We start from the raw sequence: 133389 nt of genomic DNA, 5'->3' as shown, positions 1-133389 counted from the left end.
CAGGTGGGTCAAAGGGGGGTGGGGAGGGGCACCCACAGTTCTACGACACACAAATGATCCTTGACGATTTATTTTTATCAGAAGAGTGGGTCTCCTCTGTGGCCAGAAGCGATCATTTCCCTTCTCCCCATAACTTTTTTTATGAATAAAAAGCAGTTTCTCTCCTTCACCTTTCAATCAATGCTCAGAGAAAAATAACGTAAAACAGATCAGCTTTAAGGACCACTGAATTGTTCCCTTTTCTGAAGTGTAAAATTACCAGCATGCCCAGGAGGCTCAAAGAGCTCAGTCAGGCTTGAAAGAAACTATGCCCAATGAAGTGGAGCTAATAAAGCATGTGAAACAAGTATAATAAATATCCTTAGAGACATATGGCAGGGTATCGAAAATTTGAAGAAGCCTTATGAAGTAGAACCTAACTGATAATAAGGGATATAAACAATATAATTACTGAAATAAAGAACTCAATAGGTGTGTTAAATGGCAGAACAGATCCAACTAAAGAATAAATGAGTGAGCTGAAAAAACTCTCCCAACAGGCAACTGTAAAGGACAGAGAGAAACCCTCGAAGGAAAAAAAAATCAAGACGTGCAGAAGGTATAAGTAAAAATTCTCACTTCTAGCATATAGAATCTTTCTGAGGAAGACAAAAGAGAGATAGGGTAACACTACGTGAAAAAAAAAATAACTATAAAGAGAAAAAAAAGAAAACCAAAACAGAATAGTAAGAATTTTACAGCTAATATATTGTTATAGATAATAACTAAGAATCTTAACCAAGAACTAAAGACACAATACTTCATGCTGAAATATTTATTGTACAGTGAGCCAGATACCTGTGATGGAGAAGGGGAAGGGAGTAAGAAAATCGAACAAATATTTGCGGAATTTTTAAATACCAAAGAACTAGAGGGACTTCCCTGGTGGTCCAGTGGTTATAAACCCTCCTTCCAACGCAGAGGATGTGGGTTCCATTCTCTGTTGGGGAACTAAGATCCCACATACCACAGGGTGACTAAGCCCATGGGCCACCACAAAAGACCCCACATGCCACAGCTAAGGCCTGACACAGCCAAAAAATAAATACTTTTCTAAAGTTTCTAAAAAATATACCAAAGAACTAGAGGAAAAAATCACAAAAGTCTCCAGCAAAGGAAAAGAAAAAAAAAAAAAAGATTCTTTATTAAAGAATAAAAATCAGATTGTCACCTGCAATATTGTGATTTATAAGAAATATATCTATTTAATCATTCAGATGACTAAAATGTATTTCTCAGGTGTATTTGGTCTTCACTCATAGTTCCCTGCTCACAGTTCCCAAAACCCTTGGAATTTCTTGAATACTAAGAGCAATAGGAGAATCTTGTTTAAGTACTTGATCTCTTATCCTCATTTTCTTTCTTTTTTTTAATATTTATTATTTATTTAATTAATTTGTTTGGTCACAACGACTCTTAGCTGCAGCATTCGGCATGCTAGATCTTTAGCTGTATGTGGAATCTAGCTCCCTGACCAGGGATCGAACCCAGGCCCCCTGCACTGGGAATGCACAGTCTTAGCCACTGGACCACCAGGGAAGTTCCCTGTCCTTGGTTTTCTGAAAATGCTTCAGAGCCTTAAAGGTGAAATGGGTGTCTTATTATTCATAACAAGCTGCTTTCCGTCACAACTGAGATTCTGTTAATGAATGTGATTCCTGCAAAACACCTAAGGATAGGGGTTAGTTGCCAGGGGAACCAACCACGAATGGGGGTTGAAACCTTTAGTCCGGCCCTTGATTTCCAGGGAGGAGAGAGGTTGAAACAATCACCAATGGTTGATGAGTTAATCAATCATGTCTACGTAGTGAAGCCTCTGTGTGTGTCGCTTCAGTCGTGTCTGACTCGTGCCCCATGGACCGTAGCCTGCCAGGCTCCTCTGTCCATGGGATTCTCCAGGCAAGAATACTGGAGTGGGTTGTCATGCCCTCGTCCGGAGGATCTTCCTAACCCAGGGATCAAACCTGCGTCTCTTGCATCTCCTGCACTGCAGGCAGATTCTTCACTGCTGAGCTATCAGAGAAGCCCAGTGAAGCTTCTATAAAATACCAAAACAAAAAGGAGGGCGTTCAGAAAGCTTCCGGGTTGGTGAACACAGGAGATGCAGGGATAGTGGGGTGCCCTCTCATGGAAGCTCCACTCCCTTCCCTCCCTCTTCGCCTTTTCCTTGCCCCATGCATCTCTTCTTTCTGGCTGTCCCTCAGTTATATCCTTTTATCATAAACTATTGATCTAGTAAGTAAAATGCTTCTCTGAGTTCTGTGAGCTGCTCTAGTAAATTAATTAAACCCAAGGAAGAGGATCCTGGGAACCTCTGGTTTATGCCCAGTTGGTCAGAAGCTCAGGTAACAACCTAGATTTGTGACTTGTGTCTGAAGTCCAAGGAGAAGGTCATAAAAACCTCCATCTGTAGCTGGGTGATCAGAGGCACAGGCTTGCAACCGATACCTGAAGTGGGGGAACTTCCCTGGCAGTCCAATGGTTAAGACTCTGCGCTTCCAGTGCAGGGAGTGAGGGTTCGATCGCCGGTCACTGAGCTAAGATCCCACATGCTGCGGTGTGATGCAGCCAAAAACTATAAAATAAAATAAATGAAGTGGGGGAAGTGGGAGAAGGTAGCTGTGAATTCTTGTAGGACTCAGCCCTCAACCCATCGCATCTGAGACTATCTCTGTGTAGGTAGAGTCAGAATTGAGGTGAATTCTCAGACACCCAGCTGATGTTCTGAGAACTGTTTGTTGGAAGTGTGGGAAACCTCTCCCCAACGCTGGGAGCGAGTCTCAGAACACCAAAAAGAGCATCTAACTTCCCACAGCAAATCTAGATGCAAAGAGATAACGGAGTGACATTCTCCAGGCAATGCTAAACTGCTGTCTCAATGTAAAATGGTACAACCAGATGAATGGTAGGTCATATTTGTTAATTCAGAAAGCTTGCTTCCCATAGACACTTTTTGAAAGAACTTGAAACAAACAAGAGCAGAAGTTAATTCAGGAGGAAATGACAAGTTGTCGGAAATAAGGTGAATTGTTTTAAAAGGTAATTATCAGAAAAACAAATGTTTATCCATATAAAATATGTTAGTTGCTCAGTTGTGTCCAACCCTTTGCGACCCCCTGGACTGTAGCCCACCAGGCTCCTCTGTCCATGGGATTCTCCAGGCAAGAATACTGGAGTGGGCAGCCATTCCCTTCTCCAGAGGATCTTCCTGACCCAGGGATCAAACCCGAGTCTCCCACATTGCAGGTAGATTCTTTACCATCCAAGCCACTCAGAAAAAGAAATGCTTGTCCATGTAAATTTATATATAAAACTCAAGATGATATCCAAATGGGAGGTGCATGATGTGGGTGGACAGTGCAGAGGAGAAGATGAAAGGATGCTTAGATTTTGTCTTGTTTAGAGGGAAAACATAGATACTGATATGATTATACAGTCCATGAAATTCTCCAGGCCAGAATACTCAAGTGAACCTTTCCCTTCTCCAGGGGATCTTCCCAACCCAGGGATCAAACCCAGATCTCCTGCATTGCAGGTAGATTCTTTACCAGCTGAGCCATCAGGGAAGTCCAAGATTACTGGAGTGGGTAGCCTATCCCTTCTCCAGAAGATCTCCCCAACCCAGGAATCAAACCGGGGTTTCATGCATTGCAGGAGGATTCTTTACCAGCTGAGCTACCAGGGAAGCCCGATGATTCAAACACTAACAAGAAAAAAAATAAGAATTCAGTATTGCTTCTCAATAAGGGGAATCACTAAAAGATGGTATTAAAACTTTCAGAGACTTCCCTGGCAGCCCAGTCATTAAGACTCTGAGCTTCCATTGCAGGGGGCGAGAGTTTGATCCCTGACACCACATGCCACACAATGCAGCCAAGAACTTTTTAAAACTAAAGTTAATTTTAAAATAAATTTTCAAAGCAGTAGCAGGAATATAACTGATAAACTCAGTGGAACATGGGAGTAAAAAACAATCAGAGAGCCTGGTGTGGACACAAAAGCAAAGACAACAAAAGCAAGAATAAACAAGTGGGACCGCATCAAACTAAAAAGCTCCTGCACAACAAAGGAAGCTATCGACAGAGTTAAAATGCAGTGTCCTGAACGGGAGGAGACATCTGCAAACCTCATATCCGATACGGGGTTAGCATCCAAAATACGTAAAGAATTCACACCACTCAATAGCAAAAAAGCAAATGCTTTTTTTAACTTTTTAATTTTGTACTGGGGTATAGCCGATTAGGAGAAGGCAATGGCACCCCACTCCAGTATTCTTGCCTGGAAAATCCCATGGACGGAGGAGCCTGGTAGGCTGCGGTCCATGGGGTCGTAAAGAGTCGTACACGACTGAGCGACTTCACTTGCACTTTTCACTTTCATGCACTGGAGAAGGAAATGGCAACCCACTCCAGTGTTCTTGCCTGGAGAATCCCAGGGACGGAGGAGCCTGGTGGGCTGCCGTCTCTGGGGTCGCACAGAGTCAGACACGACTGAAGCGACTTAGCAGCATAGCCGATTAACAAACAACGCTGTGATAATTTCAGGTGAACAGCAAAGGGCCTCAGCCATGCATGTACACATATCCATTCTCCCCCAAACTCCTCTCCCATCCAGGCTGCCACATAACACTGCGCAGAGCTCCACGTGCTGTGCAGTAGGTCCTTGCTGGTGATCCATCTTACATATACTAGTGAGGGGGCTTCCCTGGTGGCTCAGTGGTAAAGAATCCCTCAGCCAGTGCAGGAGACACAGATTCGATTCCTGATACAGGAAGATCCCACATGCCTCGGAGCAACTAAGCCCCCGTACGCCACAGCTACTGAGACTGTGTTCTGGAGCCCGGGAGCCGAAACATACTGAGTCCACACACCCTGGAGCCCGCGCTCCACCACGGGAGGAGCTGGGGCAAGAAGGCCACGCACGGTACCTAGACAGCAGCCCCTGCTCGCCGCAACTAGAGAAAAGCCCATGCAGCAATCAAGACCCAGCACAGCCAAAAAGAGTACATATTTTAAAAAATAATAAAGAAATATACCAGTGAGTACATGTCCATCCCAAACTCTCTAACTATCCCTTCCTCCATCCTTTCCCCTACCCACCGGCAACTATAAGCTCGCTCTCAAAGTCTGTTTCTGTTTTGTTAAGTAAGTTCATCCAAACAGTCTAATTTTTAAATGGGCAGAGAATCTGAACAGACGTTTTTCCAAAGAAGACGTAACAGATGGCCAACAGGGCCAAGAGAATATGCTCAGCTTGACTAATTATCAAGGAAATGCAAAGCAAACCAGAGTGAGATATGAGCTCCCAGGGTCATATCTGGAAAGTGCTTGTCACAGGAAAACATGTCGTAACAACATATCGTGTAGATATCAGCTAGATTCACTGTGGCAATCATTTCACAATATATACAAATGTTGACTCGTGCTGTGCCCCTGAAACTAATATAATGTTATGTCGTTTATATATCAATATTTTTAAAGAATTCAGAACTCACAGAGGTCTTTGCAGTCAGATAAATAAACTTTGAAATATGATTCTATGGGGGTTTCCCTGGTGGCTCAGAGGTAAAGAATCTGCCTGCCTTTGCAGGAGATGCCAGTTTGATCCCTGGGTTGGGAAGATCCCTCGGAGAAGGAAATGGCAACCCACTCCAGTATTCTTGCCTGGAGAATCCCATGGACAGAGGAGCCTGGCGGGGTCACAAACAGTCGGACACGACTTTGTGACTGAACGACAACAACAAATATGACTCTAGACAGGTTTCTGACTCCCTGTAAGCCCTAGTCCTCATTCGTAGAGTGAAAGGAAGAACATTTACCTCATAGAGTTATTGTCAGAAGGTCATGGTCAAATAGAAAATTTGTTTTAATTGACTGAAAGCTGAGGATTTGAAACTGAAGTAAGATATTTAATTAGTCTCTTGGTAAATACATTAACCATATAATAATACAGTGGCTAGACACTATTTTTTTGCAGCTTTATTGCAGTATAATTGAGGTACCATAAACAGCATACATTTACAATGAAATATGCATGGGAAACCATCACCACGATCGATTTAACGAACATTTCCTTGGTACCCAGAAGCTCCTCTGTAGCCTTTTGCAATCTACCCCTCACTCCCTCCACCCTCATTTTCAGGAAACCACTGATCTGCTTCCTGTCACTATAGATTCAGTTCAGTTCAGCTCAGTCCCTCAGTGGTGTCACTACAGATTAGCTTGCGTCTTCTAGAATTTCACATGGGTGGAAGCACACAGTATGTGGACGGGTTTCTTTTGACCTGCTTCTATCGCTCAGTATAATGCTCTGGGGAGTTCATCATGTCATTGCAAGTACCAGGAGTTTATACCTCTGTTCTTTCTAGCTTTCCATGGAACAGTGTGGTAGAATAATGGTCCCTGGCTTCTTCATGCCTACGTGACTGAGCCCCAGTGAAAACCCTGGACCCAGAGGCTCAGGGGAGCGTCTCTGGCTGGCAATACTCTGTGCAGGTCATCACATGACATGCCTGAAAGGAAGAAGCACCGACCTACGACTCCACTGGGACAGACCCATGGGGACCTTGTGCCTGCCCTCTCCTGGACTCTAGCCCGTGCGCCTTTCACCTTTGCGGATTTTAATCTCTAGCTTTTCACGGCAGTACACCATAAATGTGGTCATGACAGCCTTTCAGACTTCTGGGAGCTCTCCTTCTAGTGAGTCTCCGAACCTGACAGTTGTCTTGGGGACCCCCCACATGTGTCTAGACGTTTCTCGATTTATACCTCTCAGAACGCCGGCAACTTCATTTCAGTTTCATCTCAGTCTCCATCTCTATTTCCATCTCCCAAACCCATCTCCCAGGTCTTTCCGTGTTTCATTTTTCCTGTCTCTCCCTCTTCTCCATTTCCTCACAACACCTTCTCTTTCTATTGATCTGATGGCCAGAATTACAGCCACCTCTTCTCTCTTGATGTAAACCACATACTGATTATTTTTATCAAGATTCATTTATTTATTTGGTCCTGCAGCATGTGGAATCTTAGACCCAAGATCAAACGCGCATCCCCTGCATTGGAAGTGTGGAGTCCTAATCAATGGACTGCCAGGGAAGCCCTTCACTTTGATTATTTTTATAATAATACAACAAAGTGGGGATTTTAGAACATCAGAAAACAGAGAGTAGATAACAAGAAGCACTCTTCCCTGGTTCCCTATCAAACTCAGTGCCAAGCATCCCTAGGTGGTAACCTTCATGCTCCCGTCCTCTGCCAGCAAGTGGACTCTTCAGTCGTCCACAGCCGCAAGCCCCAGGGTTCCTAGGCGATGGGGACCGACAACGAAGAGATTTCTCATGGTCTGCACATTTTTCCTCTCCTGTCCTGAAAGAGGACAGGATAACAGAGGGTTAAAATATTCCAAGACCTTTATTGTCGCACCAAGAGAAGAAATGAAGAACCCATAGCGTATCAGTTAACTGTGGCTATTGCTACAGACTAAATATTTGTGTCCCCCTCCTCAAAATTCATATGATGAAACCTAATCTCAAATGTGATAGAACTAGGAGGTAGGGCCTTTGGGGTGACTAAGTCATGAGGAATTCCCCACGAATGGCATTGTTGTTTAGTCGCTCAGCCGTGTTTGACTCTTTTGTGACCCCACTGACTATAGCCCACCAGTCTCCTCTGTCCATGGGATTTCCCAGGCAAGGATACGGGGGTGGATTGCCATTTCCTTCCCGAGTCTTCTGCCTTTCAGGCGGATTCTTTACCACTGAGCCACCAGGGAAGCCTGATGAATGGGGTTGGTGCCTTTATAAAAGAGATCTCAGAGAGCTCTCTGTCTCTTTCTGCCATATGAGGACACAGCAAGAACACAGGTGTCCACAAACCAGGAAGTGACCCCTCATCAGACTCGGAACCTGTTGGCATCTTGATCCTAGACTTTCCCGCCTCCAGAGCTATGAGAAATAAATATTTGTTGTTTAAGCCACCCAGTCTCTGATCATTTGTTACAGGAGCCCAAACAGACCCCAACAGCTGTGTAACAAATATCCCCAAATAATAATGGTTGAAAACAATAACTACTATGAGGTGGGGTTTTTTTGGCTGCTCTGCATGCAAGGGGGATTTTAGTTCCCCAATCAGGAATTGAACTCATGCCCCTTGCAGTGGAAGCACAGTCTTAACCACTGGACCCGCCAGGTAAGCCCCAATAACTATTTTTGTTGCTTACATGTCCATGGGTCAGCTAGACGGGTTTTTGTCTTGAGTGAGCTCATCCTTACATCTGCAGTCAACTGGGGGCTGGGTAGGCTGCTCTGTTCTGGGAGCTGAATGGGTGCTTGTGGTCTGTCTGGTGAAGGCGCTCATCCCCCAGTAGGCTGTGTGCTCGAGCTCAGTCACTTCAGTCGTGTCTGACTCTGCAACTCCATGGACTGTCACCCGCCAGGCTCCTCTGTCCATGGGATTTTCCAGGCAAGAATACTGGAGGGGATTGTCACGCCCTCCTCCAGGAGGTCATCCCAACCCAGGGATGGAACCCGAATCTCTTATTCCCCCCGCATTGGCAGGTGGGTTCCTTACAAACCCTAGGGCCACATGGGAAGCCCTCCTGCAGCAGCAGGTTGTGAGTGAGTGAAAGTCATTCAGTCGTGTCCGGCTCTTTGCGACCCCAGGGACTATAGTGCTTAGCTGAGTCTTATTCCCATGGCAGTGACAACTTTCCAGGGAAGCAAATGGAAGGTACAAAGACTCTCAAAATGTAGATTCAGAACTGACATAGCATCACGTCTGCCATATTCTACTGGTCAAGTCCAGCTCAAGTTCAAGGAGAGGGGAAACTGACTCTACCCCTTGAAAGGAGGACCTGCAAAGTCACAATTCAAAGGGCATAAGTGAGGGGGATTTTTGGCCACTTTTTACTTGTGACACTAACAGACAATGATGATTCTATTCTTTTACAAAAATATATAAAGAAAGCCTGGCGTGCTGCAGTCCGTGGGGTCGCAAAAAGTGGGACACGACTGAGTGACTGAACAACAACAAAGATAAAGAAAACAAGCCCAACTACAAGTCAAAACGTGTGCCTTTCACAGGAGGATCTGCAGAAGGTGTGACTGGTACTTCAGAGCAAGAAACAACCCGTTGCAACAGTCATTAAAGATGGTCTCAAACATTCCAGCCCTCCGGGGCACACAGTAGGGTTCTACACATCTGCCTATTGGAGGTTTGGCGGGGCCACATGACTGTCCTTGCCCAGTGAAATGTGAGAAGAAGGAATATGTGCCAATTCAGTGTGGGGATTTTAAGAACTAGCACATGCTGGACCTGGAGCTTCCCTGGTGACTCAGGAATAAAGAATCCGCCTGCCAATGCAGGAAACGCAGAGGATGCATGTTCAGTCCCCGGGTGGGGAAGATCTCCTGGAGGAGGAAATGGCAACCCTGAAGAAGTCCAGGATTCTTGCCTGAAGAACCCCATGGAGAGAGGAGCCTGGTGGGCTACAGTCCATGGAGTCACAAAGAGGCAGACAATGCTGAGCATGCGTGAGGATGCACATGCCTGACCATCTTGTGGATTTTCCTTTGGCCAGTCACATGTTGGCTGGGACAGCACTCATCTGAAGGTTCGACTGAACCTTTGCAGGGGGCTTGCTCACCCAGCTGGCAGTCGATTCTGTCTGTCAAGTGGGAGCACAGCAGGGATTTTTAACCAGAGTGCCTACATGTGGGCTCTCCATATGGTTTGGGCTAAGAAGCAAAATGAACAGTGAAATGAAACCATTCAGAGTCAGATGGACTGGGTTTTCATCCTCCCACCCACCCACCACCCCAACACACACACTTACTGTTCTGCAAATTGCTATTTAACCCCTCTGAGGCACAATATTAACGTTAATGCCGTTCATATCATCCCTGCTGGCTGCTCATACTTCGGTTCTCAATTTCAAGTTTCAGCACAATATCCAGGTCCTTTCCAGACCCCTACTGTCCTCCATGTGGCCTAGGCCGGGACATGACCACCTGTGGCAGATTAGATTGGGGCTTCCCAGGTGGCGCTACTGGTAAAGAACCCACAGGAGACATAAGAGATGAGGGTTCGGTCCCTGGGTGGGGAAGATCCCCTGGAGGAGGGCGAGGCGACCCACTCCAGTATTCTTGCCTGGAGAATCCCATGGACAGAAGAGACTGTTGGGCTACAGTCCGTGGGGAGCAGAGTTGGACTCAACTGAAGCGACTTAGCACACAGCAGATTAGGTTCCTCTTTGGAAGCCTTCACTCCATCCACCTCATCACCTTGGAAGGAATGTACTTCTGCCACTCTATACTGGGCTTGGCCGTGTGACTTGTTTGGCCAATAGCACGATGGTACACAGAACACAGAGGCTTGACGTGTACCTGTATAGTTAAGCTCACACTTCCGCCATCAGAATAAGAGGAACATTCCTGGAATAGACTGCAAGTGCCAAGCATTGGTTGTACCGGCCAAGGCCAGCCAAGACCGGCCCATCCACAACCACCTGGGGCAGCCCAGTCAAGATCAGCAAGGCAGGCAGTCACCTCCAGCCCCAGATGACCTCAGATGCATGGGACAGCCCAGCCAAGATCAGCAGAGCCTCCAGCCACAATCAGCTGACTCTCAGCGTGAGCTCAATACATGTTCGTATTGAAATGGAGCAGGACACTATGGTCCTTCCCCGTCGTGTCCTCCACCTGCCTTTTGCCTGTGGAAAAACTTTAGCCAAAGAATCAGTTTAATCAGAGAAGTGAGAAAATGCAGAAGCAAAGGGAAACAGCCCCACAAGACTAAATAATAATAGTTGAGTCATTCAGCATCGTCAAGGACCTTTCTCCTCAAGGGCTATGGATAATATTCTGAGCCATATCCTGTGAGCTGTCTGGTAGATACTGAAACCCCCACCAGGTGGAAGAAGTTAACTACATGATGACCAAACTGTAGCCCTGAGACACGCTGCCACAATTCTGAGCGTTCACCTCAAGGAAATGGGAACTGGACCTGAGGGCTGACTGTACTTAAGATGATGCTAAGCAGACCATGGATGACCCGTTTCAAGGTGACTGTCAGAGCTGACTGTGCTGTTTCCGTGTGGAACCCCCTCCCTCTGTCTATAAACGCTCTTACCCACTGAATGTCAGCGGAGGGGGACAAGCAGTCTCCCCTCCCCCACCCCTGGTTGCTGGCATCCAAAATAAAGCAAACGTTCCTCTCCACCAACCTTGCCTCTTTGTTGGCTTCTGAATGGCAAGCAGCCAGACCCCATTCACTTTCAGTTACATGCAACGTGTGTACATCAACACACAGGTTTTGGTTGTTTGTTATCCGATGATAGTTAATTACTCAATTATTACTAAATAGTTTTTTAATATATTTGACATACTGTTGTTGTTTTAGTCACTAAGTCGTGTCCGACTCTTTGTGACCCCATAGACTGTAGCCTACCAGGCTCCTCTGTCCATGGGATTTCCCAGGCAAGAACACTGGAGTGGGTAGCCATTTCGTTCTCCAGGGGATCTTCCTGACCCAGCGGTTGAACCCAAGTCTCCTGCTTTGCAGGCAGATTCTTTACCGCTGAGCCAGAGAAGAAGCCCATCTGATATATTGCCAGACTTATATATCCACAGACTTATCATCATTACATAGCTACAGTGTGACCTCATGACCTCCATATTATTTTTATTTTATTTTTGATCCATGGACCACATAGCAAGATGGCACTGGCAAAATCGTAATTAATTGTACCCAGACCAGATATTAAGTGCAGATGACAAGGAAGGCTAAAGGCGGTTTTGCAACCACAGAAGTTTCAGGGTAGTGTGGTTGGGGGTTAACAGGCTGGAAAAGCCCACGCTCAGGATTCCCCATGACTTGACTGGACTTCACCCAGATTTTTCCAGAGGCCAGATGACTTGTGATATTGCAACAGATCAAATGCAGAAGTGACTGTGAAAATCCAGTTGTTTTCTCTTGAGCCAGACATTACACATTCTCAGAAATGTATAATACTGTCAATCTTTTCATTAATTTTTTTTATTTTGGAAAATACAGCATTTCTCATTTAAAGTGTTATGTCAACATTCGATTTCTGAATGTCTATCAACAGACAAATAGGTAAACAAAATGTGGTATCTGTGAATGTGGCGTCAATGACATACAACTCAATCTTAAAAAGGAAGGAAAGCCTGAGACACCTACAACATGAATAAACTTTGAAAACATGATGCTAAGTGAAATGAGACAGATGCAAAAGAACAAATGTTGCATGATTTCCTATACATTAGGTAGTAGAACAGGCAAATTCTCAGAGACCTGAAGTAGAATAGAAGTGACCTGGGACTGGGAAGATGAGGAATTATTGTTTGATGGGTACAGAATTTTAGTTTGGGAAGATAAAAAGATCTGGAAATGAATAGTAGTGATGGTTGCACAACAATGTGAATTTACTTGATGCCTCTGAACTTATATGCTTAAAAATGTACCATTTTAACCATTTATACCACCCTTCCTGGTGGCTCAGCAGTAAAAATCCACCTGCAGTGCGGGAGACGTGGGTTCCATCCCTGGATCGGGAAGATCCCCTGGAGAAAGAAATGGCAACCCACTCCAGTATTCTTGCCTGGAGGATCCCATGGACAGAGGAGCCTGGTGAGTAACAGTCTGTGGGGTCGCAAAAGAGTCAGACAGGACTTAGCAACTAAACAACAACAAAATTTTTGTGTATCTCTTACCACAATTACATTGGTGAAGAAATGCAATGGACCTACCATGGTTATTTTTAAATGAGTTACTAAATTTTTTAACTTCTCAATCGTAATACTTAACTTATTATTGATAGATGTAACACATATACAAAAAAGAAAAACACTCCTCCGTCCTCAAGAATTTTTAAGGGTGTAAAATGAATCCTGAGACCAACAAGTGTGAGAACTGCTGTTCCACGTACAACTGAGGTGAGCCTGAGCTAGCTGCCCCTGGCACTTCTCTGCTGCTGCTGCTGCTGCGAAGTCACTACAGTCGTGTCCGACTCTGTGCGACCCCATAGACGGCAGCTCACCAGGCTCCCCCGTCCCTGGGATTCTCCGGGCAAGAACACTGGAGTGGGTTGCCATTTCCTTCTCCAATGCGTGAAAGTGAAAAGTGAAAACTGAAAGGGAAGTCGCTCAGTCGTGTCCGACTCTTAGCGACCCCATGGACTGCAGCCTACCGGTCTCCTCCGTCCATGGGATTTTCCAGGCAAGAGTACTGGAGGGGGATGCCATTGCAAGAATCTGCACACTCCCAGGAATTAAAGTTTCTTCTGGCTCAAGTAGACAGGCGCCCTCTGGTGAACATACAAGGTATTGCTTGGCCACGCAAAATTTCTGAGTCATTTGTAGTTTGCTGAAATTCTAAAACGGAGGCAGAGATGGTCTCATGAAATGAGGACTTTATTTCAGCATTTTAACTTGAAACTCTGAACTATGCCTCCTCTCCTGCACATTCACACACACACACACACACACACACACATACATACATATTCATTCGGAAACCCACAGGCACATTCACACACACAAAATGACACACAGACATAAGTAGATGTTCACAAATACAGTCACACAGACACACAGACAAGATCAAACGTACTCATTTACACACAATCTCTCACACAGACCCCCCCCCATACATACACACAGAAATACTGTCACACACACAAAGAGACACAGCTTCACACACAGACACACTCATAGAGTCATACACACAGACACAGTTTCACATGCACACACACACACTAAAAATAGCGCGTCGTTAACAAAGGGGACCAAGTAAATGAACATCATCCTCTATTTTTAAAAAAAGATTGTAATGGAAAATGAGTTTCTTCCCAAAGCCATTAAATAAATGTTGAACAAATAATTAAGATGAATCTAGGTTTGGCAGCGCGCCCAATTAGAGGCCCACAATCCCTTAGCTGAAGTCTTTGGGGACAGGCGCGTTTCAGAACTCAGAAATGTTCTAATTTTAGAAGGGTAATTCTGAGCGAATGCCGTATATTATGTAACACTGCCAGGGGCTTGAAGCCGACCCCTCTCCATCAGACATGTTAATATATTTGCAGCAAAACGTGTGAAAATTCACGCCAACGGAGATAAATAAGACTGTTAAGAATGCATATTAGCTGGTTTGCCACCATGTGAGTCTAGGCCAAAATAACCCCCAAAAGAAGAAAAAAAATTTTTTTTTTTGGTTTTCAGGGATTTTTGAAATTCGGAATTTCAAATAAGCAATAGCGGATTCTATCCGCAGGCCCTTCACACATCATCTACGTATACTCTCGTGAATCTTCGACTTCAACTTGGACGTGAGGGAAGACGCCAGGAGCCTGGGGGACGGCGGCTCTTTAGCGCCCCTTCCTGGCAGCCCCAGTCTTTGCAGTTTGGCTGAGGAGTTGGGCTGTCTACCGGCTTGGGCCAGATACCGCGGTAGGTCCTGATTGGTCTAAACCTTCAGCGTAATCCCGCCTTCACTTAGCAGTGAGTGGCTCAGGGACCCACATCTTAGCCAATTAGCAACTGACAGGGACAGGTCGCTGGCACAAGCATTGGCTCTGGGGTTGTCATGTGAGCCAAGCTGATCCAATCAGATTGAAGGAAAGCCACCAGGCCTCCCTTATCTCTAAAGGACAAGTAATGAGGAGCACTTAGGTGCCTGGATCTGGGGGCACCAGGTGAAGCCGCTTGGGGATGAGGCCAGAAAGAACCGGGAACAGTTTAGATCCCTCTGGTGGCCATTGAATGGCACTGAGCAGCTCTCCCTTTAAGGCTGACAGCACAGCCGTCTGACAGCCCTACCGCATTGGTGCCAAGGCCATGCCTCCCTTGAGCTCAACACAGTGGGTACTTACACCAGTCCATTGCAGCCCCATCCAGGAGTCCTCTGATGGGCAATTCTTTCTCAAGGACAGCTCCATAGACACATAAGCCCCACTGCACCCAGAGAGGTACAGCCAGAGGCTCCCCTGACACATTCCCTCCTCTCTTTTTTATTTTTTTATATATTTATTTATTTGGCTGCATCCGGCCTTAGTTGCGGCAGGTGGGATCTTCTATCTTCGTTTGGGCATGCAGGATCTTTACTTGCAGCATGCAATCTCTTAAGAGATCGAGTTCCCCACCAGGGATCGAACCCAGGACCCCTGCATTGGGAGTGCAGAGTCTTAGCCACTGGACCACCCGGGAAGCCCCTCCCTCTGTCCTTTCACAACTGTCAGACTGATGGGTCATGGTTGCACACACTGTACTTAATATCCTGAATTGCACAGTTCAGACTGGTGGAAATATTAACTTTTATGCCATATGTATCAGGCTTCCCCGGTGGCTCAGAGGTTAAAGCGTCTGCCAGCAATGCGGGAGACCTGGGTTCGATCCCTGGGTTGGGAAGATCCCCTGGAGAAGGAAATGGCAACCCACTCCAGTATTCTTGCTTGGAGAATCCCATGGACGGAGGAGCCTGGTGGGCTACAGTCCTCGGGGTCGCAAAGAGTCGGACAGGACCGAGCGACTTCACTTTTCACTTTCTTTCACATGCCATATGTATTTTCATACCCACACATTTTGACCACCCACCCCGCCTTTCCTCTCCATCACCACCCTGGTCTAGTCACTGTTGTCCCTCATCCAACTCACCGCAGTGATCTCCTTTCTGGGCCCTACATTTCATTCCCCACGGGGCAGTCAGAGGGTCCCGTTAAGAGGACCTCTTAACAGAGGTTAAGCCTCCACCTCACTAAAAGCCAACTCCTCACCCCGGCCCATGGGGTTCTGTACAAACTACCTGCATTCTCCTTTCTCCCACTAGCCCCCTCATTCACTCTGGTCCAACCACACTGACATCGTTGCCGTTCCTTGGACAAGCCGAGCACCTCCAGCCTCAGGGCCTTTGCACTTGCTGTTCCCAATCCCTAGACCACTATTCCCCCAAGACCTTCAGGTCCTGCCCTCACTTCTCTGAGGCTTCTAGCCAGTAACCAGAAACGTCATCACTCCCTATCCCCTGATTAGTTTTCTCCTCTGTGTTTATTATTACCTGACATAACACATTATTCATCTCTGTTTCTTGTCTGTCTCCCCACCGATATACTGGCTCCACTGAGTATAAATGTCTCCCTGTTTTGTTTGCTGTTTCCCCAGTGCTTAAAATAGAGCCTGGCACATGGTAAAAGCTGCATAAATATTTGTTAAATGAAAGATTAAAAGATAGCGACCAAAACAGAGCCTGAGAGGAACAGGAAAAGAGAAGAGAGACCAAAAAGGGAGGGGGCGGGGAGGAGATAGGGGAGTGAGGGGAGCTGAACTAGGGGAGAGAGAGAAGGAGGGTTGGGTCGAGATGTTTAGGAGAGGGGACTTTCCTGCTGATCCAGTGGTTAAGAAGCCACATTTCCAATGGGGTGGGGGGGGAGGGTGCGTTCCATTCCTGGTTTGGGAAGATCCCACATGCCATGTGGCGCAGCCCAAAGTTAAAAAAAAAAAAGTGGAGGAGAAAAGTGAGGAAGGGAGAAGAAATAGAGAGCTGAAGCAAGAGCATCAGAGCTGAGAGAATGAGTCAGAATAGAGTGAGGGATAGAAACAGAGACATGGAGAGACGTGAGAGAGAGACAGAGACACACAAACGTTGAGAGACAAAGAGACAAAAACAGACAGAAAGAAGATAGAGAAGGTGGTGAGGGAGACACAGAGAAAAGATAGCAGGATAACGGGCTGGGAGAAGAGCGTTGAGAATCAGAGAATGGGGAGCCGGTGGGAACAAGAATAGAGTCCCTCCCTCTAACTCACCATTGGCTGAAGTCCAGAGTTCTGGACTGACTGGCAATCCCTTGGGATCCAAGCTGTGGCTTTTAAAGCCCCAGGGACAGAGGAGAGTGGCGAGCGAGAACATGTCATGGTACTCTAAAGGCTTCAGATCACCAGCTTCCTCAATCCTCAGAAAAACTTTATGGGATAAATACTATGATCATCTTCATTCTACAGGACCAGAGAGGTTGGGTTAGCTGCCCAGTCACACAGCTAGTGAAAGGAAGAGCTGGGATTTGAATCTGGGTTTGTTGGCCCCAAGATCAGTGCTCCTAACCACCATCTATACTAACTGGAAAGGGGTGCTGGCTTCCTGAATTCCATTCATCCTAGAGACACCCTCTGGGAAGTGGTGCTGGAAGGGGTAGAAGGAAGGAGGGGAGGTAAACAGATTGACGTTCCTAGCCGGGTACAGATGGACAGCTGTCCCAGTCTGAAGGAGGAGGCTCCGCTTCACCATCCTAAGGAAGTCTCCAGTTCAAGGGAGGTGGTCAGACATGAAATCACTTCCTGCTTAGGGTAGGGTCCTATACCCTGCCCAGAGCTAGACCTTAGTCATCTGGGTAGGAAAACGGACTCAGCCGCCTCTGACTCTTTTAGCAGGACTCAGGTTGCTCTGCCTTGGTTTGCAGGCAACACTGCAGACCAGAGAGACAGTACTAAGCTTCAAAGACAGCTGGGTGCTTTGATAGCTTCCTCTATGATTTCCAGAGGGGTCCTACCACCACCCCTGTCCACGCTCATCTCTCAGCTTCCAGGAATGTGAACTCATGCTCTTCCAGCAGTATCCTGACTTCTCCAGGTGATTTAGCTTCCTTGCCGGACACTATAGTTATACAAATCAGTCCCCAGAAACCCAGTTCTCGCTGAGATCACCCCATCTCTCGTCTTGTCTCCTGTGCTATTACCGGAGGCCAGCCCTCTTCTCTCCAGAGGCACTTGTCCTCTGCAAGCATGCAAAAATCTGCTAAGCCCCTCATACCGTCTGACCTTCAACTACCTTATTGCGGATAAGCGTCTTCTCACCCCAACCCAGAAAATAAACGATGGCGATGGAAGAAAAAAATGACACCACCACCCCACCAGGGAAGGGGAGAACGCACACAGCCCACCCAGAGTAAGAGGCGATGCCCTGATGCCAGGAAGGGCTTGCCCTCACAAACTTGAGAGGGGAGGCCCCTCTGCAGACAACACGACAAACAAGCACGAGGCAGCTGGGGCTGGAGTTTATTGCAGGTGGATAGATGCACACGGAGATTCAGGGAGGGAGGAGAGGGGCAGGCTGAGGGCTCCGTGCACAGAATCCTAGGAGGAGCAGGAGGCAGTGATCAGTATGGGGTCTGCCTGGTGGAGGACCCGGCCTGACGGCGGAGGAGCTGCGAGGATCGAGGACCAGGGCCGGCTCCCCTTCGCCCCCCATTCTTCAGGATGACAGCTCCGCAGACGCTAGACGATGTCATGACGAGGGAGCCAGACACCAATTCGGGACCGGCGCATCCGCGGCGAGGGCGCCGGGCTCTCGAAGGCTGGCGGTCCATCTTGGGTGAAAAGGAAGGTTACCCGGGTCCTCGCCCCGCTGCGGCCTCCTGCGTCTCCCCCAGCGTCTGGCGGCTCGGGCGGCGGCGGCTGGGGTCGCTGTGGCGTCGGCGGCGGCTGCGCGGCAGCTCGAGCTGGGGTCTCGGCCCGCCAGGGGCTCCCAGAAGGCAAGAGACCGAGGCGGCGGCGGGCGCTGGGGCAGGCAGCGCACCCGCGCGAGCGCCGCACGGAGAGGACTGCGCGCTAGGCGGTGGGCCGGCTGGGGCTACAGGGGGCCGCGTGGGAACCCAAATGAGACCGTAGTAGACAGCGAGCAGCACGGCAGCCAACGAGACGCAGAGAAAGTAGGCACAGACCGGTGCTAGGCGCAGCCAACGGCCCCGCGGGCCCTCGCTCAGCCCTGCGCCACCCGGGCTCTCGCCGCCGCCGCCCACGCAGCTCGTGCCCCGCATCCCCGCAGCCCACTCGGCCCGGAGCCACAGCCCGCACAGGGCCCGCCCCCCTCCAGAGGCCCGCCTCCACGCTTAACTCTCCCCGTCCAACCCCGCCCCCGCCAGCGTGGCCACGCCCCCCGTGGGCGGGCCTCCTGCGGCCTCTAACTCTCCCCCGCCCAACCCCGCCCCCGCCAGCGTGGGCACGCCCCCTCAGGGCGGGCCTCTTCCGCGCTCTAGGCCCGCCCCGTCCTCAGCCTCCGGCCAAACACTAGCAAGCTAAGGCTTAACCACAGCGTTCTGACCCCGCCCCAAGCATGCAATACCTCGCTTTTTCTCAAACGTTGGTCTGGGCCCAGCCGACTTCTACCAGGCTTCGGTGTTATACCGGCCCCGGAGCTTACCTCCGCTCTCTTCTCTCCTCCTCCCCACGCCCTACCCATCCCCTTTCGGAACTCAGACTTCTCCCCGGCATCTAGCTCCGCCGCTCCCTTGCCAAGCTCAAGCCTTTTAAGCCCTGCCCCAGTTGTAATTTGCCTTTAGCCAAGTTAAACGCTACTCTAGCATTCGATTTCGCCGTCTTCTCCCCCTACCCTCATCTATCTTCAATCCAGATTCCGCCTCTTTTCTCCTCCTCACTCCACTAGTTTGAGCACCCCATTCTAAACCAAGCTCTCTGCTGCTGGCTGTGCCCCACACCAGCGTTAGGGATTCCCATCTAAATCTGCGCTGTGGTTCTACCTCACTTCCTAACACCTTTCCGTGTTTTAAACTCCATTAGAATGCGGGCCCCAAACACCCTAACCACGCCCCTCGCTGGACGCGCCTCTTCCTCCACATTTTGTGTGTTCAGGTCTAAATTCTGGCCCCGAAGCTCCAGCTCCGCCCCACAACCCAGTCACGTCCCCTCCCCGTCTCCTCCCCCGCCACCCTCAATTTCTCCCTCTCTAAAACCATGGGGTCCAAAGTGGGCTCCGGGGAAGACAGAGCACAGCTCGGAGATCCAGACTAAGCCCCTCCTGCCGCCCCCTCCCCATCAAGGCGGGGAAGCGTCAATCCCCTCCCAGCAGCGTCTTCAGGAATTCGGGGAGGCCTGTGGGAGGGAGGGAGGGAAGACGTATCAGGGGGGTGGAGGAAGAAAGAGCCCCTTCCTCCCGCCTCTGCCGCCACGGACAAGCCCACAAGCACAGCAACCCAGCCTGCCCCCGCCAGAAATACAGTTCAAAGGTTAGCGGAAGCACTGCGTTTAATAAGGACCGGTTCTGCGGAGGGGGAAAATCAGGTCCGTCAAGAGTCACCGGTCATTAAGCCATGCCCCAGATGTAAGCTCCTGGAGGCGGAAAACGGCCCGGGATCTGGCACCTACACCCCCATGGCCTCCAAAAGTGGGTAACTCGGGGGTATCTCAGACACCCTGGGGCCACGGCGCCCCCTATTTGTGAGACTGGACTATTGCCCTGGCCCCACCCGGTTCACTATCCCTGGCTCCTCCCGCCGCCCTTACATTTAACCCTCTCCTGGCTGGAGTGGCGGAAGCAGAGGGTAGAGGAGCGAGGCGGCGGAAGGTTAGTGCAGAGCGCGGAAGCCGCAGTCGGCGGGCGCGGTCAGCGGGCGGCCCCCGGTGGCGAAGCGGCCGCTACCACCTTGCAGAAACGCACCCTCTGGAAGTCGGCGATCTCTGCTGTCTCTTGGCCCTCGGGGTCCGCCTCTGCGAAGAGAAGGGGCGGTCACCTGAGGGCAACAGTAACCCCGCCCCCCACCGCCGGCCCCGAACACCCTAGCCCCGCCCCTCCGCCCCACCAAGCCTGGCTGCCGCCCACCCTGCGTTAAGCGGTTTACGAGTCTCAGGCTCCTTTAATCCTCGGAGAGGATCTACGGAGACACACACCCCCGTAACAGATCCCTGTTTACAATCGAATACATAATCTGACAGAGCGAGATCGCAGTCACGTGACCCAAAGACAAAGCGCTTCGGGTGCCCCGACCTCAGCCGCCATCCTAAACTCTGTCCTCTCCCATCCCAGCCTCACCCCACGGACATATGCCAACCTCTAGCAAGCCTGCCCTACAGGATCTACCTCCACTTCCCTTGCCCACCTTCTGAGTCCTAACCAAACCTTCCTTGGCTATGCCCCCAAGTCCTAACCCCTACTCCTTGGGGAGGTCGGAGGTCCACAACCCGGCTTCCGCCTGGTGGAGGTGGAGACTGGGTTCTGCCTGTTGCTCCAGGTCCGCTAGACTCCACAATTTTTACCTCAATATGTTATGTATTTCTAATTTACCCCATTTACTAATTTACACCTCAAAACTGTAACCACACCCACAGCTAGATCCATTACTCCTCCCGGTTCTTTTTGATCGATTTGTAGTTCAAATCCTGCTCTGAGCTCCTATAAATTTAACTCACCCCCTTGTTTCTAGATTAATTTGCAGAACCCCTGGGGTAGCCCTCTACCTCCTAATCCCACCCTGGCCCCACCCCCTCACCCCCAAACACACTCAATTTCTAGTGGCTCCTCTGGGAGGTCCTCCCTATAGCTCCACCCCCTTGACCCTGGATTCGTTCCCACCCAACAGCCTAGCCCCGCCCCTCTCACCCCATCCCCGGGCCAGCAGCTACCCCACACCCATAATGGAGACGCATCCACTCCATTCTACTGCCCCCAAACCCTCCTCCCCTCAACCCAAGAGGAAGCGGAAGGAAAGCCACCTCCACCACCCCAGCCACTCCCCCAACCTGGAGCTGCCTCAGACCCCTCCTCTTCAGCTTTCTGGGTTCCTGGGGCGCTGGGCCCACTCTCCAAGGAGGCAGGGGCTGGCTGGTCACCTCCTGGGAAAGGGGGAGGCCCAATCAAGCCCATTCCCCTCCAAATACCACCACCCCCCCCCCGCCCCCCACCAAGACAAAGGCTCTGGGGGAGTGAGAGGGGGTTTAAGGACACACATGGGAAGTGTCATTTGAGGAAGTCATCTCTTTATTGGGGAGGGCGCTCTGAATGGCTCAGGGCAGGGCAGGATCTGGGGGTGGGCCTTCTAGAGACAGGCATGGACTGTCCTCCCTAGCCGCCAGGGCACACGGGGTCCCAGGGTCCACCATGCACCCCTCGAGCACACACACAAGCAGCCAGCTTCATGCATTTTCAAACGGCCAGGCCTCACCCGGAGAGACAGCATCTGCCGGGTGGGCGGTCCGGGGAGAATTCAGCTCCATCTCTTCACCCCAGTCGGACACAGGCTGGTGGCCCCCAGGGGGCGAGAAGGGGCTGGAAGGCGTGGCAGGGGCCTGGGGGAGCGGCAGGGGCTCCTCCGGCCTGGCGGGCTCTTTGTCACCATGTTCCCTGGCGGGGCTCCCGCTGGGCTCAGCCTCCTGGGGTTGGTGATCTCTGGCTGGTTCTTCTTCCTCATCATCAGCCTCCTCTTCTTCCTCGATCTCCTCCTCCTCCTCGTCATCCTCACTCACGTCTTCCCACTCCTCATCCTCCCCGTATTCCCCCTCATCCTCGCCCTCCTCGCCCTCATCCTCAGGAGGCCGATGGGCAGGGGCCGGGGTCTCAGGCAGCTGTGAGGAACACAAGGCAGGTCAGGGAGAGGCTGCAGGCCCCAGGCACCCCCACGCCGTGCTGCCTGCCGGGAGCTGACAGTCCGCCCTACCTGCATGGGCGCCTCCTTGGGGAGAGCAGGTTGCGGGGGCTCGGGAGCGGCGGACACGGCCTCCTTCGTCTCCCAGCGGTCATCGTGGTCACTGGAGGGGACAGAGGAAAGGAATAAAACCCAGATGGACAGGAGAAAGGGGCTTCCCACGCCAGGCTCGTCCCCAGACACAGAGCTGCAAAATTCAACAGGTGGAGAGAGCGGGTCTTTGGGATTCCCAGACAAGGAGCCGGCAGGCTAGAGCACCGAGGAGGAAACAGGGCGTGTGTCCTGGTGTCAAGAGGTGACCAGGCAGAGAGGGGCCAGGTAGGCAGAAGAGATGGGTGGGAGGGCAGGAGGGGACAGATGAGGGTAAAGTGACAGCCAGGCCCCGACACCCCTGAAACCAAGTGCCTGACCCACAGGGAGACAAGTGCCTGAGAGACAGATAGGGCCAAGAAAGGACAGAAATATCCCCAAAACCCACAGCCAGAGAACAAGCAGGGGTAGAGGCACACAGGCCCACTGGGGTTGTGCAAGTGCAAGGGGAAGGGGGCCCCCACCTGTAGGCACGGGGCACTGCCTTAGGCTGGGGTCGGCTGCTCTTCTTCTTTCTGCGGCTGACCTCAGTTTTGTGCTGGGACAGGAACTCCCTGAAAGTGGGGGGCTTGGGGGGCCGGGCCCAAGCCTGGTCATCTGCAACAAAACCCAGGGGAAGTCAGGGGTGGAGGGCACAGTACAAGCTACCCCCACCCCACCCTGCCCCAACCCTCCTGGCCCAGCCAGCTGCCTCACCCCACCCAAGAACTCCCACTCACCATAGCGGTGGGATGGTTCCAAGGCCACGGCTGGGCCATCCTTGAACCTGGGCAAAGAGAAAGGGGTGAGCAGGCAGCTGGTGGCACAGGGAGAACAGGTAGGGCAGGAAGAGTCACTGGGGGAGATGGGGGCCATGGTTAGAAATCAAGATCACAGACCACAAGGTCATCAACTGAATGCGGGAGCATGTCACTGATTAAAGCTCAGAATCAGGTGAAAGACAAAAGGCAGATGTGACATGGTAGTACAAACGCAGAAAAATGGTCAGTATTTGACAGCAATTCCCGATCTCAACAAGAATGTGCAAGTTCAACATCGCCAGCTTCCTGTCCAGCCTCATCTAAATCTCTCTCTCTCACCTCCCGAGCTTAGCAAGTTCTCCTACCACAGAGCTCCTGCCGCATGACCTTTGCACGTGCTGCTCCTGGGGCTCGCTTCCTCCGATCTCTCTGGGGCCTGCTCCGTTACCTCCTTCAGGCCTAACCTTTCCAATCACGTATTATTACATACACTGTGTTGCATGCTAAGTCGCTTCAGTCGTGTCCAACTCTTTGCGACCCCATGGACTGCAGCCCACCAGGCTCCACTGTCCATGGGATTCTCCAGGCAAGAATACTGGAGTGGGTTGCCATGCCCTCCTCCAGGGGGTCTTCCTGACCCAGGGATTGAATCCTCATCTCTTATGTCTCCTGCATTGGCACGCGGGTTCTTTACCACTAGTGCCACCTGGGAAGCCCAATTACATACATTATCTAGGTCTAAAACAGTAGCCTCCAAACCTCTCCATACTCTGCTTCATTATTCTTCAGCATGTGGCATTAGCTCTATTCACTGCACAATCTGCTCTATTCAATGCAAACATGAGACTTGCTGCAGGCTGCTGTGGGGAGGTAAGAGGACTTTCTCAGTCTTAAGCCCAAGAACATCTCCAAAAAGCTCACCTGCCTCCCCCTCAGAAACATCAGCTAAGATATCTGTGCAAAATGTTTCTCACGCTGGCAAAGGCTTAGCTCACAATCCAAAAATAAATACTCCGACCTCCAGGCACACAGACAAGATCCTCTTTCTTTAGCCAGCGCTGTGGCAAAGGATAGAGGATGATGTAAAAATGACAGCTGTCCATCTTAAGACTGCCGTTCAGCAGCTCTTCCGGACTCTTCTCCGCCTTTGCTATGGCAGTTAGCCCTCCTGTGGATGATGCCTTCGCTTTGACTAATGGGATGTTTCCTGGGACCCGAAAAGCAACAGAGTCAGACCTGAGAATAATAATGCCACCAGGATAAGGTGCTTGGGTAGGTGGGGGACACAGTTAGAGGGATGAAGGGAGGATGCCAAGGGGGTCATCGCTGTAATTCTTCACGCCCTCCCTGCATGAGAACTCACATCCGCACCCTTCTGTAGAACCACAGCAGTACTATCGAGCTGACAGTTTAATTTCCTGCTGCTGCAAGGTGGGGTCTGCTGGCTAACAGAACGGGGAAGTGTCTCACTCTCCCTCCTGCATATCTGCCAGTACTATGGCCAGTGCTTCCCCCAGTAGCCCCATCCCTCAGCGCGAACGCCAGAATGTACACATGCAGGGCGGAAGTGAGTTCAACCCCAGCTGGACCCACAGCTTCCAGTCCAACCTGAATCAGCCCAACTTAGAAGACCGGTGAGCATAGGAAAAAGAAATGTTTCGGGACTTCCCTGGCGGTCCAGTGGTTAAGAATCCACCTTCCAGGGCAGAGGATCTGGGCTCAATCCCTGATTGGGCAAGCTAAGACCCTACAGGCCTTGGAGCAACTAAGCCTGCCTCCCGCAAGAGCTGAGCCCAGGCCCCCTGGTGCCTGCAGGTCACAGTGAAGAGCCTGCACACCATAACTGAGTCCTGATGCAGCCAATACATAAATAAACAAATGGTTGTAAAAAAAAGTATGGCTGAGTCCTTTTGCCGTTCACCTGAAACTAGCACAACATTTGTTGTTACACTGGCGATACCCCAATACAAAATGCTTTAGGTGTTTAAGAAAAAGAAAAAGAAACGCTTTTCTGTGGCCCTGAGATTTGGCGATGGTTATGCAGTGTTACCCAGCTCGTGCTAACTGATACACACGACGAGAAACCCGAGAGAGGCCAAGGAGTCAGAAGTCAGCGCGAAGGTAGAGGAGCCCCATAGGGGTGGGCAGGGCGGAGACTCACATGCCATCCGTCTTCTCGGCATCCCACTCCCGCCGCCACTGGCCAGTGGGCTTGCGGTGCCTCTGCAGCCGCTCCTGGTCTATCTTCTCCCGCTCCTGCTTCCAGCGCAGATACTCGGACCGCTCTCGGCCCGTCATGGAGAGCGTCATGTCCCCGGCGCCGCCCAGGCCGGCCCGGCGGCCCTGCCCCAAGCAGATGGGCAGTCAGGGCTCCGCCCACCACTCTCGCCCCTGCACCCCTTCCCTGAGGCCTTCTAAACTCCTGGGTAGAGCCCCTGGCTCAAGGTCATAGGAGGAGGAGGTGACAGGATAGAGATCAAAGCCGTAACTGCTCACGTGGCACCTCAGAGAGGCCACCCCAGATCCTTCTCTGTTCTCCGTGCCCTCACCTGGCTGGGCTGGAGCCTTCTTCCCCAACATTCAGCATTATCTGACATCTTATTACATGGCCACTGATTTAGCCCCAGCACCCTAAACAGTGCCTGGCCCTCAGCCGGTACCCAGTAAACATCACTAGCATTAGTAAGGAGGAAAACCACACCAAAACAGATCATAAAGCTACAAAAAGAAGGTAGTATGGCTCTGGGGCAACCATCAACTGGAGGGTAGCTTCCTGCTCTAAGCCCGGCATTCGACACACATCCCTCCCCGTGGAACCCAGAGACCGGCTGCTGGGCAGCAGTCGTGGCCCAGCCGCCCACACCCACCTGCCGCTCCTGCTCGAGGCCGTAGCGCACCCGCTCAAAGTCAGGGCCCCCCCAGTTGCGCCCGTGCCGGCGGCTGCCTTCCCGGCGGTCCCGCTCAGGCTCCTCCAGGGGCCCACTGCGTCGCCGGGGGTCGTCCAGGAAGTTCCGCACTGGGTTGGGCTCCAGCACGCCTTCCTGCGGGCAGGCGGAGTTGGTTGGGGGTGGGGGTGTTGGAGGGCTCCCCCGACCCGGCGGCTCCACCCCACAGCCAGGGGGCGCCCGTGGCACTGACCCGCTGGTTGCGCTCGTACTCTGCAATCTTCTCCATCTCCTCGTTCATCTTCTCGATGTTCTGCTTCCGCCGCTCCTCCCACTCCTTGTTGGGGGGAGGAGGGGAGGACAGAGACAGACACACACAGGGCGTCAGAAAGAACTACTCAATCTGAGCGTTCGTCACCATCTGAGGCTCTCTCCTTAGACCTGTTATGCAAGGCAGCCCCTGGCTGGCACCTGGACACTGGCTCTCTGCACGTCCTGTCAACAGTTAACCAGTAAGCGGGGCTCCACGTGCCTAGACTTCTTCTGCAAACAATACAGTGTATGCTGAACACCCACTTTCCTTCTAGGGTCTGGAATTTGGGTGTGTACTAGGCAGAGGGGACCTATGTGACCTGCCTCGGATAAGAAGCCTGGGTACTAGCTCTCTAATGAGTCCCCAGTAGATGAACTTTGACATATGTTGTCAATGAAGAACAATTAAGTGCAGCCTATGTGTCTTTGGGCTTCCCTGGTAGCTCAGTGGTAAAGAATCTGCCTGCCAATGCAAGAGACACAGGTTTGATCCCTGGGTGGGGAAGATCCCCTGGAGTAGGAAATGGCAACCCACTCCAGTATTCTTGCCTGGAAAATCCCATGAACAGAGGACCCTGGCAGGCTACAGCCCACGGGGTCACAGAGGCAGACACAACTCAGTGACTAAACAACAATTTGTGTCTCCACTGGACGCAGACTCTTGAAAGCTAGTGCCTGGTATCCTCCAGACTCTGGCTCATGGACCTTTTCCCTTTACTGATTTTGCTTTCTATTCTTTCCCTGTAATAAATCTCAGTTGTTGATCCTTCTGGCAAAATGCTGAGCCTGGGAGAGGGGCTGGGGACCCCTGCAATGGCTGCCACAGTGCAACCTGACAGATGGCCAGGTGACCCCCACGATCCACTCTCCTCCCTTTCTTAGGTCAGTTTTCCCCCCTGGGTGGCAACAGAATTTTAGATGAGCATGTGCCCAAGATGCTGGGAACACTTGCATTTCCAAGACTCAGCATACAAGAGAGAAATAAACTTCCATTTGATTAACGCCATGGCACTTTGGTGTCTTTCTAAACATCCTTAAGCAACATACCTTGAGCGTTTAATCTGAGAGTTTCTATGCCTGATGTCACACGATGCTTATGAAAATCTTTAAACCTGATTTTCATTCCTATTTAAGAGTGAGAACTGAAATCTCCTAGAGGGGAAGTGAGCTGCCCAAGGACAGGGAACTCATAGAAAGTTGTCGTCTAAATGACCAGGCTTGGCAACTTCCCACTCTGCTAATCTGCGTGGTGGGGTGCTGAGAGCAGGTACAGTAAGAACCTCACCGCTCCCTGCCAACTAATTCAGGGAATGACAGAGAGAGAGCACATGTGCACGCACACACGAATGAGCAAAGCACGCGCGCTGGACAGAACCCACCAGATACCACCAAAAAGAGACAAAGGGAAGGGAAGGCAGATGACCAAGCACACAGCAGAGCGCAAAATGGGAGACAGAAAGAGACAGGGACCACAGTGCTGGTCTGGGGGGGAGAAGAAGCAAGGGAAAGAGATGAAACAGAGCCGGAGCGAGGGTCCAGAAAAGAAAACAGAGACAGTAAACGATGGATGAAGGAGAAAATCCATTTGTGAGCAGGACAGAAAGAGCAACAGGACAACACTGAGCCTCCCCAACGGACTTCAGGCAGACGTCAGCCCCCTCGGCTCCTACCTTGGATTTGCGGTCGGCAGTCGAGGCGTCACCACCTCCAGAGAGATGAGGGGACCCCCTGCCCCGACCCCTCCGGCCACGGCCCCCAGCACCTCCCCGAGGCTGCTCCCCGGGACTGTCTTCCCAGCTGCGGGATGTCCGGCCCATGCCTGCCCGGCCTCCATGCTGAGGGGGGATCCGGCCTCCCTTGCTGACCCCTGGAGGCCGAGGGGTCCCTGGAGCCCTCCGGGAAGGACCCAGGTTCTTCTCCTGGAAAAGGGGGAGGGGGGAAAGGTCACTGGGGCAGGGAGACCAGGACACCACAGGCCCAGAGGGCGGCTGCCAGGGTTGAGGCCCCACAGGCCTGGGACAGCGGGGAAGGCTCTTAGGTCTCACTCTCACCCGCCCATCCTCGCGAGTCCCACCCTGGCATGGAGCTCACCACTGCCACATTCTCCTTCTCCACCGAGCGGCTCTTCCGGGGACCTGTCACTGCTACTCCCTCCAGTTCAGCTTTCTTCCGATCCTCCTCAATCTCCTGGGAGATCAGAGATAGCAGCTATCAGGGGTCCTGTGTACCGGCCAGATTCCCACAGCCCCCTGAATAGCCCCAAGTCGGCCCCAGCACAGACCTCTATCTGGAGCTCTAGACAAGAAAGGTGGTCACTTCTTCCCTCTAAGCGTACCAGGCGGTGCCCCTGCTCAGACCCTCTGAGCCAGAGTCAAAGGCTCCCCCACAGCCAATGGGGCTTCACAGGGTGTGGTCTCGTTACCATCCCATCCTCATCTCCCACTCTCCTCTTGCTCACTGTGACCCTCTCACTGTGCCTGGAATATACCATGTTCAAACCTGCCTCAGGGCCTTTGCACCTGCTGTTCCCTTTGCTGGAAATGCCCCTTCTCCATAGATTCTCCAATCCCTCACCTCCTGCAGGTCTCTGCTCAAAGGTCCCCTTCTCAGGAAGGCCTTCCCTGACCAGCTTGCCTGCCATTCTCCACACACCACCCACCCCCTTCACATCATGACATTATGTCTATTTTGCTTCTTATCTGGTTCCTCCCCATAACAGAATCTACTCTGTGTCAGGAATATCTGTTTTGTTCACTGATGTATACCCCAAGCCTGGAACACTGCCTGGCACACAACAGAGGCTCAACATCCTTTTTTTTTTTTTTTTTTTTTTTAATGAATGAATGCATGAAGAATGAATAAATGAAACCTACTCCTTCTCCTATCTCAGGGACAGCCCCAACACCTACTCTGGCACCTGTGACAGGGACCTGGGCCTCATCCTGGATCCTCTTCCGCCACCGCCCATCAGTCACTGAGTCCCTCCCAACAGCCCTGTCCCAGGCCAGGCACCTCCTCTCCATATGGCCCCCACCCCTCGCCCCCCACAAAGTCCCTGCCCCAGGTTCCTCCTTGTCTCCAGAGTCCTCTCCTCCCATCTACCACCACACAGCAACCAAAGGAGTCCTCCTACAAACCTATTCTGACCTGGCCCCACTTCCACTCAAAGCCCTCGATGGCTCCCCTTAGGAAAAAGTCCAAACTCTTAGCCTTATGGCCTTCTGGGCCCTGCGTGGCTGGGCCCCAGAGGGTCTCTCCAGGTCAATATCCTCCATCTGACCCTCCAACTTTAAGCTCCAAGTTTTTGCACAAACTGTCCCCTCTGTGTGAAGTGTGTTCTGCTCTCCTTTTCAACTAGCTGGGACCTTCCTGGTGGTCTAGTGGTTAGGACCCCATGCTCCACTTTCACGGGCCTGGATTCAGTCCCTAATCAGGGAACTAAGACCCCCCACAAGACATGCAGTGCAGCCAAAAAAAAAAGACTGGCTAACATCTACTCACCTTTCGAGTCTCAGAATCCCCTCCTCCAGGAAGTCCTCCTTAATATCCCCCAGGCTGGGTGAAGAGCCCCACCTGGGCTCTCACAGAACCCTGAGCTCCTCCATCCCAGGCTGGCCCACTCGCTCACCACTGACTGAAGCCATGGCTGGGCCCCTACTGGCCTGTCAGCCCTGGAAAGGCAGGCCCGGGGTCCCCTCCATCACCGCTGCTGCCACAGTGCCACTGAGCAATGGGCCCTGGTGAATATTTGTGAACGAACAAACCAACGATGGAATGAAAGGAGGAATCCCAGGCTAAGGCCCTCGGCTTTTACCCTGACAGTGATGAGGAGTCATGAAAACGTTTTAAGGAAGGGAGAGGTGAGGGAAACTCACTGCGGGGAGGAGAGGGGATGGGGTCTCCCAGGGCGGGGCTAGGGCACCTGGTAGCGCCGGATGAGGGCCTCATTCTTCCGCCGAAGAGCCTCGATCCTCTTGTCCAGCTCAGCATCCTTCTCCTCCTTCGATTTCAGATCCAGTGCGGCTGACTGAGAGGGGCGGACAGATAAGAGGCTAGAAATCTCTACCCGCCCCAGGGTCTGTGGGCCGGGAACCTCTCCTCCCAAGCCCCCTGCCCCAAAGCTCAGATCTCAAAGACCCCATTTTTCTTCTCACCATTCCACTGGCAGGGTGGGACCTGGGTCCCAGCAAACCTCCCCTGCAGAATCTGGACACAGCACTGGGGGCTCCTGAGGGCAGAGGGAACAGAAGGACTAAGGCCAATGGCTCCACTCAATCTGTCTCTTCCTGTCCCAGACTGGGGGCTCCTCAAATGCGCACACACACACACACACCACACACCCCTTCACTCCAAGGGACACACACACACACACACACACACACCCCCTTCACTCCAAGGGACACATATATACACACACACACACACACACACACCCTTCACTCCAAGGGAATTCTCGCCCTCACTCCCAGTCCCTCTTCTCGAAGCCCCTCTTCTAGCCCACCCTCTACCAGGAAAAGTTTAGACTCAGTACTCTCCAGAGGGTTTTGGACCCATCCATTCCTCTGTAAACAATGTAGTCACACACGCCCTGGGAAAGTTCTGGGCCCGCCCCACCACTTAGGGAAACACCCGACACTGCTCCCTTCAAAACGAAAATCCTAGTTCAGTCTCCACACCCCTGTGCCGGGAGTTTAAAACCCAGGCCTCTACCCCAAGAGAGCTTCAGGAAGAGCCTCTCCCACGACCTGCGCGAGAAAGCCCGACTCCCCGTGTCCAACCTGGTGCTGCTCACATCCCGTTTAATAATCTACACCTAACTCTTCCCCAGGAATTTCAGCGACGTCTTATAACCCTACACTCAAAAAATAGTCCGAGCCCCATTCCTATTCGCTGCCCCTACCCTCAGGGATATTAAAGCCCCGCCCCCAGCACCCCAACACAGATTCCTCCAACAGACACAGATACCCCTGGCGAGGCTTCCCGGGTCTGGTTCGGCCTTCCGGAAGAATACCCTCCCCGCCCAGGCGCAGACAAAACTGCCCCGCCCTCACGCGGCTTTCTAGGGAAAGGCTCCAGTCTCCACCCGGTCCAGAACGCCACAGCCCCGCCCCGAAGAGAGGCAAACTTTCCGGCCCCGCCTTTCCCGCCAAACATCTGACCCCGCCCACATTGCGTCACTAACCCCACCCCCTTCCGGCGTCCGACCGCCCCGGCCAACTTCCTGGCCCCGCCCACAGGAGCCCCAGGCAGCAGCCTAAACCCGCCCCCTCCTCCTCGCCTTCTGGCACCGGTCCCGCCCCCGGCTCGCCAGCTAACACTTTGGCCCCGCCTCCGATTTGCTGAGCCCAGCCTCTGGTCACGCCCCCTGGCTCCGCCCCCGCCCCGCACGTCAGTATCTGGCCCGTACCCGGCGCCCCTAAATTCTGGCTCAGCGGCCCGGTTCCTGCGAAACTTTTTGGCTCCGCCCTACCGGCGCCTGGCCCCGCCCCGACCCTCGGGTCAGCCCCTGGCCCCGCCCCTGACTTCCAGGACCCACTTCCAGGACACGCGAAACTTTCCGACCCCGCCCCTAGTCCGCCGGGTACTATTTGGCCCCGCCCCCAGCCGCGGCAGAACTTTTTTCGGGCCCGCCCCAGCTGCCCACCAAAGCTCCGGACGCGTCCGGAGCCCGGCCCACCCAGGCCCTGCCCCACCGACGGCCCGCCCCCTTAGCACCCTTCTAGCTTCCCTTGTGGGCGTCCAGTCCCCGCCCCCCGCGGAGTACTCTGACCCCGCCCCCGCGGGCGGCGAGCTACCCCGCCAGCGCCGGCGCCCGCTGCCCCTACGTGGGGCATCAGGCCCCGCCCTCTCCGGGCGCGCTCCCGTCCCCCTCCCCCGGTCACCTGTCCCGGAGACCCCGCGGCGTCCGCGACTCCGGCTCCGTCGGCCTCCGCGTCTGCAGCTCCCGGGCCACGCGCGTCACTTCCGGCCTGCACCACGTGAAGAAGGAAACTAAAGCGGGTTACTTCCGGTCTTACAGGCCTGTTTCCGGGAGCCTTAAAGGCGCGGCGCTCCTCCCCTCCAACGCCCCCTCCTCCTAACCCTCCACGCCGGGTGGAAGCGGGAGTGGGCTGAGCGGGTGCATAGAGAGTTCTGCAAGCTAGTTCTACTGTCTTCTACCTGAATGACCTCATTCCAGGGAAAGGAAACACCATCCTCTCTCTCGTCTCTATTTGCGTCTCCTCTTTCCTGGTTCCTACAAGTAGTGCCAGGCGCTGGACTGACTCCTGAAAGCCTGACCTGCCAGCTTGAGCTGGGAGGTGGGCGGGGGTCCCCCACCCTCCTGCCAGTGAAACCTTATAGTTAGTTGTAGGAGCTCACAGTTTTCAATGGAAAGAATCTCTCCTTCATCCTCCGAATCAGCATTGAGTGCCAGCTCTGTACTGGGGGGATAGGGAAGTGGGGGTTAAGGTGATGAACAAGGCAGACCCCATCCCTGGCCTCTTGAGGAAAGGCACAAGTACATGTGAAATGACAGAAAACAGAACTGTGGGGATGTCTTGTGAGAGAGATGAGGATAGAGTGAGGGGGTGGCTGTCAGGGCAGGGGACACAGCCTGTGCAAAGGCCCTGTGGTGGGTGAACTGGTGCTTCTAGGGAACTGGAAGATGCTCAGAGGAGGATCTACTGGGTTTGGCTACAGAGTCAAGAGGGTTACATACATTAAACAAAGCTTAGACATAATTTATCTATTGTTACAAGTGACAATAAATGCTATGGAACACCCTTACAGGAGGTGATGACAGATGTAAGTGGGCAGACCAGATTTCCTGAGATTGGTGATAAATTTAGTTTGTGGTCTAAAACATGGAAAGGGAAAATACTTGGCAACCCACTTCCCCTATACGGTTATCATTAACAGCCTTTCAGAGACCTCTACACAGACAATTTAATTCTCTTAAAATTCCCCAAGAATTCCCTGGTGGGCCAGTGGGTAGGACTGGGTGCTTTCACTGATGGGGCCCACGTTCAATCTCTGATCAGGAACTAAGATCCCACAAGCCTCAAGGCACAGCCACAGAAATAAATAGATAAATAAAAATTTTTCAAATACCTACCAAATCACTGCATCACCTGCTTCAGTTGTGTGTTCAATTGTCGCCTCTTCTTAGAGGTCTTCCTTGAAACCACTCATTTGAAAATTTCAAAACCTCTCATCCTTTTCTCTTTCAATTTTATTTCTCCATCTTACTGTTTACCCTCTAAGCTACCATGTTTCACTTTATTCTCTTCTTGTTCAGTCTCTAAGTCATGTCCGACTCTTTGCAACTCCATGGACTGCAGCACCCCAGGTTTCCCTGTCCTTCACTATATCCTGGAGTTTGCTGAAACTCATATATATTGAATCACTGATGCCATCCAGCTATCTCATCCTCTGTCACCTTCTTCTCCTTCTGCCTTCAATCTTACCCAGCATCAGGGTTTTTTCCAATGAGTCAGTTCCTCGCATCAGGTGGCCAAAGAGTTGGAGCTTCAGCTTCAGCATCAGTCCTTCCAGTAAATACTGAAGGTTGATTTCCTATAGGATTGACTGTTTACTGACTTTTTTTCTCGACTATATTGTCTGTGTTACGTCTCCAGTACCTCCAACAGTGCTTCATACATAAGAGTCTCTCAAAACCTATTTGTTTAATAAATGAGTGATTTTTTGGGCAGGGTGTTGGAATTTAGGTCCCGGACCAGGAACTGAACCCAACCCTTGGCAGTGAGATCGAGGAGTCCTCACCACTGGACCACCAGGGAAGTCCCTGACTGAATCTTGGCTAGTACTATTCTTCCTTGTTTATGAAACAGAACGTATGCACTGAAATTCTATACCTTGAAGTTAGCCGTGGATGGTTGACTGCCTTTTAAACTGCCACATGAAATTCTGGCCTACAGATGAGCCATAATTTAGTCCAACTGGTCTCGTGGATGTTCGAGTTGTTTCCAACTGGGGAAGTTGCCAACAATGCGGCACTGAATTTCTATAGGCACATAGCTGCTGTGATCACATGATCTGTGATCTTGTTCAAAAATGGGCTCCTAATGTCATGATTAAGGCTGTTGACTCTGAAGCCAGAAGATCTGGCTCTGAATCCTGGCTCTGTCATTTACCAACTGTGTGATCTTGGGCAACACGCATAGGAAACTTCTCTGGCCTTCATCTTCTCCATCTGTAAACGGAGATCATAACACCATCCTACTGTTTGTTGTGCAGAATTCAATGGATTCATGAATTAATAGACACCCAGTGCTTGGCCTGAAATATTGGAAGTTCTCAATAAATGGAAACCATTCTTCTGTCTTCTAGGAAAGCAGATTGCTGAATCACAGGTTAATTCTCATTTTTATTTTCCAGGGGAAAAAAGAATGAAAAGAGGTGGACCCAGGGTTTGTAGAGCCTGAAGTTTATACCAGTTGGAAACCCTCCTGAAAAAAAGGAGTAGGAAATTCCCTGGTGGTCCAGTGGTTAGGGCTTGGCGCTTTCACTGCTGGGGGCAGGGTTTGATCCCTGGTCAGAGAATTAAGATCCCACAGCCTTAAAAAAAAATGTACAAGACCTCAAGGGCGCCTCCCAGGGTGTTGGGCAAAGCTGTGGAAAGGAGGGACCCGGAAGCTTGCACTTCCTCCGTTTCACAGGAAAGCCACCTCTGATGGTGGCCACTCAGGAAAGACCTAGTGCTCACTTGCACTTTTCCAGGCAGGACAGCGGTGCACAGTCCCCTGGCAGCCTCACGGTCAGGGGTATTCTCACTCTTTGATCTTTGCCAATATCACAGCCAAAGAGTCTGTCTCAGTGTAGTTTGGCCACTCTCTGATTGAAAAGTGAGACTTCAGGCTTCCTTGGTGGCTCCATGATAACGAATCTGCCTGCCAGTGCCGGGCACACAGGTTTGATCCCTGATCCCGGAAGATCCCACACACCTCCGAGCAACTAAGCCCGTGAACCACAAATCCTGAAGCCCACGCGCCCTGGAGCCCGTGCTCCACAAGAGCAGCCACTGCAATGAGAAGCCCGCGCACCGCGGCTAAAGAGTAGCCCCCGCTCACCGCAACTGAAGCAAAGCCCACGCAGCAATGAGGCCCCAGCACAGCCAAAAATTAATTATTTTTCAAAAGGGAAACTGAGCACTTTTGGTATGTCTACTGGGGATGAGAAGATGAGATGTAAGAGTGAGCCAGACCTTGAGAATCCCTCCTTGAGAAACTCAGCATCTTCACCAGAACTCTGGGCAATGAAGGGAATTCTTTATCATCTCCACTTTACAGAGGAGAGCACAGAGGCCCAGTAAGAAGAACTCAAAGGTCCACTAAGCTACCAGTGCCTGGGTCCCTGCCTGGAGCAAAGCGGGTTCAGGCCCCACGTGGTCTTGATCCCTTTGCCCCGCCCAGCCAGTCAAAGAGGTGAGCATTCTCACTCCCATTTTATATTTTTATTAAATACATTTTTTCTTTAGTTTTATTTCTTTTGATTGCACTGCTGGGGGTTGTGGGATCTGAGCTCCATAGCCAGGGATCGAACCCACGCCCCCTGCTGTAGAAGCTCGGAGTCTTAACCACTGGACCATTAGCGACGTCTCTATTTTTTTTTCTTTTAATTTTTAATTGAAGTATAGTTGATTTACAATGTTGTGTTAGTTTCAGGTAAGCAAAGTGATTCAGTTGTGTATATATGTTGATATAAAGTGGGTGTCCCTGGTGGCTCAGATTGGTAAAGAATCCATCTCCAATGCAGGAGACCCAAGTTCGATCCCTGGGTCAGGAAGATTCCTTGGAGAAGGGAATGGCAACCCACTCCAGTATTCTAGCCTGGAGAATCCCATGAACACAGGAGCCTGGTGGGCTGCAGTCCATGGGGTCGCACAGAGGTGGAGACGACTGAAGCAACCTAGCATAAGTACTCATACATATGTGTCCTTTTTTCTGATTCTTTTCCATTATAGGTTATTACAAGATATTGAATACAGTTCCCTGTTCTCTACAGTAGGCACTTGTTGTTTATCACTTTTATATGGAGTAGTATGTTCACGCACACGTTAGACATGACGACTCAGCTGACGGTGCTGGCCCCCAGTCATCCAGCTGATCAGCAGCCGACCTGGAATTTGAACCTGGGGCTGCCTGACCCCAGAGAGACAGTGAGGAGAACAAGTGATATCTTGGCTCTGAGACCGGGTTGTCTAGGTTCAAATCCCTGCTCTGCCACCTGAGCTGTGGGACCACAAGGAAGTCACTTAACTTCTCTGAGCCCTAGGGTCCTCATCTGTAGTGACAAATATAGTGCCCACCCCAGTGGGCTACCGGCCAGGGGGTGTTGCAGGGTGAATAGTAGTAGCAATTTAGTTGCTAAGTCATGTCCAACTGTTTGTGACCCCGTGGGCTGTAACCTGCCAGGCTCCTCTGTCCATGGGATTTCCCAGGCAAGAATACTGGAGTGAGTTGCCCTTTCCTCCTCCAAGGGATCTTTCCAGCCCAGGGATCGAACCTGCATCTCCTGCACTGCAGGCGGATTTTTTACCACTGAGCCACCAAGGATCTCGTATAAATAGTGGTTCCCAAAGATACCCACCTTCTGATCCCTGGAGCCTGAGAACGTTATGTTATGTGGCAAAAGGGACTTTACTGATATGATCAAGTCAAGAAACCTGAGATGGAGAGATAACCCTGCACCATCCACCATCGGGGTGGATCCAATGCCAATCACAAGGGTCCTCAGAAGAAGGAAGCAGGATCTTCCTTGGTGGTCCAGTGGCTCACACTGCATGCTGCCAGTGCAGGAGGCCCAGGTTCAATCCTCGGTCAGGGAGCTAGACCCCCACATATGCCACAAGGGATGACCAAGAAATTAAAATAATTAATTTAATTACATTTTTCAAATAAAAGAGGGGGAAGCAGAGGGAGATTTGACAAGGAAGACGGTCACATGCCGATAAAGCAAATGCTCCACTGCTCATGGGAGAAGGCAATGGCACCCCACTCCAGAACTCTTGCCTGGAAAATCCCATGGACGGAGGTGCCTGGTGGGCTGCAGTCCATGAGGTCGCTAAGAGTCGGACACGACTGAGCGATTTCACTTTCACTTTTCACTTTCATGCATTGGAGAAGGAAATGGCAACCCACTCCAGTGTTCTTGCCTGGAGAATCCCAGGGACGGGGGAGCCTGGTGGGCTGCCGTCTATGGGGTCGCACAGAGTTGGACACGACTGAAGCGACTTAGCAGCAGCAGCAGCAGCCACTGCTCATATTGAAGAGGGAGGAAGGAACCAGAAGTCAGAGAACGCACAGACCACAGCTGGAACAGCAGCTGGAAACGGTTAGTGAGCAATTCTCCCCACAAGCCTTGCAAGGAGTGTGGTCCCGCCGACACCTTGATTTTGGTCCAGTGAAATAGACTTTGCATCTCTGACTCCCAGAATGGTAAGAGAATACACATGTGTTGTTTGATAGCAGCAAGAGGCACTTAGCACTGTGACCAGGAACTTCCCTGGTGGTCCAGTGGCTAAGACTCCATAATGTCAATGCAGGAGGCTGGGATTTGATCCCTGGTCAGAGAACTAGATAAGAGTTCACGTGCCACAGCTAAAAGATCCCACAAGCTGCGTCAAAGAGCGAAGATCCCACGTGCTGCAACAAAGACCCAGCGCAGCTAAATAAATTAAAAAAAAAAAAACCTGTCCCCAGAACACATTAAGTGCATTTAACTGCCACTATTATATTTCTGTTGGGCTTCCCTGGTGACTCAGTAAAGACTCTGCCTGCAATGTTGGAGACCGGGGTTTGATTATATTTCTGTTACGTGTAATACCACTGACCACATAACAGGCCAGCTGATGATCTGTGAACATGTCACAAATGTTTACTAACTTATTGATTAAAAGGATACTCTCTTTTCATCTGCGTCATAGTCCTAAAAGGTGGGTGCCTTGTTTATACCCATTTTACAGAAAGAGAAGACAGGCTCAGTGAGGCTTCTCCATCCACGGTGTCACAGCTGCTGAGCGGCTGGGTTGGTGTCGGATAACAAATGACCACAAACAGCGTGACTCAAAATAGCAGACATACATTCTTTCACAGTTCTGGCAGCCAGAGGTCTGAAATCAAGGTGTCAGCGGAGATGCTTCCTTCTGGAAGCCCTGCTTCTGTCCCCGCCTCCGGAGGCCGCGGGCAAGTCTTCCCCTTGGCTTACAGACCCATCGCTCCACTCTCCACCTCAGCCTTCACCAGGCCTTCCTTTCTGGATTTCTCTGTATCTTCTCCTTGTCTGTCTCTTATAAGGACACCTGTCATTCAATTCAGGCCCCACCCTAATCCTGAATGATCTCAGCTTGAGTTCCTAAGTTTCACTACATCTGAAAAGACCCTTATTCCCAGTAAGTTCACATTTTTTTAAATGTGCTTATTCTTTTTTTATTTTTGGCTGCACTGGGTCTCCGTTGCTATGTGCAGGCTTTTCTCTAGTTGAGTGGGGGCTACTCTCTAGTTGCAGTGCCCAGGCTTCTCATCGTGGTGGCTTTTCTTGTTTGCAGAGCACAGGCTCTAGGCGCACAGGCTTCAGTAGTTGTGGCGCACGGTATTACTTCCTCTGTCGTGTGGGATCTTCCCGGACCAGGGATCGAACCTGTGTCCCCTGCGTGGGCAGATGGATTCTTATACACTGTGCCACCAGGGAAGTCCAATAAGGTCACCTTTTGAGGTTCCAAGTGGACCTATCTTGGAGACCACAATCCAGTCACTGCAATGGCGGGGTCAGAATTTGAACTCAGTCCCCAGGCCGGCCAGCCTCACATGGCCCATCCTCCATAGAGTCCCTCAGGCGGAAAGAGCAGACTTGAGGGTGCCCAGCCCTCTGCTGACCTCTCGGGCCTCCTCTTTCCCTTTCTGCCATCCTCACCCTCCACGGTTTCACCTCCTGGTTCTCAACAGGGACAATTTTGCCCCCCAGGTGACATTTGACAGTGTCTGGAGACATTTTTGGTTATCACAACTAAAACCCCAGACTGTGACCTTGTTTGGAATAAAGGGGCCTTTTCAATGTGGTTACAGCAAGGAGGTGGAGCCCAGATCATCTTGGATTAGGGGAGATTAAGGAGACGGTCCCCCTAGCATCTATTGGGTTGAGGCCAGGAACCTGTAGAACATCCTCCAATGAACAGAACAGCCCTCACAACAAAGACTTATCCAGCCCTGAAAGTCAATAGAACTGACACTGAGAAACGCTCTTCTAGCCATACAGAACAATATTTTTAGCTCCTTGAAAATAACATGCTCTCCCTCATCTGGGCCTTGGAAATAAGCCATTCCTCTTGCTTGGAACACCCTTCACAGCCTCTTCCACTGGTTAAGTCTTCTTCATCCTTCAGAGCTCAGCTCTGATGTCACCTCCTCCAGGAAGCCCTCCTTTGGGACTTCCCTGGTGGTCCAGTGGCTAAGACTCCCCACTCCCAGTGCAAGAGGACTGGGTTTGATTCCTGGTCAGGGAACTAGATCCCGCATGCCGCAACTAAGATGGAAAATCCCATTTGCCCCAACTAAGACTCAGTGCAGCCAAATAAATAAATAATTTACAAAAAAGGGAAGCAAGGAAGCCCTCCTTGGCAGGGTCAGCCTTGAGGAGCACCTGACCTAGTCTGCGGTCAAGCAGGACAACCCACGCCAGTGTTCTTGCCGGGAGAATCCCATGGACAGAGGAGCCTGGTGGGCTAGAGCCCATGGGGTCACAAGAGTTGGACACCATTGAAGTGACTGAGCATGCATGCTCCGCATACATGTGAGCCCCAAAAGATATGCCACGAATCAGAATGTTCATAGCAGCTTTTACATAATAGACCCTCTTTAGGGGCTGATTTGTATCACCGCAAAATGTATATCGTGAAGTCTTAACCCCCACCTCAGGACCCCAGCGTGTGACCTCACTGAGACAGATTACGTGTCTCTCGGCTCTTTGCTGAGGTAGTTAAGTGAATATGAGATCATCAGAATGTACTCTAGTCTAGGATGACTGGTATTCTTATAAGAAAAGCAGATTAGGGAAACTTCACAGCTATCTAGTGGTTAAGACTCAGCACGTCCAATGCAGGGAGTGTGGGTTCAATACTTGGTAGGGGATCTAAGATCCCACATACCCTGTGCTGAGGCCAAAAAAAAAAAAATGAATGAGAAGAGGTTAAGACACACACAGAGACCACCACTGGAACCCACAGAGAGAAAGTGGCCCTCTACCAACCAAGAGAGGCCTCAGAAGAAACCAACCCCACCGGGACCTCGATCTCAGACATCCAGATGTCTGAGAACTCTAAAAAAAATAAGTATCTGTTGTTTAGGCCATCCAGTCTGTGCTAATTTCTTCTGGCAGCCTTAAGTAGACTAACCCAACCCCAAACCGGAAGCAACTCAAATGCCTGTCAGCGAAGGGGATAGTCACACTGTGGTGTTTTCCTACCAAGGAATACTATACGAAAAAGAAAACGGGGACATCCCCGGTGGTCCAGTGGTTAAGGCTCTGAGCTTTCAATGCAGGGGTTGTGAGTTCGATCCCTGGCCAGGGAACTAAGATCCCACGTGCCAGCGAGGCGCAACCAAAAAGGAAACAGAAAACAAACGGCCTCCGATCATGCACAGTGACATGATGAATGGATGAATGGCACAGACATGAAGCCGAGCGACCGAGCGACAAGAGCCAGACAGACAACAAGGGGCACACATGCATGGTGCCGTTTGTCTGAAGTTCTGGAAAAGGCAACACTAATCTCTGCTGTTAGCATTCAGGATAATGGTTCCCCGGGGGAATTGACTAGAGGGGGTCTGAGGGAAGCTCCTAGGGGTAATGTCTGTGTCTTACAACCCCCATCTCGGACCCTGGGCAGGGTGTACGTATTACATGGAGTTTCACGTGTGGGATTTGTGAGCCTTACAAAAGTATGGAAGTTATGCCTCCGTTGAAGCAACGTTTTAAAGTATTTTAAAAGGAAAATTTGAAAGTTCAAAAAATAATCGTAAACAATACTTTGTGTTTAACGTGAAATGGAGTTACGTCCTAGTATTAGTACACAGGTAATAACAGAGGGCCTGAACGTCTGTAGAAAATTGGGACAGCCTGCAGGGTACTTCCGCGGTGCGAGTTTCCCACTCGCCACCAGGGGGCGGTGTGGCGCACTCCCCGCCGCTTTCCACCCCAGACGCATTCATTCAACAAATAGTCCTTGAACCATGAAACCTGCTTTGCGGAGGAGCCTTGATCTGTTTTTTTTTTCAATTTGTGAAATGGAAAGTCGAAGGTACAGCTATGTCCCTGCCGCCATGGAGGTGACTTTCAACTAAAGAAAACAGACTGTAACTAGCTAAACAAATGAATATGTAAAAGGAGAGCTGTGGAGCAAAATAAGGCAGAGTGAGGGGACAAAGATGGTCCTGGAAGGCTTCTCGGAGAAGGCGATTTCAGTAGAGATCAGAGTGAAACGTGGGGGCAAGCCAGGTGAATAGAGCCGTGTCCCGGGTGAAGAGAGGGAATATGCTGGCTCCATTCCCAGCTGTAAGATAGAAAGGGAGGCTGAGGTAGGCCCAGTAAGAGGCACTGGGAGGCATATTCCCTGACACAAGCTGCGCAGGCAGAGCTACAGACAAGACAGAGCTCCTATGAGCCTGGGGAAGCAAGGAGGCAATCAGGGAGTCCTGCCTGGAAGAGTCCTCGCAAGACTCAAACCTTGTGTTGTGGTCCCTGAAAATAATTTTCAGACAGGAGGCAGAACAAGAGGAGAATAGAATTTATCAGAGTGGGAGACACTTAGAACAGCGGGCCAGCTCAAGGGAGCACGACAAGGAATATGGGTCATTTGTCTGTTTTTATAACCAGGGAACAAAAGAATGGGCTAGACAGCTTGCGAGTCCTTTGCTGATTGGATGAGGTATGTATACTTTCCTTATATGGGGAAGAAGCACAGGACAGATACCTTTAGACAAAAAGGGCTCAGATATTCTGCATCAGCTGCAACCTGGAGGGAAAGGCAGGAAGGGTCTGCTGCTTTCCGTTCCTGCGTTCTGAGGCCTTTTGGGCTTATCTTGTTCTTTTGCCCTCTGGCCACGACACCTTGTAGGCCCTCTGAGGTGACTGACAGAATATTTGTTTTATCAGGATTGTTTTAAGATCGTGTCTCTGTAGCCCCAGGCCTTAAAGAGAGTCTGTGTGTGCCTGCTAAGTCGCTTCAGTCGTGTCTGACTCTTTGTGACCCTGTGAACCGTAGCTCTTGAGGCTCCTCTGTCCATGGGATTCTCCAGGCAAGAATACTGGAGTGCGTTGCCATGCACTCCTCCAGGAGATCTTCCCAACCCAGGAATCGAACCTGCATCTCTTATGCACTGGCAGATGGGTTCTTTACCACTAGCGCCACCTGGGAAGCCCCAAAAGGAGTCTGTACTAACATATGTCTTTCTTGCCGCTGAGTTTTGTTGTTGTTGGGGGCTTTTGTTTGTTTGTTTTGTCTTGTCGTGTTGCATGAGGAATCTTAGTTCCCGGACCAGAGATTGAATCCATGTCCCCCTGCATTGATGCATTGGAAGCATGGCAATCCCATGCACTGACCATTGGACAGCCAGTGAAGTCTCTCTGTGGTTCTCTTTTGTTTCTCAGCAATTCATTCCCAAGTCCTGGTAAAAATGGTACTCTTGCAATCTCCATTTTATAAAGCAGGATACCAAAACCTGGAGTCCTTGTGAGCTGTTTAAGGTCACACATCCAGCTGGGATTTGAACCCAAAGCGATCCTTCTGATTCCCAGAGCCCACACTAACACCTCTATAATAAGTGTTTGTAATTACTAGTTGTGCTTAGACAAGATACTTAATCCTTCTGGCCTCAGTTTCCACGTATGTAAAATGGTGCTAATGATGGCAGGCTCTGAGGATTAAATAAGATGATACAGTTAAAGTGCTGAGAACAGTTCCAGACACACACTCTATGTGTAGGCTATTATTGTTATTATCCATCAAATCCAAACATAGCTACTGAGCAAATCATGTAGATTCTACTTTCAAAATAAAATCTCAATAAATCCAGAATGCTACACTGGCCCCCTCCACCTCTGGCTTCTCAGGATGGTCAGAAGGATTTAACCAGGACGGGTGTTAAAGTAGTGAGTTGTCACCGAGTTTGGCACATAGTAGGTGCACAGAATGTGGGAATTACCATTATTATGATATTATTATCATCATCCTGGTCTTTTTATCCTTCCAGATGCTCAGGACAAAACCCTCCAAATTCCTCTTTCCCACACATCCACACCCAATGCCTCGGCCAATCCTATCGGCTCCACGTTCAGCCTGACTCCACAGTACCCACTCTGGTCCAGTCTCCACCATCCCAACCTGTCGCATCCTCCCGGGGCTCTCTGCTCGCTCCGCCCACAACCCTACAACCTGTTTCCCATTTGGCCGCCAGGGGGCGCCGTAAGAACGAAGTCAGCTCACCTCCCGTCTCTGCTGGGAACACTCCAGTGGCTGCCACCTGACGCCGAGTAAAAAGTAAAGTCCTCACCACGATCTAATCTTGTATGGACTTCACCCTCTCTCTTTACTCACGCCCTTCCAGCCCCACAGACGCTCCTGTCTCTTCTGGACATGTCCACTCTTGCCTTAGGACCTTTGTACCTGCCTTTCCCTCTGCAGGGGCGCCTCCTTTGGGCTCTTCCTTCCAGTATCACTTTCTCTGGAAGATCTTCCCTGGTCACCGTGGTGATTAAGACCACTCTCAACACTCTCGGTCCACCTTCCCTGCTTCTTTTATCTACTTTGAGACTCACTTTGTATTGTTAATTTTATTATCCATTGCCTGTCTCCTCCAGATTAGAGTATCAGCCCCAGGAAGGCAGGGATTTTTGTCTGTTTTCTTCACTCCTGTGCCCCCAGCGCCTGTAACAGTGCCTGGCATAGAAAGTCAAATCTTTGCTGAATATACGAATAAATGAAGGACTTCCCTGGTGGTCCAGTGGTTAAGACTTAACCTTCCAACGTTGGGGGCGGGGTGGTTCTGTCCCTGGTCGGGGAGCCAGGAGCCCACATGCCTGGCAGCCAAGAGCCAAGATATAAAACAGAAGCAGTACTGTAGCAAATTCAATAAAGACTTTAAAAATGGGCCACATTAAAAAAAAAATCTTAAAAACAAGAAGAAGAAATGACCGCAGACATCTGGGTGATTACTAGCATTCCCTTCTCACATGTGAACCTCTAAAGGGCTCCATTCACCAGATATGTGGCCTCAGGCGGCCGACCTCAAGGCTCTGACCTCCGTTTCCCAGTTGTAAATGGGATAGAAAATTGTCTCTGTCTCCTGGGGTTGCTGTGAGGATGAAATGGATTCCTATTTGCCGCACTCGTGAGCTGGTGACATCGTTAACTGCAAAGGTTGGGTTTTTACGCCGGAGCCTGCGCTTCCTCCTTTCGCCGCTCGGAGGCAGCAGGCGCCCAGCGGATTCACCGGCTCGGCCCGCGCGGGATGAGGAACGGGGGCAACTCCGGCGGAGGAAGCTGATGAAATCCAAGCCAACTTGCAGTGAGCTCATCCCGCCCGGGCGCCTCCGGAAGCCACGGGGCCTCCGGGGCTCTGCCTGGCCCGAGCGATAAAACTCCAGTGCTGAACCAGGGAGGGAAGTCCTTCCTGAAGTCTGCCCTGCGTGGGGCCTGCTGGCTGAAGCCTGCCTGGGTTGGCGGGGAGGGGCGAGGGTGAAGTAGCAAATGGTCGGTCCTCGGGCTTCCGCAGAATGAAAAGTGAATTCTGAGCTTGGTGTGGGAGTGAGAGAGAAAGGGGACGGTGAAGGGAGGGAGGCAGAGCCAAGACGTGGGAAGACGCAAAGATGGGGAGACTTAGGCAGAGGAGGGGGAGACAGAGAGAGCCCGAGAAAGTCTCAGGAGGGACAGAGACAGGAAGAGAGAGATGGGGGGAGAGAGAGATCAAGGAGAGACAGAGGTAGGGGAGAGACAGGGGGAGACAGAGCTGGGAGGTGGGAGACAGAGACAAAAAGAGAAAGAGACAAACGAGGACACACACATAGGGAGAAACAAACAAACGGGGAAAACAGAGGCGGAGAGAGTCCTAGCGAGTGGCCGAGATGGGGAAGGAGAGGGAGAGGGAGTCAGTGCTGCAGAGACCGAGGTGAGTTTGGGGAGCGGTGGGGTGAGGGCGATCCGGGAGGGGCACTCGGGGTTAGGGTCGCCTGCAGGGTTGGGCCCTGCGGGATATAGGCGGGGCCCCTCCCTACCCCCCTATCCCCACCGCGGCGGCGGCGGCTGCGGCGGCGGCGGCCGAGTTACGAGTTACCAAGTTACCGCAGGATTCGGAAGCTTCTCACTGGCGAGGCCGCAGCCAATCAGAGAGCCGCGTCGCTGTTCTCGGGCAGGAGGCCTGGAGATGCACCTTCCCCCGACACCCAGCGAAGCAAGCGGCCACACAATCACAGTGGCTCACACACTTACCCTGTCCCAGGGACACGCAGCATCGCCTGCCCCCTATACGCACACAATCACAGAGACACACATCGTGTCATACACACGCGGCCCCAGGAACACGCAGAGACACACAGCATCGCAGACGCACAAAATCTCAGGGACACACTCGCAGTTCCAGGACACACAGCACTGCCCAGACCCACAATCACAATGACACACAACATTACCCTAACACACAGCACACTGAAACCCAGTGTTGCCCAGACCCATGCATTCTTCACGACTTAGACCCTAGAGCACACAATATAAGTGGCACACACAATGCCAGTGGTCATGGCACACACATTATCGCAGTGATACACACAATCACAATGACTCATTCAATCACAGTGACACAAGACTGCACAGACACACAACCTTATTAACAAAGGCACAGTCCCATGGACACACACCACACTGACAAACACAATCACAACGGCACACATAATCAGGACACACAGCACTGCACTGATATACATACTCTCAGTAACACACAGTCCCACAGACTCACAACATTTCCAATACAATGACAAGAGTGTCCTGCTATACACAGCATTGTCCAAACATACACATCAGCAGTGACAGGCACACACATTTTCCCCTTGCCACACAGCAAAGCACTCAGGCACACACTATCACAGTGACACAAACATACCACACAAAATCTCACAATTCCACTGAGGCACAGAGTGGCCTAGATAATCCCAAGGATGTGAAGTTTTGGGCACACACACAACCATGATGGTACACACACACAATTCCACCATCACAGACGCATTGCAGACACAATCATAGTGATGCAACCACACAGTGTTACACTGTTGCATACAACGACAGCACGTCCACAAACATTTCTGCTAATGCACAACAGCACTCCAATGCATATCCAATCCCACTGTCACACAAACACAACCACAGGGACATACATCATCTCATCTATGCACACCAGGAAGTTGCACAAAACAGCACATGAACACAAACACACACATACACCATCACACTCACACACAGCATGCCCAAATATCATACAAACAGCACACTGACACACAATCGCAGAGTCAGAGCCACCCCGTGGGACAAATGCCATCACACAACATCATTCCTCTGACACACACCATCAACTGATACACAAGAGTACACTGACACAGTCCCACACCACAACTTTACACAAACACAGCTCAGATAAGTCAACCCCTGGACACACAGCACAGTAGCCCAGCAGACTGACAGAGAACTCTCCAGTACACAAACCACACAGTCACGCAAATACACAGTCTCTCACACACACACACACACACACACACACACACGCACTCATCCCTGCCCTTGCCCCAATAGGATGTGTGTGATGTGGGATGCTTGGGGGAAGGGGGAATGCTAAGTGGGCTTGTGTATGTATGTGTGTGCTTGTGTGTATGTGTGTGTGTGCTTATGCCTCCCTCTCCTGGCCCTTCCCCGGGGGCGGGGCCGTGCGGCAGCCGCTGTTACCGGGTAAACTTCCCCGCCCCCCCCCCCAGCGCGGCCATTAGTCACCCCCCCCAGGATGATGTCATCGCCTCATTCTGGAGGCTGAGTAATCCTCGACTCCACCCCCCACCCCCCCAGGTACCAGGGTAGGGGCGGGCCGCACCTGGACTCAACCCGCGTCTGGAGCTGGGGGCTCGGCTGCCTGGGTCTCCTGCGGGTGAGGACTGAGGAATCTGAGCCTCTCTGGAGTAGCCTGGGCGCTCACATCAGGGTCCTTTGAGGCTGCAGGCTCGCAGTCCCGGATCCCTGGTGGCCAACTAAAAGCACTGGGAGACAGGATCTACCAGACCTAGGGTCCTGGGCATCCCAGGACCCCAGGACCTGGAAAGGACCCCCTGGACACTGTGAGGGGCTGGGTCACTTCGCCAGGTGTCTGGAGGAGGGGGAGGCTCTGTGACACTTGGGGCTTCGACTCCTGGGTTCCCGGCATGTGCGTGGTGGGGGGAGGGGGGAGGTTGAGTGCCAGGGAGCAGAGGGCGTGGCTGTGGGGTCAGATGTTGGCGACCTGGGAGATCAACAAGCTAGACCCTGGGGGAAATGACTCTGAGGGGAGGCGAGCTCCTAGTCTACCCCTTGGGGCTGGGCAGGTGGTACTCTGGATGAACTGGACACCTGACGATCTGGTAACTGGTGTACCTGTGGGGTCTCCCAGCATCAGTATGGTGAGGCGCCAGGATGCCCAGGGACTCTGAGCCATCTCGTTGCCTGAGGGCCCAAAGACCAGAGTCCCTGCTTCCTGTGGGGGTGGGGAGCTCAGTTCTAACTTTCTCAGAAGCAGACCTGCCTGGGTTCCCTTCTGGGGGCATCCTGAATGCTTCTTTCCAGGGGCTGGGAAACTAGCATCCCTTGGTGGGGGGTTCATATCTTCGTTGTCACAGGACAGGGCATGCCTGAGTCCTTTGGGGAGAAGGGGAGACCCCTATTTTTATGGGATCTTTTTCTGGGAGAGATTCCCCAGCCCCTGTTTTTTTAAAAAAGTCAAGATGCCTAAATCCTGTTTGGGGAGGGTCTAGGGGGTGCATGTGCAGACAACCAGCTCCTATCTTTGCGGGGTCAGGATGCCCAGGTCTCCCTCTGAGAAGGGGAGGCTTGCTCCCTGTTTCCACAAGGCCGCCTCCAGCGTGCCGTCCTGGGGAGGGACGGGATGCGCGGCCCCTATTTCCAACCCATCCCAAGTGCCCATCCTCGTCAGGGAGTGCGAGTACGGGGCGGGCCGGCGGGGGGGCGGGGAGGGGGAGCGGCAGTGCCCAGCCCGGGCCTCACCCCAGCCGGCCGCAGGCTTGCAGGCAGTGAGCCCGGCAGCTCCCCGGGGCCCGCCTCCCCGCCCCCCGCGCCGAGGGCTCCCCCAGATCCGGGCGGGCGCGCGGGCGGGCGCGGCGGCGGCCAATGAGCGCGCTCGCCGTCTCCGGGAGCCGGGCCGGCTCTGCCCGCCTGGCATTGGGCACGCGGTGGGCAGCGGCGGGCGGGGCCTGGGGGGTCCTCGCGCCTGGTTGGGCCAGGCTTGTTGCTGGGTAACGGGGCGGCGAGTTTCCCCTGGCAACGGCGGCGGGTACCGCTCACTGGCTGGCCGGGAAGGAGGGGGGGCGCGGGCGCGGGCAGGCCCCGCAGACCCCAGCAACAGCGCGCGGCCCCCGCCCCGCCGGGGAGCGGTAACCTTCACACGCGCCGGCAGCTCGGACCCTGCGGACACCGACGCCCCCGCCCAGCCCCCACCCGGCTCCAGTCCAGCCCCGGGGCCTGGGAGGCCGGCCGCACCGAGGGGACCCAGGAGGCCCCCCTCCCCACCGCGGAAAGCCAGGACTCACAGCCTGCTCTGAAAAGTTAAGTCCTTCCCAACTCCCTCTCCGGTGCTGAGAAATCTACTTCCCCGGAACGGCATTCAAGATACCGGGGCAGGTTGCGGGTCCGCAGTAAACTAGCTGGGACGTTGTTTTTCTTCACCCAGCACTTCACATGGAGCCCAGCACTGCCCGACACGATACTGTCCTACCTGCGTTACAAATCGGAACTCATTTATTAATCTTCACATTGAAGTTGGGGTCCTATGGCGATCGTCTTTGTACACGTGGGGAAACTGAGGCACAGAAGGAGGAAGCTACTTCCTCAAGGTCATCGTTTGAACCTAGGCAGCCTGGATCCAAAATCTGGATGGTGTATATCTTCACTGTGTTGACTGCCCCTTTGAGAGGCATTAATAGTCCAAATGAGGGGCTTCCCGGGTGGCTCAGTGGCTAAGACTCTGCACTCCCAATGCAGGAGGCCCAGGTTCGAGCCCTGGTCTAGTCGGGGTGCTAGATCTCACATGCTACAACTAAAGACCCAGTGCAGCCAAATAAATAAAGAAAACATTCAAAATGAGAAACTGTGCCAGCCAGTGAAACACACTAATGGCTGGCCCACAGGCCAGACTTGAAACCCCTTCCCCAACCTGAGGGTCTTAGCTGGAAGACCTTGTCTGGATTCTCAGAATCAATAGCTCCCCCACACAGAAATGATGTGTGAAGGACTCATTAGAGCCCGCTGCGTTACTTTTACCGACCTTACTCAGAAGAATCCTCCGAGGTAGGGACCTGTGCTGTCCCAACTCACAGGTGAGGAAATTAATCGAGGAACAGAGATGGGACCACTTGCCCAGGGTCACACAGCCCGAGGTGGCAGAGCTGGAGATTCTAGGTCAGGCCATCAAGTCCACAGAGCATCAGCTCCTTGGTGAGATTCTGTGCATTCTTGGGGGAGGGGGGAATGAGCTTCAGTTATGGAGATTCTGGTGACTTTCTTTTAGCCAGTGGTTCTCAATGATTTTTGCCTCCCCCAGGTGATTCCCACGTGGCACTAGTGGTAAAGAACCTGCCTGCCAATGAAGGAGACGTAAGAGACGAGGGTTCAGTCCCTGGGTCGGGAAGATCCCCCAGAGGAGGGCATGGCAGCCCACTTCAGTATTCATGCCTGGAGACTCCCATGGACAGAAGAGCCTGGCGGGCTACAGTCCATAGGGTTGCAAAGAGTTGGGCACAACTGAAGCGACTTAGCATGCATGTGGGTGATATTAAGCAGTGTTTGCAGACTTTTTTTTTTTAATTTTGACAGACATTTTTGATTGTCACAAAGGGAGAGGCTGCTACTGGCCTCCAGGGGATAGAGGTCAGGGTGAATGCTAAATATCCTACAAAGCACCAGACAGTCCCCACAACAAAGACTCATCCGACCTCACATGTCAGTAGAGAGGAGATTAACAGACTGCTCTAGGGACTTCCCTGGCGGTCCAGTGGTTAGGACTCTGCGCCTCCACTGCAGGGGGCATGGGTTCCATCCCTGGCCTGGGAACTAAGATCCTGCATGCCGCTGGGCCGAAAAGCAGAACTTTGCTCTCTGCCAAGCCTGACCTTCCCCACCCTCAGCCAACCCATCCCTGACCCCTCTTATTTTCTCTCCACCTGGTCTCTTTCCAACTCCCTCCACTCCCCTGGTCTAGGTCTTCCTGTCTCTGTTTGTATCTCTGTTTCTGTTGCTCGTCCTCTATCAAAGGTATTGGTGACCCCTCAGAGCTTCAGAACCCTCTATCCTCTCTCCAGGGGAGCAGGGACCAGAGGCAGGGTTGGAGGGAATGGTTCTTCAGAAAATTAGAGGAGGGAGTCCCTGGGTCCCTCAGGAGACCTGCTGGGGTGGTGGGGGGCGGAAATGTAGTCTGGAAAGTGGAGGTTGGGGCTTATCCCTCCTTTGGCCCCTAGGATGCGGGTCTCAAAAAGGCAGCCCTTCAGCCAGTCACAGTTTGTTTTTTTTTTTGCCCATATAGGGTTTTTAAATTTTATTTATTTTTTTATTTTTGGCTGTGCTGGGTCTTTGTTGCTGTACAGACTTTCTCCAGTTACGGTGAGCAGGAGGAGCTACTAGTTTCAATGCTCAGGCTCCTCCTTACAGTGGCTTCTCTCGTTGCGCAGCACAGGCTTTATGCGCATCAGCTTCGGCAGTTGAGGCTCCAAGGCTCTAGGGTACGAGCTCAGTAGTTGTGGCGCACAGGCTTAGTTGCCCCGCAGCATGTCGGATCTTCCCAGACCAGGAATCGAACCAGTGTCCCCTGCATTGCAAGACAGATTCTTAACCACTGGACTGCCAGGCAAGCCTGCTTATATAGTTTCTGATTTTGACTTTGTAGGCCTCCAGAAGACACATACTTTTTCCACTTAGCCACAGTCCCCACCATGCCCTGTTGTCTTACACTGGACTCATTTCTCTCATTTATTTCATGATAGTCTTGAGTTTGAGACCCCCGGTCTGGTGGGTGAGAGGATACCAGAATTTGGAACAGGATCTGGACTAGATTGTGGGAAGGGTCCTGACTGATGCCACTGCTTGTGGCCTGGTAGATTCTTGGCCTTCTCCTCTCCCACCCTTACTCACCAGGCCAGATTCCTTCACCCTCATTTTCTTCTCAGAAGAACATTCCAGCACATCTGACCTCCTGGTGTCCAGCCAGAGACGAGGCAGCTTTAGGGCACTGGCCAGTGGATAAGAAGTCCAGGCTGGTCTATGAGCCTTTCTCCCGATTGCATCACTGCCAGGTCCAGAGCAAACATTGACAATAATTAGTTATACTAGTGATACAGTGTGTGTGCACACGTGCCAAGTCACTTCAGTCGTGTCTGATTCTTTGTGAACCCGTGGACTATAGCCTGCCAGGTTCTTCCCTCCATGAGATTCTCCAGGCGAGAACACTGGAGTGGGCTGCCATGACCTCCTCCAGGGGACCTTCCCAACCCAGGGATCAAACCCATGTCTCGTACATCACCTGCATCGGCAGGTGGATTCTTTACCACTAGCACCACCTGGAAACCTCCCTGGAGTTAACATTTATTAGGCACTTATACCTGTGAGCATATACACATGCACATACATATGAGACACTGTGCTTCCACGCATGATCTCATTTAATAAATGTCTAAAGCAGCATTTCTAAAACGCCTTTAAATTCGATCTATAGGCAGCAATACATCCATTTTCTTTGTGACTTGGTATGTAACCGCTGTAATAAAATTTTCACAAAAACAATATTTTCCTTTGACTTCAACATTTTTCAAATGATATCATTTTGTTTTGAATCTGGTCAAGAGCCACTAAAGTTGCAGGCAGAAGGGGTTAACTATAAAGGGGCACAAGGGGGGATTTCCCTGGTGGTCCAGTGGCTAAGACTCTGGGCTCCCAATGCAGGGGACCTGGATTTGACCCTTGGTCAGGGAACTAGATCCCACATGTGGCAACTAAGAGTTTGCCTGCAGCAACCCACATGCCACAACAAAGGCACACGTGCCACAATCAAAGATCCTGTGTGCCGCAACTAAGACCTTACACAGCCAAATAAATACATAAATAAAATATCAAAAAATAAAACAGGGGAGCACAAGAGAAGTCTTGCGGAGGGCGACAGACAGGATCCAAATCTGGATGTGGTGATGTGCAACAGTGTCCATTTGTCCCAGCTCCCCAAACTATACACGTAAAAAGAGTAAATGTTATGATATGTAAATACATCTCAGTGAACTCAGAATAAGATCCACACCAGTGATTTCACAATACATGGTTCACACACATGGGTCATGACCCACAGCTTGGAAGGGGAATTCCCTGATGATCTGGTCCAGTGGTTAGGACTACACTGTTTTCACTGCTAAGGACCCGAGTCCAATCCCTGGTCAGGGAACTAAGATCCCACAAGCTGGGTGGCACAGCCAAAATAAATAAATAAAAATAAATTGAAAAAAAGAAAAAAATGAAACACACTGGAAGAAAGAAAGGAAGGAAAGGTCAATGAATGAATGATTGAATGAATGAAGGAAAGGAAGCAGAGAGGGAGGGTGAACTGGTCCCCAGTATTTGAAGGAGGGGGATCACACGTGAGACCTGCCTTCTCTGCTCTTGGGAAATCGAAGCATCTGGCCAAACTTGAGAACCTGGACAACTCCCTGAGAACCCCCCTCTGCTGGGCACTCAGAGGCCCCTTGCCCTCTGATGACGCTGTGGGGTTTGGGGGGTGACGCAAAGGGAATGGGGGGTGCAGGGGAGACAGAGCCCCAGAGCCTTTAGACACCACCTCGCATCACCTCACCACATCAGAGTGGGGGAAGGAGTGACGAAGGGAGACTGAGAAAGGAAAGGGAACTGAAAGGCAGAAAACCCCGGGTGAGAGCCACTGCAGAGGCTGCCCGGGCATGTCCCGTGCCAGCTGCCTGGGGCTTTCTTCTCCCCCTGGGTCCCCCACCAGATTCGTGGTGAGTGCGGACAGGTGCACATGCTTCCGGAGCGTGTCCCAGCAGTGGGCCACTTAGGAACCTGTCACAGGTGTGACTTTGTGACTGTCTGTTGGGGGAGTCCTTGTTTTTATGTCTGGCTTGATCTGTGTCCAGGAGGGTCAATTTCTGACAGTTTTCATGTGTCAGCTATAAGTTGCTGGGGGTGTGTTTGTGTGTGAGCTGCTGGTGTGTCCCTGTAGGTGTTTCTACACACTATAGATCAAGCAATGTGTCCAGGTGTCCCAGTGACAGGTGGTGTGTGTGTGTGTGTGTGTGTCCTACTTGCCTATCAGGAAGTTTCTGTGTGCCGACAAGACAAGCTCTTAGTGGGTGTCTGTGTGGGTCCACCACTGTGTGTGTGTGTGTTGTGGGTACCTAAACAGAGCTTGTGAACAGGATTGGTTTGTGAGCCTAGGTGTGCTCAGCGGTGCGGGTGTTTGTGTAACTTCTGTGTCTGTGACACTGCGTCCCAGTGAGACTGTTAGGAAGTCATGTTACGTATGTATTTGTGCCTGAACGGGAGAGTGCCTCGTCAGTGCGTGAGTTTGTGCGTCCACGCCCCTGTCCAGGGAGTGTATCTGGCGTGTCTGCGAGTGGGCTTGGCCCCGTGGCCCTGACAGCACGTGACTTTATGTACCCTGAGCGCCAGGCGGTCAGCCCGCATACACGTCTCGGGGTGTGTGTCTGTGGGTCCCAGTCAGTGTGTCAGTGTGTCAGTGTGTGTGTGTCCAGCTGTCCCGCCCGTCTGGACGGCCGATCGGCGCGCCTCCGCCCCCAGGCCCAAGCCTTGCCCCGCCCCCGGCTGCAGGGAAACCCCCCGCGCCGAGGTAGGGGGCGCGGCGCGCGCCTGCAAGTCCCGACTTGTCCGCGGCGGGCGGGCGGGCGGGCCCGGCCGTGGCGTCACTCGGGGGCGGGGCGTGGGACCCGCCAGGCGGGGGCGGGGCGGGGCGGGGCGGCCGCCGAGCGGGCCCGGGATCCGCCGGGCGGCCTGAGACGCGGCGCGAGCCACATGCGAGCGGGCGCCTAGAGGCGGCGGCAGCAACAGCGACAGTAGCAGCAGCAGCAGTAGCAGCAGCAGCAGCAGCGTCCAGGACGCGAACGCGCCTGCGGTTCGAGGAGCAGCTGCGGCAGCAACAGCAACAGCCACTGCAGTTAGAGCGGCAGCAGCCGCAGCGAGCGGCGCTCGGCGGGCGCGCCCTCCTGAAGGAAGCCGCCCGCCCCCCATCACCATCCCCTCCGGCGTGTTCATGCCCCCGGGGTGAGTGTGCGCACCCCGAGTCCCCGCCAGCCGCGATTGGCCAGGCCGGGTGGGCTCCCTGGAGGAGGTGGCGGGAGTGCACTTGGATAGACAGTGCGGGGGCAGGGCGCGCTGCGTCCCCACACCGGGCTCCCCTCTCTGCCTGCCCTCCCCACCCTCCACGAGGCTGGGGTCCCTGGGCGAGAGGCACTGAGGGTCCAAGAGCGCAGGTGCCTCCGCGGTCCGGCGGGTTTGTTTACAAACAATGGGGTGCGGGCTCGGCAGCGCCCCCTGGTGGCCAGTGCGGGCCCGGGGAAGTAAGTCGCCCCGGACTGCCCCGGCCCCTGCAGTCCCGGAGGGGCGGGGGGGGGGGGGGGGGGGGGGGGGGGACGGCGTGGAGGGGCAGCCACACCCCGGGCGCGCGCCCGCTGGGGGCGGCGACAGGGGGCGGCTCGCGGGCCGTGGAGTCTGCGGCTCCTGCGGGCGGGGGCTGCGCCCCAGCAACAGCCGGTTATTGGCCCCGCGCTCGCCTGGCGGGCGGGGCGGGCGCACGTGGCGGCGGCGGCGTGGGGGGTGGGGGGACTGTGACAGCGCAGGGGGGCGTCTGGGCCCGCCGTGGGAGCGCGCGTGTGCGGGGTGGTGGATCTGCAGGTGTCTCGCCTGGGTGTGTGCGCGTGTCTGGCTCCGAGTTTGTGCTGGGGTCTGCAGGGAGTGGTTGTGCCAGTCCCGGGGGGTGTTGGGACTGTGGCCCTGTCGGGGTGTGCGGCGCCGTCCCCCTGTGTGTGTGAGGGGGTTCTCTCCGTGTGTGCTGCCGCGCCTGAGGGGTGGGCGCTCTGTTGATGTGTGGTGTACTTGTGTGTGTTCTCTCTGAGAGTTGTCTGTGTGTGCTGTTTGGGGGTGAGTCTGTGGCTCCTGGTTGCCTGCTTGCGCTATAGTGTGTGTGTGCGTTGCCTGAGTGAGCTGTTTATGTGTTTACGTGTGCGTCTTGCCCGACGGGCTGTGTTTGTGAGTGCTTGTGTGTCTTGTCTGTGTGGACTGTATCTGTGTCTATCTCCAGGGCATCTGGCTCAGTTCAGCGTTTGCGGATGTCTATTTTCTGTCCAGGTGTCTGTATGAGTTCTGCATCGTGTGTGTGTGTGTGTGTGTGTGTGTATGTGTGTGGTGGGGGGTTGTCTCAGTCTGTGTTTGGCTTGTGTGTCTGGCATCTGCGTCTGGGAATTGAGGAGCTAGGCTCTGTGGGGTCTGAGTAGAAAGTCAGTAGATGCTGCTGGCAGCCTCTTGTACAGGGATGTGTCTGAGCCCATGTGTGTGCGTGTGTGTGTGTGTGTGTGTGTTGTGAGAGAGAGAGTGTGTGTGTTGAGTCTGAGGGGCTTGTCTCTGTGATCGGCTGGCTCGTGTGTGTCATGTGGGCTGTATGTGTGTGTAGTGTTTATGTCAGTCACGTGAGACCAGTGTTTTCTGAGGGTGCTTCAGGTGTGCGCCCTGCCAGGCCAGTGTGGGATTAGCTGTAGTGTGTGTGTGTGCGTGTGTGTCCAGGGCTGACAGTTGGTAATAGTGTTTGGAGGTTCAGGGAGGAGGGTGGGCTGATGTCTGCTGTTGCGTTTCCATGTTGCTGCTGGCATGTGGCGGTTCATCCAGATCTCATGACATGTGTGCCTGCTTTACATGTGTCCCGGGACCTAAGAGTTGGTGACAAGTGGGTATGTTGCGGTTGTACGGCTCCCTGTGTGTCCACGGAGGTCTGTTTTGTGTTGATATGTGTGTGAGTCCTGAGGGGTGTAGGTCTTATCTATTGCGGGTGTGTTACAGGGAGGGGCACGTGTGCCTGAGAAGGGACAGTGCCCTAGCTGGTGTGTGTTTCTGTCTGTGCTTGTGACGGCCGCATTGTGAGTCTCTGTGGCTCTGTGGGCATATTAACAGCGGGTCAGTGGGTGACATCCTGACAGTTTGCGTATCTGTGTTTTTGAGATGGAGGGGCTGGGGTGTACCAGTCAGCATGCAGTGTGTGGATAGCTGTTCCGTGGTCTGTGTATGTGTGTGTCCTGGGACCTTTCAGTGTCTTGGGGTGCAAATAGGAGGCCTGGTGGGAGGTCGGGCTGGCCAGTCCTGCATGAGTCCTGTGTGTGCGTTGTGTACCCTCCACATACACCTCCTCTTGGTCCTGTGTGAGTCCTGGTGTTTGTTGTGGGAGCAATCGCAGTGCCTGGCTGCCCTCCGTGTGTGTGTGTGTGTGTGTGTGTGTGTGTGTGTGAGCGCGCCCATCGCTGTGTTCCAAAAGTTAACCCTGCCAGCCCAGGCCCTTTGTGAGTCCCAGGTTGGGTGAGTTTGTGTTGGGGGGCTGTCAGCCCTTATACACACACTGCTGACAGGCCCACGAGTCTGGGACCTGCGTGAGCCCCTGTCCTCGCTATGAGAACCATCCTGTGCCTCCTCATCCCTGGTCCCTTCTGTATGCCGGTCACCATGTTGTCCCTGGTCCCTCCTGTGTGCCGGTCACCACGTTTGGGAGAGGCTGTCTGGGTTGGCTGGGCCTGGGGTCAGCCTGGGGAGGGGGCTGTCTGAGGGGCCATCACACACACCTACAGCTCCCTCCATCACAGCTCTGTGTGTCGTGGACCCTCGTGGGCTGCCCCAGCCCGCCGTGCGGGCAGAAGTGGGGTACCCTGTGTACCTCGTGGGGCTCCCCCTGCACTGCCCCGCTGCTGACCGCGCCCGTCTGCCCTGTCCCGCAGGCCCCAGGGAGCGCCATGGCCCGAGCACGCCAGGAGGGCAGCTCCCCGGAGCCCGTAGAGGGCCTGGCCCGCGACGGCCCGCGCCCCTTCCCGCTCAGCCGCCTGGTGCCCTCGGCGGTGTCCTGCGGCCTCTGCGAACCCGGCCTGCCTGCTGCCCCCGCCGCCCCCGCCCTGCTGCCCGCCGCCTACCTCTGCGCCCCCACCGCCCCGCCCGCCGTCACCGCCGCCCTGGGGGCCCCCCGCTGGCCTGGGGGTCCCCGCAGCCGGCCCCGAGGCCCGCGACCCGACGGTGAGTGCCTGCCCCCAACCCGAGATGCCGGGAGCTGGGGAAAGAGAGACCCCGAGGAACCCGGGAAAGGGGAGCGAGTCGGGGGAGGTGGTGAGCCGGCCGGGCCACCGGGAGGGTGTGGCCAGTGTGGTCTTTGTGTTGCAAGAAGCAGGAAGACGGAGTGGGAGGCTGGGGGGTGGGGGGAGGCCGACTGGGAAGTCCCTCCTGGAATCGGACTGCAGTCCGCGAGCTGCAGCCCACTGCCTTTTCCGGGCCCGGGGCAACAGCTGTTTTCCAGCCCCCCACCCTCTCCAGTTCTGGGTCCCCGGGAGCCTCTTGAGGACTGCAGCTGGAAAGAGTGTGGGCAGAGGGGACTGTCACTCTCAGGACTTCGGGGAGGGGTCGACGGTGGCCTGGTGCCTTTATCTACATCTCTTTGACCAGGGCCCGCCCTCTTTGCAGTCAGAGAGGAGGAAGGAGGGGGAGGGGCCATTGTCTGGGGGAAAGGGTATGGGGGGCGGGTCTTGGGGAGGGAAGGGTTAAAGGTCCCCTGCCTGCTGGGCTGTTAACTCCGTGGTGCCCGGCCGGCCCGCTCAGTGGCAAGGGAGAGGTTGCCTCCACTCCCCTCCCCACCTGTCCCCGGAGCCCGGAGAGGTCAGGAGAGGGCAGACTTCCCTGGCCAGCGGAGGCTGGAGGAGACCCGGTTCCTAGACCAGAGTGGCAGGCATGGAAACTGAGGCCCTGAGGTTAGTTCTCAGGGATCCCTCAAGCCAGGACCCGGCGTGACAGAGGGAGGAAGAGTCGTCAGAGGAACTCAGAAAATGCGTGGGGACGTCCCGCATCCTAGCCTCCAGGCTCACAGGGGGCCACAGGCCGGCCTTCTGGGTTTCCAGGCCTCTGCCACATCCGGGGGTGTGGCCTCACTGTGGTTGGACACTAGAGGGCAGGAGACCTGAGGCTTGTGACTCGGGGTGTAGTCAGTCACCGTATCCCAGTGTGACCTTGGGCCACTTCCTAGGGGGAGCCTCAGTTTCCCTGTCGGTTGAGTAGAGCAGTCAAAATTTGGCAATCGTTTTGGAAGGAGCTTGGCCGGCCATGGTCCATGGGGTCGCAAAAAGAGTCGGATACGACTGAGCGACTTAAACATCAACAAACAATTTCGGTAGGATAAGAGGAAGCACTTCCAGAATAACACGGGGAGTGGGGTGGTAGCTGGCTAGACAGGTGAGCCCAGGAAGGCCTCCCCAGCACTTTTTTTCTCCCCCGGGAAGTAGGAGCTAAAAAAATCGAGCTCTTATGAGGGCAAAGTGGCATCGCTCGAGATGAGGTGGGGAGCCGAAGAGAAGTCAGGCGACGGGAAAAGGGAGAAGCAAGTCCTAGCCAGCCGGCCCTCCTCCGGGCCACTGCAGGACCTTAGAGGGGTGGTGGGTGTGACCCCAGCCCCGGCTTTTCCCAGGTCCTCAGCCTTCACTCTCGCCCGCGGAGCAGCACCTGGAATCACCAGTGCCCAGCGTCCCGGGGGCCCTGGCGGGCGGCCCCACCCAAGCGGCCCCGGGAGTCCGGGGGGAGGAGGAGCAGTGGGCCCGAGAGATCGGGGCCCAGCTGCGGCGGATGGCGGACGACCTCAACGCGCTATACGAGCGGCGGGTGAGTGCTGGGGGAGGGGTAGACGGCAGGTGGGACTTCCCGCTGGGGAGGGGGCTGCGGCGGCCCAGCCAGATGTGCGGCAGCTGCTGCCCTGCGCGGCGGGGTCGCGCCGGGGACAGGCAGCTGGGAGGGGCGGCGTGGTCGCCGAGCCGCCGCCGTAGGGCCCGCGCCGCGGCCGGCACGGCCCGGCTTCAGGGCCGGGGCCGGAGCGTCCGCGAGCGCCGCTGCACGCCCGGGGCCAGCGGCCGTGGGGACTGAGGGCGGCGCTAGGTGGAGCGGCTCATATATCCCGGGCTATTTATAGCCGATGAGTCAGCAGCGGCGGCGCGGCCGCGCCCGCCCCTCCTACCCGCCCGCGCGGCGGCGGCGGCGGCGGCGGCGGCGCGCCACCCAGCTTCCCGGGGGGCTGGGGGCGGGGCCTGGGGCTCCGCCCCACCGGAGGCCCCGCCCCCGGGGCCCGCAGCCAGGCCTCTCATTACTACCAGATACTTGAAGCCTAAGGCGGTGGAACGGAGAATAACAGACACCGGGGCGCCCACCACCCAGCTCTGTCCAACCTGAACATTACAGCCACACTGCTTGCTTATTCGAGGCAAAAAACAAAAACCGGATGTTGCGAAGCCCCTTGACCCTCTTCCCCTCCCCACTTTCAAAGGAAACCTCACAGATTGGCTTGTCCCATTGGTCTGTAGGTGTTGATTCTTTTACAACACATTCACCAGGCCACAAACAATATTTAGGATTGCGAGGCGTTTCAGACTTAATAAACGTGATCTGGTGTGTTCTCAAAGCTGCTCCCACCCCCTCAGTGTTACGCTTGAGATACATTCACGGGCAAGGGAGCTTCGGTTCATTCATTTTCACTGCCACATAGCGTAGCATTCTGTTGGACCACCATGTAGTATCCGTCTTCATTTTCTCATTGGTGGGTATTTAGGATATTCCAGAAGTGTCTCAAATTTTTTAACGTAATTTAATTTTATTGTTATTTCTTTTGGCTGTTCCAAAAAATGCGTATCTCCAGGCACACGCATGTCTCCACAGTAGATACCTGGGTGGTCTGCCGGCCCCTAGCCTTGGTAAATAATAGTTGGCTTGCTCAGCAAGGTGACTGTGCCAAGTGGCACTCCACAGTGGGACGGTGGCATTTCTGCCAATCTCATGTGACCCCTTGGTCACCTTCTCCTGGCTGGAAAATTCGGTGGGGACTGAGGCAGAGACAAATTGGTACCAGGCAGCCCACCCCCAGGCACCCAGTAAGATCATTAGCATGGTTGATCTGACCTTCTTGTTTGCATCTGTAAAATGGGTTTCTTCTTCCCATCTGGTGGGGATGAGATTACTTCCTTGGCACAGGACCTAGGCCTGCACTCAGCACAGAGTGGAGAGAACTGTAGCTCTCCATAAATATTGAGTATTGTTGATTTTTATTGGAGGGCAACCTTTTCTTGTATCTAGCTTTCTTCGTTCTCCCTTTTCTAGCATTGTGGAGCTGCGACAGTCCCGGAGGCTGCCCCCAGCCTCTATCCTGCCACTTGGGAAAGGACTGGGGGTTTGCTTGGCCCAAACATATTTCTGTACAGTTTCGGCACTGAATAGTTCCCAGTTCTTACACAGAGTGTTCTAGAATCACTGAGACAGGGGGACTCTATGCTCCCTTCCGTGTGTCTCATCAGCTTCAATGGGAGGGCAGGTGGGCTGCGGTCCAGCCTACCCCTCAAGCCTGGGTGACTTCGGTCGGGTGACTGTCTTCATCTGGAGACCAGGGACTAGGAGATCAGAGCTGATATGCAGGGGCCCTATGCTGAGGGCCTCGTCCACATCCTGTCCCTCCTAGTCTCTTCCAGTCCAGATGACCCAATGAACGATAATAACAGTACCGCCCTGAGCAGGTTGGTGGAGGGTCTATGCCTCCAGCCTCGCTGCCCTTCAGCCTGACCCCCTTGCGCGCCCCACCCACCCGTCCGTCTCTAGCCTAACTTCCTGTCTGCTCCCTTTCCCCAGAGACAAGAGGAGCGGCAGCGACACCGCCCCTCGCCCTGGAGGGTCCTGTACAATCTCATCATGGGACTCCTGCCCTTCCCCGGGGGCCGCGGAGCCCCCGAGGTGGAGCCCAATTAGGTGCCTGTACCCGCCCGGTGGACGTCGGGGACCCAGGGGGGCAGGACCCTCCCAACTCCTGACGCCCTGGCCAGCGCGGGGGACTTTTTCTGCACCATGTAGCATACAGGACTACAGCCCTGCCCGACCCAGGGGCGGGCCAGGGCAGCCACTCCCGACCCAGCCCCGGCGTAGCCCCGGGGAGCACTGATGGAGAAGTGGACTCCTGGGCCCCTGGCTGAGGGGCCAGGGGAGAGAGGGCTGACGGACTTGGCGTCTGAAGGCGGCGGGGACCAAGGGGGCAGGGCCTGAGCTGTCCCCCTCTGCTGCCCACCACCATCTCAGGAAAGGCTGCTGGTGCTGGCTGCCCATTCCAGCTGCAGCGGTGACACTGGGGGGCGGGGGTCTCTCCCCCCGGCGCTCCTTCACTTTGGGCCTGGTCTCAGGCCCCTGGTGCTTCCCCCCCTCCTCCCGGGGAGGGGGCCCATGAAGAGCAAATGAGCCAAACGTGACCACTAGCCTCCTGGAGCCAGAGAGTGGGGTGCGTCCTGACGGGTGCCCCGGCCCAGCGCCCAGCCATCTTCCCTGAGCCAGCCGGCGGGTGGTGGGCATGCCTGCCTCACCTTCATCTGGGGGTGGCCAGGAGGGGCCCAGACTGTGAATCCTGTGCTCTGCCCGTGACCACCCCCCGCTCCCCCCCATCAATCCCATTGCATAGGTTTAGAGAGAGCACGCGTGACCACTGGCATTCATTTGGGGGGTGGGATATTTTGGCGGAAGCCACCCCAGCCTTAGTCCCCAGGGCGAAGCGCTGGGGGAAGACGGGGAGTCAGGGAGGGGGGGAAAATCTCAGAAGAGGGAGGAGTCTGGGAGTGGGGAGGGATGGCCCAGCCTGTAAAATACTGTATATGCGCTGCTGTAGATACCGGAATGAATTTTCTGTACATGTTTGGTTAATTTTTTTTGTACATGATTTTTGTATGTTTCCTTTTCAATAAAATCAGATTGGAACAGTGGATACTCTTGTCAGCTGTCCTTCCCCGCAGCGGGGCCTGGGCCCAGCCTGTGACCCTTGTCTGGGAGGAGGTGGGTGGGCGGTGCCTGGAGCACCCTGGGGTGTCTGTCGCTCTGGTTAAATGGCCCTGAGCCATTGTGGGAGCCCAGCCTTCATGCACCCTTCCTGGGCTCCCACTAAAAGCTGAGCCCTGGGAAGACAGGGCTTTTGGGGGACTTTCTCACTTTATTCCTATTGGATAAAACATCAGGGGGCTCAAGATTCACAGAATGAGTGAATGACCTTTAACTTACTCAGAAGTCCCACCGTGAGGAGTCCCGGGGAATGTGTCAGTCCTGAGATAGACCTGGTGGGCACTGGCAGGCAGGTTCTTCACCGCTAGTGACACTTGGGAAGCCCAAGCACCCTCCAGTTCAGTTCAGTTCAGTCGCTCGGTCATGTCCGACTCTTTGCGACCCCATGAATCGCAGCATGCCAGGCCTCCCTGTCCATCACCAACTCCCGGAGTTCACTCAGACTCACGTCCATTGAGTCAGTGATGCCATCCAGCCATCTCATCCTCTGTCGTCCCCTTCTCCTCCTGCCCCCAATCCCTCCCAGCATCAGAGTCTTTTCCAATGAGTCAACTCTTTGCATGAGGTGGCCAAAGTACTGGAGTTTCAGCTTTAGCATCATTCCTTCCAAAGAAATCCCAGGGCTGATCTCCTTCAGAATGGACTGGTTGCAGTCCAAGGGACTCTCGAGAGTCTTCTCCCAACACCACAGTTCAAAAGCATCAATTCTTCGGCGCTCAGCTTTCTTCACAGTCCAACACTCACATCCATACATGACTATTGGAAAAACCATAGCCTTGACTAGACGGACCTTTGCTGGCAAAGTAATGTCTCTGCTTTTGAATATGCTATCTAGGTTGGTCATAACTTTCCTTCCGAGGAGTAAGCGTCTTTTAATTTCATGGCTGCAGTCACCATCTACAGTGATTTTGGAGCCCCCCAAAATAAAGTCTGACACTAACCTAGTGTTAAAGCCTTGTGTTGAATTAATACAAGGGGAGGGACTTCCCTGGCGATCCAGTGGTTAATACTCCGCGTTCCCAATGCAGGGGGCCTGGGTTCAATCCCTGGTCAGGGAACTAGATCCCACGTGCCAAAAGTCCTGCATGCCACAACTAGGTGCAGCCAAATTAAAAACACAAAAACCCTGTGTTGAATTAATACAAGAAGGAGAGGGACTTCCCCGGTGGGCCAGCGGTTAGGATGCCTCACTTCCACTGCAGGGGGCCCATGTTCCATTTCTGGTCAGGGGAACTAAGATCCCAAGAGCAAAGTGGTATGGCTGCCCCCCACAAAAAGGAAAATATAAGGGGCGCTTCTACTGCTATCTTCCGGAAAACAGGGTAATGAGCCAAATGTTTCTCCTGTGGCATCTTCCACAGAGGACTGGCCCAGACAGGCTTAGACCCCAGCCTTGCCCCTTCCCCTGGGTATCCCAGTAAAGGGGCAGTTCAGAGAAAATTTTTTTTTTTTTTGGTGGGGGTGTGGTGCACGTGGACCTTTGTTTCCCAACCAGGGATCGAATGTGCACCCACTGTAGTGGAAGAGCAGCGTCCTAACCACTGGACCACCAGGGCATTCCCCGAAAGTGGCTCTTCTCAAAGGGCAGGCTGAGGGAAACGGAAACGCGAGCCATCATTTGGACAGGAATTTGGCAAAAGCTGGTCAAGCTGAGGATGTACCTGCCTATGGCAATAAGCACCTTCCTGGGTGTCTCCTTCACAAGTGGATGTTCAGGGCTTTCTTGGTGGGTCAGTAAGGAATCCACCTGCCAGTGCAGGAGACGCGGCTTCGATGCCCTGATCTGGGAGGATCTCACATGCCACCGAGCAACTAAGCCCGTGCTCTGAAGCCCAGGAGCCGCAACTGAGCCCATGTGCCACAGCAATGGAAGCCGGCACACCCTAGAGCCCGTGCTCCACAAGAGAAGCTCAAGCATCGCAACTAGGAAGGAGCCCCCACTCTCCGCAAATAGAAAAGAGCCTGTGCAGCAACGAAGACCCAGCACAGACAGAAATAGAAAAAAAGAAGTGGACGTGCACAGGTGTCCAAGGGTTGGCAAGACACAAAGCCACCATCTAAGTAGCAAGAGCCATCAGTTTGAAGGGTAAATCAAGTCTGCTGTCACACAATAGAACACACAGCAGTGAACTGGAATGACCTTGAAATTTATCACGATGAATACACAGCAAATAATGGTGAGCAGAAACAGCAAATAGGTAAATGATGGTGGGTGGGTACTGGGTATTCATCTTGTGCCTCTCTGTATTTCCTTCATGCTTACATACACACAGGGCCCAAGGCCCCAAAGTTTTTTTTTGGGGGGCGGTGGGGAGCATGTTGGTTCTGTCACAAGTCTTGTGGGATCCTAGTTCCCCGACCAGGGAGGGATTGAACCCAGGCCCAGTGGGAGCTGGGAGTCCTGACCCCTGGACAACCAGGGAAGTCCCCTTCGTTGAACTATTGACCTGTTTGGATTAGGTCGTTTTCTTGTTTTCTCTTCATCAGGTTTTTGTGTTTCCTTTCTCCTGCCTCCTCTTGGATTATTTGAATACTTTCTTTCAAACTTATCTTTAGGTGTATCAGCATCTTTTAGTATTGCTCCCGGGATCACAAACATATCCTTACCTATTCGTTATCTATGGAGTGTCACGTCACTTACAGCGCAGAAGCTCTGCCAACACACAGCCCCGCTAACCCTCTTCTCCCCATCATCTCATGCTGTAGTCATACGAAGCATATCAACACCCCTTACAAATGCCCGCAAGTATTAACTTTTTTATCTACCCCCATAGTTGCTGTGAGGATTCAAGCAATTTATCTGAAGTCTCATTATTTTGAAAGGTATCAAGTGGGTTGTGTGAGGACTTCAGCTGTTATTACACTCTTTGCCAACTGATACATAAACTTACATTTCCCTACCTGTAGAGGGACAAGTAGGGCACACCTCAATAGATGGGACATTTATACTTATCAATAAAATGCAAGAAACTGAAAAAAAGGGTCCGCAGTGGAAAGGGAAATCATGGACTGTAAGGCTGTGATGGGGCCAAAAGTTTAAGATGTTTGGCCGCACTGGGTCTTTGTTGCTGTGCACCCAGCCTCCTCCAGCTCCCCCTGCAGCTCAGGGGCTCTAGAATTCGGGCTCAGCAGCTGTGGCGCGCCAGCATAGCTGCTCCGTGGCATGTAGGGTCTTCCTGGACCAGGGATCGAATGCAGGTCGCCTGCATTGGCAGGTGGATTCTTAACGTCTAAGACAAGGGAGGCTTTTCTGAGTAGCCACCCGTTCACTAGAATGTTCAACCACTGAGAACCTAAGTTTGGTTATTACGCACACCAGAGACAAGAGAAGTGGGGTATGGAGGGAAGAGGCCTGGCAGAACCATTTCATTTGCTAACTTCAGCACTTCCCCCACCAAACATACGCTACCTTCAGACAGGATCCTTCTTCCCAAGTGGGCTGCATGTCCCGAGGTGTTTGAACCCACAGGATAATCACCATGGACTTCCTGGAGACCGGGAAATCTCTTCTTAAGGTAACACAAACTTGTAATATGGAAAAATATGAAATTTGAGAGCAAGGGGAATTAAGCCTTTTTCTTGTTCAGGGCTGGAGGTTTCCAGCACCACCCTCCAGATTCCCAAGGGGTCATTTTGGGGTCACTCAAGTCTCTGCCATTACAGGTACACAGGGGTGGAAAAGTTTGAAAAGTTGCAGAGAAGATTCTAAGACAGTTTTGTTTTTAATCCATCCAGACCCGTCGCTCCCCCTTGTGACCGACGCCCCACATTGCAAAATAAAGGGTGTAATTAGCTCAGATTTTCCAAGACCCTGTGAAATTTTTGCAAGGAACCCCTGATTCAACACTCTAGGGCCCAGAAAAGGGCTGCTCCAGAAATAGAGCCTAGCCTCACCTCAGGAGGGGGCAGAGAGGACCAGGAGGGGGGAGAATTGAGTCCCTCCTCCCAGAGGAGACCCGTGCTTTTCTTTTCTCACTGACATCAACAGGGCTGAAATAGAGAAGCTGATTTATTCATTCTAACCAGCCAATTTACATATGGGGAGAAAGCCAAGTGTGGGTGAGGAACGCATTCCAGGTGGACGCACGCTCGGGTCGCTGAGTCAAGATACATTTGGCACTCCAGCGACCGCTCTGACCCGTCCAGCTGTGGGACTTGGGGCATTTTACTTCGGTCTCACTTAACTGCTATGAGATCACTGCTCACTTTTACTCCTTTCCCACTATTATTACATTACAATTGCTGTCACTGCGAACAGCCACTACTTAACGGAATTATTTGACAACAAGACTCAAGCTTCTGTGTGTTTTAGAATATGAGCATGCTAACTTTTGCTGCATTGCTCAGGAAAACAGTGGCAGGAATGGTGACGGAGGGGAGGGCCATGGTGTTGTGTTCAAGCATCCAGGGATACATCTTCAGGTTTAAACAGGCCATTGCTCCCTGTCAGAGGAAGAAGTTTCTCACATGGAAGAAAAACAAATCTTAAAGCAAATAACTTTATTTCTATCATTCCTTTTTGAAGAACCAAAGAAATATAGAAAATATAAAAAACACACGAATAGCTGCGATTCAGGGGGGTAACAAGAAGGACCAACACAGCCCTTCAACGCGACAGCCTGCAGCGCAACTGCCTTCACCTGTGAGGGGCTCTGCAGGGAGACAGGCCGGCTCCCCCATCCCACCTCAAAGCCAAAGAGTCAGGCTGGCTTCCCAGGGGTGGGACCCAGGAATCTGCCTTTTTAAACAAGCTTTCCCATTAATATTCCACTGGCAAGGCCTCACCCTAATACCCAAGAGAATTTGGTAATACTTCCTCTCTTTCAAAATCCAGGCTGGAACTCAACTAATTCTAAACTAAAACTCAAGAACAGCACACCAGATGGCACCTGTTGTTTCTCAGAGCTTCAACCTTTGGTGGAGATACACTCCACCCGCCATGTTTTTGGCTCTCTTAAGGGCACCTGTCTACACTTGGAACTGTGGTTCTGCCGTGTGGTTTCACGGCCCAGGGCATTATTCCCCACCTGAAGTCATGCTCCTCACCGGGTGACATCAGGTGGGGACTGAGGACAAGAAAGTGGCGAGAGGCTCCTAGGCAACCAAGTGTGCTGGTTCCTGGCTGGGGACTTCCAGGAACTGGCCGCGCAGGCGAGCTGGGAGGCCTGGGGCGGGCAGGAGACCGTCAGGACCCAGGCCCCTGTGCAGCCGCTGGTGCTGCGCAGCCTCGCGCCTCGCAGGAAATGGTTGGTACTGGTTCAGTAACTTGGTTTTTCCCTCGCCTGGAGAGGCCTTCATGGGGGAGAGGAGGGGATCGATCGCACAAGGGCGCCGTGCGGTCAGCATCTCTGGGGCCGCAGAGTCTCGGGTTCAGTTGGGGCCCAGGCACTCCACAATCCCGTTCCCCTTCATGCCATCGAAGAAGAAGAAGTTGTTGTGAGGGGGGTCCCTCTGAGACAGGGCCTGCGGAGGGAAATAAGAAGGTTCAGCTCAAGCGCTTAAAAGGGGATTCGAGGGAGAAAAGAGAATAGACCCCTGAACCGAGACCTTTCCAAAGCAACATGGAGAGTGGTTCTCGAAAGAGGCTGACTTTGCTCCCCAGGGGCTATGTGGCCAGGTCAGGAAACAGTTCTGACTGTGGCTCTCCTGTCCCTGCACTCTGTCCCCTACCAGCTGTGTGCCCTTGAGCAGACCATTTAGCCCCTCAGACCTTTACGTTCCCTGCGTAAAATGAAAACAACAACTGTTTTATCCTGGGGATTAAGAGAGATGCTTTACCTCCAATATCTAAAACAATGCTTAATTCAGAGAAGCACCAATGGCAAATGGCCGTAATAATTACTTATGAACATTCCGCTGAGAAAGGCAGTGAATGATCATTCTGACCCATCTGAGAGCACAGCCTCTGTCACCTGGGGGGACGCACACCGACACTCCCGGGGAAGGCAGTGCTGCTGGCCCTCCACGGGACACACCAGGCTGGGCATCCAGAGGGCCTGGGAGATTCTAGTCGGCCATGGAAATGGTCATCATTTCGTGGGGCTAACAGGTCAGAGCACTTTTAAGAGATGGAGTGACAGTCCCTGGGATTACATGCTGGACCACGAGTGACCTGTGTGGACCGGGGAAAGGTCCAGAAGTGACAGTGAGTTTTCTAAGACATTCTCAACCCAAGAAGGGTTACTGTTTAAAGAGGAGGACATCACCCATGCAAACTGCAACCTGCCAAGGTGCCCGGGAGCTCCATGCAGTCAGTCACTCCTCAGGCAGGCCTGCCTTTACAAAGCTGGGCCCTGAACCTCTCCTCCTTGAACTGAGCGCCAATCCCAGTCCTCGTCTGTAAAATGGAGATGATTATACCTATTCCAAGTGCTTAATCTGGAACAAACTGTTCTGGAAAGGAGGTGTTGACCTGGTGTCAGAGGGTGGCTTCTCTGAGCTTGCATAGGAAAACCCAAACAAACGGCCTCAGCCTATTAGGGTTCCTGGTGAGTATGAAACGCGATCCAGCTTGTAACATGCCGGCCGCAGAGTAGATTCTCAATAAATGGGAGCTGCTACTGCTTGAACAGGAGGTCCTTTCCCAATATCTGAGGCCCCCAGGCACTCGGCCAGGTGGAAGGGCACACAGGTGGATCCCAGACGTAAGAACCCATGTTCCAGGAGATGGCACAACGCATTTTCACACGGAGCCTGGTAAGGCTGCTGCTGTCAACTCTCACCTCTAGAGCTGTAGGAGGGGAGACTGCCCACCAACAGTGAGAGGTAAAGAACCCAAGGAAGGAGGATGAGACACAGGACGGGACTAGAATGTGTGGTGTCTGGAAAGATACGAGGAAGGAGGGAAGAGACGATTCCCAGGGAACAGACTTGTACGTCTACCCCCACCTCCTGATGTTTACATTTTACCGTGGTCAGAGGGCCCCACCAGGGAGAGGGCGGAGGTCTGCCGCCCTCAGATGGCAAGCCTTTACCGCCAGCTGGCTGAAGCTGGACCGGTGTTAAGTGAGGGGGAGTGGCAGGGACAAGACAGCAGGGCACGGGGTGAACGCGGGGCCAGGGGGAACGTGCTTCCGAAGGGGGAGGGGAGATTCCAAACACGCCTGCAGCCAGGAACGCAGAGTGCTCTGGCCATGGGACAGACAGGAACAAGATGCGGGCCACAGCTGTGCCCGGTGGCAGGAGGAGGGGCGCCCGGAGGCGGGACTGGGGCGCAGGTGCCGCGTGCCCCTGCACACAGCGGGGCAAGACTGCCTGCCCAGCCCACCACCTCCATCCCACGCAAGAACGTCAGGAAGCAGCGTCTCAGCGGGATGTGTGGAGGCGAGGCTGAGGGCACCCGAGACCTGCTGGCCAAGGGCTGAAGAGCATGGACCCAGGAGCCAGACGGCACGAGCTTGAATCCCGGCCTCACCGCTGCTCTGCATCTCAGTGCAGGGATCGCAGCGGCTCCTACCTCATGCGCTGTTGTGAGGATCAAACGAGTCTATCAAGTCGAGAACAAGGTCTCCAAGCAGTGGGTGCAGAATGGGCTTTCAACAAATGCTATCTAGCGACTTCCCTGATGGTCTAGTGGTGGGGAGTCGACCTGCCAACGCACGGAACACGCGTTCGATCCCAGGTCTGGGAAGATTCCATGCACCGAGGCACAATTAAGCCCGTGCACCACAACTACGGAACCCTCATGTCCTCGAGAAGCCACCACAATGAGCAGTCCATGCCCCACAACTGGAGAGCAGTCCTGACTCTCTGCAACCAGAGAAAGCCCTCTGGCAGCAACAAGGACCCAGCAGAGTCAAAAAAAGAAAGTCCTAGAGAAAACTATGTTTAAAATAAATAAGCGTCATCTATGCTCTCATCATCGTAGGATACAAAACATACTAGGTTCCCACTCTCCCCTTGCTGTTCCATCACTGTACTCTTTCCTGCCAAGTCTCTCCACAGGCAGTCTCAGAGTCCTTCTCAACACAGTCCGCCCGCAGCCACCACCGACTCCCCAGGCCGGGGGGCCCGAGCCGAACCCTGCCAGCAGCCTGGGCAGGCAGAAGCAGGGTGAGGCCGCACACAGCAGCGCGTGCCTCTCCTCTCCTCCCACTGTGCCTCCCACTGCCTACGCCACAGAGTGAGACTCAGAAAGAATCTGATCCAGAGAATGATCACGGAAGAAAAGAGAGGGAAAAAGCCTTAAGAAGATGGTGGGACCATCAGATTGCGTCAACTGTTTCTGAAGCAAGTGTGCAAACCAAGACAAAGCAGGGGAAGTTGGTCCACTGTTGCAAGTCCACTTCAGTGGTCAAGATGTGCGCAAGGCAAATTCATCACTTTAGGAAAATATCAAAGTCCCCCAAGAAAGGAACACATACTGGGGGGTATGCTACAGTTCTGATAACCCAAATGCTCCAGAAGAGACTTCAAAGTGCCATGCCAGGTACTAAACACATGACCCTGTGTGAAAGCTCCCCTTTCAAGAGGGAGAAGGACACCTGCCTAACGTGGGCACAGGGCACGCTGGGCAGAGCCTTGTGGGCTCTGGGCACAGGCTTGAGCTCCTCTGGTGCTGACTCCCCTGCTCTACACTCGCCCACGGGGTGCGAAGTAACGAGAGGGAACTCTGACGCCATGGCATGAGCGGAGGGAAACTGTGGAGCAGACGGGAGCAGTACAGGCTGTGGAGGCCCTTCTTTGGGCCTCGGTGTCCACCCCTTAAGTGTGAATCAGGACAGTGCCCACTTCACAGAGCTGTGAGAAGCAGAATCTGTGGCAAATGTCACAACACCAGACAGCTGGGTGGTATAGTTAGGGGACGGCAGACAGCCCCGTGGGCTCTGTGTCCAGTTCTGGGCTTATCAGCACGAAGTAGGCACTCCCAAGGCCATTTGCTGAAGGCCCACATGAATGGGCTGGAGAGAAGGGGATGAAGTGGAAAAAGGGAGGGAGAAAGGGAACAAGGAGGTCAGGAGACAAGGATGACTGGGGTCTGAGAAACCAGGCAGCTCTCTAAGACAGCTCTGGGTTCTCTGTCGGCACATCCAAGGTCCTAGTGTGGAGGGCCAATGATCTTCCACGCCACGGGACTTTTTACCTTCACAATTTCCTGGGCCAGGATCCCTCCAACCACTGCACACACTGGGGCCATCTCAGAGAAGCAGTACCTAAAAGAGAAGACATGTGAAACGGAGCTCTGAGCAAGAGGAAGGCTGGTGTGGACATCTGGGAGAAGTCAGTGGTGGGTTTGCCTGAATGAAAACATCTCCCACCAGGAGGAGTCAATTCAGACAGCAATGCTAATACTGGTATCTAGGTGTGAAAAGTAAATCTGATCCAGGTTAGTAGGTGGCGAGAAAGACATCTGAACCTTGGCAGGCAAGAACTGTTTCACAACTTCTTCTTTTTTTTTTTGAAGTTAAAGGATAAGACTATATCTGTGCATCCTAAAAATAAAGCCCTACAAATACCAGATGTTTCGGTGCCCCGGTCACATTCTCGCAATTCTCTTTTGTCCCACAATGGGCAGTGGGTTCGATATGCTAGTCCCAGACAAATGTCAGGAGCAGGCCTGTGTTAACATGCAGACAGCTTGGGAAAGTCGGGGTCTGAAATTAAAGCACGGGAGGAAAGAAAAGTCTTCACTACCCACATAGATACCAACCCTTCTGGGCCAGGAAGGGGAACCCAGAGGACAAATTTTAGCTAATACTGTCACCTGCCCCTCCCAATCATCCATCCCAGACAGTCAAACGCTGTCTCCCACCACCTCCCTCCAAGGAAGCCTGCCTTGCCAGCTCCCACCCCTGAACACAAAGGGGTTTCTGAAATGAGCAGATTGAGGTGCAGGCAAGTTAAACGGAAAACTTCTCTCTGGAGCCCTACTGCGAGAACACTTCCAGTCTTCTTGCTTTGGTACACACCCTTCCAGACATTTTTAAAAGGGCACATATCTAAATATATATAATTGAAAACCCAGGTCACAGCAACTACTATTCACTGTGCCCCATGACCTATGGAGGGATATTTAAGCTGGTGGACTCTGTGATCATACACTTTGGTAGAGCTGTCCAAACAGTTCCTTATGGCAAATTCCTAAATATAGAATTGCTGAGTCCTGATGCTCTCCAGAAAGGCTTGATCCATTCAACTCCCACTAACTAGGCTCGGGGGTGACCATCTCCTTACCCCCTGGCTGGGACCAGCACCCCCATCTGTTAATCTATGGAGGCAACTTTTCCTCTTGCATACCAAGGTCCTCTGAGGAACTATAAAACCTAACAGAGAAAACTACAGCCAGGAGAAACTAGTCGCCATAATTCTACTCCTCAAAGATAGTCAATTTTTTCCTTTAAAAAAATTCTCTTTTATTCTATGTGATCCTACTATAAAAATTTAATGTTCTACTTTTTTTCTCTTAAAAGCATATAATCTTAAAAAAAAAAAAAAAGTATCATCTCAACAAAATGCCAGTAAATCAAAACAGCAACATACACATGATCACTTCAACTGACACAGAAAAGGCACGGGACAAAACGCAGCACCCTTTCGTGATAAACACACTCAACAACTGGGAACAGAAGGAAATTTCTTCAAACTGATAAAGGACATCTACAAAAATCCACAGCTAATATCACACTTAACGGCAAAACACTGAAATATCAGGAACAAAACAAGGATGTCTGCTATCACCACTTCTATTCAACACTGTCCTGGAGGTTCCAGCCAGGGCATTTAAGGAAGGCAGGAAAGAGGCACAAGGGGCATCCAGACCGGAAAGAAAGAAGTGATATGTCTTCACAGATGACATGATCTGGTATACAGACAGTACTAAGGAAACCACAGAGAAATTATCTGAACTACTGAATGATTTGAATCAAGGCTGCAGAATACAAGATTAACATACAAAAAAAAAAAAAACCAATCTATTTCTATACATCAGCAATGAACACCCTCAAGATGAAATGAAGAATTCCATTTACAACAGCATCCAAAAGAATAAAATATTTCGGAATAAATTTAACAACAGATGTGTAAGACTTACTCTCTGAAGACTACTGTTGAAAGAAATAAAAGACTTAAATAAATGGAAAGATATTCCCATGTTCATGGATCAGAAAACTTAACTTTGTTAAGACAGCAATACTCTCCAAATTATTCTATATATTTGACATAATTCCTCTCAAAATTCCAGCTAACCTTTTTTGTAGAAATGGGAAAATCCACCCTAAAATTCTGCATGAGACCCAGAATAGTCAAAATAATCCTGGAAAAGAAGAGCTAATGTTGGAGAACCCACATGTCCCAATTTCAAACTTCCTACTACAAAGCTCCAGTAATCAAGACAGTGTAGTATGGCACAGGACAAATTCAGTGATTTTTTTCCCCACTCTGGTTCATGGAATGAGTAATTTTCTTTTAAAATTATTTTAAAAACAAAAAAATTTTGACCACACCACGCAGCATGTGGGATCCTGTGTTTCCTGACCAGGCATTGATCCTGCACCCCCAGAAGTGGTGAAGTGCAGAATCTTAATCACTGAACCACCAGGGAAGTCCCTATTTTAAAAAAATTTTTATACAGTTTTAAAGGTCATTTTCCATTTACAGTTATTAAAAATATTGGCTATATTCCGCGTGTTACACAGTGCATCCTCGAGCCTATGTTATATCCCACCCTCTGTGCCTCCCACCTCCCCTCATCTCCATCTTTGGATTCATTCCATACTATCTGTTTTTTTCCATAATATGTCTATTATCTCTGAAACTTAAGGACCAGTAAGTTCACCAAAGGACATATACTACATTCCAATTCCACTTAAACAAGATGCCCACAACGGTCAAATTCATCAAGAAAGAAAGACGCTGCAAGGGGCTGGGGACACACAATGGGAAGTCAGTGTTCAGTGGGGACAGAGGTTCACTTTGGGATGAGGACAAAGTTCTGGAGACGGGTATCAGTGACAGGCGACAACAGTGCGAATGGACTTAACGCCACTGATCTGTCCATTTAAGGATGGCTAAAATGCTACAATTTATGATGTGTGCATTTTACCATAATGCAAAAATTTAACAGCACAAGTTATATTACATATATACATTATGAATGTCTGTCATAGACGTTTATAACAGTGAAAGACTACAAAGAACTTAAGTACCCACCAAGCAGGTAACGGTTAAATGAAAACCGTACAGTAGACAATGACACATGAGGCAGTACAAGCGAGGTTACGGATCTTTACTTGTGACACAAACAGATCCATGAGATGCTGGAAAAGGAAGGCTGTGGTATGAAAAGTGTGATCATTTTGGTATTTAAAAAGAGAAGACACATGAGTAAATACAGATACAGATGTCTGAGAGGCTAAACCCCCAAATTAAACCCCAAGCCAGCACTGGTGACTTCTCACTGCGAGGAGCTATGGGAGATCCTTTTCTTCCCTTTTCTATTTTCTGGCAATGGGCATCTGTTACCTTCATAATCAGAAAAGCAACCGAGCTCTCTGAAGAGAATAAATAGCATGAAGGACGGGACAAGCAGATCACAGACAGATGAGGGAAACGGAGATGTGGGCACAGCTTTCCCTCCTCAAGTGAGCGCACCCTGCTCGGAGCTGGCGGTGGGCAATTTGTGCAGGCAGCTCAGCTGCCAGACGGCAGCTCGATTCCCCGCCACATCCCCAGAGCATCTCCCCCAGCCTTATCTGCACCAGCCATGGCCGGCTGTTAGGAGGCCATCAAACACCTCTCACTTAAAGGGCAATAGAGAGGGAGTGCCTGAGCATGGGAGGGCATAGATATGAGGGCACAGACACGGGAGAGCTGTTTCTGCAAAGAGGACTGGGAGGGTGGGGGGAATACAACACTCTGTGGAGAGGAAACCAGCCAGCAGCGAGACAGGCTGTTAGCAGTGAGGCTGTGGCTCTCTCCTTCTGGGAAGTGGGGGCTCTGCCACTGGCTGGTGATGCCCAGGCAGGCCATTCATCACTCTCAATGCCCAAATCGGTCACTCGGCTGCACACTCATGGCCTGGCACTGGCACTAGGGGTGCTCACTGGCCCGGATGGGACTACTAAAGCCGGACACCTGTGGGAACCTGTTCTCCGTGGGCCGTCCCCCGGGACAGGGACCCCATCCCAGGCGCTGGTGTCATTAGCCCCAGAACTCCCTCCCGGTGCCAACTTACAAGAGTGCCTGGTATCCAGGTGCCTCTTTCTGGCTGAGGGCTCAGCAGGCGATTCAAAGCCCCATTGCTGGTCTTAAATTGGCTGAGGCTTGTCAGTGTCTAAGTGAGGTCCCCAGACATGAGTGCACAAGGAAAAGACTAGGGAAGGATGGGACCACCATTCACTTTCTTGCTGAATAGGAACCAAGGTACTAGGCTGTCCCCAGGGATCAGTGGTGTGGGGAAATCTTGGTCAGCTACTTACTAAAACCTTGGACACGTGACTGTATCTTTCTGAGCCTCAGTTAACTCACGGGGAAATAATAATACACCCTTCAAGGACTTTAACAACCATATGACTGCACTGGTAAAGCACTGAAAGCCTTCACTACACCGTGCTTCCATTATTAGCTGTGTAACCTCAGGCTAGTGACTGGACTTCTCTGAGCTCTAACTTAGCTTCCCCTCTCCTATAAAATGGGGTCTTGTCAAGAGAGGGCACATACACAAAGCGGCTAGCACAGCGCCTGGTACTGTAATAGCTGCTCAGTAGATTCTAGCCATCATTACCGCTGCTACAAGCGGGGCACAGCAAGGCAGCTTCCAGGGTCCCTCAAAGACGCGGAGAGAGAGTGGAGTAAGCAGATGATCCCAAGACTGTCTGGGAGGGATTCCTGACTTAAGTCTCCCTTTGGACTTTACCAACAAACCCAAAACCTGACAGTGTTTAAGAACAAAGGACTGATCCCTGAGGCCGAAAGCATTGCAGTGCCCAGGGGTGAAGATGCTGGGAACAAGGATGCCATTGCGGCCAAGGGTATAAACTGATGGGTCATCAGCGGAGGGCAAGGGCAGTATCTACCAAATGATAAACCCATCCTCTGACGCACCACTCCCTTGACCCTGCAGTTATATCTGAACACATACAAGGTCACCTCCATTTTTCATATACTGTTGTTATACCAACAGAGGGGCGGAGGGCCGCGGGGTGGGTGTGGGTGTGTGTGTGGCAGAATGTGGCAAAGGAGGCTCTCTCCTCAGGGCTTTTCAGTCTTAATAAAGCATCTCTCCAAATTAAGGCAAATACTAAACACAGACATTTATCAATCTAAACTCAATTGTGATAAACAGTCAGACCAACCTGACAAAGTCTTCAGGAAGCAGTTCAGGATTGACACCCAGGGCGTCAAGCACATCATTCCGTATCTGGAGCAACAACTCAGAATCTTCCCCAAAGGTATCAGAACTAGGATCTCTTCCTTTATCTGTGCGAAACTTCAGGAGCACTGGGAAAGGAAGAAGGCAGGTTAAAAAAGCAAGTCTTTTCACAACTGAAAAGAAAATGATGTGATCAAAAAAGGTCTTAATTTCCAAAACATACAAACAGCTCATAGAACTCAAATGGGCAGAAGACCTGAATGAACATCTCTCCAAAGAAGACATACATGTGGCTGACAGGCTCATGAAAAGACGCTCAATATCACTAACCAACAGAGAAATGCAAATCAAAACTACAAAGAGGTAGGTACCACCCCACACTGGTCAGAATGGCCCTCAATTAAAAAACAAAATCCGCAAATAATGAATGCTGGAGAGGCTACAGAGAAAAGGGAACCCTCCTGCATTGCTGGTGGGGTGTAAATTGGTGCAGCCACTATTGCAAACAGTACGGAGGTTCCTCAAAAAAAAAGAGTTGCCATATGATTCAGCAATCCACTCCTGGGCATGTATCTAGACAAAACTACAATTCAGAAAGACACATGCAGCCCCATAGTCAAAGCAGCACTATTCACAATAACCAAGACATGGAAACAACCTATATGTCCATCGAAAGATGAACGGATAAAGAAGCTGTGGTGTGTATACACAATGGAGTATTGATTCAGCCACAAAACAGAATGAAATAAAGCCATTTGCACCAAGAGGGATGGACCCAGAGATTATCATACCAAGTAAAGTAAGTCAAAAAGAGAAAGACAAAAACCACATATCACTTATATGTGGAGTCTAAAATACGACACAAATGAACTTATCTATGAAATAGTAGCAGACTCACAGACCCAGAGAACAGACTTGTGGTTGCTAAAGGGGAAAGACGGACTGAGAGTTTGGGATTAGCAGATGTAAGTTATTATATATAGAATGGAATAACAACAAGATCCTAAGGTATAGCTCAGGGAACTATATTCAATAACCTGTGATAAAGCACAGTGGAAAAGACTGTCTGTATATGTGAATCAACTTTGCTGTAGAGCAGAAATTAACACAACACTAAATCAACAGTACTTCAATAATTTTTTTCATAATAAATACTTAGAAATGTTGATAATAAAACAAATTTTTTTCATTCTACAGGAAGTACATTAATTAAAATGTGGGCCAAGTGAAAGGTTAACACTTTTCATTTATTCAACAAACATAGTCAGAAAGGTAATCAAATGACAAAAATGACTAAAATTCCTGTGACGAGAGCCATGACAGTACAACAGAGTCTGACATCCTCTATAGGGTCTGTTAAGCAAAGCTTCCCTGCATCAGCACCATGAGTGAAGTCTGTGTGGGTTTGGGAAGAAAGGTCCAATAAGCTTTTAGTGCAGGGAAAAGGCCCTGTTCTGACCCAGGAGAGACGTCAGGTGGAGGAGGCATGCATGCTAGGCACAAGTTCAAAGGATGAACTGCTTCCAGCCAGAGAGGCCAGCCAAGGGCTCGGACACATCAGACAGGCGGATCGTTACAAACAAACCCTCCCGTACTTAATACAACTGCTACGTCAACCTCCAGAAAGGGATGTTTCATTTTGGATGTGAACTAGAGGAAGGGTTCAGATGATGGCAGCAAATCAGAGCTACGGTGGAACGAGCCCTGAACAAGACTTGAACTTGTAAGCCAAATGAAAAGACACAGGCCTGAACAGAAGACCGATCAAAACACGAGCCCCTTCCACTGCCTCGTCCAGACGTCACTGCAGGCGGGCTAGGGGGCACTCTTGTCCCCACCGTGCTCTCCAAGGCAGGCGGAGCCTCCTCTCCAGGCAGTGCTCCTCCCACAGCATACAGGCTGTTTTGGAGCAAAGGGAGAGACAGAAGATCCTGGGGGCCCTGGGAGGGCCCTTCACACTCACAGTTCACCAAGTGCTTCCACTAAGTCTCATCAGTGTTTGCTGACGAGTTCATCCCCCAAATCATACTCCCTCCCTCTCAGTTCAAGGAGCTCTCCTCTAAAAGTTAAAGGTGAACGGGAAAAGTTAAAGGTGAATGGGCAATTGTCGTGGGGCTCTTTAAAAATGCAAATGTTTGGATCTAGCCTCAGACTAGGGAATCATCGACCTTCTCTTTGTTTTCTTCAGACTCACACACAGTTTTGGTGATGAGCAGCCCAGTGGAGAACAGCTCTCCAAGAAGTAGTAAGAATTCTTTCATTCGCCAGCATGAGTGAGCACGGCTGACCTAGGTGTGCCCGGTGGACTTAGGTGCCAGGGTCCAGTGGTGAGCAAGGTCTCTGCAGCCTGAAGGTGATGGGGGAGGACGGGGAATTAAAGGCCAGGACAGACAGCTCCATTGCAGCCTGAGAGAAGTTCATAAACAGTTATACAGAGTTCTCAGAAGACCCCACACAGCAGAGGTCTGGGTTAAAGAAGATGCAAACTGCTGCTGGGCTATGCTTTTCTCAGTGCCAGTATCAGAGAAAGACTGCTAGTCACACGCCCTGGACAGGGCTCTGCACATCAGAGGGCTTGTCCTCTTTTTCTTTAGAAGGTTCCAGAACACCTGCTTCGGATACTGTTTGCTGTCTGGGAATGTTACTCTCCTCTCTCTTCCAAGAATACAGCTTCTACAACCCTTGATTCGGCCCGACCATTTGGCAACCAACTCATAGCCAATGTCCATCCGGATGCTGGCTAACACAGACATGCCATTACCTGAGTTCAACTTCTACCTCTGCGGATGTGTCGCTGGGATTCTGATCTGGACTAAACAAGTGCCTTCAGGCGAGTGTGTGGGGACAGGGTAGAGGAAAGGCTGTGGAAGTGGTGAGGAATCGCTGAGACCGAGCCTCTTTTCCAACAAGGTCCTGTGAAGACAAATGAACCTGGAAATCTCCAGTCCAGTCAAGAGGACATTCTAAGCGGATGGTATCGAATGTCAGCCCTCATCCTGTCCATCACTCTGGAGAAGACAGACCCAGTGTGCGCGTCAGTGCTGCCTGAGCAGATGCTTGTAATGCACAGTCCAAGGGCCAGGGACAAGCAGGTGGGAAGCGAATGAGGCTGCGGGACTGCAGCTGGGGCCCTGCCTCTTCTGTGTCACTGGGGCAGAAGCACGAACTGTCACAAGGGACACCAGAGAGGCTCATTTTTTAAGCCCTCGCCGCAAAACTTTTCACCTTCTGGTTACGGAACACAGCTCTTGAAGCAAACTCAGACTATTGTAATAACTCCAAAACAAACAGTGCCTACTCCACGCCAGGCACCTTTCTAAACCTTTTACGTCCACAATAACCGAGGGAGGGAGGGAGGTCCTGATACGCTTCCCCCCTTCACAGGTGAAGAAACTGAAGTCCAGAGACTGAGCCGTTTTTTCCATGGGACTGCCAATGAGGAGTGGCACAGAACTGCCAATGCTGGCACTCAGAATCTCTGCTTCTGAACCCTAACTGGACCCAGAAGAAATCCAGGACCATGAGGAATGCAGCCCAAGGACCCCAGGTGGTCTGGCTCTTTGCCCCCCACCTTAAGAGAACTCCCACTTGACCACATTTTGGTGAAATGCATTTTCCAGACGGGCCCTGCTCTCTCTCAACTGGTTCATTCATTTTAAGTTCCTAGCTCTGCGGGTGAGAAGAGGAGGCAGGGGCCATATGAGCCCTGGCCCATCCATCTTCAGAGGGTAAGACCAGTTTCATCTCGGAAAGAAATAAGGCAGCGCTCAGAGGACGAGCAGAGGCCGCCAGCAGCTGGCCCCGCTGTTTCTCTGGGCCCCTTGCCTGTTCCTGGTGCGGGCCGCCTGGACATGGGCCGGCAGCCTGGCACCGTCTAGAGGCCTCACTGACCACATCTGAAGTTTGAGCAGGGCCTCTGGGACGGGGGCCAGTCACTCCAGCCACTTATTTGCAGCAAAGCAAACAGAGGCTGTATTCTGTACTCTTTTTTTTTTTCTTCTTCCTTTAATGTCAGCACTCCAATGAGCAGGGCTGGAGGGGGCGGGAAGAAGCCCAGTGTTCTAGACGGGCAGCAGCCTCAGAACTGACCCGAGCCCCTGACGGGTTCTTGCTTATTAAAGTCTCCTCTTTGTTCTGTCATCTCCCCTCCCAAATGGCCAGACATACACACATCACTGTTGACTCTGCATTTCTGGAGAACACCTCCCAGCCAGTTTCCAGATTATGAAACTATCCCGTGAAGATCAAATACTGTTAGGGATGCCAAAAGATGACTCATCGAAACATATCAAAACACTGCACAAAATCAGAGTTCCAAACTTGATTAACTTCCTCTGAACCTTTTAATTAACTCAGGCTGCTGAAGTCTGGAGGTGGGGGCTGACATTCACCGCTACTGAGGACAGACTGGGGTCTCTGCTAGAGTTCAGGACTCGCCCATGCAACGGAGTAGACAAACTTTGAAAGGGAAACACCAAGCACCTTTTCCTGGATTAGAAGAAAAACTGTACATGTGGATAAACTACTCCTTTTTCAAAGAGAAATTAACCCAAATTCAAATTTAATCTGAATCAGACTACTAGATTAGTGTTATAACAGGAATCTGGGAAGCGATATTATTAATTATTCTATTTCTTTCTGAAAACTTTCATTGCATTTAAATGGCACAATTATATTTAGCATAATCACTAAGGCCATTCAAAAACTCCATTATTTTTGTAGGAAAAAAAATGAAGTCAATGTTGCAAACTAGCTCCAACCCAACTGCTGTTCCCCAAAAGAATTCATCTAAAGGAAAAAAGCCAAATCTCTATAAAACTGCCTGGCTGGTGCCTAGAACTGTTCTGTACCAGACACCCCTGCCTCACACCGCTGGTGCCTCCCAACATTCTCCCCACACTGACTCACTCAAGAGACTCATTATCTCTGGGAATGGCCTGGAAATCGGATCCACTCCTGGGTGACATACATCTCCAAGAAAATGAAAAGGCGAGTCATCCTCTTAGCCAGCAGCCCATTTCCTAAGGCAGGACACACCAGGTCTCCTCTTTAGTCAACTGTTCATTCAATAAACACACAGCGAGCACAGCCTCTGCGCTGGGGCCCGAGTGCAACAGAGCAAGCTGCACGCTCTGCCGTTCCGAGTATGTGTGAGGGCGACACACATCATGATGCACGGTAACGAGAGGCAGCGTGAGAGGAGGAGCTGAGCAAGCGCGACGGGGAGGAGAGGGTGGTCTCCCCAAGCAGCCGGACACCCCCTGCCCACCAGGCACAACCACCACATTTCGGCGGGTCCTCCAGGCCCGAACGCTGACCCTTGTCACCTCCTGTCCTTGGAACTTGCCCGTGCTGCTCATCAGGGACCACTGTGCCCTCTCTGTGCAGAGCCCTTCCCCGGGCCTGGGCAGCCTGGAACCAGCAGACCGCTCTGACCCCTGTTCTAAATCACTGTAACACTGGACCCTGACAACATCCCTAAGCCTCCTCCATAAAATGGGAAGCGTCACAGCACTGAACTCATGCGGTTTAAGGATGAACAGAATGAATACAGGCCAGGCACCTTGGCCGGTGCCAGGGGAGCGTCAGGTCCATGGTGCTACTCTGGAACTGTCCGACCTCCATAAACCCACCCACATGGCCCTCAGAGAGGCTGACACACTGGCCTATGCTGTGACTCCTCACGTGACTGAGACCACCACCAACTCAACAGTCAGCTCAGCGGGCGACCGTGCTTTGGCTCTAGATTGTGCATACTCTGGTAACTCTCCGCACCTTGCTCTTGGCCTTCATGGTCTCAATCACAATTTGAGACTCCATAGTCAAAGTGTCGGCTCACCTGTACGAGGACGGACCCGTCTCCTCACCAGCCTCTGAGGCTCTGCGGGGCAGACACACATCTGTCACGTTCACCATTACCTACTGAGTGCCCAGCACGGGGCGGGCCCCCACGGCACACACTGAGGAAGCGTCGGTGCTTGGAGAAGGAGGGAAAGGAGTCACAGGGCGAGGAGAAGGCTCACAACAAGGGGGCACAGGCCCTCATAGATCTAACCAGCCTGTTCCTGTGTGACTGAACTGAATGGAGACCGCAAGATACCCAGGATGGTTCTGTGTCTTACCAAGGAATGTTCAGCCAGAGAAAAAAAGGAAAAAAAAAGACAGTGTACCACATCTGCCTCAAGAGGGAAACAAGATAGAAGCCTGCCTTTCAAGGCCACATTTGAGAGCCAAAGATGCAGAACAGCCGGCCCACGGGTGTGGAGCTCAAAGGAGGGAAGGGGCTGGGCTGGGGGAGGCAGAGGCATGGTCTCCGGGAACCCCCATGAGGGCCTGCTGGTTCTCAGCCTCTCTCACCTTTCAAGGCATCTGGTGGCATCTGGTCATCTGCTCAGCTCAGCTCAGCTCCACCCCACTACCCGCTTCATTTACCTCTCTTAGTTTTCCTCTTTAACCCAGAAACTTGAACGTATGTGCATGCACATATTCCTTCATTCATTTTCTCGTCCACAAACATTTCCTGAGCACCTGCACACCACCTCCACCCCATATGCTGAGCCGTGCTGGGACCCAAAAGGCGGAGATCACAGTCCACAGAGGGCACGCACATAAGCCCGTCTGTCACCACGGCCGCCCGGGCCTTTGACCTCTTTCTCCAGAGAACTTCACCTCCAGATTGGCCTGCCCTGAAGACTTTTTCTGAAACACCCCTGCTGAGCACCAAGTCCTGGCCATCCTTTCATCTCACCAATGAAAGCTAGTCTCTGACCACATTCCATCTCAGTTCAGCAGAGAGAGAAAGAAAGCTGTCTGGTTATTTACAGCTTGCTGTCTTCTGAAGAAAACCTGAGGCAGCTGGATGAAAGTTGTTGATGGGAGAAAGGGGAGTCCTGCTTCTCAGAAATGACCTGCTGGGTTTTGCCTACCAAATGAAAGACCCAGATTACTCAACCTGAGCATGCAGCGGAGAGACTGGCTCACCCAGCCGTGCAAAGGTGCAGTACTGAGCAGCTTTATAAAAGGTCAGGCCCTGTGGCCAGTGATTTAATTACGTGCAAATGGTTGCCGCCGTTATTTATGCCACTATCTGGAAACAATCTCACATCCAATAATAGGATGATTACATAAAATATGATTGGAGTAGGAAATGGCAACCCACTTTAGCATTCCTGCCTGGAGAATCCCATGGTCAGAGGAGCCTGGTGGGCTACGGCCCATAGGATCACAAAGAGTTGGACACGACTGAGCGACTAAGCACGCATATAAAATATGACAGGTTGACCAAATGGAGTATTATTCAGCTATCAAAATTATGTTTAAGCAGTTTTTAGTCACATGTTTGTTCCCTTAACATTTAGGTTTTTAAAACAGGGGCAGGTAATAGCCTATACTCAGAACGAGCTCTTCTACATAAAACAGAATGAGGTGGGTGCAACTGTGACCATCCTCCTGTCCGAGGTGGGAAACTAAGGCTTGGGCTTCTGACAGATTCCAAAGTCACTACACCTCTAACCTCTATGTCGTACTGCCTCCCTGGAAGCAGAGAGAAGAGAGAATACAGACTGGTTTAAAAAAAGAAAAGAAAAAAGAAAATCACTTCAAATGAACTTAGTTTCCCATCCCAGAATCCATCAGTTTAGAATAATGCAAACCACCCATTCAGACTCCATCTGGCCAAATATTCTATTTCTCCTTAAAAGACAACAACAACAACAACACAATTATTACTTTAAAACAAAAATTAAAAACAATTATTTTTTCCCCCAGCTGTGCTGTGCAGCATGTGGGGTCCTAGTTCCCCAGCCAGGGATCAAACCCGTGACTCCTGCAGTGGAAGCATGAGTCCCAACCACCAGGGAAGTCCCCCATTCTCTTCTTTAAAAAAAAAAAAAAAAAAAAAAAAAAAAAAAAAACCCACAAAACAACGGTCTAATGATTCCTGAGCTTGACTCTCATCTTTACAATGGAGCAGTCTGAGAAGTCTGTAACTTACAAAAAGAAGGGGACATAAACATTCTGAAATGCTGAGGCAGGTTATATAGAGGCCAAGTGTGGAGCTCCCTGGACCCCGAGTGCTTGGCCCCGTCTCCCAGCGTGGCCAGCCGCACCCTTGGCTCACAGAGCTGTTCTGACAGAACCCTCTCCATTCACACTCCCCTGCCTGGTCACAAGCAGCAGGGAGACAGGGGCTTTTCTCCAGCCCAGCACTTGAGTGGCACATGACCTTGACTCTGGGCATCTGCTGCTCTCCACCAACCGCTCTTACCCAGGGAAGATGGCACAGGACATTCCCGTGACTGTTGTCTGACAGTCAGGGAAGAGATGTGAGGCTTTCAACCAGAATCGCAGCTGGGCTGGGGCCCGAGAGCAGCTCAAACACAAGCTAACAACGGGGGTGGGGGAGACACGGGCCTGCAGAGAAGACAAGGCAGGTTGCTGACAATGTTGCCCATTATTTCAATCTAGCCACGGTGGGCCTCAGTTTCCCATCTGCAGAAGTGGAACAAGAAAATGTCACGGGTTCTTGTGATGTTCAGACTTTAAAAAATGGACATAATGCCATAAGTATTAATTAGTAAGGTGAACAGCTGAAGTCTCACTGAGCGCTTTGAGGGACGTGGTATTTATTGGGGGATGCTTAAACACTTACTAGGTTTGGTGACCCTGGACAAATGACTTAAGCTTCTTTCAGACTCTATTTCCGTCTATGAAAATGAGATGGTCATAGTAAGATCTGCTCTCATGAGAGTGCCTTGTTGGTTAATCAACAAGGACCTACTGTATAGCACAGGGGGCTCTACGCAATATTCTGTAAGAATCTCTATCAGTAAAGAATCTGAAAAAGAATGAACACATGTATATGTATATCTGAGTCACTTGGTTGTACACCTGGAACTAACACAACATTGTAAATCGATTATATGCCAATAAAAATTAAAAAGTAAAAAAAATTATGAATGCACAAGATGTGCCTGGCCTGCATTTGTTAATCCCTGTAACCCCAGTGGCAGACTCCAGGTTATGTGCCTCTTTTTCAGGTTGAGGAATGGAGCACAAGCCTAACCAGAGCTGGTTCTCCAGCAACAGCCTCTACCCGCTGACGGCAGTGAAGCCCAGGACTGCACTCACGGCTCACCTCTGCCCTCCCCCTCACCTCTCCGCTCTGTGTGGCACTGCCTTCTTCCTTTCTGAATGACTGTGGTCTGCGTTTTGTACCACTGATAAGACAAGTGGCACCAGAAAAAAAAACCAAACAACAAAAAAAAAGAAACACAACAAAACCCACCACTTCTTTCTTCTTCCCTCCCTACAAATTATTTTTAAACATCTGTGGTTATGACAGCAGCAAATCAACAAGCACTCCGCGGCTGTCCCATTATCGGAACCCATTTCCCTGTGGCCGTCTCTTCCTCAGCAGTTCTTGTCATCGCTGGACACCAAAACACCCGCAGGGTAGCGCCGGGCCCAGCTAGTGGTGACGGCTGGTGTGCAAAGGTTACAGGTTCTAAAATAAGAAGTTCCTCCTGAAGAGAACTGATCACCCAATCAAGCTGAGGTCTAGAGACAAAGTCAGTTAAAAATCATAAAAACAGGTAGGCTGGGAGTGTGGCGGGGGCAGGGGGAACTGAGGAAGGAGGAGTCAAGGAAAATAAGTTTTCTAACCATAAAAAAGTTAAAACTGTCCATTGTAAAAAACCTTGCCAAAGAATCTGCAGTGATGAGGAAGAATGAGGCACAAAATACTAGAAAGTTCTGGAAGAATACACATGAAATGGCAGTTTCCTCTGAGACATCCGAGTATTTTACTAAGAAGGTTAACATTAAAAGAAGACAGAACGATTTCTAAGGCTTTCCTATACATGATCTTTGGGAGGAGGTTATCAACGTCTCCCCCATTGCTATATGAGAAAACAGAGGCCATAAGGTGACTATATGACAGAGTGGAACCAAAATGCCTTTCTTCCAACTCCAAATCTGGAGACATCAAGGTTCTAGGGGTAGCAGAAAGTAGACATGAACTCCAAACTTGCTGGGCTAGACTTATGAACCAAGAACAATCGGCCACCTTAGAAAAGATTCTAATTCCCCCACAGCGGGCCCGAGGTCTGATCTACCAGTTCCAAGGAAGCCCACTTCACTGTGTATTTCCCCCAAACAAGAATATTCTCATAGAACAACAAAAGTTATCAAAACTGAAAATTAACCATCGATAAGAGTATTACTACGTACTCAACAGATCTTTTTCAAATTTTACTGACAGTCTCACTGATGTCTTTGAAAGCAAAAGCAAAAAAATATATATATCTGCTCTCAGATCCAGTCTGGGAAGTCCGTGTTCCATTTAGTTACCCTGTCTCTTCATCCTTTAATCTGAAATGGAGTTCCTGGGTCTTTAATGACACTTTTGAAGAGTACAGGCCATTTATTTTATAGACTCTTCTTCAGTCCAAGTGCGTCTGATGTTTCCTCATAATTGGGCTGAGATCACCCATGTTGGGCCGAGAACCAGAGGCCACCCCTGGCTGGCTCAGCAGTGCGGTCCTACTTATACTATCTCCTACCTGCTCAGTGCATCCAAGCGGGACGCATGAGACCTACTGTCCTATTCTTGGAATGTTAACTGTGATCTCTTGGTGGAGGGACAACCTGCCAGGGTTCTCTAGTCTCTCTCTGTAATAAATCAAAAAGTATCTTGGGAAGACATCTATGCTGCTTCACAGCCTACTTTCCCATTTGTTTTAGTCCATCAGTGATCCTTAAACAATACTACTACTATGATGGCCAAACACAGGTTTCTTTTAATCTTCCTCATTCTTGCTGTATTTATTATTCTTCTTCTGTTTAAAAAAAATAAACCTTCCCCTCTCCCTCATTTATTTATTCAATTATCAGTATAGGTTCATGAGTTATTTTATTCTATGGGCTGTCATCAACTACGATCATGATTTACCTGATCCTCAAATTCTCCCAGATTTGATCAGTAGGAGCCCCTTCAAACTGACTCCTGTGACCTTCACGCAGACACGACTGTCATTCTCTGTACACATCCTCACTTTCAGGCAGTGCAGGATGTTCCAAGCACACCTGTAAATTTCCTACCCCAGGCCCAGAACCAGCCCTTTCTCCAAGGAGTCCTGGTTCTCTGCATGTTAACAACCATGAAGTCTGTTCATGGCTATTAGTTCTAAAAGCCCTCTCAATTGGTTAGAGCTGGAAAATACATATGTATAAATGTGAACACATGAGGACTTTCCTGGTGGTCCAGTGGCTAAGACTCTGCGCTCCCAATGTAAGGGACCCGAGTTCTAGCTCTGGTCAGGGAACTAGATCCCACCGCCCACGACTAAAAAGATCTTGCATGCCGCAACTAAGATCCGGAGCAGCTAAATAAATGTTTTTAAAAATAATAAAAAATGTAAATACATGGACACACACGCATCTATTTCTGTACCTACATGTAAAAAAACCATGAGTTCATCCAGATGACTCCAATTCCAATTGAACTAGAGAGGGTCTCCCAGGTGGCTCAATGGTAAAAAATCCTCCTGACAATTCATGGGACATGGGTTCAGTCCCCTCGGTCAGGAAGATCCCCTGGAGACGGAAATTAAAACCCATTCCAGTATTCTTGCCCGAAAAATCTCACGGACAAAGGAGCCTGATGGGCTACAGTCCATGGGGTCACAAAGAGTCAGACACGACTGAGCGACTAGAACAACAAGGGGAAGTAACGAACTCCCTTTTCTGGCAATAAAAAAATCCCAGTCTCATTATCCACAATATATTTGCCTATTTGTTCCATCCAGGGCTTCCCTGGTGGCTCAGATGGTATCCTAGAATAAAGAGTAAATAAGTTTCAGAATTTCTAACCCACACCACTGTAAAAAACAAACCTAACTCGAGTTCAATATTTGTTTACAGTTATTTTTTTAGTGTGAGGGTCTATAGACAAAACAGTGCATTCAAGAGCCACATGGGGTTATCATCTTAGCCCTGCCTCAGTCATGTCCTCGCCTGAAACACAGCATTTAACATGTCTTAAAATAAAACAGCAGATGAGTGAACCGAGGCTTTGACATAGGCCAGGGCTCCCCTTCTCCTAGGGCAATGGTCTCCCTCTAACTCACTGGTCCTTTAGAAACCTGGGAAGTGTGCAACATTGCAGATGCCAGCCACTCTGAGCTGCTTTGATTCAGTACATCTGAGCTAGAGCCAAGGAATCTGTATTTCAAACGTTCCCTGAGGGAGCCTGATATCCTCTGGGGAAACCACTGGCTCTAAGAATAAAAACGTAAAAAAGCGAGGCCCCAATCTCATGTCTGGCTGGCTCGCACCAAGCTCCAGCCTCGAGGGACCACGGTCTCTACCCTGTTGGCCGCCTGCAGGCGCTGCTGCTCTGGCCCACAATGCTCTCACCTCCCTCTACCACCTGGCAAATACCTATTCTTTAAAATCTGGCTCAGATGTCTCCTCCTCTCTGAAGCCTTCCCAATTCCCCAAAGACACCCAGACCCCAAGTTCTCTGAGCTCTCAGAACAGTTTGCTTTCAATTGTCGAATAATTCACACATATTGAAAAACAGACCAGCACAACACGACAGCTTTGTCAATAGCCCTCTGTTACAGCTCCCCTCATGAGCAGGATTATCTCTGCTTGTCTTTTCCATTGGCAAGGAGGCTTCTTCTTCTCGTGACGATCTCCAGGCACAAGATCTGGTGCATGGCAGGTGCTCCAAAAATGGTCTAAGATTATTTTCAGCATTAATTCTGTGGTTCAAAGACGGCCTAAGTACTTTTCCATGACTCGTCAGAAAAGACTGAGAAAAGTTAGGATTGCCAAAGATTCTCTGCTCAGTAATTCACATCTCGAGATGAAGTCCATATCTTCCTGCTCTGGGCTAAACCTGCGTGTTATTGTTCATGCTGGTAAGTGAATGCTGTTTCCATACAAGACTCAATTATTTTTAGCGCTCCTGTTATGATAAACTCACAGTAACCTCAAAAAGAACAAATCAAAGTCAACTTTTTGCCACAGGAAACCAGCTCACACTTAATGTTTTGCAACATGCCATGGGAGAATAATAAAAAGATGAGACCTTTTGCTCACAGATGGTAAGGCTGACTTTTGAGATAGTGGAAAATGCAGCAGGAAGCGTGCAGTCTGGCCACTATCTTATGAAGTAAACTGGAAAAACACTCACACCCCAACAAGGCAAACACACGCATACGGACAGCAGGGCTACTGTTTCACCGGGGGCTGGATGGTGAATGGGGTGAGGACCGTCCACACGTGCGGGACAGGCCAGAGCCGGGTGGCACTGGGATTGAAAGCCTGGTGGCTCCCAGGGGAGCAGGGAGGCAGGAGGGGCCTCCGGGGACAGCAGCAGGGAGGGGGAAGAAATGACCAGACAGGCAGAATAGTCACTCACGTATAAACTACTTGTAGAGCACCTACTAAGTGTTCCATTTGGGTTCTGTGCAAGGTATCCTCCTATATGTATCACAGTCAAGTACTCTGACCTTGCACTCTGACCTCACTAGGAATTCCTAAGGCATCATCAGGTGCATCAGTCACATTCCTAGAAAGGCTCTTGGGAACAAATTCCAAGGACTGAGACAAGCTGAAAACAACTTACATTTGATAAGACGAGTCACAAAAGACAGCGTACCCAGAGAAACACATTTTGCAGCCAACAAGACAAATGAGGTCATTCTATGTATGCTCCAAGATCTTTTCCGAAGCACTTAAGGCCATCAAGTGAAAGAAAGCAAGTCGCTTAACACTTACAAGCTGAATTTTGGCAGAAGTCTAACCTGCCGGCCAGACTCCCCTAGGGAAAGAGATCATGAGAGCCATTGCCCTCCACTTCCAGAAGCTCAGTCCAGTCCTTAATCAAGGAGTTAATCACATGTGAAAAGCCCCCAGAAAGCTAACCAGACCCTTATGCTCACTGCTGGGACACTAACAGTTCCAGGTGCAGCATATCTGGAAAGACACACAGGGCACAGGATGACCCATGAGGGCAAAACAAAGCAAAACATCAGGAATATGCAGGTAACAACATGCAAGAAAAGTTAGGACACGTCATCTGCTACAGAGAGAAAAGCGAAGGCTACAAGAACAAAATCAGGAGAATTGGGTGCGTGTGGCGCGGACATGCGCGGTGGTGTAAAAGAACAAAATCAGGAGAATTGGGTTTTAGGCCTGATATTGCCACTGGTGTGCTGTATAGCCAGGAGGAGGGGGAGTCACTTCCCTTCTAGGCCTTATTAGAAGTGGCCTCACCTGTATGCCTAGTCAGAGAGGACTGCAGGCAGTGCTGTCGAGAGGATTCTGAGGCTCTGGGAGAAGTGGCCGGTCAACAAGGAGGATTTCTTAGCCACATCTGCCACAGGGGTGGAGGGAAGAGTGGGAAGCACACAGCTGCCAGCCTTGACCAAGATGGTATGACGTGTGGAGTTGCCTCCTTTTTTAAAATTCCCTCTTACAAAACTATGGACACTTCCCTCATGGCTCAGATGGTAAAGAATCTGCCTGCAATGCAGGAGACCTGGGTTAGATCCCTGGGTGGGGAAGATCCCCTGGAGAAGGAAATGGCAATCCACTCCGGTATTCTTGCCTGGAGAATCCCATGGACAGAGGAGCCTGGCAGGCTACATACAGTCCATGGGTTCGCAGAGAGTCAGACACGACTCAGTGACTCACACACACACACGTTACAAAACTATACACATGGACTTCCCTGATGGTCCAGCGGTTAAGAATCTGCCTGCCGATGCAGGGTACATGGGTTTGATTCCTGGTCTGGGAAGATTCCACATGCCGCAGAGCAACCAAGTCTGTGAGCCACAACTACTGAGCCCTCATTCTAGAGCCCATGCTCTGCAACAAGAGAAACCACCACAATAAAAAGCCCGCGCACCGCAACTAGAGAGTAGCCCCCACTCTCTGCAACTAGAGAAAGCGAAAACGCAGCAACGAAGACCAAATGCAGCCAAAAAGAAAAAAAAGAAAACTACACATAAAAAGGGTTAAGGTGATAAACTTTATGGTGCGTGTTTTTATCATAATAAAGAAACTGTATATTATTAATTATGAACATCGTCTTAATCTCCAAATGCAAAGCTTTGAAACTAAAAAGAGAATGAGTTACCATTTAGAAGAGGGAAGTAAACACATGAAGTGTATTATAAAACAAACTGCTTTTTACGGGCAAAAAAACTAAAGCCTGACAGGATTGCTGCTATGATAATACCTACTCAAGTATGGAATTAAGGGTAAACTGAGTCAACCCCAACACTGTACTATACACTAGAAAGCACCTCCGACCTCCAAGCACACAGCTGATTAGACAGGTCCTGAGGACTTGCTCTGGGCTAAGCCTCTTGCACGGGTATCATCCGAGCCTCACAAAAGCCCTCTGAGGCCAGCACTGTCACCACCCCCGCGGTCAGAGGCGGATCTGAGGGCGCCTCTGGGAATTTAAGTCTGTGGCTCAACCTCACACCTGCCAGGACTGGAAGGCAGGTCTGTTTTGATTCCAAAGCGCCAGTTCTGAATGACCGTGAACCATTGCCTGCCATGTGCTTAGTGATATAAAGCTCCTGCTTCTTCCTCACATCCTGTTGACTCCTCAGCCCCTTATAACTTCTGATGGTGATGCTCAGCAGAATCTATTTGGATGAAATAATACACCTTCCCCCATCCTGTCTCCAGGGCATAAGTCCTGCCTCCCCATCTCAGTGACAGGCTCCTGAGGGCAGTGATGGCCATGGGCCTGTGTCTTTACCAGTCTATCCCTTGTGTGTATAGAGGGGCGCACAGCAGCAGCTTCGTGTGCATGCGGCGAGGATCCAATGAGCTAACACTCACAGGGCACTGAGAATGGAGCACGCATGCTCTTATTACCTGGTACCTCATACAGTATTTAATTCATTAGATTTCAAAGTCCCGGGCTGCTCAGGTCCCACCTCTTTTACATCTGCATTTGGTGTCCTCTTGGGCTTCCCAGGTGACGCGAGTGGTAAAGAAACCAGCTGCCAATGCAGAAGAGATTTAAGAGATGCAGGTTCGATCCCTGGGTTGGAAAGCTCCCTGGAGGAGGGCATGGCAGCCTGCCCCAGCACTCTTGCCTGGAGACTGCCATGGACAGAGGAGCCTGGCGGCTGCAGGCCACAAGGCCAGAGTCGGACACGACTGAGTGACTTTCACTCGGCGTCCTCTCACGGCAAAACACAAGCCTCTCTGGGTCTCTGCCTCCTCAGCCCCGGAAACCAAATGGGGGATAATTCCTACCTTGTCCATCTCACGAGAGAGACGTGATGAGGAGGTGGACAAGAAAGTACTCTGGAAACTGCAAAAGGGTTGTAGATCAGGGTCTCTCAACCTCAACACTGCTGACTCTGGGGGCCATAGCGCTCGTCCTGGGGGCTCTCTCCCCACCCCAACCCCAGTCATAACAACCAAAAATGTCTCCAGACACTTGCCTGGAGGGCAAGACTGCCCCTGGCTGAGGATCCCCAGGTTATGGTAAACTCAAATACTAGCTGACTCCTCTTATAACTGGCAGTTAGAAACACCAAGGCTATGCCCAAACCTCTGCAAATTAACAGCTGTTTACAGAGGGGTGTCTATGTACCACCAGTGAGGAGGGGGAGTTGAGAAGCACATCCCCAAAAGTACAAAAATGTCAGGGTGATTCTTTTTCTTTGGGCTTTTCTGGTATTTTCTGTAACAGATATGGATTATTTTTATGCTAACAAACCCATGTGATTTACATACTTGCTCACCCTGAGAACAAGAGCAACCTCAATTTCTCTGTGCCTCAGCTCTCTTGTCTGTGAACTAAGGGATAACACATCAACTCCCACTGGCTCTTGCTAGTAAGCACTCGATGTTCATGATTACTGTTTTTAAAATAATATTAAAAAATTAAAGTACAGGGACTTTCCTGGAGTCCAGTGGTTAAGACTCTTGTGCTTCCAATGCAGAGGGCAAGGGTACGATGCCTGGTCAGGGAACCAAGATCCCACATTCCGTGGGTATTTTAAAAAATAATAATAAAGTGCCAAGCACAAGAACACTGAGATGGCAACTAACACCTACCTAACGCCCTCTGAATGATGGTGAGAGATGGGAGAAAATCTCTCAGGAGAGGAACGCCAGTTTTGAGCACCAGGAAGAACTCTGGAGAGGGAACAGTGATGACAGGAGCTTGATTTATAACACTGTTATCTTGGGCTCAATTTCAGAAAGCAGTTCATTTCAACACATAATTAAAAAAAAACAGAAATTGTAAAGAAACTAGAGCTCAATGATGGGCCTCCTCTCCATTCACTCTGTTGTCCTAAGTGACCACTTAGAACCAACTAAGGGGGAACTCGGCTCAGGGCAACCTCAAGGAACCTTCTGGGCTCTGCAGCCTCACATGCAGAAATGAGAGCACAAAGTGCGTGCCGAGAAACTGCTTTCAGGGTTCACCTTGAAGGAGGAAGTAATCTGGAGTCGTGCGCTTCAGAGCTGCCTTTGCTTTATCGCTGCTCCAGTCCACTTCCAGCGCCTCTTTGACGGAGCAGAAGACCACCTTCTGTTTTAAAAAAAAAAAAAACAAGATTGCTTAGGGATAAAATAGAGAAAGTCGCTCAGTCACGTCCATCTCTTTGTGACACCATGGACAATACAGTCCATGGAATTTTCCAGGCCAGAATACTGGAGTGGGTAGCCGTTCCCTTCTCCAGGGGATCTTCCCAACCCAGGGATCGAACCCAGGTCTCCAGCATTGCAGGTGGATTCTTTACCAGCTGAGCCACAAGGGAAGCCCAAGGATAAAATACATTGACTTCAAATCACCAGGCAGTAACTCATCACCATTACTAGGTTTCCTGTTCACTAAAGAAGCTGCTGCTGCTAAGTCGCTTCAGTCGTGTCCAACTCTGTGCGACCCCATAGGCGGCAGCCCACCAGGCTCCCCCGTCCTTGGGATTCTCCAGGCAAGAACACCGAAGTGGGTTGCCATTTCCTTCTCCAATGCATGAAAGTGAAAAGTGAAAGTGAAGTCGCTCAGTGGTGTCCGACTCTTCGCGACCCCATGGACTGCAGCCCACCAGGCTCCTCCGTCCATGGGATTTTCCAGGCAAGAGTACTGGGGTGGGGTGCCATTGCCTTCTCCGAAAAGAAGCTGAGGCCAACTCAAATCCAACAAATGCTTCCTGAGCACTTACTATGAGCTCCCTTGGGCACTGGGGTCACAGAGATCAATGCCATGGACTCCCTTCACTGCAGGAAGACAGAGCAAAGCTCTGTCCATTCTGACTCTCTGGTGAATTCTGGTGGTATTTATGCCACGGAAATTCCTTCACAAGTGACCAATAAAATGTGTCTAAAGATACTCAATGAAATGTTCTCTGTGTTAGTAAACAGACACAAACAACAATACCCATAAATAACAGCATTCCTTCTCCCTATGGCAGGAGGAAATACAGTTGAAACCTAGTAACCTACATCAAATTTTCTTTTAAAAATGCCATGAGAGATATATGTTAAAATACAAACAACTAATTAGGAATAAGAAAATGGTTTTCTTTTCCTTTCCTAAACAATGAAGTCCAAAAGCCGTTTTCTGGGACTGAAGAAGGACAGGGAAAGAAAGTGTGTGTGGAGGGCTGGTGGCTGGACTGGAGGGGACAGAGCAGGGCAGGGTAAGGAGGGCATCCCCAGAGGGCAGCAGCGGGAGCCCGATCACATCCAAGGACTTGATGCAACAAAAAAAAAAATACACTGAGAATCTGGGCAGCAAGGCTTCACTGTCAAAGAAGAGAATCAGAACTATGGAAACAGAGAGAATTAGAATGAAGCCTTTGGTGAGAGTTACTGCCGTGAACTCATGTTCCATATATACAGACAGACAAAGAAACAAATGTAAATGCAAGTGTATGTGTACACATACAAATATTTACCTGCTGTGTCCACTGAAAAAGTTTAAAAGCAATGATACTCTAGCAGCAATGAGCACATCTCAAACACAGACTCTGGTTTCTAACCACCACTAAGAGACACATTTCTCCTTGGAGAAATGACTGATTTCAAAGCTGCAACATGAGAGGAGCCTAAGACAAGGAAAAGTGCCCCAAAGAATGATGGGACATGTCAAGAGGTAACAATTCAGCTTAAATTCAGGTCAAATCTGGAGCAATCTGAGGATAAAAGTAAAGGATAATAGATAATACTTTTAAGTAAGCTATAATAAAATTAACTAATGAGCAAAGTTTTTTAAGGAATAAAGTATTTACATATTTTCAAAATACTTCTCCAGAAAATACCTATTAGTCACACAGGGATAAAAAAATTGTTTTCAAAGGACCAGTATGGAAAATAACTTTACTCAAATGATCAAAATTAACACAACCAGTAAAGCAGCACATGGAAACCATGCACCAGACCACAGGATGCAATGAGAAGCATCCATGTCGTGCTATTTTGGCCAAAGATGTGTAGCAAGAGTCTAATTACAAGGAACATCAGAGGAACCCAAACTGAGAGACATTTTACAAAATAACTGGCTTGCAACCTTTAGATGTCATGAAAATCTAGATGCATCCATGACTCTGACCCGGATCCTTTTGCTGTTAAGGACATGACGGGAATAACTAGCAAACCCGAAACAGGGTCTGAGGATTTAGATGGCAGTGATTTATCCATGTATTTTTCCTGACTGTGATGGCTAGTTTCTGATCACGGAGAATACCTTATTTGAGAAAATACAGACTAAAATATTTGGGAGTAAGGCAGTGGCACCTTATCCTCATATGGCTGTTAGGTACTTCTACCAAGTTTAAGCTAGTACATGTGTGTGCGCCAAGTGTATAAAACTTCACACTTACAGAGGTGTGTGTCTTCCTTTTTTTCCTCTACCAACTCCCCACCCCCCCACACATCAGAAAGAAAAAGAAAACAGAAAGGAGACAACAATGGCGCAATTTACAGGCTAAGGGAGCCAAGATCCATTAGCTGCCAGGCAGTTTCCACACCCCACTGAAGATCAAAATGGATCTGAAAGATGAAAACTCAAACTGCTGGTGAAAATAAAAAACAGCCATGGTGTGTAAGGTGGCTTTCTGCCTCCCCATAATCACTCCTCTCGGGTTTGGATCCACTGTAAAAGCTAGTATACAAGATGCCTGTACTGCCCTCAAACCTTTTGGTCAATGGGTCTGTCTGACCTTAGCAGATAAGTCATGCAGTCAACCAGAGTGACATTTAGTGCTTGGTACAGACTTGCCAGACCCTTCCTGACAAGTCTTACCACACAGATCAAGCCATCAGCAGTACGACCTGGAGATGCCATCACAATAAAGAAAAATCTTACCAGGTTTCAAAACCCACCAGGACTTTCATTCAAAATTTTTGTAGTTTGCCTGGCTAAGACCAGTGCTAAGAATCTACTGATTTGTTAGGCCATTATATGAAGAATAAGGGGGAAAAAGTTGGTTCTAGAATCAGTCTGAGGCAGGCCTGCCTCTAACGCTTTCAGGGCCTGAGGGTAAGAGTACAAATAAAAACCCATATATCATGTCTACATATTCAGTTATAAATCACACTAATAAGCTATTAAGTAAAGTATATTGTATTCTCCTGCCTTGACAAATAAACCTCCTTCATAACCACCTGGAAAACTAGGTTCAAATTTGGAATTCTCACACTCCGTGGGAGTCCTGTGTCACAGGAGGTGCCCTGGGAAGGTTGCCCCCATCTCATTTTGGCTCACCCACAATGTAAGGAGCTTTGAACCTGACTTTGCACAAGGTTTTGCCCATCCTTCCCGACCAAAACATCCAATCCTCAGGCCGAGGCATTCAGACGCTGTGGTAAGGTCCACACTCCAGAGGCAGACAGGGAAGCAGCCTAGGAAGTGAGCCTGAGGCTATCTGGCCAGGAGATTCCAGGGGTCCAGGTACCCAGAATGGGGTTCAGAACTGGGGGGAAGGCTATGGGAGCCAGGCAGATGCACCTTCTTGATCTCATGGGATCCTCACCCTGTGAGGGGAACGGCTGGAGGAAGGCCGGAGTGGGACCTTCTAGAGCACCACGGCCAAGGGTAGAGGCCCTCTGCCCTTCCCAACTTTAGGGCAGATTTAGTCCCAGTTCTGCCACTAGTTTGTGACCACGGACCAATGACTTCACCTCTCTTGGGTCTGTGGCAGACAACTTTTAGAGAAGTCTCCTGGGATCTAAGGAGGAGGCCCCTGTGGCCTTGGCTTTAATGTGTACCAACCCACCAGCACAGGTGACAGAGTCTGAGGTGGTCACACGACCCAAGCCAGGCCCACCAGATTCCTTAACCAAGAATATGAAAGCTGGAAATAGAGACACATTCATGGCAGAACTCTAAAGAGAAAGGCCAGATTCCTGCTGCCTCCAGGGCTTCCCAGCTGCCCTGGTTTTTTCCTCTTCTCAGATCACAGGAATAAAACTCTATGCTTCTTGGGCTACTGCAGCCTGCCTCCAATTAATGCCCCCTTTTTTCATTCAAAGTATCCAAATTCTACTATTGTGGCTCATAACAAAAATAAAACTTAACCAAGCTGCCTAATCTGTAGTAGAACAGATGCAAAAGGCGGTGCCTACCTTACCCACCTCACCGGCATCGAGTTTATAAAGAGAAAAGGCTGCCTGACAGTGCTTTGAGGGAGTGAAGAGCCTTCAGATGAAGCAGCCACAAAGCCTCCCAGGTAGCAGCCGCTACCATTCACCCAAACGAAGTAACCCCTCCTGTTCCACCATGCCCTCAGCTCACGAATCCCTGTCTGGTAGGCCTCACCTACTCCCCTCCACTGTCCATTTTCTTCCCTGATCATTCTGGGCCTTGAGGATTTCAATCTGAGAGTCTAGTTAAGACTCATAACAAGCCTTCTTACACTGGGTAGCAGCTTCCTGAGGCAGAGACCACAGTGAAAGGCACAGCATTGAATGGAGCAGATTTTCAACAAATACCCAGGAGTTGATAAGACCCACCTGCCTTTCATTTGCCAGGAAAGCCCAACAGTAAATATAAAAGATGAATTCTCCACACAGTCTATCAGCTATCAAATTAAGGGGTTTCGCTGAGCCATTTAAGTAGTGGGAGACTGCAATAACCTCTATGCAATAGGAAACTGGCTCAATAGATCACGGCAAGGCAAAGCAAGGAAGACCTACCAGACAGCCACTTAAAAATCATGTTCTCCAATTGTATGCCAACTATACCTCAATAAATAAAACAGAGTAGAACAGAAGCATGCTCTCCAAAGTAGACACAAAGATTTGAGGAGTGCTTATGAAAATACATGGAGTGAAAAAAGGAAAAGACAATACATATATATATATGTGCCACATACATTAGCTCATTATGTATGTCTTACATATATTTACATATATTAACTAGCACTCCAATTTATTATGTACATGCATAAAAATAGTGACATTATTGGGTAGCAGGATTCACATTTTCTCAGTTTGTTCTATATTTTCCACATTGGAACTTGTGAAACCATTTTGTTTTTTGTGGGTTTTTTTTGGCTGTGCCGCACAGCATGTGGGATCTTAGTTCCCCAACCAGGGATCAAATCCGTGCCTCCTGCAATGGAAGCATGGAATCTTACCCACTGGACCACCAGGGAAGTACCCTATTTTACTTTTTAAAATCAGGCTGAACATCTATAACAACTGATAAAGATCTGGATGTAAAGCAGCATGTAAATCAGAATCGAAACAACTTTCAAACTACAGATTTCGAGGTCTAATTTCCACACCTACTTATCAGAGACTATAGTTTTCAAAAGCATTTTAACAACTGACAACCACAACCTGAGACAGTTTTCACACTCAGCAGAGTGGCAAAAGAGCCCAAAGTTACCAAATGTTACTGTTACATGCTGCTGGGTTGGAATGTAAATAGAGAAAACGCCTTAAGACTTATTTTCTAGAGTCTGGTGAAGTTGAAGGCGTGCACGTTCTAATTCTCCTATGCCCTAGAGAAATCACACACCTACCCAAAGAGATTATCTATGCACGCACACAACACTGACTGCAACGCAATCTGTAACAGCAAAAGCTTACACAGCTAAACGCCTGGTAATAGGAGAATAAACAGTGCTGTTTTCACACAACAAATACTCTGTGGTCAAAACAAATAAACAAAAAACCCACCAAAAAAACTGTCTTGCAATGACTGTTGTCCAAGAGAACTTGCAATGATGACAAGAACACTCTGTATATGGGTGCTTTGCAATATGGATGCCATAGGCTGTGTGTGGTTACTGAGCATGTGAAATGTGGCTAGTGAGACTGCAGAACTGAATTTTTAAATTAAATTTTATTAATTTTAATTTGAATGGCCACACGTGGCTGGTGGCTACCATAATGGACAGCAAAGCTCCAGACCTACACACAAACACAGATGTCCTCACAAAGCTGCTCTTAAAAAAGCATGTGGGAAAAAAAGCATGTGAAACCAATTTTTAGGAAATTAAAAAGCACACCAAACAATTCTGTATTGCTTGGAAACACAGGCGAGCAGGAAGAAGAAATGCACGGGAATGAGAAACATGACTGAGGACAGCGGTTACTCATGTGGGCGAGGGGCATCCAAATGGCCTCGACCACCCAATAGTGTTTTCTGCTTTAAACTGGGTGGTGGTTTCACGGTGGTTTCGCTCTACATTCTTAATTTCTAACCTACATCATCACCTAGTAAGTGTCATTCCATTGTTGAGATTTACAAACACGTGATAAAACACTATGCCAAGCCGGCCTATATCCACTCTTTCTGGATACCTTAGTAAATCCACACAAATGTACCAGCAGACCTGAGGAGACAGAGAAAGAACACGCCGATTGCTACAAGGGTCCTGGAAACCTTCTCGTTATTAAGGTGGATAGTGTTTGCTTTATTGTTATGTTTTATAACTTGCACTGATGTCACATGATTTTTGTGTATCAAATATCACACGCACACACTATGCTGTGATGCTGGCAGGGACTTCTATTCCTCATCCATAGAACCGAGAAACCAGCAGCACCCGCTCCAAAACTCTTCTACCTGGGAAACCTGCCATCAGCTTCCCACCAAATCCTCTGCAATGTACACCCTGCCCCCTCCCTGCCTGCCCCCCAGCCACAAACATACCAAGTCACTCTGACAGTGAGTTTTGAACTCTCTGGACTGCAAGTTCTGGTCCAGGCAACAACTCAGTAACAGACTTCTACACATTCGTCGCCAAGAACCTTGTCTTCTATAAAAGTCTGTTCTCTCAGCTCAGTTCAAATAACCTCAACTATGACAACTAACATACTACAACACTAATCAATTTATTCAATCACAAAGAAAGTTAAATCCTTTCTAACTAATGAACAAATCCTTTTTACAATGACAATAATCTCCCAAGTTGCGTCATATTATGCTGCTGCAACAGCCACTACCACCGACACGGAACAAACATGTCCTGAACGCGAATGTGTGGGCGCTGCGCTAGGACACAGCTGGGAACACAACTCCCCGGCCCAGGTCGAATGGAGTTTACGTGAACGAGGGAGACACTGCCAAGTCATCTGAGGGGCAACGGGTGCCGCAATCAACATGCCACAGGAGAGGGGGAGCCACACCAGGCAGCCACCAGGAATGCTGCTGTACAGAAAGGGCTGAGAGGAGGATGAGAGTTGTCAACAAATGGCTCAGAAAGGAGAAATCAAAACAATGAATCACTCTTCAACTGTGGAATTTCACAACTAATTCATGAAAGAAGGGATTTCCAAGGCCAAAATTAGTCACCCACTACTTGAGAAGGGGTAAAATTAAGTCTGTATTTCTTAGCATGTCAGAAGCAAATCTTTATGTTTAATCTTTAAAAAGCTATCACAGAGAGTATCCACCCCCAGGAATCTATCCACTCCTGTCCGGCAGCCCCCTAACAATAAAGAAACATGAGCAGCAACGTGGGAGCACACTGGCGGTCATTCATCCCGAAAGTTTTCAGAAGTGATCCTGATTTTCACATATTTCACCCCGGCATCCTAACCCAACTTCAAGTCATCCTGGAAACTCCAAGGGGATGCACCTTGTGGTGATAAAGCGCACCTGCACCCTCGGCCACCGCCTGTGTTCTCCCCTCCCTGCGTCAGCCTCTCAGTCCTGTCTGACTCACTGTGACCCCATGGACTGTAGCCGCCAGGCTCCTCTGTCTATGGGAGTCTCCATGCAAGAATACTGGAGTGAGTTGCCATTCCCTTCTCCAGGGGGTCTTGACCCAGGAATCGAACTCAGGTCTCCTGCAGTGTAGGCGGATTCTTTACCATCTGAGCCACCAGGGAAGCCCACCTAGTCCTTCCTTCTGACACAGCTGTGTGATCTCAGGCAGGTTCCTTAACTTCCCTGGGCTTCAGGGTCTGCTGTAAATGGAGACAAGACAACTAACGTACTTCCTTGTACCCGATGCAGTGCCTTGTACACAGTAGGCATTTTACAACTCACAGATACAGAAAGAACTGGCTGTTTGGAACCAGGGAAGTCAGAGTCTCAACATCTAAGCTTTTTCTTGACCCTGTTTCCTGTGACTGGGTGCAGATCCTGGCTTTGGTGCTTGCCAGTCTGTTCTTCACATTTCAACTCTGACAACTCTTCCTCGGGGAAACCTTTCCAGACACTTCGTCATAAAACCGCTGCCATCTCCTTTACGTGCTGTATATGGGTACCCACTTCACGCCTGTGCCCAAGACCTGTTTCTGGGGAAATCTCTCTCGTGACTCCTCCTGGGCACCAAAGGAAGCGCACAGTGTCCTCCTGAGCACAAGTCTCTGGGCTGGGCATCTGCCCACCACTGTAGTTCTCACCATCGCACAGGTGCTAGAAGGCCCGGCCAAGCATCTTCCTAGACGGTGTGAAAACCACAAGCTCTGTTTTTCCTCTTTGTTTTTTAACGTTTCTAATTTCGGAGCACAATGTGTACCCTCAAGCACAAGTGGGTGTACAACATAGGGTTGAACCTAAGGAAAAGGGGGAGGGGAAGGGAACCCTCAGCAGAAGCCTTTCACAGGAAACAGGAAGTGGCTGCTTCCCCACCCCCATCCTGCAAGGCTGAGCATAGCCCAGCTAGTTGAAAGGGCAGAATCTAAACCCAGGGATTTTTGAATTGGAGGAAAACTTCAGAACTGTGGAGCAGTCACTGCCAAAATGGAGACGGCACATTCTCGCAAGGTGGCCGAGCCCCGGCCTGGCCCCAGCCTTCTGCAGCTCCCGGGGAGGCCACACAAAGACAAGGTTTGGAATCCCGGAGATTGTCATGAGGAATGCCCTGCATGCCTCACGACCTTCACGGCTCAGGGTTGGAATCCAAGCCTGAATTGTCCCCGTGAAACAGCTGACTAACAATGTCAGCTGGGGAATATTTTGATACCTTCAAATTGGGCCCTGTGGAGGAAGAGGCTACACAAAGAGCTGTGTGCCTGAAGAGCCCGCAGAATGGTACGCAGAGGCCACCCAGGGCCTGCCAGGGCTGCCCACATTCTCCTCATAGCTCACTAAAGTGGTTCCCAAAAGAGGTTTCCAGATTCGCCCCAGTGGGCACCAGCAGACTGACTCCCAGGAAACTTCCCGCTGTGCAGGGCTCACAAAGCTAGGGCTCTCTCCATTTGAATGTGAAAGGCCCGCCTCAATCAGAGAAGGCCCTTAAGCCATAAAACCCTTCACACCAAGGCCAAGTGTCACACTTGTAAGAGGGTGTGATTTATAAATTGACAGCACCCACAAAGCTGCTTTTGTCCTCCTCCCTTAGTTAACAATTTATCTCCCCCAACCAAACTCACGGAGCCATTCAGATAAAGCTTGACTGGGCCTCAAGAAGAAAGAAAGAAAGGAAGAAAGAAAAAGACGCAAGTTTTGGCCAAAACACTAATGTTCGCTCTGGATAATTATGGTCCTGTGAATAGACACTAAAATTAGGGCTTAATAATTCCTCTGTATAGCACTCACAGCATCGAACTATTCCAACACAAACATAAAGAGCAAGAGAAAGAAAATCTCCAGCGCAGCTTTGCTGGAAACTCAAGAGTTCCACTTTTGTGGTTTTTTGCAGTCTCTTTTGTGGTTTCTGCACTCTTAGAATCCCCCCTTTAGAGCAATTTTAACTCAACGCCCTGACCAGCTGGTTTTTTCCCTCAACGTTTAAATCTACAAAGTAAAGAGTAAATATGGGCTTGGCCATGTCTTTCCTCTTGGTTTAACAAAACCAATTCTGGCCACTTGGATTTGTTTTCCTCATCGCGTGAATTCCCTTCTCAAATTCCAACACTAGCTATGAAACCATCATCTACCTACGGATTCCCTTTCTACTCTTTCTTATGTAAAATGAATTACAGTATCATAAACTACGTTTAAAAAATACATATATACACCTGAGAACACTTGTCAATAGCAAAACCTTTCTTCTTAAAAGGTTATTTGGTGGGGGAAAAAAACAAAAACTTTATTTTAAAAAAGCAATAAGCAATTCAAGTTTAAACTGTCTCCCTGCCCATTAAGGAGCCTACTAAATTGTCTACCAATTTGAAAACAAAAAAATCTGTACAAGAGTAATGGCTTGTACTCAACAACAGTCTTCTTTATGCTACTCCATACCCCAAAGGTTCAAACTGCTGGCCCACAGCAGGTGAGTAAGGAGGGCACACGTTCTCTTCAGCCTCTACACAGCGCAAGGGAACAGCATGCAAAAAGGCTGCTGGCATTAACAAGTCTGGGACAGGGCATATGAAAAAAATCTACATTTCCCACTCTCTTGAAAAATCACCTCTGGGCATCACTAGGTCCACATTTTCTCCAGAAAAACATCCACTTCTTCTTCATTGACTACGCTAAACCCTTTGACTGTGTAGATCACAACAAACTGTGGAAAATTCTTAAAGAGATGGCACCAGGCCACCTTACCTGACCCTGAGAGAAGCAACAACTAGAAACAGACATGGAACAACAGACTGGCTCCAAATTAGGCAAGGAGCACGTCAAGGCTCTATATTGTCACCCTGCTTATTTAACTGATACACAGAGTACACCATGTGAAATGCCAGGCTGGATGACTCACAAGCTGGAATCAAGATTGCCAGGAGAAATATGAAGAGCCTCAGCTATGTAGATGATACCACTCTAATGGCAGAAAGCGAAGAGGAACTAAAGAGCCTCTTGAGAGTGAAAGAGGAGAGTGACAAAGCTGGCTTAAAACTCAACATTCAATGAACTAAGATCATGGCATCTGGTCCCATCACTTCACGGCAAATAGATGGGGAAAAAGCAGAAACAGTGACAGATTTTATTTTCTTGGGCTCCAACATCACTGCAGACAATGACAGCAGCCATGAAATTAAAAGATGCTTGCTCCTTGGAAGAAAAGCTACGACCAACCCAGACAGCATATTAAAAAACGGAGACATCACTTTGTCTACAAAGGTCCATATAGCCAAAGCTACGGTTTCTCCAATAATCATGTAGGAATGTGACAGTTCGACTACAGAGAAGGTTGAGCGCTGAAGAACTGATGCTTTCAAACTGTGGTGCTAGAGAAGACTCTTGAGAGGCCCTTGGACTGCAAGGAGATCAAACCAGTCCTAAAGGAAATCAACCCTGAGCATTCATTGGAAGGACTGATGCTGAAGCTGAAGCTCCAATAATTTGGCCCACTTGATGTGAAGAGCTGACTCACTGGAAAAGACCCTGATGCTGAGAAAGATTGAGGGCAGAAGAGGGCCACAGAGGATGAGATGGTTGAATGCCATCACCAACTCAATGGACATGAGCTTGGGAAAACTCTGAGAGATAGTGAAGGACAGGGAAGCCTGGCGTGCTGCAGTCCGTGCGGTCGCAAAGACTCAGACATGACTTAGCTACTGAACACACAACCTCATGGTAACAGCTAGCTGGCACTAGGCATATCTGCCCCCCTTTAAAGGGGACAAGTGCTGGCCTACTCTGTCCAGACTCCTCCCTTCAGGACTACATGTTTCCTTTCCTGGTTATGGCCTGGAGCCTACAGGACCCCAGGGCTTTTTGACTTAACACTCCCCTCAACATAACTTTTTTCTTAATTTTTACTGAGTATAGCATTCTTGCCTGGGAAATTCTGTGGGCAGAGGAGCCTGGCAGGCTACACAGTCCATGGGGTTACAAAAGAGTCAGATATGACTTAGCAACTAAAACAAGTATGACTTTGCAACTAAAACAACACCACAATTACACAGTTGCTTTACAATGTTGTTAGTTTCTACTGTACAGCAAAGTGAATCAGCGGCATCAACACACCTTCTTGACCATGGTCGTCTCAGATGAATCAAGTTTGGCTCTCTTGGTATCAGGTCCATCTTCTACTCCTTGACTGACTTTGGCAACTTTGGTTTTCTCCCTAGAGGATGACAAGCGGGGGAATCGAGTTTTACTCTGTGAATTATGCCATGAGAACAAAAAGAGCATCACCAGCTCGCTGCATGGAATGGATGGTGGTTAAGAGCAACATCTCACACTGATCTGGGCTCAAATCCCAGCCCAGGCGCCAAGACCACCTGATGTGGCATCTACCTACTATGTAGGAATAATAACCTCTGCAGGATTATTAAGAGAAATAACCAATTGTTAGCAGACTGCCAAGCACATAGTATGTTCTCAAGAAACGCTGTAAACATTCCCTGAATTCAACTCCTCCCATCTACCATGGGGAGCTCACCTTCAAATAATCTGGCCTTCTTTTCTCTACAGTGACTTCTTTATCCATTTAGAACATGCTCAAAGACTAGATTTCCTTAAAGCCATCACACATTAGAGTTACAAGAGATTCTGAACATGTCTATCCTTCCCCCATCTTGACTTCACAGGCAAGAAACCTGCAAACTGAAGAGAGTTCAGGGGCTCCCCTGAGAAGTTCAATGAAAGAAAGCAGTTCCTGTCTTGACTCCTGGTGGGGGCTTCACTACCACACAGGGTTTCTCTTTATCTCTCATCGGCAAGGCGGTGGTCAAAAGTAACAGCCCCCAAACCAACTCTTGTCATCTTACAAGAATAGTATCATCACCATCTTTCATCTAGAAGCTGTTAAGTTCAAAATATGGTAGGTCTCATCATGTGAGACTTATCAGGATCTGCAACCTCAAGGTGCAAGAAGAGGTCTGTTTGTTCCACCAGAGCTGCCTCTGGACCCTAGAGATGTTCCAAGGTAGACTCTGGCTAAGAGTGCCTCCAGAGTTGCCCATCTAACTAATTAGTACTCAGTTTATTAGCTCTCAAACCTAAACACACACAAGCCCAAGCTGGGGAACAAATGTATACAATCTAATCAAGTGGTCCCTAAACAGAAAGCAAAATCAGTCTGATCCAGACTGATCAGACACCCATGTGGTGTGCTTTGATCATCTTAGAAATGCCTGTCTCATGATCTAGAGCAACTGTTTCCAACCTTTTTGGCACGGTGTGGGGTTGGGGGGGCACCGCCAGTTCCGTGGAGACAATCTTTCCATGGTCAGGGTGGGGGATGGTTCAAGTGGTAATGCAAGTGATGGGGAGCAGGCAGTGAAGCTCTGCCCACCTCCTGCTGCACGGCCTGGTTCCTAACAGGTCAAAGACTGGTACTAGTCGGGGGTCTGGGAGTTGGGGACCCCTGCTCTAGAGGAGACCATCAATTTGGAAGGCAGGAGCCACACCTCCTACAATTCTGAACACACAATCTATGTAGTCAATAAGCTGTTAACTGATTTCCCAAAGTTCTAAGTCCTAAAGTAAAATACTTTGCTTTAACGGATCATTTCCTGTTGCTGTTGTGCTATTCAATCGCTAAGTCATGCCCAACTCTTTTCAATCCCATGGACTGCAGCACACCAGGCTTCCCTGTCCTTCACCATCTCCCAGAGTTTGCTCAAATTCATGTCCATTGAGTCGGTGATGCTATCTAACCATTTCAGTCATTTCCTACCCGTGAATAAAAGTACATTTTAAAATGCTATGTTCTCTCCTTCTTTCCCTCAACTTACTCTACAAATTCATGCTCTCCAAGATTGGCAAATGTGTATCCATGGTAGCCAAAAACATCTCCTGTAAAGAACTTGATGCTATTTTTGTGACAGATCTGGTCAACTTTCACTATGACGTCCCTGGAGCAGCAAGTCAGACATACCTGCAGAAGAAAAGAAAGTGGCTGCATGTGAGTTACGCAGACCATGACTCACCGCCCAGATGTCTAAATAAACCGTAATGAACAGTCTCTCTGGGCATGTCTAAAGCCAGTTTCAAACTGGTACAACAGGTTCTTTGGATCCTCAGGTTAGAAGACAAAAGAACAGTTGCAGGTTTCAGTGTGCAGAAAATGTAAATCATCGAGACTGTCATTTCACCTTCCGCGACCAAAATGAAACACATTGAGCTATTAAGTAACAGGCACTCAATGAATTTGTTTCCCCTAAACCATGAACATACATAAACCACATTTCACAGTTTTCATGAAAAGACAGTAATATAACTCAGAGTAAGTTATTTCTAAATCATTAAACCTATTAAAGTCTGATTAAGCTACAGCAACAAACAAAACCAGTTTTTAAAATTTACCCAAAGGTCATGTTTAAATACAAGGGCATTATCCCCCCACTTCTTTTGACTGATGTGTGATGATAAAGAAGGTAAACAAGTCCCATTGAGATTATTTTTCCACAGTTTTCGATGTGAAACTTAATCTGAATTTAAGGACAAAAGAAAAGGTTATAGCCCAAGTGACCTCCCATTCAGAGTTAAGACAATGAGCTGGTGATTCACTCAGGGGAATCATCAATGTTGCTCTGAGGCCTCCAGGTCGTGTTCCAGTAAGTTGAGGTATTGGAAACGGCTAAGTTTTACTGCACAGGACACCATCTTTTCAGGAAAAGTTTTGTGATCAGGAGCAGGAAGACAACTTCTAAATCGTACATGTTTTCTTCTGAACAGAGAAAGTTGGAGAAGAAATTACCAAAGGATGTTTTCACTTGATAAACCTCTTTGCTGCTGCCTGGGAGCCTGAACACTGACATATTGCTTCGGAGAAACGTGTGTCTCCACTGCCATTCAAAAGACGCAGCCACCTGGGGAGAAACCAAATCTAAAAGACAAGACAGGTGCGGCTGAACATGCACACTGTCTCAACGGAGCTCTGCAGTCAAAAGCGAGTGTGAAAACCTATGAGGGCCAGTCAAACACAGCTCAAAGAAGTCACACTGGCCCTGTGAACATGCCTTAGATTAATACAAGCAACAACCCCTTGTTTCGGTTCTAACAAAGCTTTAGTGGCTAGAAGTTCAAGGACACCTAGAGAAACCAAATGTGGTTGCTATGGATAAAGAAATGAAGGATGACTTATGTCCAAATGGAAGATGTTCCAATACCTGGACTTACAAAACAGAGTGAAAAAAATCTTAAAGGGACAAAACGCACAGATGAACTGTCCTTTGAAGCCCACATTTGAATACATGCACATATGAGATACAACGGCATGGAAACCAAACTCAAATCCTAACCTCTCATGTAATGGGTCTTTCATTGAAAAACCAAGCAGATTATCTCTGACTATTACATGGTTATCCAACATTTACTAAGCTTTTCCAGGGCGGAGGGAACCATGTCTGAAAGGTCGTGTAGACACTGAAGCAGAATTTCACTTATCCTTTCACCTCTGCAGAGATTTGGCAGTAAAATCAAGTGAGGTCAGATATGCTTCATTTGGCTTATGACTGCAGTGGTTCTGTCTAGTTGTCCATGGCAACATGGTCAAAGCGGCTGTGTGGAGGAGAGAGATACAGACAGACCAAGATCAGGTGTGCTCTTTCAAAAGACAAAACACAGACTGGAGTTCGATATTTCTAACAAAAAAATGACTCTGCTACAGAAATTAATCACCAACTTGTTAAGTTTTTGGAAGAAAACATTTGCAGTGAAATGTATTAAAGCTGTGTGCGAAGATTCTGGAAGGAAGACAAAACACCAATGATGAAAGCTGGTCTTGGGGGAAATATGCCTAAAGAAGAAACCAAAAGGCAGCAACTCACGAGCAGCTAAAGCAGATTCAACAGCCTGGGTCTGCCTACCCCACACCCTCAGTAAACTAAGGCCACACACTAATGAGGCATATACGCACTGAGGTAATATAAGACTGCACCCAACTAGGGCAACAGCTTGGGTTGCCCAAGAACCTGGTTCGGGTTTCTCCTTAAGATAGTAGAGAAAAACCCGAAGCAACTTTTTGGCCCACCCAATAGTAAAAGCGAAGAACAGAACAGCCTACAAACTATATTGGGAAAAAGCTCAGATTTGAGAGTCTAATACCCCAGGGGACCTAATATACATACAAATAGTGCTTAATTCCTACAGTAGATTTTACATTCTCTATGAAACTTACAGCATCAAATTGGGTGAAGAATGACTCGGGTTTCTTTTCTATATTCTCAGTGTCCACCTTCACATCCACCATGGGGTTGAGATTCTGTGCTCGCTCCAAAGAGGCTTCAGCCCTGTTGCGGCCAACAGACCCAGTACGGATCAGGAACTGGGCTCCAGGGTCTTCTGGAGATACCTGGGAAGGAATTTTTTTTTGAATATTTGAACTTGGCAGGAAATAACAAATGAACTTTTCCATTTTATTTTTTTAATTCCTTAATGAATTTGTTACAGCGTGGCTTGTTTTATGTTTTGGTTTTTTGGCTAAGAGTATGTGGGGTCTTAGTGTCTGGACCAAGGACTGAACTCCCTGCATTGGAAAGCAAAGTCATAACTACTGGACAGCCAGGGAAGTTCCCCTGAACTTTTCCATTTTAAAGAGTAACTAAAATATCTACCATCTAATTGTATTACGACTGTTTCTATAGAAATCTGTCCAACGCAGATTCCCTATACTCTTTCCTCCGGAGGCTTTAAAACAGACATTTAACTTTTTTTCTTTTTTAAACTGGGCACTGATGGTTAAAGAGCACCCCCTTGTGTTTATAATGAAAATTCACTCTAAACAAAAAAGTCCATGCTTTCTTAATTTTTAACTGCCAACAAAATTACATAATTATGAGCGCTAAGAATTGACCAAAAATACCTACCATGTGCCCAACTTGAAGCATTCATAGAAAAACATTAAGTAGCTTAAAAGATGCAGTCCCTGCCTACAAGTGGTTTCAAATCAACCGAATGCAAAAATCAGACACAATTAAGAACGCTGGAAACGATCTCTTAAATTCAATTAAAACTCAGAAAGGAGGTGAGATGAGCAGAGGCTGGAGCAGAGGGATAATTTCACTCGGAAGGCTGGACATCACCAGAAGAGAGCCTCAAAGACAGATAATATAATCCCCTGATAGCCACAAGTAGGATTAGATTCCACTGTTCAAAATGCATTTCTTCACACATCAAACGTCTAATTTAATCATTCATCTCCATGGATGACCTCACCACCTTCACCAAGACTGGGCTCAGTAGAGGAGATCCTGCTCTCCTGCCAACTATGCACAGCACACACTGTCCCTACGAGCCTTCCTCCAAGCACACAGCGCTGGTCTTCCTCCCGCTTCAGGCCAGCCATCTAACAGTACCTGTGACCCACCTGGGATCTCACAACACAGAGAGATTGTACATCATAGCGGTTTCTGGAATAATTCAGCTTGGATTCAAATCTGTGATTCAAATCCCGGCTCAAGGACTTAAATGTGTGATTTTGAGCAAATATGAAGAAATCCCATGTAAAATGGGGCTTCCCTGGTGGCTCAGAGATTAAAGCGTCTGCCTCCAATGCAGGAGACCCGGGTTCAATCTCTAGGTCGGGAAGATCCCCTGGAGAAGAAAATGGTAACCCACTCCAGGATTCTTGCCTGGAGAATCCCATGGACAGAGAAGCCTGAAAATGACGACCTTACTAGAAGCAATGCACTTACTCAACACTCTGCCCGGCTTACCTGGGTCATCTGGGCCTTGCTCCTTGGCCTCTCAGCTCCCAGCTCTCCTTCTCCCTCACCGGACACCCCAGTCTCTATATGGGCCCTCTTCAGTGCAGCTGTCTTCAGGATTCCATTCAGAATCACTCATATTTTCACTCTATGTAGCTCCATAAACCAACTCCATACCTTTTAGTATCTACCAAAGTCTACTGCTGTTTCTCAAATTGCTTTTACTGATACAGATGTCCTGATCCATTTGAGTCTTATGTTAAACTGTCCATTGGATATTTCCTGCTGTAGATCCCAGGGGCCAATCATATGTGATTCCTACATTTGTTGTCTTTGTTGATGAGCCCACCAGTCACGCATTCAGTCACCAGAGCCAGAAACCTGGTCTTCGTATCTTCGACATTTCCTTGACAGCAGCCACCAGGTGACAGGACTAAGCAGGCGGGCTCTGCCAGGAGTCGAGGCCTGGGTTCTGGTGTTCCCACTAACTACTGAGACCTTGGGTGGGCCATGCTTCACCTCCTTTCCTTCTGTTTTCTTATGTGTAAAATAGGGATGATAATCCCTGCATCTCAGAGTTGTTTTGAGGACTAAACGATACACTACACCTACCGCCCTAAGCACAGTGTCCAGCACCTCCAGTCCACGGCAGCGGCTGTGGTTACTCCTTGCTTCCCCATACAGAATCCATCCGCCCCTACCACCTAAGCACCTCTCACCTCTGGGTGCTTCTCGCCATCTCTATCATCACTGCCATTCCTCACTCTTTCCAACTCTCCTAAACTACTAAGGCAGCCTTCTAAGTAGTCTTCTGTCCCATGCCTTGTGCCATCCACAGTCTACACGATATCAGTGATCTACACAAGGCCCAAAGCTCAGGCCCGCCTTGCCCATCTGGAACTCTTCAATGACTCCGCGCCACCGAGAGAAGTAAGGAAAGGCTCATAGCGGAGTTTACCCGCAGGCCCTTCGTGACTTGGCCCTCACCTGCAATCTGCACCCTCACCCCCATCCCTTGGGCTTCACACTCTACAAATACCAAACTGCTTGTTATTTTTTATTTCTACCATGCTAATGGTAGAAATGTGCTAATGTCCCCTGCCTAAAACACAGCCCCTCTAACCTTGAAAAATCTCTACTTGTTTTTTAAGACTGAGTTTAGCACTCTGGGAATCCTTTCATGTCTCCCTGACACAACCTGAGTCAGGGAGCCTTCTCTGGTTTCTGGAAAAAACTGAGAATGGGAAACAAATCTTGTGCATCCCTCCCTTCCCCCTACCTCCCTGCACCACATGGCATGTGGGATCTTAGTTCCCAAACCAGGGCTGGAACCTGCACCCAGAGTCTTAACCACCAGACCACCAGGGAAGTCCCTCTTGTGGACTTTTCTATTGCCCCACCTAGAGTACTCCAAGGCAGCCAGCAGGTGTTCTTGGATGCTTGCTGATGTAACTGAAATGAAGAACTCTAAGGGGCGGGAATGAATATTTTCATTTTATAGATGTATAAACTAAGTCTCTGGGAGGTTAATGCCCTTGCCCAGCTTCAGAAGGTGGGACTTGAGCCCAAGTCTGCATGATTCCAAAGTTTTTGCATCATGCAGCACTGTCTCCCTGGGATGTCTGTTCGGTTCAGTTCAGTTCAGTCATTCAGTCGTGTCCGACTCTTTGCGACCCCATGAATCGCAGCACTCCAGGCCTCCCTGTCCAAAATCAACTCCCGGAGTTCACCCAGACTCACGTCCATCGAGTCAGTGATGCCATCCAGCCATCTCATCCTCTGGCGTCCCCTTCTCCTCCTGCCCCCAATCCCTCCCAGCATCAGAGTCTTTTCCAATGAGTCAACTCTTCGCATGAGGTGGCCAAAGTACTGGAGTTTCAGCTTCAGCATCATTCCCTCCAAAGAAATCCCAGGGCTGATCTCCTTCAGAATGGACTGGTTGGATCTCCTTGCAGTCCAAGGGACTCTCACGAGTCTTCTCCAACACCACAGTTCAAAAGCATCAATTCTTCAGTGCTCAGCCTTCTTCACAGTCCAACTCTCACATCCATACATGACCACAGGAAAAACCATAGCCTTGACTAGATGGACCTTTGTTGGCAAAGTAATGTCTCTGCTTTTCAATATGCTATCTAGGTTAGACATAACTTTCCTTCCAAGGAGTAAGTGTCTTTTAATTTCATGGCTGCAGTCACCATCTGCAGTGATTTTGGAGCCCAGAAAAATAAAGTCTGACAGTGTTTCCACTGTTTCCCCTTCTATTTCCCATGAAGTGATGGGACCGGATGCCATGATCTTCGTGTTCTGAATGTTGAGCTTTAAGCCAACTTTTCACTCTCCACTTTCACTTTCATCAAGAGGCTTTTTAGTTCCTCTTCACTTTCTGCCATAAGGGTGGTGTCATCTGCATATCTGAGGTTATTGATATTTCTCCCGGCAATCTTGATTCCAGCTTGTGTTTCTTCCAGTCCAGCGTTTCTCATGATGTACTCTGCACGTAAGTTAAATAAGCAGGGTGACAATATACAGCCTTGACGTATTCCTTTTCCTATTTGGAACCAGTCTGTTGTTCCATGTCCAGTTCTAACTGTTGCTTCCTGACCTGCATACAGATTTCTCAAGAGGCAGGTCATGTGGTCTGGTATTCCCATCTCTTTCAGAATTTCCCACAGATGTCTGTAGTCAGGGACAAAAGCTCAAGCAAACTGTAAAAGGCAGAACTACTGAGGAGTGCTCGTGAACTACGAAATTTATGAGATGGGCATCAGGCTGGGTAAGCTGACTGGGACCAGGTTACACGAAGGCAGTGCTTCTCAACCCTCCCTGACTTTTAGACTCACCTGGGGAACTTTTATTCTTAAATAACTACCCGAATATTCTACAGCACAGATGGGACTGAGAACCACGTGTTAGGCTTTTGAAAACAAGTCAGAGGAGCTGGGCCTTGCAGCGGAAGCCAAGCAGAAAGCGCCACCAGCGCTCGCACTGCAGATCTAAGGGGTGGCTCCAACACTGAGTGGCGTTCGTCCCCAGGCTGAGGCGGAGGCAGAAGCAGGCCACTCGCCCTCAGCGTTCTCTCCTGGTTCCCCATGCTCAGATCACACAACCAAATGAAGATGCTATCGGCCCACTGTTGTTTTGTTTTTCCACACCAAGGACCTCCAAGTTTTGGAACCATCCTTCCCTGGGTCTCCACTCTTACCCTCTCTTGCTGTTCAGTTGCTCAGACGTGTCCAACTCTCTGCGACCCCAGGGGACTGCAGCATGCCAGGCTTCCCTCTCCTTCGCTACTACCCTCTTTGTTGCTGCTGCTGCTGCTAAGTCGCTTCAGTTGTGTCCGACTCTGTGCGACCCCATAGACGGCAGCCCACCAGGCTCCCCCGTCCCTGGGATTCTCCAGGCAAGAACACTGGAGTGGGTTACCATTTCCTTCTCCAATGCATGAAAGTGAAAAGTCAAAGTGAAGTCGCTCAGTCGTGTCCAACTCTCAGCGACCCCATGGTCTGTAGCCCACCAGGCTCCTCTGTCACAAATTCTTCTTCTGGGTGAGGTGTTCCTGCCACTAGGGGGCACTATCGTGCCAATCACCCTTCAAGGGAGATGGTTACTCCACCTTACAGACAAGCAAGCTCAGTGAGGGGATGGGAGTCTCCACTGGCAGACCACGTAAGATATGGTGGCAGTGAATTCAAATCCGGCGTTGGCACTGTCAGTCTCCATGGCTACAGTGTCACTAATGCCAGCCCTCCTCTTTCACAGCCCCGAAGGGGCAAGCAGGAACACACGCCATCTCCATGTGTTTATACTGAGGGGTGGAGACCGTGAAGGACAGTGATCCGGCGACAGCGCATCTCACCTGCTCGTGATCCAGCATGGTCAGTCCTTTCACTCCAGCCAGGATGAGATTCTTGGCGATTTCAGCCCCGAGTCCCTTCATGCCGACAAGAAGCACCTGGGAGGCCCGAAGCCTACAAGGCAGACATTGTTAACAGGATGAGAGAGAACAGTGGAAGTACCATGAATCACTGAAGAACAAAACAAGACAAAGGGAAGTAACCTTGGTTTTCACTGAATGCACTTAAGCACCAAGACCTCAGATCTTGGAAAAGAGACAGGCTCCACTCTATCCTACAGAGAACAACTCATTCAACAACTGTTTATGGAGCACCTACAATGCCAGGCACCCCTCTAAAGTGTGGAAATTCAGCAGTGAAAAAACAGACACAATCCCTGCCCTCTCAGAGCTTGTATTTTGTAGAGACAGACAAAGAGAGACACATAACATGTCCAAAAGTGACGAAAATCAAGCGTGACGTGGATCAGTGATGGACGATGCTACTTTTGTCAGCCTGATCGTGAAGGCCATTCCACAGAGGTGCTGAGCAAAAATTAAAATGAAATGAAGGACAAGCACACAGGTAGTATTTGAGAGAAGAACGTGCCAGGTAAGAAAACAGCCAAGTCCGAGAGCCCTGAAGCAGAGGGGTGCGCGGCATGTTCCAGGAACAGGAAGGCAGAGAGAGCGGCTGAAGAGCAGACAGCAAAGGAAGAATGACGGATGAGGCTGCAGAGAGAAGCAGGGCCCACACCATGAAGGCTCTTACAAAGGCACCGTCAGGACGCTGGACTTTAAACAAGATGGAAAGTCATGGAGTGGGGCCGGGGGGGTGGGGGTGGGGGCGCAGTTAGAAGAGTGTCCGAGTTGAGAGAGGACGATGGCTTGGACTAGTGTGACAGCAGAAGAGAAGGGGCACTATTTAAGCTATCACACACAAGATGGCATGAAAGAGGGGACATCTGGGGAGTGTTTATATCATTCTAAGTCTGTAGGGTGACAGAAGAGGAAGCTTAAAAAGAAAGTAATCAGAGGCTGGGCTATATCCCAGGAAGTCTGGACTTAACTGTGAGGTCAGCAGAAAGCAGCAGAGGTCCACAATCCCTTATGTGAAATTCCTGAACCAAAAGTGTTTCAGAATCAGAATTTTTCCAGTTGGAAACAGGAAATGAAGAGTTTGCATCATGAAAAACCCCATCAGGGTCTTACAGGTCTTAGCACCTTGTAATCAAACCCATTAATATTTCTGCAGAAAATCTATGATTATTCACACTGACAAGGATGAGTAAGAACTAAGAACAGTCACACACAAATTCAGGGTCTGCTGGCCAATGAGTCTGCTCCTAATTTAGGAAATGAGTCCATTCTCATATAGTACCACTATAGGGAGAACATGCAGAAACTCTTTTCCAAAAATGGTTCTAATAATTATGGACACTTGCATGTCATCAGGCTAGAAATCTTGAATGGGAATGAGGGCTGATAAAATCAAGTCCTGCACTGATTCTTGATGCTAGCAGATTTGGGATTTCCTTCAGCGGTATGCTCAAAGGGTAAAATCAGAGGGAGGGAAAGAACACTGACAATATTTCCCTCAGAGACATATGTCTGGTTCCAGCTTGTTCACTACTGTTCTTCTACACTGCCCTGCCACTGCCAACCACCCCCTAGCAGAGAGGAGCCTTTCGTGCGACAATTCCACTTAACCAGAGTAACTGGGCAAAGGACTTATGACATACAAGCAAGATAAATAACAGAGATGCTAGCAATGAGGGGGGTCTCTTATTACAGGTTGACAGCATCACACCAGCAGCGGGAAGGAGGATAGAGGCTATGCGTCTTTCCAGAGGCACTCTGATCCCTCCAGAAACAGCACAGATAATAAACAAGCAATGTTTCCAAAGAGATATTGTGCACAGATCAAACTTTTTACATCAGACAGGCTGAGCAGCCATGCATTCAGCGGTACCTCCCAGGTCTCTGCTGTCACTATTCTTCATCTCCCTTCACCTGGCCCCGACACTGCTGTGCCTGGAATTCCAGGTTTCATGGTCCCTCTTAGTCTGAGTGATGGTCTTTTCTGGTTTGGCTGCTCCATTACCCCAAGGATATAGCTAGACCAGCCCCGCTTGCTTCTGAGAAACTGATGCCCCCAAACCCACTAACTTCTCAGGCTCTGTTCTCCTTGCCGTTCCTTTGGCAACAGGCAGGGCCCAGCACTAACGCCCTTCAGGAGTGAAGACTTGGGTTTGAATTCTGGCTCTGCCACTTCCTAACTGGTGACCCAGGCAAACTGAGCCATCTCTCTGAACCTCATTCCATTCATCTGTAAAATGGAGATACCCATTCTTACTTTATGTCATTAACTCTCCTCGAAGACCTGGTCAAATGTGTGCAAAACCACCTAATGTAGTAGGCCCAGCCAACTACCAGATGCTGAATAAAAGTTACCTGAACATCTCTTCAATCTCCACTGCCTTAATTACAAAAGGGCTCAGCGATCAATTTGATTCTGATTAAAAAAAAAAAATCTGACAGAGAAACAAAATTTAAGCTGACGTTTAAATCCATTCAGTCTTGGCTCTCTTCCATTTCCGCCACCTTATCTTCCACTACTACCAGCTTCCTTCCAACACACCTTCAGTTCCCCACCTGCAGACTTTAAATCGCAGCACTGCACCCGGCTGACACGCGCACCCTTGTCTTCCTCCCTTGGCCTCGACTAGCCTCTCCTGCAGACTTCAAACCCCGACTCAGACACCATTTCCTCAAGAAGTCCTTATCATAACCGACTCAGTGTTCTCTCTGAAGTCTTCAAGCGCCTGCTCCATATAAACACCTCTGACAGAAATCCCATGGAGCCCACGGCCTCTCCAGGATCCCTCCATCCTACAGAGCTCCTCGGACTCTGACTGCTCAGGAGGTTTTTTATTCAACTGCCAACAACATGGAATATCACGGTATGTTTTTAATCCTTAACCATTCTAGGGCCCTGAGAGGACTGCTTATTTCTGGCTCAATTAGATGAAAAGCACTTAAAATAGTACCTGGCACATAGTCAGCACTTAAAGAACGTCCACTCTCATTACTCACTCTAAGGCAGGAATTGCCTTCTGGGAATCAAGCCTACAGAAATACTGAGGTGGGCCAAAACCAGGCACACTGATGTTCGCGGCAGCATGGGCCACCACTCCACGGCCACCACCCTACCCTGGCCTCCGTTTCTCACCTGTAAAACCGCAACACCCTGATACCCAGCCTCCCTGCTCCCATCCCTGCCCCCTACAAGCCGCTGTCCCCACCTCAGGAAGAGAGAGCTCCGACACCAGATCATGCCACTCCCCTCTCAGTCCCTTCAACGGTTCCCAGGCAAGCTTGGTACCGTCAGCCCTGCCATCTCATCCTACTCTTGCCCTTGGTAATCGCCTACAGCCCGGCTGGCCGTCCTTGATCCTAGAAAGCGCCGCCACGTCGGCTCCCGCTGCCGGATTCTGGCATTAGCTGTTCTCTCTGCTTCTTCCCCTACCTCCAACATGACCTGTTCTTCAGGTCTCAGCTCAACTGTTTCCATCTTAAGAGAGGTCCATACTGGCCACCTCATCCAAAACAGGTCCACATCTGGAGTTATGCTATTTGTTCATGTGTTCACTGCTCATTCCTCCATTAGAGTGTAAGCGAGCTTCAGAAACCACAGTATCTCTAGCGTCTATGACTGTGCTTGGAAATATATTACACTGTTAATCCAGTAGCTGTTACAGATACAGCAAAAGAAATCCCAGCAGAATTACATAAACCTGGTAGATAGCAAAAAAATAAAAAAAACAACAAAGAATAGTTAACAGTCAGTGAACACTCACACTACCCGCCCACCACTGTTGTAAACTCTTCACGTGTATGATGTCATTTAACCCCCATGAGGATCTCATGAGCTGGTGCCTTGCTATCCCTACTCTGAAGCTGAGAAAACAGGGACTAAGAAGTGAACCAGCTTACACAGTGGTTACACAGCTAAAAGTAACTGACAGAACCAGCAGCAGAGAAGGGCAACAACAAGGCGGAGTGACTGGGATGGTGGGCTCAGAGGCCACGGCGCCCTGGTGTGCACCTGCTAGGAAAATCAACGTGAAAGTCATTCAGTCACGTCCAGCTCTTTGCGAGTCCATGGACTGTAGCCCGCCAGGCTCCTCTATCCATGGAATTCTCCAGGCCAGAATACTGGAGTGGGTAGCCATTCTCTTCTCCAGAGGATCTTCCCAACCCAGGGATCGAACCCAAGTCTCCCACATTGCAGGCGGATGCAGGCGGATTCTCTACCATCTGAGCCACCACGGAGGCCCAAGAATACTGGAGTGGATAGCCTATTCCTTCTCCAGAGGATCTTCTCGACCCAGGAATTGAACTGGGGTCTTCCGCATTGCAGGCGGATTTACCAGCTGAGCTACCAGGGAAGCCCTGTGAGGCAGTCATAAAACAGAATGAAATAACAGTAGTTAACACTTAGGAAACAGTTACTGAGGGACTTCCCTGGCAGTTCAGTGCTTAAGAATCCACACTTCCAATGCAGGGGGCATGCATAGGTTTGCCCTGGTCAGAGAACTAAGATCCCACATGCCTCGCCACGGCACAGCCAAAAAAACCACCCAAAAAACACAGTGTTTGAATGCCAAGCCGTGTTCTAAGCAACTTATGTGTATTAACTCTGCAAGGTTGGTAGTATTATTGAAGGAGGAAACAGAACAGGCTCCATCTTGAAAGCAGGACTCCATCTTGGGCTGGACTGTGGACTTTGAGCTTTATGCCCAGTATCTATGGAAACGACATACCAACTGGAAAACCAGACCCCTGGGATGGAAGAACCCCAGGGCTTGTATCTAGACTCTCCGTCTCCTAAAAGAATACCCTAATTATCTGCGCAACCAAACAGAATCATAAATTCTATTATGCTTATTGGAGTATGACCACAGGCCTATTGATAATTATCTACTGTTACCTACCTAGGCTTAAGGCATATGAATCATGGGTTAACTTTGATTGTATCTTTCTTTTCCTTTGTTCAGACTAGTTTCAGGGAATTTGGGGGTGGCTTTGGGCATGTACACTTAGGGTATATAAGGTTTTCACTAAAACTGGTCGGGGTCCTTGGCTAAGAGGAGACTCTGCCTTGGGCCCGCCGGAGTAATAAACTCCACTCCATTATCTGCATTGTCCTTCTGAGTGAGTTTGTTTCCCAGAACGCGAGGCTACAACATTATTAGTCTAATTTTACAGATAAAGGAAGCTGAGAGTGTCAGACAAAATAATGCAGCCCCGCTCTCGCCATGTCCATGCCCCTAATTCCTGGGGCCCATGAATAAATTACTTCAGGACAAAAGGAATTTTGCTGATGTGATCAAATTAAGCATTTGGGGGAGGGGCAGGGGTAATTATCCTGGATTTTCCAGGTGGGTCCAAATAATCACAAGGGTCCTATAGAGAAGGAGACAGAAGGGTCAGAGGTGCCGAAGTGATGACAAAAGCAAGGGCTTTGCTCAGAGAAGAGAGGCTTGAAGATGCTTTGGAGATGAAGGAAGGGGCCACAAGTCAAGGAATGCAGGTGGCTTCTAGACATTAGAAAAATCAAGTAAACAAATTCTTCCCAGAGCCTCCAGAGAGCACAGCCCTGCCTTGACTTTTATTTAGCCCAGGGAAACAGATTCCAAACTTCTGACCTCCAGAATTTGGGCTGCTGTAGGCCACTAAATTTGTGGTAATCGTTACAGCTGCCAAAAGGAAACTAACCCATTGAGGCACGGAGTTCTTAGGGACCTTGCTGAAGATAAAACAGCTACCCAACAGGCATTATTTTGTCTGCCACTCTCAGCTTCCTTTATCTGTAAAATGAGACTAATACTACCAACCTTGCAGAGTTAATATATATATTAAGTTGCTTAGGACAGTGCTTGGCATTCAAAAACTGTGTTTTTTGGGTGGTTTTTTTGGCCATGCCGCAGCGTGGGATGTAGGATCTTAGCAAAGCAGATATCAACTTGCACAATACTGCTCCAGAGTCTGCTCATTAAGTTACATGCCTCTCAGGACTTAGGCTCCATACTTCCAAAAGGTGCGGGTTCAATTCCTGGTCTGAGGGCTAAGATTCCATATGACTGGGGGCCAAAAAACCAAAACATAAAAGAGCAACAATATTGTAAGAAATTCAACAAAGACTTTAAAAACGGTCCACATAAGAAAATCTTTGGAAAAAATAAAGTTATATGCCTCTCTATAGCAAATAAATGTAAAGTCACATTATGACATATTGTGTACAGTCTATCAGTAACAATAATAGTAATTACTATCCACAGACGGCTCACAGGGTACAGGCACTGAGCTAGATATGTACATACAGTGCCTCACTGAAACCTTGATTATGGTTCACCATTTTTCTCTCTCAGAAAGCACACACACGCTAAATGTTGCATATAGTTTCTCTCCCTAAAAGGCAAGGTGGCTCCACGGGCCCCAGCATGGGCCATTATGTTTCCATAGGAAAGGATTCATGCCTACCCTGAGAAAGGAAAAAAACCGAGGTTCAGCAAACATGTCCAAGCTCTCACAGCTAACGGGTGTCCAGCACTGGGGATCCAAATTCAGTTTTAACCAGGATCTGTGCTCTTCTTTCCCTCTTTCAACGTCTCCCCCATGCTGCCTTGCATGTTGTTGCTCAGTCGTGTCTGACTCTGCGACCCCATGGACTGCAGCACGCCAGGCTTCCCTGTCCTCCACCATCTCCCGGAGCTTGCTCACACTTGTGTCCACTGAGTCGGCGATGCCACCCAACCAACTGGTCCTCTGTCATCCTCCTCTCCTTCTGCCTTCAATCTTTCCCAGCATCAGGGTCTTTTCCAATGAGGATAAAGTAGGTTCTACATAAGTATTTGTGGATTCACTCCCCTCTAACTTCTGCTATAGAAATACCTTTTAAATTTCTGGGAAGGAAGGAACCAATCTTTATACCATAATCTGAATTCACAAAACATACTGCAAAGTAAGTCAAGCCAATGAACTTCACTCATGATTAAAAATTCTGAGACTACCAAATTCACATTCAAACCACGTTTATTTAGAGTCTAATGCAAAAATCTTGTATAGGACTATTTCTAGTAGGGCAAACACAAAGTCCCCAAGGACAGGCAGAGCTTTAGCATATCTGAGGAACAGAAGGGCTCAAGGACCGTTAGCTTGAATGGAGCAAGCCAGGGAGATGCAGGCAAGGACGGACAGGCAGGGCAAAAAGGGCACCAGATTTAAAAGATCTGAGCACTCAGAAAATCACTGGGAAGGCTTTGAGAAGGAATGTTAAGATGTTTGTTTGTTTGTTTTTCATTTAAATCAGTTTGGCTACTAAGTGCAGGATGGATTATAAGGAGTCAAGAGTGGAACGGGGAGACCAAGGAGGAACTGTAGAGGTGATCTGAGATGATGGGTATAATGAGAAAAGGCAGGTGAGATAAACCTTGAAGCAGAGCCCTGAGGACTTCCCAGCAGACTGGATGAAGACAGAAAGGACAGAGATGAATAAAGAGCTCCTAGGTTTCTGGTCAGTGCAACCAGATAAATGATGGGACCACTTGGCAGATTTGACCATTTCCTGCTTCTAAAAATACTTCTCTTTTTCAATTAATAGTACAGTTGTTGTTTAGTTGCTAAGTCATATACAACTCTCTGTGATCCCATGCCTGGCTCCTCTGTCCATGGGACTTCCAGGCAAGAATACTGGAGTGGGTTGCCACGCCCTCCTCCAGGGGACCTTCCCGACCCAGCACTAGAACTCAAGTCTCCTGCATCTCCGGCATTGGCAGGTGGATTCTTACTGCTGAGACACCAGGCAAGACACACAGTACAGAACTTGTCATTTAAATCTATGATCCTGCTCAATCCAACTGCCTATTCATTATACTTACTCAAATGTCTTGTCAGAATCCAAGATACAATTTAAGACTGTTCCCCACCTCAATCTGCTTGGGCAAACCTGCTCCTCCCACAGTCTAGCTTGTCCTTCTGGAGGTTCCTGGCACCCACTGACACCTGCTGCATCTTATTTATCACAACCCATTTCCTACTTAGTTCCTTGTCTTTTGTGGCTGTAATTTATATTTGTCAAATAATGGTAGTTAGAATTCATTGAATGCTTTCTGTGCATGGACCCTATTCACGCTTCATCTCATTTCTCTTTTTTTTTTCTGCACTGTATAGCATGTAGGATCTTAGTTCCCCAACCAGGGACTGAACCCAGGTCCTTCGCAGTGAAAGCCAGGAGTCCTAACCACTGGCCCGCCAGGGAAGTCCTATCTTTCTCAAAAATCTTATAACGTAGATTCTGTTGTTTTCATTTGATACATGGGAAAACTGAAGCACAGAGAAGTAAATGTATTCAAGGTTAGGTAACTAAGAAGTTCTGGATTCAAACTCAACTATTAGCTACTAGAAAATGGATCCTTATATGAAACCACCAGGACTGGCCTCCAGTACAGGCTCAGTCACTTTCATGACAACTAGGTGCCCATGGATCCAAATGAAGTGCTGTCTCAACAGCAGCTGTGTAGGATAATGAGTGTTTCCAAACAGCGAAGTTTTTGGGAGTCCCAATCCTGTAAGGTTAAAACTCCAACGTTGAGTCCTTAAAGATTTAGTCACACTCACCCCTCCTTTGTGTACATGTGGGACCTAAGGCCAAGGAACTGTGTGACGCACCCAAGGCCAGAGAGCCAGTGAGCACAGCCAGGAACTGAACCCAGGTTTCCGGACTTCCCAGGTCTTTGCAGCGTACAACCGTTCCATCCACTCAACAAAGCACTGGGAATTTCACAGCAACCAGTCAAAACCCACATCTCAATTATCGGACATTTCAAAGCGCCTACCCTCACAGAGCTTATCTTCTACTTCTCTCTTCCCAGGCACCTTCCTTCCTCACTCTGAGACAGGGGATAAATGGGCCTCTGGTGCGAAATGCAATGCAAAACTACTGAAGCACATGGTCTGAGAACGACCAGGGCTGCCAGCTTCAAAGCTCTCCTTTATGTTACCTTAATTGAAAGAATGAGCCCCCCCCAGGGTGGCAAATGAGCTATCATGGAAACCGGCAGTGAACCTGAAGTTACCAGCGTAGATAGAAGTCCCACTTCTATTTACTTGCTGCGTGACCTTGGGAGAGCTGGCTCCCTTCCCTGAACCTCAACCACAACATGGGCTGGGGCCACACCAAGAGCTGCAAACTCACATGCTTAGGGCCGGGCAGTTCCATCAGTGATTGAAGCAGAGCTGATGGAGACGATGGTCACATAAGCTCTCTGTAAGACAGGCAGCCTCCACTTTGATCCAACCGATGTAGGGATGGATGTCTGACCTTACTGTTTGTCTACCTTAACTACTTTTCAAGACATAAATCAGAAACTGTGACATCCCCTTATGTGGGGAGCATGGGGAGTAGTTGGGAGACAGAGACATTTTCCCAACTTCTCATTAAAAAATTCCAACATACAGAAAAATAGAAAGCAGAGTTAATATTTTGCCCTTTTGGCTTTACCCATGTGCTGACAAGGCAGCACTTCACACCTTTACCTTGCAGCTCCAAAAATATGATGTTCTCCTTCATAACCACACTACTATCACATCTAGAAAATAATTCCCCAAATCGTCTAACAGGACTGAATACTCAAATTTCCCTATTGTCTAAAAGATATTTTTTTAGAGAAGTTTTCTTTTTGAACCAGGATCCAATTAGAATCACACCTTGCATTTGGCTCCACCACTTTACTCTCTTAATTGAGAACAGTCCAACTGCTTGCTTTTTCCATGACACTGACTTCTGGAAGAGAACCAGGGCAGCTGTCTTGTAAAATATTCCACATGCTGGACATCTCATCACTACCTCAATAGTGTCCTTTAACCTGTTCCCCTGTTCTCTAAAAACATGATTAGGGTAAAAGATATTTGGTAGGAAAACATCAAAGATGATGCATTGAGGTTCTTATATCACCACATCAGAAAATACATTATTACATACTTCTAAGTGAGGGCGATTTTATTCTTTCCATGCTCAAACTGTCCCAAATTTAGCCAATTCTTTTAGAATTTTTAATGCTGGCAACTAATGTCAAAAAAATTAAAACACTGTATGAGAGATACACCCCAGTTTTTAACCTCCAGACTGTATGAGTTCCCCTGAAGGCCATTTTTATTATGATTTCTCTCCCTTACAGTTCTCTGACAACCCTGGTTCAACATGACAGAGTCAGAGGCAAACCTGTAGCCAGAATGCAGTTGTCGATTCCCAAGCTGCTTTCTATTTCACGAAGTTGCTCCAGTCTCCGAAGCTCTCCTACCCCACCTGGAGTTCCCTTAGACACGAATCAGTTTGCTTTGTGGTGCTTCCTGCCTTTCTGAACAGAGGAGGAAACCACTGCCTTCCTTCTCCAAAAAGCTGCTATGAGACTCAAGAGCATTTTATCAACTCTGTAAGACTGTCTACAAATCTATAGCTCTCAAACGATAGGTAACCTCTTCCTTCCCCCAAGACCCTCAGCCAACCCTTTTCAGGTTCTCCACTGAGCTCAGTACATCTACATTTCCTCAGAATAACTCCAACCTCCCAAGAATTCCTTACCCTGACTCTGATTTGCCCCTTAGGTCTTCTCTCCCTCAAGAGCCCCCATCCATCCTTTATTGCTCCTCAGATAAATCACTGGTTCCTAAGCCTCTGACAGCTCCCTTTAATCCTCACCGACACTACACCACTTCAAATAAGACCTACCTGCTGCTCCTATACCCTTGGATCAACCCTTCCAGAACATCTAGGATTCGCGTCCCAATTCTTTAGGACCACCTAACACTTCAATCCTTCCATCAGGAGACCCTAAGTTCAATCCACCCCACCTATGTCTTCAGGCCCATTCTCATTATTTAATTATCAGTCGATTACTTCAGGTGCCTCCAACCCTCAGACCAATGCTTACTAATACCTCATGATGTTCCTTCCTCCACAATCACAGAAGATTCCAGAATGAGCCTTAAGTAACCCCCACCTCACCCCCCCACACACACACACTCTCACCCAAAAATTCTACAAGCTCTCACCCCTCAAACTAAATTCTCGTGACCTGCCTGCCTCCCCGATCCTTCAATCAAGTAATTCTCCACTTTGTACTCCCTCACATCACATAATCACTCCCCATCACCCAGACCTCATCACTGAACTCAACCACTTTCATATTGCTACTTACATGTCTAGTAAACAGTTAAAACTTAAGTCCAAAAGCGAACTCCTGATTCTTCCCACCACACCTCCAGTTTTCCCACCTCACTCAGTAAAGGCACTTCCATCTTTCCACTTGCTTAGGCCCAAAACCTTGGAGGCATCCTTGAGTTCTGCGTTTCACACCCCACACATTGAATCCTTTAGCAAAGCCTGTTCTCTCTACCTTCAAATTGTAATTTGACCCCTTCTCTAGAGTTCCAAGCCGTCACTACTTCCATCTCAAGAGGATTATCGCAGCTACTTCTTAAACAGAATCCTTCTTCCCACTTCTGCACACTTGAACAGAGAAGAGTGATCCTTTTTGAACACAAAGCAGATCGTGTTACTCCTCTGCTCAAAACTCTCCAACAGGTTCCTCAGCACTTAGTATTAAAAAGCTTCCCCTGATTTGGTTCCAGCCACTTCTTTTGCTCTGTTTTGCCAAGCATGCCCTGGCCTCCAGGAATTTTGCTGTTATCTGCGTTTGGAAGGTCCTTCGAGATGACCACACGGCTCTTTGGCTCTTTCCTTGCACACAGAACCGAGGCTCAGTGTTACCTCTCAGATAACTCCCCTGGCCACCCTATCAAAGCAGCTCTCCCACTAACACAACACTGTAAAGCAACTATACTCCAGTAAAACAACAAACAAACAAAAACAACAACAGGGTTTCCCTGGTGGCTCAGTGGTGGAGAACCCGTCTACCAATGAAGGATTAGATCCCTGATCCGGGGAAGATTCTACATGCCACGGAGCAACTGGGCCTGTGTGCCACAACTAAGCCCTCGCTCTAGAGCCCAGGAGACACAACTACTGAAGCCTGAGAACCCTAGAGCCCCCGCTCTGCAACAAAAGTCGCCACAATGAGAAGCCCACAGAGCAAGGAAGACCCAGCACAGCCAAAAATAAATAAATTTTTAAAATAGCTCTTCCACCTCACCATCCTCTGTTGACCCTCTTTTCCTGCTTTATTTTTTCTCCCTGACTCTTGCATTGCCCAATATTTTTCTATTTCTTTAGGTTTACTGCCTTCCCCACAAGAATGTAGTCTCCATCGTTCATTGACACCCGCTCAGTGCCTACACCGGTGTCTGTGGTAGGTGCTCAATAAATATCTGATCAAATCCATCACCTCTTCATCCCCTCCGAAAATTACTCGCCCAACACGAAGGCATGCCCAATCCTGTCCTCTCTGGAGGCATCCCCAGATCTACACATAAGCAGCCTCTTTGGGTACCTCCAGCGCCCCGAGACCCTCCGAGCCTCTCGGGATGCCCATTTGAAATAAAGTGCTCCAAAATTCCTCAAAAAAACAAAAAAAAGAAAAGAAAAAAGTCCTCATTCTTTCAGGCTGGCCCACCACTTAAGAGGCCACAAGAATGAATGCAAGTTCGCATCTGTTTGGCTCGCCAGTCTCCCCCAGCGTCCAGCCGAGACGAGGTTCCTGTTACCTATGAATGAATCAACTATGCCCCCCCACTTCACCGTTTCCAGGCATTCCTCACCTCTCCTAGTCCCTAAGCCCGCAACCCCGATCCAAACCCCACCATGACTCCCTTCGGGCGTCGAGTCCCTGAACCTCCCCTTCGAGAGGCCGCCAACCCCTCGGAACAACCCTCCCACCACCTGGGACGTCCCTGCTTCCCAAACCTTCTGAGGAAGCAGACCAAATCTACCCCCTCCAGTCCTCTCAGTAGGGCGCCCACGCCTGACACGATTCCCGCCTCCTCTTTTCAAATTAAACCGTCCGGCTCCCCGAAGGCCGCCAACGCCTCAGGCAAGACGCCCCCTGCAGATCCTCAACCCCCCCCCCCCAACCCCCACAAGCCGCACCAGCCCTGACCGTTTCTGGGCCTCCAATCCCCAAAGACGGATCTGCCGGTCATACTGCGCCGCCTCCTCCTCGCTGATACCGCCGCCCGCCTCCTCCTTCTCCACCATGGCGCCGGCTCTAGCTGCCTGAGCTCTGGTCCCGCTCCCGGCAACCGCCAGCCGGCCCCACTCGCCGCCAACCGCCGCCGGCTGCGCGCCCGGGAGGCGTCTGCGCCTGCGCCACGGACTGCGCCTGCGCAGTACCGCCTCCAGGCGCCCCACCCCCACCCCCGCCCCGCCCCTGGAGTCGAAACCACGTGGACCTCCTTAGCCTCCAAGGCGGGCGGGAAACAGCCAGTCACGTGACGGAGTCTGTGGCCAATCCTGGCCAAAAATCCCCGCGGCTTCTAGCCCCACGGGACTACCCAGCTGGTTGTTTGTAAAGGAAAGGAAAGTGAAGTTGCTCGATCATGTCCGACTCTTTGCGACCCCATGGGCCGTAGCATACCAGGCTCCTCCGTCCCTGGGATTTTACAGGCAAGGGTACAGCAGTGGGATGCCATTTCCTTCTCCAGAGGATCTTCCCGACCCGGGGATCGAACCGGGGTCTCCCACATTGCAGGCAGACGCTTTACCGTCTGAGCCACCAGGGAAGCCAGGTGGTGGTTTGTCGTCGCTTAGTCGTGTCTGACTCTTTGTGACCCCATGGAATGTAGCCTACCAGGCTTCTCTGTCCATGGGATTTTCCAGGCAAGAGTACTGGAGTGGGTTGCCATTTTAATTCAGCAAATATAATGAAATCTGCTGAATCCTGGCAACGCGGGCATTGTGAAATAGAGCGGCGAGTAAAATAGACAAAGCCCTGCCCTCATGGAGCTTACATTACACTGAGGAGAGCCCAAAGGGGGGAAGGGGGAGGGGAAGTCAGGCCCTCAGTAAATGTTTTGGAGAAAAGTAAAACAGGATATGGGACTAGAGGATGACAGGAGTGGCCAGAGGAGGTCTCTCAGAAAAGGTGACATTGAGCAGAGACCTGAAGGAGCTGCAATAACAAGCTATGTAGATGGAGTATTTCTTTGGGGTGGTGGGGCCAGCAGGTGCAAAAGCCCTGAAGCTGGCACATGTGACATATTTGAGGAGCTATGGAGAGGGAAGGGCAGATGGAGCAGAGTGAGAGGGTGGCAAATGGCACAAGATTAAATCATAAAATGAAGCAGGTGGGAAATCACTAGGACCTTTTTTGTTGTTTGGTCACCAAGTTGTGGGGCTTCCCTCGGAGCTCAGTCGGTAAAGAATCTGCCTGCAATGCAGGAGACCGGGGTTCAATTCCTGGGTTGGGAAGATCCCCTGGAAAAGGAAATGGCAACCCACTCCAGTATTCTTGCCTAGAGAATTACATGGACAGAGAAGCCTGGTAGGTTGCAGTCCATGGGGTTGCAAGAGTGGGACACGACTTAGCAACTAAACCTCCACCACCACTAAGTTGTGTCTGACTCTTTGCAACCCCAAGGAATGTAACCTACTAGTCTCCTCTGTCCGTGGAATTTTCCAGTCAAGAATGCTGAAGTGGGTTGCCGTTTCCTTCTCCAGGGTATCTTCCCAACCCCAGGACTGAACCTATGTGTCATGCATTGGCAGGCTGATCCTTTAGCACTGAGCCACCTGGAAAGCCCCATGTAGGACCTTATAGGCTAGTAATAGCTAATGTGTACTTAGGCAAAGTGCCTTTTTATTGCTCATTCTACAAATATTTATTAATAAACAGTCAACCACCAATCTTTGTGCTAGGGATAGAACAGTGAAAAAGAAAAAACAGTATCTGCCCTCTCATGGAGCTTAAATGGGCTTTACATGGATTATTTCTCTAACCCTTGAAGAGTAGATACATTGTTTAATATTCCCATTTCATAGCTGAGTAGTATGAGATCCAGCAAAGATACGTATTAGTGGCCCAAACAAAGTCTTAATATCTTAGGAGTAGTGAAGCTAGGATTCAAACCCAGGCTCACATGCTTCCTCAGGAAGGTACACTTCGGGTGGTACATTAAGCTCTTACTATGTTCTCTGACCTAGTGGTAAAGAACCTGCCTGCCAATGCAGGAGACATAGGAAACATGGGATCAATCCCTGGGTCGGGAAAATCCCTTGGAGGAGGGCATTTTCCTCCATGGCAACCCACTCCAGTATTATTGCCTGGAGAATCCCATGGACAGAGGAGCCTGGCGGGGCTACTGTCCGCTGGGTCTCAAAGAATCAGACAACTGAAGCAACCTAGCATGTAGTCACGTGCATGCACATGTTCTATGACCTTGCCCAGTGAGGTGCATTCTCAATGAACCTCAGAGATAGATATTTCTTCCCCTTTTGCCATATGACTCTGGGATTCAGAAAAGGGTAGCAATACCTACTGTGTTGGTTATGGTTATAGAACAAATTATATTTAAGGACTTAACAACAACAATAGATACTTGTTATCTCTTAGAGTTTCTGTGAATCAGTAATTCAGGAGCAGTTTGGCAGGGTAGTTCTGGCTCCCTTTTTCATAGGGACGAAGTCAGATGGCAGCTGGGGCTACAACTTTCTGATGGCTTGGGGTGGGAGGAGGAGATCTTGTTCCAAAATGACTCACTCATGTGGCTGGCGAGTTGATGTTGGCTGATGGCTGGGGACCTCAATTCCTCTCCCTCTGGGACTATCCACCAGCCTGCTAGAGTATCTTCACTCTAGAGTGACATACCGACTGGCATACCCCAGAGCAAGTGATCCTCAGAGCCGCTTTCAAAGTCACACGTTCTCACCAGTATGCTATTGGCCACGTACTGGCCAGCTCTGTTCATTGCGGGAGGGGATTATACAAGGGTGTGAATACTAGAGGGCAAAGATCATTTGGGGACCATCCTGGAGGCACGTTACTCCACTGACTACACATCTTGCCCTGTGAAAATACGGTGAACAAAGCAAACACCTGCCCTGTGTGGTGCTGACACTCTAGTAGGGAGGACAGACAGTACTTCATCAAAGGCATTCACTAATGCAACTTCTCAACAACTATTTACCAAATTCCAACTATGTATTCAACTTTGGGCCAGGCCCTGGGGATACAATCATGATAAACTTGGACACATTCCAGGGAACACCAGTGGTTAGGACTCTGCGCTTGCTGTCTGGGGAACTAAGATCCCACAAGCCTTATGGTACGGCAAAAAAAATTTAAAAATTTAGGGCTTCCCTGGTGGCTCACTTGTAAAGAATCCACCTGCCAATGCAGGGGACACGGGTTCGAGCCTTGATCTGGGAAGATCCTATATGCGTCGAAGCGACTAAGCCCGTTCACCACAACTACTGAGCCTGTGCTCTAGAGCCTGAGAGCTGCAACTGCTGAAGCCTCGCACCCTAGAGCCAGTGCGCTGCAGCAAGATAAGCCACTGCGATGAGAAGCCCACTCTCTGTAGCTACAGAGTGACCCCGGCTCACTGCAACTAAAGAAAAACCCTCATAGGAACAAAGACCCAGCACAGCCAAAAACAATTAAATATATTTTTTAATTAAAAAAAAAGAAATAGAACTTTGAGAAAGAGAAAAGAAGAGGGAGATATGACAGTATCTGACTTAACGTAGGAGTCAGGAAAAAATATTTTGAGAGTGTAAACTTTCAGCTGAGATTTGCAGTCGATAAAGATTGAAACTACCAAACCAGCGAAAGAACCCCAAGCTGAGAGCATGGCTTCCCCTGCCAAGACCCAGAGTCTGAGTTAATTCTCTTTGTCTGACTCCTTGAGAGTCTCTCCTTGGCCCTCACCACCGCCTCTCCCTCCCAGACTTTCTGTGGGAGGGATAAAAAAATGTCCTCAACTCCTTTGATATTCTTCATTTGTATTGGGAGGGAGGGAAGGAATCTAGATCTCCTGTCCTTGAATCTGTGTTCTACAGCTGCTTGATTAATAATATGTGATAGGAGTGAATGCTAGGCCAATGTTTGGGTCCAGCCCTTGAGAAATGGGCAGCCTCCCTTCGAAAAAGCAAAACTTTGAATTATCATAGGACCCAGCAATTTCCATTTGCAAATATCTCAAACGGATATTTGTATGCCTATCGTTATGACAATTATTCACAAAAGCCGAATGTGAAACAACCCAATCCACCCATCAAGTGATGAGTGGATAAACAAAATGTGGTAAAACAATACAATGAAAAAATATTCACCTATAAAAAGGATGAAGCACTGATACAGGCCATAACTTGGATGAACCTTGAGGATATTATGTTAAGTGAAAGAACTCAGGTACAAAAGGTGATGAAAGAAGAACTAGGCAGTGGTGGTGGTTGTGTGACACTT

At 50.0% G+C, this 133389-nt stretch overlaps 4 protein-coding genes across 8 annotated transcripts; 1 reads left to right on the top strand and 3 right to left on the bottom strand.

Moving 5' to 3' along the window:
- Positions 1 to 18080: 18080 nt before the first annotated feature.
- On the bottom strand, positions 18081 to 20489 carry INAFM1 (InaF motif containing 1). Its single transcript, XM_044930786.1, has 3 exons — positions 20342 to 20489; positions 19022 to 19930; positions 18081 to 18949 (listed from the first exon to the last, which is right to left on the bottom strand). The coding sequence occupies exon 3, from the start codon at positions 18856 to 18858 to the stop codon at positions 18427 to 18429; it is 432 nt and encodes a 143-aa protein (XP_044786721.1). The 5' UTR covers positions 18859 to 18949; positions 19022 to 19930; positions 20342 to 20489; the 3' UTR covers positions 18081 to 18426.
- Positions 20490 to 21789: 1300 nt separating this feature from the next.
- CCDC9 (coiled-coil domain containing 9) lies at positions 21790 to 31672 on the bottom strand. The gene is made up of 12 exons (XM_006067455.3): positions 31555 to 31672; positions 30658 to 30731; positions 30426 to 30530; positions 28595 to 28690; positions 28174 to 28422; positions 26445 to 26528; positions 26174 to 26347; positions 25468 to 25649; positions 23286 to 23332; positions 23031 to 23163; positions 22489 to 22579; positions 21790 to 22396 (listed from the first exon to the last, which is right to left on the bottom strand). Exons 1-12 carry the CDS (start codon positions 31655 to 31657, stop codon positions 21968 to 21970), a joined length of 1767 nt encoding a protein of 588 aa, XP_006067517.2. The 5' UTR covers positions 31658 to 31672; the 3' UTR covers positions 21790 to 21967.
- Positions 31673 to 53637: 21965 nt separating this feature from the next.
- On the top strand, positions 53638 to 62806 carry BBC3 (BCL2 binding component 3). 3 transcript variants are annotated; one of them, XM_025269391.2, is made up of 4 exons: positions 53638 to 53855; positions 57776 to 58064; positions 59500 to 59690; positions 61695 to 62806. In XM_025269391.2, exons 2-4 carry the CDS (start codon positions 57791 to 57793, stop codon positions 61809 to 61811), a joined length of 582 nt encoding a protein of 193 aa, XP_025125176.2. In that variant the 5' UTR covers positions 53638 to 53855; positions 57776 to 57790; the 3' UTR covers positions 61812 to 62806. The 3 variants fall into 3 exon arrangements, with proteins under 3 accessions (XP_025125176.2, XP_025125175.2, XP_044786720.1); XM_025269390.2 differs by lacking the exon at positions 53638 to 53855 and adding an exon at positions 54926 to 55064; XM_044930785.1 differs by lacking the exon at positions 53638 to 53855 and adding an exon at positions 55502 to 55707.
- Positions 62807 to 67364: 4558 nt separating this feature from the next.
- SAE1 (SUMO1 activating enzyme subunit 1) lies at positions 67365 to 129293 on the bottom strand. 3 transcript variants are annotated; one of them, XM_025269387.2, is made up of 9 exons: positions 129085 to 129292; positions 115991 to 116102; positions 110607 to 110780; positions 108220 to 108362; positions 106505 to 106604; positions 94669 to 94774; positions 77171 to 77315; positions 71962 to 72031; positions 67365 to 68342 (listed from the first exon to the last, which is right to left on the bottom strand). In XM_025269387.2, the coding sequence occupies exons 1-9, from the start codon at positions 129180 to 129182 to the stop codon at positions 68250 to 68252; spliced, it is 1041 nt and encodes a 346-aa protein (XP_025125172.1). In that variant the 5' UTR covers positions 129183 to 129292; the 3' UTR covers positions 67365 to 68249. The 3 variants fall into 3 exon arrangements, with proteins under 3 accessions (XP_025125172.1, XP_044786719.1, XP_025125173.1); XM_044930784.1 differs by lacking the exon at positions 71962 to 72031 and having other exon boundaries at positions 129085 to 129293; XM_025269388.2 differs by lacking the exon at positions 77171 to 77315 and having other exon boundaries at positions 129085 to 129293.
- Between the last annotated feature and the right edge of the window lie 4096 nt (positions 129294 to 133389).

Source organism: Bubalus bubalis, chromosome 18 (genome assembly GCF_019923935.1).
Source record: "Bubalus bubalis isolate 160015118507 breed Murrah chromosome 18, NDDB_SH_1, whole genome shotgun sequence".
NCBI lineage: Eukaryota > Metazoa > Chordata > Mammalia > Artiodactyla > Bovidae > Bubalus > Bubalus bubalis.
This window is presented reverse-complemented; position numbering and strand designations above follow the sequence as displayed.

Bases quoted from the DNA above. Each gene is read 5' to 3' on its own strand.
- BBC3 (XM_025269391.2), top strand. From the start codon at position 57,791: ATGGCCCGAGCACGCCAGGAGGGCAGCTCCCCGGAGCCCGTAGAGGGC. The intron at 58,065-59,499 runs GTGAGTGCCTGC...GGCTTTTCCCAG, and splicing joins CCGAGGCCCGCGACCCGACG to GTCCTCAGCCTTCACTCTCG. The intron at 59,691-61,694 runs GTGAGTGCTGGG...CCCTTTCCCCAG, and splicing joins ACGCGCTATACGAGCGGCGG to AGACAAGAGGAGCGGCAGCG.
- SAE1 (XM_025269387.2), bottom strand. From the start codon at position 129,182: ATGGTGGAGAAGGAGGAGGCGGGCGGCGGTATCAGCGAGGAGGAGGCG. The intron at 110,781-115,990 runs GTGAGATGCGCT...ATTCCTTCCCAG, and splicing joins CCATGCTGGATCACGAGCAG to GTATCTCCAGAAGACCCTGG. The intron at 77,316-94,668 runs GTGAACCCTGAA...TTCCTTTCCCAG, and splicing joins AGATTACTTCCTCCTTCAAG to TGCTCCTGAAGTTTCGCACA.
- CCDC9 (XM_006067455.3), bottom strand. From the start codon at position 31,657: ATGTTTGGCGGGAAAGGCGGGGCCGGAAAGTTTGCCTCTCTTCGGGGC. The intron at 30,732-31,554 runs GTGAGGGCGGGG...CTCTGCCCTCAG, and splicing joins GCCTTTCCCTAGAAAGCCGC to GAGCCCCCAGTGCTGTGTCC. The intron at 25,650-26,173 runs GTGGGTGTGGGC...TGCTTGGGGCAG, and splicing joins GCCTCGAGCAGGAGCGGCAG to GGCCGCCGGGCCGGCCTGGG.
- INAFM1 (XM_044930786.1), bottom strand. From the start codon at position 18,858: ATGCGGGGCACGAGCTGCGTGGGCGGCGGCGGCGAGAGCCCGGGTGGC.